This window comes from Miniopterus schreibersii (assembly GCF_964146895.1).
Source record: "Miniopterus schreibersii genome assembly, chromosome: 5".
Classification (NCBI taxonomy): Eukaryota; Metazoa; Chordata; class Mammalia; order Chiroptera; family Miniopteridae; genus Miniopterus; species Miniopterus schreibersii.
In genome coordinates this window covers 14,150,832-14,254,795 of record NC_138106.1, presented here as the reverse complement: position 1 = coordinate 14,254,795, position 103,964 = coordinate 14,150,832, and the positions used below count along the sequence as shown (strand labels likewise).

Below are 103,964 nucleotides of genomic sequence, written 5' to 3'. Positions count from 1 at the left end.
AATGTGTGTGTGCATTAAGTAAGCATGAATTTTGTCTTCCCAAATAAGTCAATATGCTTTGTGTAGTGTGAGAAACTGAAGTTTACACTTATTCTGGAAATGATCCAAGAGATTAAAGCAGTGAAACAAATTCATTTATTCCACATTTTTGGCCTTCTAATGGGCAATTCAGCTGTGTTTAAATTTTGCACATGTGAGAAACACCCACTGTAACACACATATATTGGAAAAAAGACATTTTTAATAGTTGCACTTCTTAAATATGTGTAATTATTTTCTGAAAATTAAAAAATACCAGCTTGAAATAAATGGATTGTATGAATAACCCAGGTACTAAAGGATCCAGTAAAAGAACTATAATATCAGTAATGTACCTTCTATTTTGACACTAGGGCTATATGCAGACTTGCATTTGCCGTTTGATTAGCTTATTTGAGAGGAATGTGCAGTCTAGTTAGGCCAGGTCTGTGACATAAGCTTACAATACGTACTTCTTCTGAGCAGGAAAACCATTAGGAATATGCTCAGGATGAGTTGGAAATACATTTGGGTAGAAAAGCAGGAAGACTACTGAACTTCTGATAGTAGCAATTGCAGCTGGCGCTGGATAATTTCCAGCAGTTTATTTCAAACAGTAACTAATGTACCTTGTGCAAAACAGTCTATTTCAGTTCTTTTGCTTAAGTTGTCTTAAGTGTATAATTTATGATTTAAAATAACATTCCTTTAAATAAGAGGACATGACAAACATAATGACTAAGAACAAAGGAAATTCTATCTGTGAAAGAATAGATGTCCACAATAAAACCGAAGCGCATGATTTTAAAGTTACTTAGTTCTGTAGAGATTAATTAGTTTTGTTTGTTTGTTCCCAGCACTTCAGTGGCTTAGGTAAGAATAATGGCTTTTGGGAACTATTTTTTACAAAATTCTTAATTTTCACACTTGTTAGAGTGGAATGGGAACCTTTTGTGTTTGGTTTAGGAGACACTCTAGTGGAGAAAACTTTGTATCCATTCTGTGAACCTCGGGCCCCGCACATACACCCCTGGGCGGTTAGGCCACGCACACTGGTATCCGAATGATGTCACACCAGCCAGGAACCACCTGTTGTTTTCTTGGCACATTAATGGTCCTCCTGAATCACCCTAAATAGTAGATTACAAAAGATAATTGTAAGTGCGTGGGTCAATTGATATTAATATATAAAATTGTTTTTAACAAATCAATTCAGAAATAAAGATTAAAAATATGATTTAATTGCAAGTCACCTGTATACTCTAGGTCACCATCACTCTAGGTCAAGAATGGGAACCTTTTGCTGCTCAGTAAGAACTCAGAGAAACGCTAAGACAACTTAGGAATCATTTATGTGTAATTTTTAAAATGCTACATTTATGAAGGGATCTATGGAAAAGATAATTATTCCATATTCTGTGCTTGAGAAAAACTAAAAACTCAGCACATAAAATTGATTTCTGTTCTCTTGGGTAGCATTAACTTTTCAGTGTTCGGCAAACAGATTTGAAAAAAACTTAATGTTTCAACTGAAAGAGGCTAATCTGTGATATAATTTCTAGTGATTACTGCACATATTTTCATCTTGGATTTCAATTGAAGTGTTTTTAATTTTCATAAATATTAATTATAGCAGATCCTGGTAGAGTTAATTACATAGATTTTATTTGCACGTCTGTACTGCAAATGAACATAATGCAAACATATAGTGCCACTAATTAATGACAAAATTGACAAGTATTTTTCATGTTAAGTGTGTAAAAAATGTAAATTAATCTGCCTTTTTATATATTTATGAAAGCATTTAAAGCCTTGTGTATTTTGCTTGAAATCATTGACACAACAGAGTATTTTAACCCAGGCTTGATGTGAGAAATACCCTGGGAGTCTTTTTACCCCATTCTTTACTACCTTTGGGACCTATATTTAAGGGGGAAAATGTGTATGAAAGCACCTTTTCTCTCTTGGGTGCAGAGGAGCATAAATTGCATTGGCAAACATAGGTTACCTCTATTCTAGGTGTGACAGAGGTTTCCAGCTGTTTGAAGGCAGGGACTACAGTTTTCATTTCTGCCTCCTAAGCCCTTAGTCCACAATACGGGTTCAGAAATGTTTATGGAACACTATCGACCCAAGGCGAGAGTAAACAGACTCAAAAGTGTGGCTTAGCAGTTATTAAAAATAAACCTCAACTGTTTTTATATTTTAAAAGAGTCATTTGTTTTTCTCCATGTTTTCTAAAATATTTTAATTTTTTTAAATAGCAAAAACCAGACACTGATGACATGATCAAGGATTTTAAATTACCCAGTTCACACTATTCAAGGATCCACAAGCAGGCTTGGTGCCCAACAACTGGGTGGTCTGTCTGGTTGAGAGACCGACATCTAATTCTATCACTTCCCATCTTCTAATTACTCCACTTCAGCTCTGTTATATAATCTCTCCTGGTCTTAATTTTCTGATGTGTCTGATGAAGACAGTTCCTTCTCCCACTATCTCAGGGATGTGTAAGAACTTCGAAAATATGAGTGAATTTCCAGAACATAAGGTATTAGCCTAAAATGTATGTTTCCCCTTAGATGCTATATTTGCAAAGAAAAACAAAATCTCTACCTTCTTTGACGAGTGTAAACGTTGGTGGCCACTTTTATTTAGAGTAGTATTTCTTAAACAAGTACATCAGAATCATCTGATGATGTGAGAAAAACCCCTTGCTGGGCTCCACCTTGAGAGTTTCTGATTCCGCAGGCCTGTGTCGGGGCCTGAGAATTTGCATTGATGGCACCTTCTCAGGTAATAGTGCTCTGCGGGACTAGAGGCCACACTTAGAAAACCCCTGCTAGAGAACAAGGCTTTGAATGGTGAGCAAAGCAAGTTTGCTCTTTGTGTCAGTCACTTAGTTTTATGTAGAGAGGACATTCCACAGCCACTCACTGTGCCTTAAAGTCCAGACAACTGCGTCGCCCATGTGAGCCTTTGGTGAGTTAAAAGATCCTCAAGAACGTGTGGACGACTAATAAGGCAAGATCTCTGACACTATAGGGGAGGAAATAATGCTGCAAAGAACTTAGTCAAGTGATGTGTCAATCATAACATCTTCGTAATTTCAAATAATGTATTCCTATTTTATCAGTCACTCCTCTTGCGTAACTTAGTATTAAGTCGAACAAAAAAAATCATGACTTTTTAGACTACTGAGCTCTCAATCACGGTAACTTATTTACAGGTACTGCCTTGTGTGGGAGCTTTCTTACTTGCTAATGAGTCCCATGCTTAAACTCTAGAAATCAGAGCCAAATACATGGTTTCAGGGATCTGGCTTGTGTTACTGGCTTAATGTAACCTGAACATCAGTAGCATTGGCCGTCATATTTTCTACCTCATTCATGAGGCGTCTGCCCCACAACTCCCATTAACTGTAATTGAAGTTGTACAGCTGATTTCCCCCCGAACAATAATTCTATAGATTTCCCTCTCAGTGACAATATATCTTACCTTTTGCACACTTTTCATTTTTAAAGGAAAGCATAAGATCCAGAGATAAATTTTAAACTGGAAGAAAGCTACCCTATTGTCTTGACTTTGCCATGTTCATCAAAGCAGAATGAATGTAGAGCTAGGCTGAAGGTTTAGTTTACATGACTGAAGACATCGATTTAACTGGAGGGTACATATACAGATGCTTAAGTGTCTGTTAAAAAGTCTGGTATCAACTCAAGTTATTATGACATTTCTGTGTTAATATAGGTAACAAATTGTTCACACTCTAACAAGTGAAACCATTTTCCTACAGTATAAATCGCTACCTCCGCATTTGTGTGTTATTTGTTCAGTGCTGCTATCAGGTGTAATCAAATCCAATAGATGTCAGTGCATTAATATTTTATTAATTTTCAAATAGAACTATTAATATCTTAGTGCTTACTTAGTGCCCTAATGTGTTATCTTATCTAAACCTCTTAATAAAACCTAAGTGACTTGCCCAAAGTCTTGCCAATAGGGTCAAATAAGAGCAGTTTGAGCACAGAGTCCATGCTCTTCATGATTACTCCATGCTGCGCCTAAAAATTAATGATGATTCTAAAATCCAGCAGGTTACTCTTTATTTGTCGAGTGTATGTGAATTTCAGGCAGCTAATAGATGGCAACATTTTTTCAAAGTGGTAAGACTTTTTGCCTTCTTCAAAGGTAGTTTGTAGGTAAGAGTTTTCTCTGAAGGTCACACAAATCCAAAGCTATTAATACTTCAAATATATTGCAGTATTAAAAAAAAAAATTGCAGTATTGACAGGCACCAAGTGCAAGCTATCACATCTCTAAAAGAAAATGCCAAAGATAACATGAAAATTCCAGTATAGGAGCTTCTGTACAGCCTACTGAGTAAGTTCTTTATTTCCCTTCTTGCAAGTAGTTAGCGTAAACTGGCTCTAACCAGGCTTCCAGCTTGGTTTTCATCCAGAAATTATTTTGGGTCACTAGACATCTAGACCATGCTCTAAATCAGGGTTGAATGTTAGAGGCTGACAGGCCAAATTGACCCTGAGAGACCTATTTTTTGTTTGTTCTAAGTCTGCATAGGGTTTTAAAGAATTGAAATTCGAAAAGAAATGCTTGTTGCTAAGGTGTACACTCTCCAGCTCACCCCCAGGCTCACAACTGCATATTGTGCCTGGCTGTCTCCCACATTCACATTTTATGCCTAGGCCCTAAGGACAATTGGTTTATAACCCTTGCTGGTAAAAATCAGCTTTGTTTCTAATGTTTGGGTCGACCAAGGAGTACTATATAAATTGCCCACAAAAGCCAAAAGTCCCAGTTTTATAGAAGAAATGAAGTTAAGACCCTGATGATTTTTTTACTTATGAATCATTGTTAAACAATAAAAATCATTATACAGCAATGCTTTCTGGAAACTCAGGGTGAGAGTTTAATCTAGTTACCTGACAAGAATCTACTCCTCCTGCATCGTAGCCTGCACACACCATGTTTCCTGTAATGCTGTATTCTGGCATCTGGTGTTGGCATTTCTCATTTGATATGAGAGGAACATCAGCTTCCTGCAATATTTCTGCAGTAGGACCTGTTCAAAACGGATAACACAGGCAGCCAGTCAGAAGTGATCTGTGAGCATCAGTCAATGAGCCGCCATCAGTCTTATTTATCTCAACGGTTCACCCTCATTACCTAGCACTGTGTGTATATATAATGGCACTGAATGCTAAACCTTGTACTTTAAAGCACATAATAAAGCCCATCTGTGGGTTTTGCCAAATGGATGTAAAGCACTTCTTTGGCTCCCAAGGGCCAGCAGGAGTAGTGGACAGTCTTTAGGCATGTTCAGTAATTTTAAACTTACAGTATTGGTCATGGGGAGCAGGGGGCGGGAAAGCCCATCAACACAAGGAGATTCATTCATGGAAATTAGCAATGGCTCAGAAATCCAGAAGTGCTTTCATTTGGCACCTGAAGTGCTCCTTTATGGTGGTATTCAGCTCCTTGTGATGCTGTGGGGCTGAGCAGGTGCACACTGAACAGAAGATACAGCTCGAATGGACTGTGCCCCGAGCCAAGGGCGTTCAGCTTGTCCTGCACGTGCAGGTGAAGAGAAAGGAGACGTTCTGTGGCAGAGTATACTTCCATGCTCCTTACAAAATGACTCATCCACTGGAAACCTGAATCTCTGTTCACTGAAATACTAAGCCCAGGAGGGAAATGAAACAAGCAGGTGTCTAGTGGCCCAGAAAAGGTCCATGATAAGCACTTTCTAATAATTAGCAATTCTATTGGGCTCCTCAAGAGAGGCAGAAAGCTGCAGATGGGTTAGTACATCTGACAGCCAATGTTGTTGCAAAAATGGATGTGACCTCATTTCCAACTAAAAAGACAGGAAACGTGTGCGTGCGTGTGTGTGTGTGTGTGCGTGTGTGTGTGTGATTTAGATACAAAGTAACATATGTATAACTCAGTGGTGTGTTGGTAAATGTTTAATAACTGGTTTTCAAAGGGGGAAAAGCCCAAATGGGTACTGCCTGCTGATTTGCTTGGCATAAACACTCCAACCATGGCCTATTCAAAGCACCAGCATGACAGTGAACTTGAAGTTGGGAGATGTGTACAAATGGATATTTCCAGCTGGTGCCAGTGACTCCAGCAGTACATCACCGGATGGCTTCTCAAGTTTAACAATGGATTTTACTTTGGAGAGGTTAAGATACAGAAGAAAACTCAGTGCCTCACTGCCATCCATGCTGTGAAAATTGAGGATGGGTGGGAGACTTTCGTTTTATAATAAAAATCAAAGCCAATTTTGTTGCTTGTCAAGGAATAAAAATTGGTTGGGTATATGGTAAAACTCTTTGGTTAAGGAAAATTTGAGTAGTGTCCTTACATTTGATATTTATTTGTCAATATGAATTGCCATGAGAATAATTGAGCATATATATATATTCACACAAATAAAAGTCAGTAAATTTATTTCAAGTTTACTAATTGCCTTAATTTAATCAACTAATATAACTTCGTTTATTCTTGGTAAAGAACATGCTTATGGTTTTTCTAGCAAAATTACTCAGTATCAAATACTCAAAAGGGGGATACTGAGATTTTATGAAATGAAGTAGCTGGAAACCATAAGACAGAGTTTTTAAAATTCATTCAAATTGCCATCCTCTAGGAAGTATTTAAACATGATCTGACTGTTTAGTTCTAAATGAAATTGACCTCAGATACAGATTTTTTTCTTGGCTCCATACCACTCTTAGAGACCTTTCCTAAGTCAATTAAATGCATATCTTTAGTAACAATATGTATCAGCTCTGAAAAAGAATACCCATTTCCTGTGGAATAAAGAGTCTTAAATTTATTCATTATTGGATAATTTGTTTTGAAGAGTCTACATTGTGGTTATAAAAATGGCTTCTAGTTTGAAGTCTGATAGAGAAAATATCTATCTAGGGATCATCTTTGCTCTTTAGATTTCAAGTTAAATAAATCATGACATTTTTCAAGTGGAGGAAATAGAAGAATAGACAGTCTTTGACTTCAATACATTTTATGGACAGTAGACACGAGGCATTTCCAGCAACGTAATGAGATCGTAGTGGAGAACCTTTGTCGGAATCATCAGGGGAGGGGTATGACTTAGACTTTATGCTTTCTTTTACAAGAAGTAAGGATATTTTGGCTGTGAATGCTTTGCTACTGGGACTGAACCTCATCACAAGATTGAAATACATCTTATACAATTAGTATTTGCAAATATAGTTGCTATGATCTATGATCTGTTGTGACTCCAGGGCCCAGGTCCTCCCACCAGACTACAATACCTTTCCTTTTTGCTTAACTATTAATGAGTAGTCAACACTCCTCCTAGATGGAGTAAGTCCTATAAGAAATTCGGACGCCAGTGAGACTTGCAGTTAAGCTTAGAGGGCATGAAGGACTGGAATGCTTTTATAAAAAAGCATGTTTGTTATTAATATGCATCTTTTCTGTGTTTGGAAAACATGCTATTAAATAATACTATTGATCAACAGCGTATCAATTTATACTGTTCAATGTAAGATTTGCGCTCTGAGTCTTCTTGTCAGTAGGCAGAATAAGCATTTGAAGCTAGAAGGGATTTCTTTCTCATTTGAGAAAATGTGACTGTGAGATCTTTAGATAATAAATAAAGATAGTTTTATTGATTTGGGAAATGTGACAGCTAATAATATGGCTTTTGATGAGACTTCTATGAGCTGTACAAAAGTATACTTTTGAAACCTTTGGTTATATTCATTTTAACAGACGTACCTTTTCTCCTTATTGGCGTTTATAATACAAAAATTAGATATTGAGTTTTGGGGATGCTTGAATTCCCCTCGAATAAGGATTATAGTTTTATAATATGCTCTATACAATTTGGAAAAAATTTCTTAACTATACAAATATACAATACATGAATATAAGCCTGACAGTGCCTTTAAGAAATAGTGCATAAAATAGAGCATCCGAGTTGCAAAACAATGTTGAAAATAGTCACAGGACAGCATACTCTTTCAGTAAACCTTTTCTTTTTGCGGGTATGATAACTTACCTTCATGAACCACCCTCCCCCAGCCAGCAATAGAACAGATTTTTCCTGGAGGGAGGACTTGATTTTCTTCTGGTAAGCAAATAGGTTGTATATAATCTGTAAACAAAACAAAACATAAACTAGAATAGATGCACGTGCATTTCTAACAAGTTTTAAAACCCAATCACTTTAAACATTTCATCTAAAACCACTTGTACTTTTGTTTTATACAGCCTGGACATTTTTTAGACACCAATCTTGGGGGGAAATAAGCATTTGGGAGCAGTGCTTTATTGACAGTCGATTAGGTACCACTGGTGGCCTTTTAGGGTCCTCCACATTGTCTCCTATCATTCTTTCGTAATGTAAACAGTGTTGCACTTCTGGAATGAATCACTTATATTTGATTTTTAAATAATTGTGATACTTAATAGAAAATAGTGCCAGGTCTGTAAAAGTCTTGCTAAGGTTGTTTTTTTAGGGTCAATTAAGAGAAAGTTGGGCAAATTTTCTGAGGGTTTTTAATTTTTTTATTTTCTCCTTATATCTCACATTGAAAAAGCTTTTAGGCAATTGTTTTACCGGGCACTTATGGAAGCATTAGCATTGGTCACTGGCTTTTCAAGCCCTTTTCCAGCAATTTACAGGTCACCTATTTATTAAAGAACCCACTACATGGATGTCCCGGGGCAGACAAAAAGTAAGATACGGCTTTCACCCTCGGGGACAGGGCTATAGCACCAGCCACAGTAATCGTCTGCCCTCAGGAGGTGCTGGAAGACATGTGGAGGCCAAATTCCCTAGGAGCAAGGACACAGCAGCACTTTCCCATAGCTGGCAAGGCCATCAGAGAGAAGGCTGGAGTTGAGTGGAGCCCTTCAGGATCAAGTTCACTCCTCAAGTGACTTGCACAGGATCTAGGTGTTCGGAGGAAGCCCCCTGTCTGCCTCTTTATTAATATTACTTAATCTCCTTTAAAATTTATTCTATGGAGACCAGTTTTTACTCACTTTACTCTTAGAGCATGTGCTCTTCTCTCAGTTTGTCTTACTCTGGCCCTTGTGGCAGATGGGCCTGCCTTTCTTTTACATGAGAAATGGAGAAGACATACATTATAACATGGTCCATTTTTTTTTTTTTTCCCCCCAGACTGCTCCTTTGAGTTTATAAAGGGCTCTGAGAGTTTTTTTCTACTGGTCAACTCTTTAGAAAGTTGGATTTTAATAGCTCCAGAAGGTAATTTAATATGTTTCTTTTTCATTCTCAATTCCATTTAAATTATGATAATTTTTATAACAGATTATTCAACTTTTATGGACTATTAATGCACTGGTGCTGATAAAAAATATTTTAAATCTAATTTTGAATTAATTTGGGCAGATGAGATGAGAAAAAGTGATTTGCCTTACCTGTGTAATTCACTTTAAATTCAAGGTGCATCATGGCAATGTCACTGTCCTTGCTCCGTTTATTGTAATGTGGGTTTATGACAATTTGATCTATCAGCCGGGTCACTACTTGAGGAGAAGTCAGATTCGATGTCGTATGCAGGCCTAGGACTGCTTTCCACTTAGATGGCTCTAAATTTCTCCTGAAGATTATAATAAAGATGTATAAGAAACTCTCTATCCACCACAGTTACTTCCAAGAGATCTTCGTTAAAGGTATTTCAGAACTACATGCTCCCATCCTAAAATGCTTTTGATTTTCTCTGAAGAATTTTTCCTTAAAAATATTCCTTTAATTTCTATTTTTTCTTATTGGATCACAGAGGAAGCCTTAATTACTGCTAATCTCTATCACTCTTCCTAAACCTCCTCTTGATCTCTAGTTCTAGATTGTGGTTCTCGGCTTTGGCTTCACATTAGACTCACCTATGATAGCACATCCCACTGTGGGGATGGCATCTTGGTCTGGGTTTCTTCCGACAACAGCAGCAGCTATTGCAGTAATGGAAGGAGGCTCGGGAGCATTCTCCCATTTAAGATGTCATTAAATTACACAGACTTAAGGTAAGCAGTAAAACCTATTATGATGCTTATACTCTAACATAAACGAGTAATTTTCATCTACAATGAACCTGAATAATTTTCCATATACAATGTTGGTCATCAATAAAGTATTGGTAAAGAATAATATTTGTGTTATAGGACATATTGAATTGAATAGTATAATTTGAAAGTGTGTAAGGACTTTTAAATGTGCTAATGGCCTGCAGCATTTTCACTCCAAAAAATTACCAGTGAGGATCTGGAATTAAGTCAGTTAAGCCATATTCATAATCAAGTGAAAATTCAATAACTTCAATGATCACAGAGCTAGTCATTTAATTCTTAACAGCTGCAAGTGCCTAGTTTAGCATGGTGTTGAACTTGTTAGGTGGGATAAGTTAATTACATGGACACAGAAAGAGTTGTGGAACGACTTGAGAGAGAAATGCAAATTATATATGTTGGAGAAATATTTCCTTCCCATAGTGCTACTTATACATGCAGGAGAAATAAAAACATGGGAAACAGGCTATTTTCTGTGTAGCACAATAACAATTTTGGAAATCACTAAGAATGTGTCAGATTAATGTTGCTGCAGACTGTGTTTAATTAGACCAGTAGCTTGAAGCATGTATGTTTGATCTTCACAGTTTATAGTTTTCATTGGTTTTCTATTCAGAACCTTAAAATAATGAGAGGAAATGGTGATTATGAAACTTTGTGTTAGCTACAAGCTCTCTCATATCATATATTTATATGTATAGTTATCAGATGAGGTACAGCACTTACAAAGTTAAGAATTTAGGAGGTTAGGTACTCTTTTTCTGAACTGCATTATTTTATTACTAATTTAAATTTATATCAAATAAGCTACATATATTTCTTTGAATTTCTATGTGATTATTCCAGAAAAAAAATATATAGAAAGGCTAAGAAAGACAGAAAGATAGAAAGGCTATTGCAGATTAAAGAAGACCAAAGAGGCATAGAAACCAAGTGCCGTGTATTACCCTGGATTGCTTCTTGGGTGGCAAAAATACAAACAAACCAAAATTGTCGTAAAGGGCATACTTGGGACAATTGACAAAAATGAATACATACTGTAGATTAGATAATTGTTTTTTCATTAATGTTACATTTCCATGATTTTCTGTGATTACATAAGAAAATATCCTTGTTCTTAATAAAAACACACTGTCATATCTAACAGTAAAGGGGCATGATGTCTAACCTACTATCAAATGGTTGAATGGTTGAGAAAAAAAAATTCTCCAGGTTGGAGAGAAAGAAGGGAAAGATTTTTAAAGGAAAGATTTCAGAGCATAACGTTTAAACAATTAGTGGATCTGGGTGAATTTCTAAAAGAGTTCTTTGGACTAATATATGTAACTTTGTGCATCTTTTGAAATTATATCCATCTAACACATTTGTAAAATAAACATGCATAGTGTCTCTTGGGCAAGACTTAGATTCCTTTTTAATGGACCTTTCAGGGGCAGGAAGAGTGGCACAATAAAAAATTTTATTGCACATTTATATTTACAGTATGCAAAAGTAATGCAGCATCTTACTTTTCCCTGACAGTCACCTTAGGAGGCAGATACCATATAAACACCCTCCAGGTGATGATACTGAAACACAGGGAGGCTAAGTCACATGAGATCAGTCACATAGGTAGGATCAAAACCCTGTCCTCTGGCTCAAAGGCAACCTTGCCTTTAAACCACAGCAAAATTGGCCCATAGTTTCAAAATCTCTCTTTTAAGTCAGTGATAGAGAAACAACAGGCACAGGGATATTTAGGGTCATCCGGGAACACTGAGGTTGGGTGGGAATTGCAGTGGGGACAATAAGAATGTAGACAGAGAAGAGCTGTCCAGTTAGACCGTTTAACCACCTGCAGGTTAAGACACCTGGAACGGAGAAGGTTCACACTGAGGACAAGTCATTTGTGTAGTATGACTTTAGTAAGTTGCTTGATTTGGGTTCTTCCTTTTACATATTAGGAAATTAAGCTTTTCACTGCCCAGTGAAGATTTTTTAAAGACAAATAGTCAGTAGTATTGGTAAACTGTTAAAAATATGTTTTTCAAATATCTAAAATGATACCAGAAACTGGTTGGTTAGAAGCATGAAGTGAAAGCAGAAACTGGAGCTCTTGGCAACTAGAGAAAGAAGAAATAATGCCACTGAGTGGCTGAAGAGAGGTAAGATGCAAGTGTGGCGAGAAAAAGTTGGAATTAATCACGATTCTGTTACAGCTTACCTTTGTTTGCTTGTGCTCAGAATGAAACTGTGTGAAAAGAGATTTTATGTCCTATGTGACTGAACATGTGTTTATATTAGGTGAAACTGCTTTTCATGTATTCGTGGTTTGTAAAGAATATAATATTGGTATCACTGACCTTCAGTAAGTACATCTGTAAGGCAGATAATTGAAAGATGTTGCTAAAATTACTGCAAGCCTGGTTGACATTTAGAAAGGATATGTTCTGCAAGAACATCAAACAGACAGATTTACCAAGTCCCAAGTTAATACAGGAGATTGCTAACTTACTAAGACCTACTTTGTGCAACAGAAAACACCGAATCTTTACCTAAATCTGCCTTTTACTTGTGGTACAGTTAGGATATAGGTTACCATCTGTGACATGCCCAAGGCATAGAGTATATACAGGTAAAAGTTAAAAGTCATGTTTAGCAGGGAATGGGGACATTGACTGCTATGGATGTTTGTTATATGCTGGTTGAAAACAGATTAAAATATAATTTATCAGGATGCAACAAAGTCAAGAAGGTGCACGCTAGATGTGGGAGAGGCTATAGTCTAGTCACTGAGTTGAAAGGTTCAGAAAGAGTCAGAGCTTTAGATGCACATGGTCAGCACCACGGACAGTTCCACGGAGGCTCAGGTAATTGGCCAACCTGTGGTCCCGCTGAAGGTCCTCATTTCCAAGTCCCTAGAATCATGAATTCGAATTTATCCTCACTCCATAGGATGGGTATTTAGGCGTAGAGTCAATCCTTTAATACACATTCTGTCTGGCCCTCCCCATCTCCCAAACAACTTCCAAAACCTTCTGTGTGACTGTTTCCATCTATCCAAGAACTTTCAATGCTTGTGTTGGTAGGGAGTTCAGTCTTTTCATTTTATTAACTATGGCTCTATCTTCTATTCTGAACACACATGGTTTTTCCTCGGGGAACCTGGATGCCCTCAGGAGAGGCTCATTGTAACCCTACAGAGAAGGACATTTTCTGGAGTCGTCTTCTACTTAGTTAGGGCCAGAAAATCGCCCTACGTCAGGGTTTATGAATTTTTCTATGAGGAAGCCAGCTTTTTATCTGATCCAATTCGGAAGTGTTGGAAGGGGATTACCTAAAGATGATCCTTCTTTCATGCAGAAGGAGAGAATTAACAAGTGGTCATGCCCAGGAGTGTTTTCCTCTTTCTCCCTGCCCCCTCCCCACCCACTCTGTTTTCTCCTGTGGCATTGCTTTGGGAACGAATGGCTGCTGCTAGAGGAAGAGTAAACCCTAGAATTCAACATGCATTTTGTCGTGGTACAAAAAGAAAAAAAGAATTAGATATTTGACGTTAGTTCTAAGTTTTAGTTATGGGTAGCATCAAAGTAGAGATGACTTGAGAACTAAGTAAACATTTTTATCCTGATCCGTAATTAAGTCCTTAGACGACACAAATTTTTAGAGCACAATTTATTTGTAACTAGAGACCTTTTTTGATGCTAACAATTTGCTGACAATAAATATTGACCTAATGTAATGATAGCCAGTACAATTTATACATTAGGTACTAATAAATGCTTATTTTTCAATTATGATGTATGTAGGAAACATAACACTTGATACAAATATCTAATGTAGAATGATTTTTAATTGAACTTCATTTTATAAGTGATTGTAATGGGAAAATGTTTGGAGAGTTTATAATGTCATGAACAGCAGGAAGATTTCCCTGACGAGATGGATTCGTGAGGCTGCCTGAAACGGGATGCTCAGTGTCTGCTGTGCCATCCACTTGGGAAGGGACACTGTGACGTCACACTCACCCATACACGCAGTGGGCCGCAGACACCAGCCAGTCGTTGCTGAGGAGAGAAGCGCCACAGAGCAGTCTGCCGTTATAATAGAGGGCAGCGAGCCAGGGCCAGGCTCCTTCTTTGGTATCATTTCCTCCAACGATCTTTGGGCTGACTGCTTGAGCCACCATTTTTTCCCCACATGCTATTAAAATAATTGAAGAAAAAAAAATCTATTGCATTTTGGTGGATCTCCTCTGATCATGAAAATTGAGTAGATCATTACAAAATAACTTCAGGGGACATACCAACTCTAGTCAGAATTTTACATTAAATGCTTGGAAGAAAACATGACAAAATATTTACTTACGTTTAGGGTTGCACTGTAACAGAATCAGTGAATCCTGTGAACACTGTTTACTGCAATAGAACAATTATATTTCAGAAATTATGCACCTAACAGTTTTAAAGCATAACATACTGTAGATTATCCTGCCTTTTTTAGTTAAATGAACTTAAAAAAATTGTTAACAGTATTACAGATGTTTCCCATTTTAAATTAACTTTTAAATGTAAGTATCATATAGGAAATGTGGGGAGGCTGAAATACAGAGCAGAAAATCCTCAGTTTAAAGTTGAATAGAGCTGGGCTTGTGTCCTTTACCGCTTACACTTCATGATTTGGGTAAGTTGCTCAGTATCCCTGAGACTACCTTTTGTCGTCCATAAAATGGGAACAATGCTACTTACTTTACTGAAATTTTCTGAAAAGTAAAAATTATTTTATATTATTGTGCCTTATACACAGTGAACACTCAATAAATGACAGCCATTATTCCTTTGCTTGAACCAACCTCGGATTTCATCATTCTATAATACAGAATATGCCTCTATATTCCTATCAGACCAGTCACTGCCTCCCTCTGTGTGTGAGACTGTGAACTCCATGCAGGAAATTCAGTGATGAATTAATCACAGGTCCTGCTTTGAAGGGAGGTAAACATATAAACAGCAAATGAAGTGCAGTCATAAATACTTTAAAAGCTCAACACCTGTTTAAATATTTGGAATGCCAACTTTACTCAAAGCCAAGATTTGATTTTAAACAAACAAAAAATTGTTTTAAAATGTGTTATACTTACCAACCACTAGAGATCAGTCTAATACAAGGAATTAAAGCACTTGTCCTGATAGTTCCTAAAGCAGCCACTGCAGATATTAGTCACATTAAAACACACACATGCACACACCTATCATTTTAATGATTTCTATTTATATACTTAACTACGTCTATTATTCATGTTGTTTAGGTGCTTGAAGTTTTAGGAAAAAACAAAGCAAAGCACACAAAATAAGACCCTAGATCCATATGAGATCTTAAGTACAACCAAAGGAAATCAGTGTTTCTGAAAAATACATGGTAAGGTTAATTTGAAACCACATGCGTTCATGTGGTCTGATTGACCTATCCTTTAGAGTAGAAGATAATTTCAATAGAAATATAAGAAAATATAGTTATATTTTATTAATAAGCAATATGCACGTACGTATATCTATCTAGATATAGGTATACCGAAACATTCAGCAAAGAACCATCAGTTAACTCCCCTTCTGTTATCGACTCATCGCTGGGTAAGAAGTAATTTCTGGGATGTGTCAAGTTTTATCCTAACTCTTTCTACATCTATAGTACTTACCAGTGAAAATCCACATTCAAAATAGTTCATCATTCTTAGATATTAGAAAATGCTTAATACTCTCTGGTATGTATAAAACCGATGAGTTATTTTTTAGTAAGCACGGAAAAGTTTCTGGTTAACTTGATAGTTAACGAGAAAATTAAACTGAACCTTACACTGCATTCTCCACGCATTTTGACTAGTCAAAAATTTTTGTGCACACGCACACACACGCACGCACACACACGCACGCACACACGCACAGTGTCTCAGTACAGAGGAGTGAGTTGCTGAACCTGCGGTCAGAATGAGCAGTGAATGCAGTGTTCGTCCAGGTATATTTAGAGAGATTGGAGAGAAACAGAATTACTGCCTTGGCCTTGGGCAGTGCAGTGGGAGCCAGGCTAGCCCTGGGGACAGGAGGAAAGACAATGCCGCGATCCTGTCTTTCTCTCAGCCCCGTGGGAGCGACGCTGTGATAGAAATAGATGGGGTTCTTTCTGTCCTATTGACGGCATGAACTCATTTCTCTTCCAATATAAGCTTAACAACATGGCCTTTCTGTTGTTGAAAAACCTGAATTTTTTTTTCTTTCTCCTTCCCAGAACTGCTGTTGAAAGTGAGCTGTGGCTTTGGGGAATTGAGAAGACAGCGCAGCAGAGAGGAACGGTAAAGAGTTTTGGAGCAGGCCGCCTTGGCTTAGACTCTCCATGTTGCCTGCAGGCTTTGTAAACTTGTCCAAGGCGGCTAGTTATCCACACCGGGCTTCTGTTTCCTCGCCTTGCTAGTGAAGCAACATGGCCCATGCCGCAGAGCTTTTGCATGGACTGGAAATAAAATCTGTAATATTCCTGCCACGGTGTCAGCCACACGACAGGCATTCATTAAAGTGTTTGATCAGCACTCTGTCCTGTATCTAGCTCCATGCTTAGAGCGCAGAGTCAATCAATTTATATTGTCAAAGTTTCTTCGACTCCTAGGGCCGCGCCTGAGGTGGTGTGAAGAACTGGAAGACGGGAAGGTCCGTGCTGGCAGCTGTGTGGCCCGTGCGTGTCAGTTAGGTCAGGTCAGGCTGCTGGCACCTCGCGGAGCGAGCGGCCTTCCCCAGGGCCGGGAAGTCGGAGCCTGACCCTTGGTGTGCCGCACAGCGTGAGGAGCAGGTGAGGATGCAGGGCCGTAGGTTTTCAGAGCTGGGGGAATGATCTTTGCCATTTCCTTCCTTCCCTCGTTTTTTATCACAACCACTAGTGCAAGCAAGGGTGTTTTCAAAAACTCCAGGTTTCACAAGGCAATAAATGTAATAACTAAATACATATATAAAAAAATTACCTCGTTAAATAAATGTACATATGTCTGATTTTCACTAACCCATATAACATGGCTAATCGAGACAGAAATTAAGGACCTCTCTGGCTCATAATGTTATGAAAGGTTGGGATCTATGTCTGTAAATGGTGTCCCTTTCAAATAACATAAACACACACAATAGGGACATCAAGGTAAGATGATACTGGCATTTTGTTGATATGCATAGAATATCTTAGTTTTTCTCTGAAACATGCATCTAATGAAGATGAATTTTTTTTTTTTATCATTTTGCCCTTTGTTCTTTTTATCATTTAAGTGTATATAAGATATCAATAAAAGAAATTCTCAATGTGCAGGCTGCTCAAGATCTGCAACGGTAATGTAAATTTAGACCTGCCTTATACAAGGGAAATCTAGAAGTCTGCTGGCTTCAACCTCAAGGCCCCACAAAGATTTATATAAAACATTCCACTGCAGAGTCCTTTGGTACGAAAAATACTCCTTTATCAGTTTGTGTTACTGGGTGGCCTCAAGGAAATGGTAACTTTTCATGAATAGCTGGATCCTTTTATAATTTCATTTTCACCATTAAGTTTATTAAACAAAACACTACAAGCTAAGGCACCAGCAATGACATCTGAAACCCTTGTCTGTAGCTATGGCTTCGTCCGGCAGTTATTTTCCCACCCACAGCCGGCCTTTAATGGAACTGCGAGATTCAAAAGTCAATTTCAACAAAAGTTACTGTTAAGGCTCAAACAGGGGAAATGATATAAACTAAGCTAAAACAGACCTTCGAATAAGAGCTATAAAAGTGAACCTAATTTTAAAGAGCAAAAGAAACTGGCAGAGCTAGAAGTCTGGACAGCCTCCGGTGCCCTGTCTGCCAAGGCAGAGAGAAGACGGCGGTGACTCGCTCCTCTTTGCCCTTGCGGACCACAGCTGACTTGGCTTCTCCTTCATCGGAGCCACACTGGGCCGATTTAGCTCACTCCCATAGTTTCTTTCAATGGGGTTTACTTGCTTATGAATCTGAGGGTAAGGATTACAGGGATGTGGAATTAGAACTTATTGGATCGCTGTCAGTGTGCGGAACAGTTAACAGACTATATCTTATTTGACTGTCTTACCATTTATATGGGGGTTAGGCAATGTTATCGCATAGGATCGATGAGAGACTGAGATTACCTGAAGAATAAAAAGTTAAATAACTTTCAAGTTTACGTGGCTAGTGTGTGATGGAATTAAAATCTGATTGGCTTCAAAATCTCTCTTCTTTCCAGTTTGTGTATTATTTGTCCAAGAACAGATTTTGGGACCCACCTTGGTGTTAGTATTAAGCTGCCATTAGGCACTGTGGTTAGTCTTACAAATGGTCCACCTCCAGTAGAGAAAACGGGCATTGATGAGTTTCCATTCCTAGGGAAAAACACACATATAGATAAAGCAAAAACACAAATAAAAAACCAGAAACTAAACTGTAGTTATTCAATGCTGTGGATATTGAAAGAAATTATGGAATTCCATACAAAGAAATTAACATTTTAATACAAAACTTCAAGTGTTATGCTATCTAAAAGATGGTACAAGTTAGTAATATTACCCATAATGACATAGATATAACTTGAATTTTTGCTAAATGCCTCAAGTTCTTGTTTGCGTGCTTAACAAAGTTAAAATCAGTGTATGTATAACTTGGGTGTCTGATTTTTTCATTTGCCTTATGTATATTGTCCAATAGGTTCTCTGGTGATCAATTTTAATGACTACCTCACCGAATCGCTGCATCATATTTATTAAACTTTGTTCCCATCGAGTGAAATTCATCCTTTAAAAAATGCATGTTTGCCAAAGAGCAATCTAGATAAAGGAAAACTTCTGTGTTTACCATTCCAGATGTTGCTGTGTCCTTCATAGTTCATTCAATTCAAAACCTAACAAGCCCTAATTTAAAGCCAGAAGTTATGTGTTGCTCTGAAAAAGAAAGTATGCACCTTGGACCTCCAAGTGTCACCTGGTGAGCCAGAATGGGATGGAGATAACTCCATGTGACAGAAGCCATTCAATCCCTAGTGTTTCTTTTCCCTGAAAATCTGTCACATCTGTGCTCTCAACTGTGAGATAATTTCTCTCAATTATCCTGACTCTTCCTGAGGCTCAGCTAGACTCTCAGCTTCTCAATGCCTAACCCTGTTTTCGGCCTTTTATTAATTCCAGATTTTGATTTTCATATAAAACGATGCCTTCAGGCTGCAGACATCCGGATCCCTGCTTTCTCTGGTTAGCAGGGAGGTGAGGCAGTGCCTACCTTTTCTGGTAGCACCATGGACCCACCCATTGCCTCTTCAAAAGCCAACACTCCCCCTTTCTATCTGTGCGGGAATTTCCAAGGCACACTCATAGATGTCACGATCAACAAGAGAAGAAAACCTTGGTAGAGGATATTTCCTCTCTCTTTCAGGTGAAAAAATGACTTAAAAAAACGGAAAGTGTTTGTCCTGTACCCTTCACTCACTGACCAAAGAGCTGGAGCCGCGGAGTCTATCATTAATGTCTCAGAATTTAGTCTCTTGCACTTCTTTTTATTTTTGTCATTTGAAATATTGGATTTTATTTTATTGCAAATTTTATCAAGGTTTTAAAAGAAATGATTAATACTACAATTAATGGTCAAAGATTGATTTAATGGTTATAATGTGAGTTGTGGGTAAGAGGCTTGAGCTTTAAGCCAGACTATGGGGTTAAAACCCTGGCCCTACGAGTGGCTCGGTAACACAAATTCTCAACCAGTAGCTTCTTTTGTTTCCTCACCTTTACCAGGGAGATACAATGATGGTTTTAACCTTATAGGGTTGTTGTGAGGATTAAATAACATAAGACGTGAAGCCCTGAGCATAAGTGCTCAGTAAGTGGTTTTGGAAATTCGATTATATTTTGGATATTGTTGTTATTTGGGTAAGCCTATCTCAGAGATGTGGATTTAAGATGCTCCCATTATCTCTAGCTGTTTTTATTCCATCCCTTGGCTATCTCTTTTGAGACAGACCCTGAGGGGGATGCATTAATTTCTCTGGAAATGTAAAATGAAATCTGGACAAAATTAAACTGAAAATATATTGAAAAATTATTTATAAATCAGTTTTTGTCTAGTATCTATTTCTTATACACCTACCACTGGCATTGCCCTGGGATGAGATTGGCAAGTATATTTTTACCATAAGCCTATTCCAGATAAAGGAAGGCTAGATAGGAAGCTTTAAGAATAAAGAACATAGTAAATAAAGAATGTATTTAAAGAATAAAGAATTTAGTAAATGCTAACTTTTCTACCCTGGAATGCTCAAGTAGTCATCCATAGGGCCATGTTGGGCTCCACACATGAACTGATGGACTTTAATCTGACCTGAGTATTGAACTACATTCGGCTGCAACATGGAATGGAAACTCTGGGCACGGGCCCTGTTTCTGCCTTTCCTGAACCCCAGCTGCCCCTCTTCCAGGACTGGCTTGGGGAAAATGGAACATTGCAACCTGAAAAATGTAACTTTATGCAAATAAAGCCTTCTTCCACACACCACCTTTCTGTGGGGGCTTCCGAAAATTCTTATTTCAGCTCCACCCCAAGAACCTCGCTTCCCCAAACGACAGGGGAGTTTCATCTACCAGAAAAAATATTATCTTATATTCTGAGATTGTCTTCTCTACATTTTTAGTCTCAAACTTTACATGAGAAAATAGACTGCAGTTAATGGTACAGATATGTTGTTTTGGGTTATTTAGATTTAGACAAAACCTTTGTTTGGAAAAAAACTTATGAAGCAATCACATAATTAAATTTGTGTAGGAAATATGGCTATCAGCAACCTAGGAGTGGTGTATATAGGCTCTCAGTTCATATGAACATTTCCTGGTGTCAGCACTGGATATTAGAATTGGGAATTTGAGACAGACTACCTGCCTTTGAAATCCTGCCAAGTTCAACTCATCCTTTTTTGTACTGAACACAATTTATTCCAGTTTATATTCACAGTAAACAGAATATAAGTGGCAGAAAACGTTTACAACAAAGTATTTCTTATGTTAATAAATGATGGAGATAATAAAACTATATTTTAAATGTTCTTGGCAAACTAAGGGGTTAGCAATTTTATGCTGTTACTGTTTTTAAAAAACAAAATCTTAGAACAACTGAAAAATTAAATTAAGAGAGAAGCTCTGTGAATATAAAAATGCAACTGAGTTCCTGCCTCGGGTTTTTTGTTTGTTTGTTTGTTTTTTCTTGCAAGGAAATTAGTTGTTAATTTTTAGAGAGGCACTCTGTCCAGTTTACGACTAGAGCTGGCATATTTTAAATCCTGGAAACTGGTTCCAGCTCTGCAGATTTAGATAACTCTATCACGTATTTGCACAGCTGTTGGAAATCAGAAGTTTGGTGCCACATAGAAAAGCCCAGAGAGCATTGCCTTTTTGACATGCTAATGACTCCTGACTACCTATATCTAAATTTTATTACCATTTGTATAGGTTGTGCACCTTCAAAGAGCTCCCGAGGCTTCAGGGAAACCTATTCTACGTGAGAATAAAAGCACATAGATGCAGCTCACTATTATTATGTGAGAGGTTGTATACTGATTATAAAAATACTCGTATACTCACAGATGAATTTAGGGAAAGAAAGAAGGCTATCCCAAGGCATCTTGCACGGTATTAAATCTTCTGCCTTTCTTCTCAGGCCCTGCTTAGGTTTCTCTCTTTGTCTCCCTCCTCAGACTGTTAGCTGTGATAAGAATTCCTCCCTAAAGCAGGAGCTTAGGTAGGGATGCTTAAAGCTTTTAGACACATTAAAGCTAAAAAAATAACCAATCCTGTAAATGCGGCAGCCAGGCGCTGCAGCTCATTTCACACTCCCAAGAGGTTTAAGTAATGAACTGAGCCAGGTGGGATTGGCCGGAAAAGAATTTTTTTTTGAGAAGAATGGACTTTCCTTTTCAGATTGGAGGGAAAGGAGAGGATTGATTTGGCAGAACAGAAGGTAAGGGAGAGCATTTTAATAGGCTGGGGATCAGTGAATTAAAAGGATTTAAGGCAAAGGATGGGGAGAGTCCCACTAGGAGATTTGGGACATGTGTGCTGTTCATTAAGCACGGACTGAACTGGATGCCTCTAAACTACAACTGCTTCTTCATTTGCCACATTTATAGCAGCACATCGAACGCTCGCCCAGCACGGTGATAGCTTTCAGCAAACAGGTAAGCTTAATAAATTTTAGATTTTTCTGACCTCAACTCTTAAAAATTCTGTGACACACAGAAGAAGAGAAATGCCAATAGAAGAAATGATCTTCACTTAATCGATTTTCTCCTTGGTGCAAGAGGGAAACGAATGGGCCCATCTGTAGCTGCTCTCTGCTCTCTTAGAGATGTAACGGCTTTAGGAAGGAAACAAACGCTTGGCATCTCCTACCCAAAATGTGGCTGAAAGAAGTGAAACCTAGGGGAGACTGTCAGAGACAGGATCCATGGACAACATCTTGGACAACCTGGTTTTAATCCCTCGTCCTATATCCTTGATTCATTTTGTTGGGGCCCGGGGTGGGCTGCCCCACGAAATACCACAACAGCATGTTGGTTATTTTGGACTAAAATCACCCGAGAAGCAGCAAGAGCAGGAAGAGCTCTCTGACCCTCCTCTGTCCCCAAAAAACAGGAAATAAGGGTCTGTGCGAGGTGGCCTCCCGCTTCGGAAGGACCGAGAGACAACCTTATCGCAAGAGTTGTCAAACCCAGAGCCCAAAAGCCTGTATGAACCACCCTCGGACATCTTTACTAATTTACTACCCGCGCCCAGACTTCGTTTAGGTTCCCTCCTGAGGAATTCCCACGCCTGCTTAGGCTCCTTCCCACGAGCACTGACTTGGTCTCGTCCATTTCTCACGCATTTATTGCTTCTTTGTCTAAAAAGTACAGAAAGGTGCCTAGTTTTCCACCTCCCTGAGCCTCATTTCACGATCTGAGCATCGCATTGTGACTCTACTGTGCACATGCATTAAATTGTGCTTTTTTCTCTCCTGTTAATCCAGTCTTGTGTCAATTTTATTATATTATAACTAGTCCAGCCAGAGAACTAAAGGAGGGTAGAGTGGGTGGATTATCTCCCGCTCTCATACAACTTGTGACGTCGTTTTCTCAGCTGCCACTGGAGTTTATCGTTGAGGAGGCATAGGACCTACACTCCACATGTGCCAGGAGGTTTTCTCCCCGCGCATTTTTCCAGTGCGTTATTAATCTCTAAGGACACCCGTGCAACATTTCCTTTAGAATTTGGTGTCCAGAGAACTCTGTCTTCCCTATGGAACTGGTAGCATGTATCTTATCAGAATTAAAGTCATGTGACTTTTACTGTTTTCTTTTTTGCCTGGGTTTCCAGAAATCTCAGCTACAAATATTAGTAATTATGCTTACTCCGAGTGTTTTACAGATTTGCCCTTTTATCCATTTGGAAATTATTTTCACCTAATACGCTGTTATTCTTACTGCATATACTTTTGTTATAAATCACTCCCCTTTCTTTTGAAAAGATAAGGTTATTGGGCGGAAAAAAGATGAGAGAATGGAAGGAAATAAGAGAGAAATGAGGAGAAGGACATGAGGAAGGGAGCAAAAAATAAAGAAAAAACAAGGGAAGGAGAAAGAAGGAAAAATGGAAGGAAAGTAAAAAGAAAGTATATTCAATTTTAGCAGTTTTAATCAAAATTGCCCCTGGTTTCATAGAATATACGGCATTATTTACAAGTTGAGCAGCTGGAAACACTTTTTTTAGAAGAGAAAATGACTTCTGGTTTTTAATGGCTTAGCAGAGCAAGTCAACTGCGTCGTTCATTCACTGGGGAAGGGACAGGGGAGGCGCTTCTCTAAGAACTACAGTTATCACTTTAGAAATCACTAGTCTAAGTGTCTTGAACACTTATTCCGGCATCAGTGTAAAATGTTTTCTTTCATGCTTTGATCAGAGACATGGAAACGTTGTTCAAAGCTCTTTTTACTTATGCATGCTATCAATGGCAGGGAATGGAAATGTTTCCTTTTAAAAAGGGAAGGTTGATGAAATCTGCCTCGTACAATTTACTAGGACCTTTGGGGGATTGCATTTTGTAGCCTATCTGCATAAATAATCTTGAGAGACCACAGTGCCTTTTTAATAAATTGACTCCTAAATTACTTTCCAGGGTACCAAACACATCATTTTAAACTCGCTGAGTCTCCTCTGCATTACCATGTGCCAGCCCAGACAAATTCTCATTAAGGCTATAACTTTCTTTCAATTACCGGGGCACGATGGGGACTATTTAATAAGTGCAGGCCCAAAGATTAAAGTCTTCGCAGAGATTACCTGACTCATTTCTGAAGAAAGCCAGTGCCTGACCTTCATCAAAAACATTGCCTCGGAGGCAGTGGGATGGACTGCTTGCTTTACATTCACTAAAAAATCTAGTTCTTTGTCCCAGTCTCCAGATGGAAGGACTGTGATTCATAGGAAATGAGGTCAGTGAACTAGAGAGTGAAACCTGGCTGGGGGAAAACATGTAAATAGACAGTACACAGTTGTGCGGAATTGGCTGTCACCCCCTCAGCTCAGGCCAATTTCTAGACAGCCTTTCCTGACACGCACAAATTGGGTAGGTTCTCCTGTAGCTCACTGACTTTATCACATTATATTGTAATGATCTATTTATGTGACTATCTCCACCCCATCGGAAGCAGAAACAATGTCTTATTCATCCAGGGGACAGACACGGTATCATTGCTAACGCTTAGATTTCTGATCTGGGGGTAACCAAAATAACATATTTATATTAGCAGCCATTAAAAATAATAAAAGGTATGTGTCCCTTCCAATACATTCTCTCATGCAATTGTAGGGGTCAGCATTATGCTACGACCCCACATATTTCATTCAGATTCACTGAAAAAAACCTTCTGTCAAAGAAGGTGTTGATCGTTTGATCTTTGTAAATGACTCATCTTAATCCCACATGTCCTCCAGGAAGCAATTTGGTTCAGATTCACAAACCACAGCAGAAAAAACTCGTTTATAATCATACAGCGTTGTTTAGAAGGGTGGGGGATTGGATCACGAGCCCCCGTGCGGTGAAAGCCCAGCGTACCTGTCATTCGGATCCATCAATCGTGGGAGCAAGGTCGAGGGGCCAGTCCCTTAGCCGACTCTTCACTACGTTTCCGAGTCTATAAAACGGCCCCTCAGTCTTACTGGCGACCCTAATAGTGGAAGCAAATGGCTTCCCAGGCCTCCCTGTATGAATTCACCATCAAACTAAAATCGGCTTTAAAGTGGGAACCTGGAACCAATGCCACTTACCCCGTGCTTTACCTGCAGTGTTGATAAACACAACTGTCATCTTCAGTGTTTGGCTGACTCTTCATCAAAGTAGTATTATTCCTCTACAGCTCACCTGCCTTCAAGACTCTGTGTCTCAAAGCCCCATGTGGAAAGTGTTCTTGTTATAATACAAGGTACAATGTATAACACGGGTAATATATACAAAGTGCAGGAAGTTTCCAACTAATAGGCACAGACCAAACTGATGATTTTTTATATAATGGGTGATAAAACTCACTGCCTCCCTTTGCCTCTTGAGAGAAACTGACTTTCTATTGAGCCTGACATCCCTTAAATGGGGCTTCGAGCTGGGGAGTTCCCACTCTAAATGAACAGCATTTTAGGAGGTAAAGGGAGTTGACAGCTTTCAATCCAACTGCAAGAAGTTACGGAGCATTTTTGACACTCTGACTAGAACCTCAACACATTTTCCTATTGTAAAATATCTCTGTGTGGTTGCTAGGCCCTTGTCAATAATACACAATATAATTCTCCCAGTCTACTAGAAATTAAGCAGCTATTATGGGTTACACTAAGACCCAACCATTATACTGACGGTATTTCCAGTGGAAAATATGTTTGGGGTTAAAAAAATAATCATTTAAAAATAAATTTTGAAAACCTGTGTATAGCATGAAGACTGTTATGTGAATTATTACTCAATTAGAAAGAAAGGCTCCTTATTATAAGGAAAGCAATCAATTATGTTTGATTTTGATGAATTAGGAATAATTGAGATAATTGCCAATTGCTGAGAGCATGGGTGGATTCTGAAATTATTTTCCTTTGTAATTTTATGTACTCTTTTGGAATAAATTAGAAAATCATTTCTCAGTTCAGGACAGAAAAACAAATGACATAATGGACAACTTTTGACATACCTTTAGATAAATAGATATACCTACATTTACATGCACATATTATACATATATATAATGAATTATTTACTGCTTGAACAAGTGTTTATTTAGCACTTACATTTTTAGATAAGGCTGTCTAGATGTTAGCAATACAATAATGGATAAAATAGACATGGTTCTTATATTTATAAACTTCATAGTTTAATATGAGAAGCCAAACTGTAAATAATATAGTGCTATGACTGATAGGAAGGTAAATAATGATCACGGTGAACTTTATATTTGATGTAACATATCATGACATTAGACTGGGAAGTATGACAGTTTTTTGGTGAGTCATTAATATGGAATTATCACTTGTATTATTTTTCTTGGGAAAGTCTTAAAATTTTGAATATCTTTCCTCACAACTATTACATTGCTACAAATTTTCAAAAACAAACAAATAAAAAAACCTATTGTAAACATGTTACAAAGATATAGAAAAAATATGTTCGCTGCATGCTTGTGATTAGTTATATATATTATGATATAGCATAAAATGAAATACTTAATTTCTTTAAAATAATCTGTAGAATATATTTAATGACATGAGAAATGCTCATTTATAAGAAGGCTGTAAAACATAGCATAATGTACTAGTTTGTGTGATTTTATAATTTTCTATATACTTATATTTATATCACATTTATTGAAAAGCTATTCATAGCGATTATATTTTGAGAATGGGGTAATCAAGATTTTTTTCTTCCTTTTGCTCATGTGTATTTTCTAAATTCATAGCTTCCCAAAATTTTAACTATCTTAATAAGCCCAGTTGGATACCAAATAAAAAGTCTGAAAATTTCAAAAAGATAGCTGAGCAGAATTACTTACCCTAGTCCTAGCAGCTGGCACACATCATTTGAAATCTGGGCTGTCCAGTTCTCCGCACAAGCTACATGCCATATGCTCTGGATTCTGAACTGCACCAAACCATTGTTGTTCAGGGTGCCATTGAAGAGACGCACTAGAGAGATTAGACATGGGGTCATTTTGACCTAAGTTGAGAAAAGTAAATGATGGACTCTGAAATAAATGTCCAAAGTTCTTAATGTTTAGAGTTTAGAGATTGTCATTTTTCTTAAGAGTATGTTGGAAGGCCTAAGTTAAAAACACAAATTTGGTGGACTTAATTTTTCTCTTTATATAACAGTTTTCTCATGGACGAAATAGAGCTAATTCTTATATGTTATGATTACCTTACAGCACTTAGTTACAGAGCATGGCACAGAATAAGCAGCATTAAATATTTGCTCAGAAACAAAAGCAAGACATAGTAAAAGTAGCCATTACTCATGATATTACAGAGATCTGGAGTGGGACTGGACCCACTTGAAGACTCAAGGCAGAAGGAGTAGTAGGGAATGAAGGAACAGGAATGCAAGAACCACGTCTAAGAAAATCAGTTATAAGTAAAGAGTGTGCCTCCATACAGAGGCAATACTCAGAGTATATAATGAGTGGTGTTTGAGCGCCTCGTGTGGGCTGTTGTCTCTTGGTGGTATTTTATGCCTTCTACCTAAATATAGGTTGTCCTAAACTTAAAGTTATTAAGTATGGTAAATTTAAACAAAACATAAATAAACGGGGACTGCATTTTTACTTTTTACTAGAGTAGGGGTAAAGGTGCTGAATTCACTGGAACATGTTCATCCCCTACAGCTCAACACATGCACTGAGCAACACATTCATAATCTTCCTTTCACATTTGTAGAATCTAAATTTAGACGCTAACGTGATCAAAGCATTTTCCTAAAAGAGAAACCTACCACAGTGTGCTTCGTCTGAGCCATCCTTGCAGTGTGGAAGACTGTCGCAGAGATTCCCCAGCGGGATACACTCTCCGTTCTTACACTGAAAACTGTCTTCGTTGCAGGGCTCTACGGGAAAGAATATATATTGCAGAGGATAAAGAAATGACAAAGAGATGACTGCAGAGTAGCCATCCCATTTCTGTTGCTTTAAACGACCTTTTTACACAGCACATGGTTGAGCTAGCTTTGCTATTGAATGAGGCTATACACTTGGTGGCTCATAATGCCTCAGAAACAGGAGTGTCGAAGCCAGAGATGTGACTTCAGAAGAGTGTGGATGAAACCACAGCATCTCCTTGACAGCAGGGCACAGGGCAAGACACACCCCTCCCTCACGATCTTTATTAATCTTTCTTCAATAAATTCCTCCATCCCAAAGTGAACATACAAGCACCACTTCTTGAAAAATATTAGACTAAACTTAAGTATAGTGAAAAATTTCAAGGGAAATGGTGATTTTAGTTCCTAAAGTTTGTGGGCAGACAGCTCTATAAGAAAAGATTGATGTTCACCCTCCAAGTAGTGAACTCAGAAGTTGGCAAGTTGGCTGGCACTTGCCCTGCGGGTGGCGGTGGAGACAATCTGCATTTCACCTACGTGTAGGGCAGGGCATGGGCCTCACTTGGCCAGTGGACACTGGGAGCGATCACTGAGTGCCGGCCGCCTGACAGTGTGTGCAGGCCCCAGCGCAAAGACGCGGAGGGATGGGGCCTGAGGTGGGGCTTGGGGCTGAGTGCGGGTGTGGCAGGTCACCTAGGAGGAGCGTCACCCATGCCTGCAGTGAAGCAGTCCTGGGGAGCCGGGACAGAGGAACCCTCCAAGAATCCCGCCCTGCTCTACAAAGGAGCCGGGGCCTGGCCGGGCCCCACTGTTAGCCGGGGAATCTGGGGTGGCGCCGGCCGGCCTGCCTCTCCCGCAGCACCGGGGGGCCGGGGGCGCTGGGAGGAGAGGACAGTGGAGCACAGCCTAGGACAGCGTTTCACCCTTTGCCTTAAGCTCCGGGGCTCAGCTCTGTGCCCGAGCCGGGAGACGAAACAGCAGCTACTCCTTTGAATTAGATGGCATTAAAGTTCTGATGCTGTATTGGACAGTATATTTTAATATCTAAAGATGAGTCTTCGTGACCCAGTTAAGAAAATTTAATACCTGAATCAACTGGCAAAGGGAAGAGATTTGAAATAAAGTAGACGGAGAAAAGAGAGCTTTCTTGATCCCTGCTCTAAGCTGAATTTGCAATATGCCAGCGGTAATGCCCATAATGCCTTGTTTCTTTATCTTTCTATGCCCAGGGCATGACTAAATGCTAGGCACGAAAATGAAAATCTGTAGATTTTGTTAGACGTTAAGTGAACTGATTTACATTAAATGAATGATAGACCTCAAAAATCAGTATAAACCCTAGTAATAGAGTTGACACAATATAAAGCAATCTTTAAAAGTACAACTTTAAAAAGTACTTTTAAACTAGGCAACTGACTGGCTGATGATAACTCTATTGATTTGAAAAATATATGTGGATTCTATGCATTACGGAGATAAAATTTACTTATTTGAATTTGATTAGTGGTTAAACTGTGGGCTTAGTAATCATATGGCCTTGGTTTGATCTTCAATTTAGCCATTTCATTTTTATTTGTTTTTGACTTTGAATAAATAAATTAATATGAGAATCAGTTTCCTTGACTCTCAAATGGGAACAATTATTATTTATGTCTTAGGTGTATCATGAAAGTAAGTTTAAAAAATAAAATGTATTTAGTATATCAATATGAATACATTGAATGCTCACTAAATAATATTCTTAACAGCAAAAATAGTAATGTTTAAAAATCATCCTTTTTACTGATAATTTTAAGTTAACATTCTTGCTTTCAGGTGCCAGCTGTGTTCTTTTCCCCCGCAGACAACTGTATAAACAATAAGAAATCATAGCTAATCCATTCCTATGGGTATCTCACAACAATAATTGGAGATATTTGTATACATTATTTTCAACTTGGAAAAATTCTATATTTTTGAACCCAAATCTAAGTTACCTTAATAAAAAAATATTTTAAGGAAGACATGGCCTGGCTGTTTATTTCTAGAAATTTTTGCCCCATGAGAGAAGTTGATTACATATATCAAATGTAATATTATTAAGGGCGTTCTTGTAAATGTAATTATCAATTTGTTTCATGAACACATATTTTTAAACCAGATTAGTAAGATGATAAATGGATGAAGACATCTAAATATTATACAGGCAAGCATTAATATTTTAATTAATTTTATACTTTATTTTTGTAATATTAATTTTCCTTTAGAAAACAGAAGGCTTAAAACTAGGTATACATGTGTTTGTATTTCTATATTCTACTTAAGATCTGTACTTCAATATATATTACATTTATTTAAAAAGTTGACAGCCTAATTACATATCTGTGATCAAATATCTTAATATACTTATAGAATGTTAGTCACTGCTAGTTATTTTTAAATTATCTCATTACTTTGTTCTCATAGTTTGTTAAAATCATTTTTAAAAATATGTTCTCAGTGCCAGTAATTTAACAAGGGATAAATTGATTGATAGTTTTACTCTTTTACTAGTGTAGTCGAGCTTTATTTAATTGGAAAAGCACATATTTGTGGAATGGAAGTTTATCTGAATTAAAATATGAACGAAAGCATATATAAAGATTTGAAAATTATAATTCACTTTTGTGCTCTAATGAAAGATGTTAATGGTTATATCCTAGGAATCTAGAAAAATTAACTTGTTTCTGTAAGAAGAATGCATTGAATGAAAAAAAAATGCGCTATGGGGCAAAGTCATCTATTGTTACCAAACTGACTAAAAATTATAAATTTTGAAATGTTTAAATAAACTCTTTCAAAATTTTCCTTACATGCATGAACAGGATTCTTATTCTTTGCAACAACATAGAGCAGCTCAGCTTCATTAAGAAGTCTTTTAATCTGAAAGTTTAAGTCTCTGCGGCCTCTGAAATCTTATTTCTGATCGTTTTATGCTCATAGAGAGAGAGAAAAAGAAATATTGCTAAGAATTGAATTTCCCCATCTCCTTTTTATGAAGTCTCCAGTAGCCCTGCCTCATTTAGTCAACATATGCTTGGTTTTAAGTGGAACTGAATTGATCTCTAAGGCACAGGCCCCACAATCTAGGGAGGGCTCGAAACCCTTCAATGTAATCAGCTGCCAGTTCCACAGTTGCCTGATAAGACCACTAAATTCCAAATGCAGACCCTCAATATCAGAAAAGAGCAATGAGGAGATATTTATCTTTATAAATCTGTATTTCATACATTCTAGTCGAATGTAACTGGCAGTGTTAAAAATAAAGAAAGGAGATACAAAAATATATAATTGTTTTACATTTCAAATAAAGACTCTGGAAGTTGTCCCCAAAATATCTCAGAAGATAAATGAAGCATATAAATGCTGAACATTTATGATATCCCTTTTATACTTCTTCCAAAATGACCAGCCAAGCAGAGCACCAGTCTAAGCAGATATGTGTGCCCAACCTCTCTTTCCATTACGAGCTTTATTATCTTCCACTGCCAATTCCCTGTTTCTATAATTGCTTTTCAGTTTTTTTTGGTGTTAAAAATCTCTCTGGGAGAAGATTGTGCTGATGACAACTCAATCACTCAATTTTCTGCTCCCTAGCAGCATCTGTCCCGTGTCCAGGAGCGAGAAAACGCATTCCCAGAATGTTCACCACACAGTGATGGTCATGGACGACTCGCTCTAACTTCATTTGAGGGAATTTTCTCTAAATGATTTACTTCCTAAATAACATCATCATCGTGGCTGAAATCTAGCAAAAGGGCAAATAAATATAAACCACCTCTATACCATAAAGCTGGTATCTATTTTGTGTTGGAAGCAGTAGATTATGCTCTTTTGGCTTTTATGTTGACTAGAAATGGCTTATAATATTTTTCAAAATTCTTGGTGTTGTATTTATCTCCTTATAAAACTCTGATAAAAGCCAGTAACTGTAATATTTTTAATCAAAGACATGTGTTGCTCTCTGCCTTTTCACAACCTGTTCTTTCTCCACTTCTTTCCTCCCTCCTCACTTACAATTTAAAATATGCGCTTAAAGACTTACCATTCTCTAAAATTTTGCTTTAAGATGTTTTATCTTTTGCAGATGATGGAATGCCCGATAATCATTTCAATTGTTCGGAGTTATGAATAAATTTTCTCCCTTTTTGGTTAGAGCTATTTGTTTTTTTATAGTTCAGTTGGTTTTAATGTTCATCTCCATTTCTTTAAAAATATAATACTTCTTTCAAAAGTTCTTTCTATGGCATTATTCTTGGAAAAAAGTTGGGAGACCTTCCTTCGCATAGAATAGGTATTAGGTATTTGCTAGCTCAATTTCAGATAGGTTGCAGAACTGAACACATAATTCAATTGCATTCAAACGTGAGTGAGATTGATGCTTATACATTTTTTGTTGCAGCAGCTTCTCCTCAAAGACTTAGAAATATCACTCTACTGTTTTTAAGCATTCATTATGAAATGAGCAAAATATAAAGCTTGTCTAATTTTTAACCCTTTTGAAAGTCATTATGTTTATTCTGCTTAGGAATTTGACCCAACGTTTTCCTCTTGGAATTTAAAAATTTAAACAGGAAAGGTATAATGCTGATTCCTGCTTATTGATATCTTACAGTCAACAGTAAGACTTCGTGAGTGTTAAGGACCCTTCGATCATATCCAGGATTTATATAATTTTCCTCCTGTTACATCTTTCGCTGTTAGTTCTGACTAGCTCTTTTCCTTTGGAAATGCTTGTTATTTTCAAATTGTGGCCCTGTGTTTTTCCTGCACAGCCATTACAGACGCTCAGAATCGTCGTGGCTTCTCTTCAGGGCGAGGGTAGGTGAGATACAGGCCAACTTCCATACTTGCTGTAAAGCTGAAAGTGTACAACTTTCTGGGATGCAGGGAAGGTCTAAGCAGCTTGAGTGGAGGGCAGGCGTGCACAGACGGCTCTGGGATTAGCTGACTGGCCAGATGAGAACCCAAGCTCCAACCCTACCTCTTTTCTAGACATTCTAATTAAAGACAAACTGGCCACAGTCTCCTGTGGAAGGGAAAGATAGGTGGAGGAAGTCACCTGTATTGTGTCTCTCCGACATATTTGCACCTAGAGGGAAGCACAGAGCCTTGGGCAGGCCTAAGAAAAATCATAGTCCAAGAGGAGCCGCAAGAGAGAACAAGTTCTCTGCAGATAGCTGAATGCAGTGTTAGATCAGAGATGAATATAAGGATATAGACGAACCAGGACGAACAGGCAGGAAACAATTTTGTAGTCCCCCCCCCCCCGGGCTAATTATGTTATAATAAAAATATAAGGTTAGAAGGTTGTGCATACCCCCCAAAATCAGCATCAAATTCCTTCATCTTTCATAGAACTGGCTTTACACCGCTTGTCTCTAAGAAGTTAATGATGTTAATCTTTTAATTGGATGTTGTTGGCATTCAAACAGCTCACTTGCCTGTTCCCCTGCTGTTCTCTAAAAGTGCTTTTGGCAAAGGGAATGTGACAGACAGTCCTCCTTCCTCACAGCGCCAACAATCCCATTTTTAACGTTTAAATGGCCCTCTTCAGTGAATAAAATTCATGACTTTTTGCACACCAGCGGAGGGCAGATAGATCAGCTGAAAAACGATATGGATTCCTGCTTTCAATATTTTCAGATAGCAGTTAAATAGATGTAAAGGGAGGAAGAAAATCTTTGTTAAGATGAGGAAAAATGAGTGTTTTAGAATGCAAACATTGAAATGTACTTAGGCCTTGAAGTCCTACATGCTTTTATCGTTTTGCTCCAAAAGTTACAATGCAACACATGACCCTGAGTGCACTGACCTGGAATCCCCAGGCCATAGCCAGTAGTGAAGTTGGCTTTAAATCCCCCTTTGGCCAGTACATTGTTAGTGATGAAAAGCACAGTCATTCTGTTGGTGGTTGAGAACACATCCTTTACTGGACCAGGCCCTGTGTACACAGCTGCTCCAAAGGAAAACAAGAGAAACGGTGAGATGATCTAGAAGAAAATATACCCTTTTTCTCAGTTCCATGCGATGTGTACATCCTTTTACATTTTGTACACTGCTTCTTGAAGCCAACTTCTCTATTGATCTATTCCAAATATTACTTGAGGTTCTGTGGCTCTATAACTTAATGATGAATTACTCATAACACTGGTTGGCTGATTAGCACCACTACTATTCAAGCTCATGCTAGCCCAGAAAAATGATTATTTGGATGCTTCTAAAGACCATTATGAAACAACAGAGATTATAGTCTCCCTTAATAATTATGTCCAAGCTTATTTGACATGTTTTGTAAGTTGAATCATTAACATAATCTGAAGAATGAATTAATTAGAAACAGGTTATATAAACCTAAGTGGTGATTTTCAAATTTTTTTGCACTAACCCCTGTGATTTGGGGGCTGCATAAACAATGAATTACTCTTTACTAAACAATAAAGGCTTAAGCTAATTAAAAATACATTCATATTATTAAATAATTTACATTTTGGAATCCCTAAAATCAATTCTGTTTCAGAAGAACTTTTTGCCAACAAATTTGAAAACTATGATTCTGAGATCCTTTTGGAATTCTTATTACTTTTCCATGATTTATGTAAACATAAGACATGAAATGATTAAAAAACGATTTTTCCTTAGATCATGAGAACACTGAAGTTTTTATTAGAAGGACAATGTAACCCCCTAAAATGGGAAAACTACTCAAAATGTTTTTATAATTGTATAGAAGAAAATCAAATTTGGCTTTCTTTCCTCAGTTCTTTCTAGCATCAACCTCCTAGTCCCACTGATTCTTGCACTATTTGTCCTGTGAGTGGCTCTGAAAATCCTCTCACAGGAAGCTTGTATTCTAGAACTTTGTGGGATTTTGCTGAAGAAACCCACATAGCGGGTGTTGGATTAGTGTAACTGGGGAACCCTCTCCACCACTCTGACCCTATGGAAAGTGCCCTCAGCACTTTTCATTGGTCTCAGTGTTCATGTCATTGCAGGCTGAATGTGTCAGGCCAGATTTTATAAGCAACGGTTAATGTGAGTCCAAAGCACAGTTAGACAAAATGCCTTTGCTTGTGAAGTGTGTTGTTCATGCATTCCGGTTGGCCCTTTATACATTTTCATACTTTATGACTTATCTAGAGATATGTCTGTCTTAAAAATTGGTAGTTAAGTAAGGTATTAGCTATTATACTTGACAGATTTTTATTATGTTAACATATATTTTATAATCTAGGTACAATAATTTCCTCTAGAATAGTACATTTTCCCATGTTTATTTAAAAAAATTAATGATAATAGATTGTGGGGAAAAGTCAACTTTGGCCAATTGTTGAATCATTTTCCGATACTTATTAGAAGCAGCGAGTACTAGAGACATAGATAATCAAAATAATAATAAAATATAAAATAAACATTATTTTAATATTTTGCATAACAAACACAATTTGTTTTGTTAGTTGGATATGAAATAACATTTGATTTAATAGCCATCTTTGGACATCTGATGTGCATGTAATGCATAGAAAACTGCATAACAGATGTCTTTAGCTCTTAGTCTCCAAAGAGTAATGTTTATTGTAGGGAATTAACACCAGCTAGTAGGAGTAGCTGACTTAAAAATATTAATCCTGGTTTGCCAAGAATGTTCAAGAATATTAGTCTATCATCATTGCGCACACTCCCAAATTAAAAGTCTCACATAAAATACACCATGCTACTCTACCGTGTGTTAGTTGTAAAAGTGATTACATTTATTGAGAAATGCTCTCTCCATCAGTCCAACGTCTTGAGCCGTACAACCTCCACAATATTTAAACTGCAGACTTACCTAAGAGCAAGGAATCATTTCCTCCACCATCTCTGATTTCAACTACATCTGCAATATTTTCCAAGTCAAATTCTTGAAAATGAAGTTGAATGTTTTTTCCCTTTTGTGCATTTAGATTCCAAACACCTTAAAAGTAATAAATAACAACACTTAGTTTAGAACATGCTTCTTTTTATTTCCTTTAAAAGCTTCATTCTCTTGAGAATTTGAAATCATTTTCAAAGATTTTTTTTCCACTTTATGAAAACCAATACTCCAAACTGTTGTTTTTTTATGTGTATGAAGAAATATATTGGTGTGGTTGTGAATATTTATAGTAAAATTTCAATAAAATTTGAAGTGATTTACTACAACTGAATTCGTTTTATTTTATATAAAATAGGATACTTTAATCAAAGCTTACAAATAGTATTTTGCTCCTACCGTCTTTTATATATATCAAAGATTTAATATTCTAGTTCCGTTTACCTTAGTTTTCATGATTCAGTTTAGAGGAAAATGAAGCGATTAAAATGCAGTTTGCAGGGCGAGAAAACTTTGTTATTTCTTTAAGTAATTTTGCCATTATTTAAACATGTTGTTCACTGGTAGTTCATTTTGAAAACAAAACAAAACAAAATTACTAGCCTCGGTATCAATAAACACTCCTTGTTCTTTATTGATTCCTTAAACAGTTTATTCTTTAGTCTGCTCTAGGCCTTCCCGCATCCTGTACGTGTTCTCACTCACTCTTAAGAAAGGCCATTTCATCGGCGTAGTGATGACTTCCAAGTCTGTGCTTTCTGCACTTTTTTTGAGTATACACATCTATCCCATTATTTACTGTGTGGGAATGTATGTATCTCCAGTGCAACACGTAATAAGTAGAATACAGAATCATTTCCTTCCTGAACTCATTTCTCTTACTCTTTCTGTCCGAGTGAACGGCTCCACTGATGATCGGCCCACAGCTGTCTGCACCAGAGGCCTCCGCACCCCCTTGGCCTGCTGCTCCCGCCAGGCCCCCCGTCACCCCGGCCAGCCGACCCTTCCTACGTCCCTCCGCCTCGCTTACTGCTGAGTCTCCACTGCCACTCTATGAATTTAGGTCGCTGTCATTTCTCATTTCCTAACTGGCCACGCTGATGGCCCTCTTCCCCTGTCCTCGACCTCTGATCCTGCCGGCCAGATGGATTCATTTAAAAGGCACGCTTGAGTTTATCACTATTTTCACGTAAACCATTTGAATTCTCCCGTGCTCTCGGAATGAAACCCAAACCGGCGCGAGATTCCTTCACACCTCGATTTCCTTTTTTACCGCTCCTTAATTTTGCTTGGAGGTTCAAGAAAAACACCATGTCCCCTAACCCCTGGACTTCCCGTGTGTCGCACGCCTCTCGTGTCCCTCCGGAGCACGCTGCTTTGTCGTGAGTCTAACAGCACCGTGGACCTTCTGCAGCGCCTGACGGCCTATCTGAAACTTCGCCCAGACTAAATGATTTGTTTCCTCTTTACTTACTTCAGTGCCTAACAAATAAAGTGCTTGTGGAATAAGTCAATACATTTAATATATTTCTTGAAATTGTGCTTCCAGGGTTCCACCGGCTTTCAGATGTTTTAGAGCACTGCTTTGCACAAGTGATATGTTTAAATGATGTCTTCAGTGTGAAGCACAGATGATAATCTCTGGTTCCCCAAACAAGTCAAATTAGATTAATGGCTGTTTATTTTTTTAATCAGATATCTCCCTATAACAGTGACTCTGCTATTCTACAGAAGTGATACCTATCTCTGGATCCTTTGAAGCGAGAAAAGTTGACAGTTTCCAGCAACACATTTTTCACTGTCATTGGGGCATTTCTTTCACTGGCAGAAGTCTCTGTTCAGATCCCTGGTGCTAACTGGGTGTGGCCATGGGAAGAAAAAGTCTGTTTCCCGGACTAACATGGAATCTTCGTAGGGCTGGGAATCTGCATCTTTAACACAATTTCTACCCAGCTCAAATGAACTTCTCCATTTAGGAGTAATGATCTAGAGATAGGCTTTGTGCTAACCCATCTTCTCACTAGACTTATATTTTTTTTAGGTGATCCTTTTTATTATTTCATCTTTTTTACTGGGAATTTAATCACATTACTCTAGCTGCTTCATTGACTCTAGTCCATAGCTGCAAAAGGTGTGGACGTCACAATGAGTTCTTTGCTGGTTATACTTTTCACTGACTATTCTATGGAATTACAAACTTGTTATATACACCATGGGCATTTTATGTATAATCAAAGAGAGCAATTAAGGAAGGGATGTGTGGGCCTGGCTGGTCTGGCTCAGTTGGTTTGGATTCATTCTGGGCTCCAGGAGGTTGCCGGTTTGATTCCCGGTCAAGGGCACATGCCCAGGTTGCTGGCTCAGTCCCCGGTGGGGTTGTGCAGGAGGCAGCCGAGTGATGTTGCACTCTCCCATCGATGTTTCTCTCTCTCTCCCTTCTTCTCTCTCTAAAAATCAATGAACTATTCTTTAAAAAAGAAGAAGAGAGAGTGGTATCTGAGGTAAGGTTGACTCTCTCACTTACTGATTTATGCAACCTTTAAATTTGAGAATTATAACAATAGCACCTGCTTCAAAGAATTATTGTGAGAATTGACTAAAATAATATATATGAAGTCCAGCTGGCGTGGCTCAGCAGCTGAGCATCGACTTATGATCCAGGAGATCATGATTCCATTCCCGGTCAGGGCACATGCCTGGATTTTGGGCTTGATCCCCAGCGAGGGGTATGCAGGAGGCAGCTGATCAATGACTCTCTCATCATTGATGTTTCTCTCTCTCTCTCCCTCTCCCTCCCTCTCTGAAATCGATAAAAATATATAAAAAATGATAATGTATATCAAGCACTAAAACAGTGCCTGGCCTGAAATAATTGCTTAAACTAGCAGTTTATCATTGTTATTCTTATTATCATTATATTAAGCAACCTCATAAATGTGCTAGATGTATCCAAATATAACAAATTTACAATCTACATTTCTGTGTCAAGGGGAAACTTTGATATATACAATAGTTTCTCATGGCCTGGGAAAGAAATGACTCACAGAAAGCCAGGTTAGGGTAGTTGTTTGGAAAGTTCATAGAAGTAAATGTTGTATTTGGCTCCCACAGTTCAAAAGGTCCTCCACAGTCCGCTGAAAAGGAAAACAGTGAAAAATCATTAGTAATGTAATGCCTATTTCAGAACAGTACTACTATTTGCTAGAAATTTTCCAATCGCATTTCTTGGTTTTGACAGATAAGTTTTAGAACTTGTGGGTAGGAAAATCTTGCAACTTAAGGAAAGGAAAAATACAGGTAAATAGGTCTCCTTGCTGACAAATGTCTCAAGACCTTAACTATTCCACTGTTCTTTGTGAATTTCTAAGAGGGATTAATAATAGTGTGCAGCATTTTCCAAAATTATTTGGGCAAGGGACACCATTTTTGCTGAACACCTTTTATAACAGGCTGCATGAGTAAGGTATTAACCCTCTGTAGTAAAAAAAAGAAAAGTATTACAATAGAACAAATTTTATATCTGCCACTCTCTTAAGAGAAAGGCTAGTGAATTGCTAATTTTGCCATTTCTTGCTTCCCCCCTTTTGTTTGTTAGAGGGGAATCTTCGCCATCCTGTCTATTGAGGCATTTGACTGTCAGGAAGGGAGATAAATGGAAATTCCACTTGCTTAATAATTGCCGTAGAGTGACCTGCTATCCAACACGGTCCAGGGGACAAGTTAGGACTGAGCTTAATGCAAATTTATTAACAAAGTAGAGCACAGATTTCCGGTTAAAAGTATGATGCTTTAAGTAGGTCGATTAAATTTGTGAAGATCTTAGCATACTTTATATGGTTATCTTCTTGCTTATTAGAAGAAAATTCTAAAGTAATGTAAAACTCATAAACTACCTTTGGTATCCCAATTCTCATTTTTATTATCATGTGACATTTAAAATCAAAAGAATCAAAGAACCTAATTTGAAGAATACAGAAAACTGGGATAAGTATATATTTTCCCAATTACTAAAGCAGTCTCTCCACTGGAATTATTTACTCCCAATAAGACAGAAATCAGATGACAGGGGAATAATTAAGTATCTCTGCACCTATGGCAGTGCCTTGGCCATACCCTCTTCTTTTTCTCTCTTTTACGACTCATCTGCCTTATTTATGTGGATCCTGGGAAAGTCATGTGCATCTTCCAAATACGTATATAATAAACCTCTTAGATTTGGGTTCACGATGTATCTGATGGGACAGAGAGGCAGTTATGTGGCTTGAGAGTAGCATTATTGCCAAACTATCTTATTCTGCAGGGAGGCAGAGCCTGGTTTACCTTATATGCCCTTGTGGGCCAGGCTTGTCTGGACCTAGGTGAGCTTAGTAAGAATAATAAAACCTCTTAAAAACCTTGAGTGTTTCCATGAACATTACCTCACTTGGGAAAAGAACATGTGCATAAAAGGAAGGTTTGTTAGAGCTGGTGGGTTAAAACTGTCCCTCTGCATCAGTTACTTGTCTGCTTGAGACTTGGGTTTCTCATATATAAAAAAGATATACATTAGAGATATTCAAGGTTGTTGTAAAAATCAGACATAATTTATGACGATTGCCTACACAGTACCTGGCACATTCAGTAGTGGTTTCCAATGCATACTTGTGGATTAGGGAACTACTAATATTATTTCTATTTTAAGTGGACGATCTGAGCATTGTAGGCATTCAGTTACTTGCTAACGCTGTGTACTTTTGCTTAGTGTCAAAGTCAAAACTTCAACTCAGTTAATCACAGGCTTATCCCACAGCATGCTGCTATCTCCTATTGGGCTGATTAAACCCGGAATCATTTTGACCATCTGGTCCAAGCCACAGGTAGAGTTTAGAATGAGTCTGAGTAGTGGCACTTGATGGGTATATGACATACTCTTGATGGGTACAGACAGCGAGAAGGAGGGGCGAAGGGAATGTGAAAGAAAGCACTACCAACAAGGTCGATCGTGGATAGATCGGGAGGGAGGAAAGCCCTGTACGCAGGTCGCTGAAGGAGCTATTTGGGACATAGACGAGTGATAATGGGAGTAGGAGCAGGTTGTCCCCTGGAAAAGGCGAGAGGGAGGCTGAGGGACTCTCACGCTCCCACAGCAGCTGTTCCTCCCCTTGATTTTGTGACTAATTGTCTTGCAAAGGTTTCTGTAGAAGAATCTGCCACAACTGCTTTCCTCCCATTTAATTTTAATAATTCTAAGAGCCACAAATGCTCCCTTCAATCTTCAGTGAAACAGGGAGAAGAGACTGTAGGTGCAGGGACAAAAGGACATTGCAGATTGAAGACGGGAAGACCAGCTTTTCCCAGCTCACGAGTGTGGCCAGTGAAGTTTTTGTCTTCTTTGCTGTTGTTGCTGTTGCTGATTTTTAATGATTATTCTCATTCTCTCTTCAAGGTATAGAAAAATTTCAAAATCAGCTACTCCTACTAGCTGACATTTTAGAGAATGTATTGAATTTTTACATAAGTAAACACTTAATAGTACATTACAGGTAGATGTGTAGGTGGGTCTTCAATAAACATACAACCAGAACCCAAATGTTGTCAAGTGTAACTGTTAAGCCTGTCAAGGCAGGCAGTTTACATAGCATTTCTGCGCCAAACAGAAGTCTTGGAAAATTCACTCTTTCTGGAAATGCATTTCAAGTATAACTTGATATCAAATAACTAACCAGGGAGATAGATCTCTGATCTCTGACTTGATAAGAAATATCAGTTACTCTGAATACAAATGGCTGTAAGGAATGACAAAAGCACTTTCAGCCATTCTACATCTGATGACACGACTTATTTTAATGGTGGTGTTGCTACAGTGGGAATGCAGCATGTGTTTCTTCCTAGAGGAGCCAGCGACTCATGAAATGTGATTCCGGGTGTCGCAGTCATGCTGTGCTATCAGATAAACCGTCTCCACCCAGACAAAGCGAGTCAAACAGCCTGTCTGGTGCAGGGAACTCCATTCATTTAGTTATTAAACTTTCATTTTTTTCCTTTTCTTGGAGCTGTTCTCAAAGATTTGCCTTCCGATTAATTTCTTACTATGCCAGGAGGGGCCTGTGACCTCTATGAGGTACGTGTCAATGTGGAGACATTTCCTATGAAGTGAAAAGGAGGAGAGTCCAGCTCTCATTTACAAGAAGTTTCAAATTAAAGACATTTGGTAAAACAAACATCATTATCATCATTATCACAGTAACACACAATCATACAGTACTGCAGAAAACATTGTGGAAGTTTACGTTGCAATGTAAAATCTCTTATCAAAATTTGTGCTCTGTTTATAAAAATTTATATTTCTAATAACAGGTTATAGTATCCAGCCATGATGGTAATATTTGTATTAAGTGTATGACAGTAAAGTTCAAATGTTCATTCCTCATGGTTTACATTGTATTTGTGATAGCAATGTAGCCGATGATAGCTCTAATAAGTAGGCTATTAGTTTCAAAAGTAAAAGAATAAAAAAATAAAGTAGCCCAAAACACATTTATACTGAAGTGTATGAGTAAACAATGTTATTTGCTAGGGGTTTGAATATCAAGTCACACTAATAATATAAAAGGCAAGCGGTTCTGTTGGAATATGGCCATCAGTTACAAGAGGGAGTTAGGTGCCGATTCATTTCCACATGAAGGACTAAAGTTAGATTATTTAGCTCTAAGTATAATGTCATGCCTATGAAACTTTATAAATTAACTTTTATTTTTTATTATTTTTAAAAAATATATCTTTATTGATTTCAGAGAGAGTAAAGGAGAGGGAGAGAGAGATAGAAACACCAATGATGAGAGGGTCATTGATCGAGCCCGCAACCCGGGCATGTGCCCTGACTGGGAATTGAACCCCGATCTCCTGGATCTTAGGTCGACACTCAACCGCTGAGCCACACCTGGCCGGGCGATGAATTAACTTTTATTTTGTCTTTGGAGATGGAAAAATGGCTTAATAATGGCCAACTAGAGCAAAACTGTAGAAATACCTATTCTATTTAGTAGGTGTCTCGTCACAAATCATTACAATTGTGCTGCAAATTGGCACAGTACTTATGTAATAAAATGTTTACTTTTTAAAGTGTTCTCAATACAATCCCTGCATTTAAATTATTTGTGCCAGTGTCACAGGGAACGATTGTCGAGTGACTAAAGAAACTAAACAGAAGAAGTCCTGCAGTCATGAAACTGAACTTACATGTCCCCAAACTAGGCATAACACAGATCCCTAGGAACAAGGGAGGAACCTGGTCTTTTCTCCTGGGTTACTTGTCTAGAACTACTTTCTTATTTAAATGCACAATACAAGCTCAAGAAAGGCTATTAGCCAGTGAGCCAAGGTTTCCTTTTATTTCTGCTTAAACAAACCAGTGATCTGGAACCAGGAAAGCTCTGCTCAAATAAGAATTTCACTGAACCAACTGCAAACGGCATTAGAATAAAATTGTTCAGAATGCATTTGATGGTAATTAACATTTTCTGCTGTGCTAAATATTGCCCTGAAGTGAACCATTTGGAAACTGGAACAAGTACGCTCTGGGAAAATTCTGAAGTTTATATATTGAAATCAGATGGCCTATTCTGCGGTCCCTGTTATTAAAATATGCAGGGATCTCATACTTCCTTGACATTGTAGTATTATCTCTCTTTCTGACTAGAATAGATATGAGGATTGTATGAATTATATAGATAAATTTTAAAATGGAAAATAATATTTAAAGTTTTATTTATATGTATAATATTATATACAAAAATGATCTCAAATTTTCTATTTTAGGTAATGAGGTTTGTTACTTTTAAAATATCAAACCTATAACTATGTTACTGCCACCTAAACTTTTTTTTCTTCTTGGCCACTTACTGATGACTAGAACATGCTGGCAGAAAGGATTACCGAGGAAACATTGTTTTAAATGAATCTAGTATCAAAATAACAAGATATTGCTAATACTTGGTATCCAGAGGAGTTATTCATCAAACCAAGAGGGATTTTAATAATTATAATTTGCTTTTAGGTTCTGCATGAAAATGTTTTAGATATTAGGCAGGCAGGGTGTGAGGCACCACACAAAAGAAAATGAGACAATTTTAAAACAGTGCCACAAAGCTCAAATTATTGTGCTCATGCTGATATTTTCTCCACTCCCATCCCCACCATCATTTCCAAGCTTTAGTTCTTGTATCAAACTTTTGTTTGGCAAAAATGTTTGTGCCACCAAGAGAAAAATACAGACAAAATAGAGAGAGAGATACTTCCTTCACATATAAAGCAATTTAATGCTATTATTCATAATCTATTTAATATTAAGAACCAGTCACTCAGGAAGCAAAGGTGAACTAGACCTAGTGTTTGGTGTCAAGAAATTCACTTCTTACCACAGGTTTGTGGCCCATGTTGTTCAATGAGAATACATGGTACTTTCCTGCTTTTGCTTCAATGTTGTGTCATCCCATGTCTTAATCTTAATATTTCTTTAAAGCCTTCTCCAGTCACACCCTCTTCTCCAAAGTTTTCTATCTCTTACCTCTTTCATTTATTACTTTTAGGGGCACATAATTATATATTGCTTTTAATATTTATTTATATGAATTATGTTTACTTTTTTTCATGTATCAGTGGTTATTGTTACGTCTTACATTTCTTATGAGGTACTTTGTACGTAGCAGATATTTATAAAACTAGAATGAGTGTTTGAAATATTAAGGAATTTATGTATAACCCCTATAAGCATCTAAATATGTTAATACACAAGAGAGTAATTGTAAATCAGCCTTTTGGTGGGATGTAAGTGCACTTTCAATATGGTCTCATGAGACCAGTATGAAAATGTAAATACTATCCTAACCCTAACAGCAGCTCATCTGTTACATGGTCTCAAACACCACTCAGTGACCGTCAGAGCTTCTGAGTTGTTAACACCACTCATCTAAAAAATCTAATCCAGCCCGGTGGGCGTGGCTCAGCGGTTGAGCGTCGACCTAGGATCCAGGCGATCGGGGTTCCATTCCCGGTCAAGGCACATGCCCAGGTTGTGGGCTCCATCCCTAGTTGGGGGAGAGCAGGAGGCAGCCCATCAATGACTCTCTCATCATGGATGTTTCTATCTCTCTCCCTCTCCTTTCCTCTCTCTGAAATCCATAAAGATATATTTAAATAAATAAAAAGTCTTAATTTATTTTTAACTTAAAGATTGGAGAGTAGGAAAATATAGAGTTTTGGAAGTAAAACCAAATTCGGACAGTTTTGCCAAATTGATTTGCTGATGTGAATATGGGAAGAGTTTCAAGTGTGCTGGGAAGGAAACGAGAACTGGAGCAAGTGCTGGTTATGAGCTCAGCTCCGCAGCAGAACAGAAACATCCATAAGGCCTCACGCAAGCAAAGCTGTGGAGCCAGATCAGCTCCAACACCATACTCCGAACACAAAAGGGAAGCTTCTGCATTAAAACTACAGTGCCGTGAAAACATCCCAATAAAGGAACAATGGGTGTTTGATTTCATTTATCACTGTGGGTTTCTTTTTGCTGTTGAATCTCATATTCTGAAAGTGATATGAAGTCATTGTCTGCTTTGACATGGATAAGATGAACAGCGATGTCCCTTTGCCTTTGAAATGTTGTGTTTCCGATTCGACTTAAGAGCAACGGTAGACACAGGCTCCACTTCATTCTTTTGAGTTAAAAGATCCCATAGGACACCCAGAAGCCTGGCCAGCTGCTCAACTGCAACACAGCAGTGGCTCCGCGGAGGAAGCGAGGTGCAAGGCTTCACAGGGTCACCGTTGCAAGACCCAAGTCTTTTGTGTTGACCTAGGCCTACATGTTCAAAGTCCAGGCCCACTCACTATTATTGAAGTATTCTGGACATGGGCTTGCTGGGTTTCAGGCTGAACCAAACTCTTTTTGAGATCTTAACATCACTGCTTAAGAAGGCTATAAACATCTTAAAGCTTGTTCCCAAAAGCCTATAGGCCATGCTACGTGCTGCAGGGACAATAGAGGGTTAGCTTGTATTCCGGTGAAAAAAGAATGGAAATGAGCACTCTCGTTATTTTCAAAAATGAAAAGGTATCAAAATGATCATGCCTGTGATACATAAAAGTGTACTGAGTGGTTTTAATTATGGGTTTATGTGTATAACATGCACTGTCTTGCTGCCTTCTATTTTACTTATATTTTAAAGTCTTTGATTTCCAGTGAAAAAATACTAGGTCAAGATATAAAAAAAAATAAGCCAAAGAAAGATCTACTTGAAAATATTAATAACTTAATTAGAGAAAAGGCATGTTAAGGTTACTTACTAGGAAGTTCTGGTGGAGGAGTTGGGACCAAAGTTGGTTCTGGAGAAAGACTCTCATTGCAAATCCCATATGTTAGGCTAATGTCATCCAACGCTATGTCACTCAGGAACTTGTTTTTAAAAGCATTAAAAGAAACCTGTAATTCAGAGAATGAAATGATTCCACTCACATATTCTCTGACCTGACTCTTCCTGTGGCCTAATAGTGTCTGCAGAACCAATACTGCCATCTCCAAATATCCGAGAACAGGTTTCTGCACAGGGAAACACTGACGGATCGTGCTTCTCAAGGCCCTTCTGCTGAAACCAGCTACTTTGTTCTGCTCATATAATCTGAATTTCCAGCAGCGCCCTCCTTCTGAGTGAGGCGGTGTCGCCCCCGCTTCTCTCTGTCTCTGCCTCTCTCACAATGCTGTCATGCCCCATTGTTCTCTGTCTTGCATCACCCAGCAGGGGAGAGCAAACTTCTCCGATTCTTCTCCCAACGATATTAGAAATCCAAGTAGCTAGCTGTTTGCTTTCTCAGAGCACATAAGCCCTAAAACGAAGATACACTGATTTGATCATTTAAATTGGAGAAAAGGGGACAGGCGAAACTATGAGTACAGTTTGATCATTTAGGGCCACCTGGTACTGGTTATAGTTTATGCAGAAAGCTGGGTGAGATACTGTGTGAGTGTGATGCCCAGAGGACACAGGCCCGGACTTGGGAGAAAGGTCAGGGGTCACATGAAACATATTAGGATCTTAAGGACAGTGGCTATTTTTAGCTGGACTTTCTTGAATCCTCTCCTGTGTTGTAGAGAAAAGACAGAAACTGAATACCTGTTATATGCTAATTGCTATGCTAGGCACATACTTTATCTCATTTAATTTTTCCAACATTACTACACAGTCATCTATTCACTCATTTGCTCATTCATTGCACCTACTTCGCGGCAGGCACCATTCCAAATAGAGATGATTTTTTCCCTTTCGTGTACATGCAACCTAAATTTCAAAGAAACTTATGTGATTTGTTCAAGACTTCACAACAAAGTGGCAAAACCAAGGTGAAAACATTTATAGAATTTCACGCTGTCATCCTGCTTGATGAGCTAACTTTGCAAAAGTTGCTCCAGTTTTATTACTTAAAAAAATGTGTTCAGTGAGTTGAATCAGAGTTGGCCACCGCAGTACTTATGTCCCTGCTTCTCCAAGCTCGGTGTTCCCTTGAGGCTCCGTTTCCTTTACCCTTCCTTGAACTCTCAGAAAACAACCAAAGGTGGAGATAAAAGGACTTCTCAGAATGAAAGAACAGAATCCAAAGAAAAAAAGAAGAGAGGAATGAAGATGAGGGTCGGTGATTATTGGCTGCCTTACACGAGGTCACAGGAAAAACTGAAGCCTTCTGATGACAAAGTGGATCCAAAAATACATCTTCTGAAAGTTATACTCTCTGGTCTTGAAGTTACCCAATTAAAACATTGCTAATTTGGTCAAACTATTAGCCTATATTACCCCATATTTTAATTGCAAACACCCTTAGGAAGAGAACACATTAAGCTGTTATCTGAAAAATTAACTCACCCTAATGTGAAATAAATGATTGGAAGTTTCCCAGTGATACAGCTCATAGGATTTGTTTTTAAAGGAAATGGAGATTAAGTCAGGGTGAGGCAGGGTGGATGGATACTGGCGGGTGTGGATGTGCTAATAGGCAAAGATATTCCCTGGAAAAGTGGAGGGCTGATCTGGGTGGTACTTGTAAAAGGTTGGAAGTCCTAGTTAGGCAGGGGCATAGGAGGGCGCAGTTAGCTTGTGCTAGAAAGTTGCTGAAGAAAGCTGAAATATCCTACAAGGTATCTGCAGATACTATGGCTCTTTATAAGTAGTACTATCCTGAGGTCAATCATTTCTCAATAAGTGGTTTTTAATAAGTCAGTGAATAAAAATAGAGGCACTCAAAGATTAAAAACAGAAGGTAGGTTATGAAAGTAGAGAATTGGCTGTATTCAGAAAATAAATAATTTTCTTTCATCACAGTACCATAAACTATACTTGTATCGCCACTTTTAGAATACAAATAAATGATTTTAAAACAAAGTATTTTGCCAACCTTAAATTCCCCTGTTTCATTTATCGTTACTTGTCCATAATTCCAATTTTGTCCATAATTTCCTTCCTTTTGGAAAATTATCTTCTCCATGTTCTGTTCGTTGCTGATATTAATGCTTAATTTATAGACATTTTCACCATACATGTGATACCTAGTTTAGAAACAAGCAAAAAGGGATTGGATTCCTACAACATTAGAATAAAGGCATTTATGGCTTCTTCTAAGTCCTTAATTGTCTGTGAGATACCCCCTTTTCCTTTGGATGAAGGAGTTGGTGGCGATGGGGTGGAGAGTCTCCCAACATTTTCTTTCTTTATCAATTGCAAAGTTAATGGAAAATTCATTAAAACTTGGGATAACATCTTAGCGAAATGTGAGCCTGGCAACCGAGAAAGGTGATGCTACTCATTCAATAATATGGCACTTAACATGGGCCTACAACGTACCAGAAACTAAGGCAGACTGGTTCCAATGTGGGGCTCAAAGGCAGACTTAAAAGTCCCACTCTTTCTCGCCTCCCTCCTGGTCCAGTTGGGGTGGAAATGTAAAATCCTGTAAAAATGACAATGCCAACTTTTACTTCACTTAAATGTTAGCATTTTCATTGTATGAGATATTCATAAGCAGAAAAGAACGACTTTAAGTTGAAAATATAAGGAAATATATTTAGGTAGAGTGAAAAGGACACTAGGCTGAAACCCAGAAGGCAGCATCTCTGGCATAACCAGTGGTTATTTAGGAAAATCACTTCTCAACTCCAGACCTTCCAATTTGTAAAACAAGAGCCTTGAACCGGAGCACTGCTAAGAATATACAGACTCTGACTTAGTGAGTGACTCGATATGCTCGCTCCATCATATTACCACGTCCAAATACCTCTTTAATTCCCATTTATTAGATGTTTTAATTATTTCACTCTTTAGAGACAGTCAGTCCATAAGGGTATTGAGATATACTGGTGGAATATCTCCTGAAACATGCAAGTATTTAAATACAGATTCTAAGACAAAGTTAAAGTTTCAGAGACCATCAGTTTTTTATTCCACTGACTGCACTGCATTTCTCTAAATAAGAAGTTACCTAATTTTAGAATGGTTCCATCTTCCATACGACTGAGAACTAATCAGATCACAGAGAAGCAGGCAACGTGCTCATCCACATAAAAGCTTTCTAAATCGCCCAAGCTACCGAATAAAGTGCTCTGCGATCTGAAATTCATTATTCCAACCAATGATTTGAGTCATTTGAAGTGTGGAAGAGTTACTGGGGTGAGAACACAGTTTCTTAGGGGAGTTTAATTTTTTTTTGTTCTTAGTTTGCAGCTCATACATGATGACAGAAAATACAAATCAGGTAACAAAATATAAAGCAAATAAAATATTAGATAAATATAATTTTATTGAAATGTGATTCTTTATAAATGCTAAAAATTAGTGTGTATTTGAAATCAAGCATCTTTTCTCTTGTGCTTTCCAACATAATCTTTTATAGGCAATGTTGCATATAAAATTGGTATTTATTTACAACACACAGAGTAAGGACAAGGCATGAAGAAAGATGCTAGTAGAGCTGCCAATACAAATATCAGAACATGTTTAGATCAGTGAGGAAAATACATATTTTATCAAGTGTAATTCTGATCGTATTTACCTCAGTAAATATGATATATTCACATTCTTTGGATTTAGATTACAAAATATAAAACAGAAAAGAATGCATGCTTAACATTTTATGTTACTAACACAGTATTTATATTTTATATAATGCTGCAATATTTCATGAGTATTTATTTTAGCTTATTGTTAGTGTTTAATTATTCAACTTATTAGCAAAAGTAATATAGAGACAGAGAAGATATTCAAGAATTCACTCTCTAAACGCCCAACTCCAAAGCCCTTTTAAGTTGACCTTACTTTTAGTTGCTTAGAGTATAGTTGAGGGGGAAATAATTAAAATACCACTGAATGCCAAAAATAAGTACTGAAAAAGTTAGCTAATTCAGAAATATTTCTAGTTAGCTGAAATTATATAACACAAACACACACTTTGCTCTTATTTATGTTTGGCTATGTTCATAGCCAAGTTGTTATAATTTGAAATATTTTGAATCTATTGTTTACTTATTAAGCAGTAATATATTAGGGTTTTGTGTGTGATTAAGACATCATGATGTCATGAGTTTTGTATCACTGTCCAGATAAATTATAATCATGTAGCCTGTAATACCTTATGAATTTTGTACTTCATCATTTTTTGTCATAATGCTTATAATTCATCTATTTACATGAAGCACTTCGACAAAATTAGATTAATTTTTTATTCAAGACCCAGAAACTATTACTTCCCCCCCCCCCCCCGTTTTCCTGTCCTACTTTTGCTTCCAATTGTACCTGTCAAATCCTACTAATTTTTGGAGGGCATTTAAATCAGATTATTATTTCCTTCAGAAAGCCTCTCTTGGTCTTCCTAATTAGATGTGGCCACCCCTGATTTCAAATGCTCAGTTGCAAGTGTACTTCTCTGCTGTCACTTAAAAACTGTGTATACTTATGTCCAAATGTGACTTATTAAATTTGCTAAAACTCTAGAAAACATAAACACACTTGGTAAATTTTTGAATTCCCTATACTGATTAGCTGAACGTTGCTTCAGGTGTCACTATATAGATTCACTCATGTGACACTAATTTGAGTTTTTTCATTTTTAAATTTATTGAAGTGCCACACAGAGGGATGATTCAATAGGTATTTTTCATTACCCTATGAGGATTTCTATGTTTGCATAATAATTTCTTTTAAAATCCTTCAACTTTGTTGAATATCTTTGAGAGCTCCTGGCATTAACCTCAGAGTCAGCTTAGAACCCAGAGAGTTGAATACATTTTGTTAATTTAAGCACATGGTCAACCTCTTTCTTGAGCCAGTAGGTGTTTCTTACAACTTCCTTCTCTCTTTTCTGCTAATTTCTCCTTGAACTGACCCTAGTCTCCCCTCCACTCAGGGTCCCAATTAAAGAGAAAAAGCACTGGATAAGTGCTGATGCTGACATAGAGACAGCAGCAACTGGAGAGAGAGTAGAACCTCCTGGAAACGTAGAGATGCTTCTCAGGAAGAAACTAGGCCGATATAAATCGCTTTGTAAGCTGTGGTGCATATGAAAGCCAACTGAAGCTCAAAGATAAATACTGAAAGTTTTGGATTGGAAAGTCACTCAAATTTAGATTCTGTCAATATTAGAAAGTATATCACCTTGTAGGAATGGCAGAGCTGAGATTTAAACCTAGCTGAGACTTCAGGGTCTCTATTGTAATGACCTTGACTACTCCACTATACTATCCTCCAAGCACCAGAAACAACTATGATTTCATTGAGAAAGGCCAACAAAGAAACTCTTTCTTTGGTTGGTCTGTCCAGGCCTTTGGTGACCTCCACACTTCTGAAGTTTTCACGTTACTAACCTAATTTTCCTTGATTGTTTTGAACAAACAGGCCATTTCTGGGCACCCCAAGATGCTGCCCAGAATCTCCCCCAATTGCCTTTGCCTCTAAGAGGTACAGAGAGACACCGAGCATTTAGTGCAGGGATTTAGAGCTGGGGCCCCGCCAGGAGAGAGTGCTTCACAAAAACGCAAAAAGTTGAGGGGCTTAGATGTCCTTCCCTAACGCAATGTCAGTTCAAAGCTTATGGGCTTCATTCAGACTTTCCTTTCATTTCAAGTGAAGGCAGAGAACAAAAGCCTCTGCACGGATAAGGGGGACACACAGCAGGAGAGATTCAACTCTCTTTCGTTTCAGAAGTAGGATGTTCTGACATAAAAAAACCTATTGGAAGAAAAATGCCCCTGGGGGGGGGGGGGAGCGACTGGCAGATGATAAAATCACTGGTATGAGAGGTGGAGAAGACCGATTAAGCCCTGTCGCCCATTCTCATTACACTGCTGCCTCCGGTGGGCTCTGAACTACTCCCACGGGTCTCACTTTAAATAACTCCCACGACACGGCTTTTCTCCCTAGACTCCGTTTCCGACCCAACTATTTAAAACCTCTCCCTGACATTCAACCTGCTTCGCTCCGGTCAGTTTCATCTTATTGCTTTAGTTATTGAATCTGTTGGCAAGCCAAACCACTTCTCTCCTGCAAAGTACTTGTATTCTTCAAACATCAGTGACATTATTTTATCTCTTATTCTGATGACATAAAAGTAGAAAAATGATAATTTGAACATCAAAGATTTCAACCACATAAAAGGTATCTGTCATCCTGAATAGCTATAAATGCTTTCTGCACTTTCCTCTAACTACTGTTGTTCAAGTGCGGTAGAGACTTTTTTTATTACAGCAGAGGAAAAAAGTGCTCCAATCATTTGACTGTTTTAGGTGAGTCTTCTCTAGAGGGTCGGGGTGATTATGACTTCGGAGTTAGTCTTCAGCTGTGTAGATTACAAATTTACCCATGGAGGATCAGGCCCCAAGAGATACCTTATTCAGAGAAGATTAATTAAGACTATGAATGTCATCATTTTTAATATTAAACATGTTTGGTTTAATAGGATTGGCCATCTATGCGGAGTATAAGTCCACACTAGTAACCCATTTAGCGAGATCCTGTTAACTTTCAGATTTTATACAGAATCTGACCTTCTCACCACATCAGCTCCCACTGATCTGACAGTCCCATGCTCTCCTCTCTGGCTCAGGCAATAGCCTTCCATTAGTCCAACATTCTTGCCCTTCCACAAACTATTCTATCAAGTCAATGTGAATCTTATCACTCTTATGCTCAAGAACATTCCATAGCTCCTCATTTCACTGAGAAAAAAATAAGCCAAAGCCATAGAAGACCCATTATTATCTGGACCCTACTGGCTCTATTGACATTACTCTGGCCATGCTAGATGGCCTCCTGGCTTTTCTTCCAGCAGGTCAGGCATGCTCTTTTTAGAACCTTTGCTCTGCTTTGTTCCCTCTGTCTGGAATAATCTATATTTCTAATTCATTTAATTCCTTACAGTTTTGATTCAAATGTCACTTTTTCAATGAGCCCTAGCCTGATCACCCTATTTCAATTTGGGATAGCACCTCAACACCTGCCTTCCCCATTGCTTTTACCAAACTGTATATTTTCCTGGAGTACTCATTCACATTGAACAACCCTTCCAAAATGTGATCACTTGTCATGCATATGGCTCATTTTCTGTTTTGTTTTTTTCTAGAATCTGTTCCATCACAGCAGAAAAGCTGGTTTGTTTTGTTCACAGATATATTTTGAGTGCCTGAGTAGGGCCTGAAGCTCAACAGATTCTTCTTGAATAGAGGAACAGAAGAATGACTTGATTGGGGCTTTAAGTGATGAGTATGGAAATAGATAGAAAGTAATTACTTCCTATTAGGAAATATTTTGATCAAGTTGAAGTAGTGTGATGTACCATATTGTGTTATTTTAGGGATGCCATTGTTTAAAGAGTATGGATTAGTCAGATATCTTTCTACCCTGAAAGAAAACTGACTCTTTACTGGCCTTTGTGCACATTTCAACATCTTGTACATATGTAGGGTAAAGAATATATTTTTTGAAACACTGGCTTTTACTTGCCTGAATATTTTATCTCTTATTCTGATGACATAAAAGTAGAAAAATGATAATTTGAACATCAAAGATTTCAACCACATAAAAGGTATCTGTCATCCTGAATAGCTAATAAATGCATTTTCATTTAAATGCATTTATTAGTCCATGATTTAAAAAAAGAAAGTCTGAAAAGACTGCCTTGCATTTCAAACTTGTGAACCACACACATCACTTTCCATTTGGTTTATGAATTAAATATGAATTATACCTGAAACATTGCCAAGAGTGTGGTCCCAATCTGGTCCAGTGAAAGGAGGAAAGGTGTTTCCCTGAACCCTTTCCCATTCATTATCATCATTTAGATCCTGGATCCAGAAACAAAAGCCATCTTCAAAATTACAGTTAATTTTCTCATAATCTGTGAATTAAAAAAAGAAAACACTTCAAATGTAGTCCCCATGTGACCAGTTAGAATAAATTGCACTGAAAATAACCTAACCTTATAGGGTTTATAATTAAGCGACATGCACAAGATCTTTCTTTTTAATTTATCTTAAGTCTGTTTCATTCCATTTAATTTAAAAAAATCCAGCTTTATGTTACCAACTGTGTGAGAATAATATCTTTCTTACACCCCATTAATACTTTAGCAAAGACAAGCTTCTTGGTCTTTAATTTTTACATCTTATTTCCACTGACTTACCTACATAGACCTTGTCCCATATTTTGCTTTCTCCCTATTACTAACTTTAATACTCTAGTCAAAATTAAGTTAATGTAGAACATTCACAGAATTAGTTTTATGCTAATTTAAAAAATTTACTTTGAATTCTTGCAGTATGTAAAATTTAATTATTATATTGATTCATATTTTTCTTAAATTGGTTATTTGATTCTTTTCAAGAACATCAACTATTTTCTAATTTCTCATTTTTTCAAATTTTAAGTAGAGATAGAAGTATACAGAAGAGACACTCATTAAAGAATTTGTATAATAAAACAGATATAAATTTGTTCTAAAATTTTAGGTTCTGCTACTTTTAAAATTCTATTATAATATTAAAGCACCTGAAGATTCAAAGGCTAAAGAATAAACAATACTTACTACTAAGTTCTCTGCTGTTAAATGCAGTGTATGTTGCATGAAAGCCAATATAATCATTTTCATCTGATTCTATAAGAAAAGTGGCAGTGACTTGGTTGGAAAAAATTCTAATTGTGCCAGGATTAGTTTCCGAGAGAGACGCTACAAAAGAAAATGAAAGTACACATTTATCTATTCATTCATTTATCGATTGATCCATCCATCCATCCATCCATCCATCCAGCCAGCCAGCCAGCCATCAATCTATTATCAATCTAATACCACTCAGGTAACTAAAAACATTAATCCTATGATTAGTTTAGTTTAATTTAAATGACTGCTCCTAAGCATTAGAAAATCAAATTATAATACATATTTATGGCTTGAAAAAACAATTTTATTTTTAATTATTAGCTAAATACACCATATACATATAAATATATGCATTCTGTACTGAAAATGTTTGTCTAAGAAACATGCAAGTTAAGAGGTTATAAAACTAAAAGTTAGTTTAGCTCTATCAGGTATTTATCATGCTATGCCATCAGGGGCTAAACTCAGTTACAATAATAGAAACAAGAGTATTTTGTGGGTTCTCTATCCATATAACTGTAGGACCTCAAAATAATACTTGGTGACTTGAGGATTTTTTCTACTTTATATTGATTTTTAAATATTGACTAATCTTGATTATATTATTTCTATTGCATATTGGTTTTATCATTTTTTGTCTTGACTTTAACCTATTACATAAGGAATATTTTTTCTTAATTTTGATTCTCAAGGGTTAGAATAGTATTTGGGATAGGAAAAGTACTCATGATAATTTACAAACTTATTGTTATATAAAATTTGCTTTTAAACAAATTTATAATTTAGCACATGCGTTCTCAAAGGGGATGATATTTCTTCTAAAGGGGTAAAACTTGGTTCTCAGGGGGGAAAATATCTTAATTTTCAAATGTATGAAGTCCAGGTATGCATATAGTATGTACACAGATATACAGAATATCTAAAATATTAAACTTTCATGGGAGAGCAATTAGGTAAAAAAAAAAAAAAAAGTCTAAAAAGGTTCCTTACTAAGAGTGATGAAAAAAAAGGTGGTAAGGAACAATGGGTTAGCATTTTAGTTTGATAATCTGAACTGGGCATCCGATTTTAGGTTTCTGAAAAGTACTGCACTTGCAGGTTGGAGACAAAGCACCACGGTGATTTATTTGGTTTTAAAAAAAGATCTTTTATGAACTATTGAAATTCTGTGCTTATCATTAGAAAAAAAGTGATACATAAATGATACTTTCAATAGAATCTAAAAGAAATAACATCACGAACAAGTGTTGATTCACATCTCGCTCTTTTTCTCAAAAACGCTGCAGGTCATTCTTCCAGTATTTTCTCACAAAGAACCACATTGATTATTTAGTCTCCTCCCACCAGCATGTATAACTGTATAACCCAAATAATTCTCACATTGAAAATCTTTTTAGTCCATAAGTGTCTAGTTGCCTAAAGGATGTGAATATTCTAGAAACTTTGCTTAGAACCCACCTACCTCTCTCTTGCTTTCTTTTGCACAGCAATGGAACTGTTTTTGGACAGTGGCTTCTAGTAGGATCTGAATGTGGTACCGGTTCCGTGGCACCCTGGTTTGTTGTACTGTGTTGGGTTCTCACATTTCCTAATGTTACTGTGCTAGTCTAGGGAGTCCAGGGGCTATGTCCCGAGGCCTGTTATCCTGCTTCAGAGGTACACACAAACTTCTGCAAATGGTGTAGAATGTTCATGTCTATAGAGACTTGGTGAACTTTCATCAGATTCTTAAAGTCTCCTTGACTAGAAAGAGCCCCAGGACCGCAGGTGCAGTGGGGGGCATGTAACTGATGCACCCAGAAAGACAGGAGCAGGTGGTGGTTAAGAGGAGGGGCTCCAGGGTCAGCATGAGGTTTAGTCCCGACTCCATGTCGTACTAGACTTCTTCATGTCTCAGTTTCCTCTGTTATAATAATACTTTCCATAAAGGTTTGAGATAAAAAGTAAAAAAGTAAACTTCCGTGTGTTACAGTGACTGGTATATAGTAAATGCTCAATAAATGCCGTCATTTTTCCTTTTCCCAACTGGATTATAAGCCCTGAAAACAGAGATTATACCTAATGCTTTCTGTGCCTCTGCCATTCTGCCAGAACATCAGAAACTTTTAAGCATTATTTGGGTGTCAGAGTTAACATATAAGCAACTAGAGTAATAGAGTTTACTTACATAAAAGAATCAGGTCTGGCGTTGAAAGAAAAATAAATTTCCTAATAATTTTTAAATGCTGGGTTTTTCTATAGCAGGTATAATAAATTTTTAGACACGAATTTCTTAAGAAAACTCACTGACTTCTACTAGAAAACCCTCAATATTTCTGTGGAAACTAATTTACATAAACTTGCCAAACAGGCACATTTAAATGTGAATTAACAAAGACTCTGGGCAAGTAGATCTTGTGAAAGAGGAAAGCATGGAAGCAGGATTAAGATACAAGGGAATTTGAAAGGAGGGTAATGGGCAGGAAAGACAGGCTTTCTACAGTATGATTCTGAAGATCTAGCTCCAAACTATTTATTCTGGCCAATTTACAAGAGAAGAAATTCTGCCATTGGAGTATATGGTCTTTGTGTGTTATAAACATTTTGCTGAGTGCTCATGATTAATTGGATATGGTGCTGAGTGCTGGAGGCATGGAGGAGAAATAACCAGGTTCCCCTATTAGAAAACTTCAGATTGGTGAATTATAGAAAACTAACTTTGGAATTGATCTACATGGGAGAAATGCCGTGGGGGCATTGAGGAGGTATGTGAGGAAGGAGTCTTTAATTTAGCTGGGCACTGACTGGAGAGTCTTCGAGAGCCTCTGGAAGGCCAACACTTTAAACCAGTGCTTGTTAAACTTTTCCATATAATCCTATCCACAGAGGTGAGTGAATGGGTACCTGTAAGTGAACACAAATGTGTTCTTCAGCACAAAGTTAACCAAAATGCTTGACTTTGGAAAATATTTATACGTTTTATTTAATGCTATATCCATGATATGATCATTTTTGTTGTAGGTTAAGTTGGTGATTCAGGAAGACCCACTCTGTTTACTGTACGTTTGGCTACATGTGTGCGCACTCCTGTGTGCTTCACTTTTAAAAGCATCGCCCTGAATTGTTAAGCTGCACGACTAGGGATGTGTTATCAGCAGTCATTTGGGAGTAGATAGCAGCTAAGTGCTTGGGATATAAAGAACGGCCTAACCACTACACACTCAAACAGTTTCTGGGCTTGGCGATTAGAAATACATTTCAGTGTGCTCACCCAGGCTATTTTTATTCGATTTCTTTGAGGATGCACAAAATATCTATGTATTTTTCTGAACAAAAAATTAAATAAGCACACTTATAATCTTCTTCCACTTCCATACCCAGTACTGATAATTATTACCATCATTGAATTGAATATTGTACCTTCATCACTGCAGGTTAAAGAAAACACTTTTGAATTACCTTTCCTATCAACCTATTCTGATTTATTTCAATTCCCTTAATTGTTTGGAAAAGACTCTATTGCACTCTAAATAATCTTCTTTTATGCAATGCCTACCTTCCTCTGGTGCTTTTTACCATTTAGAGAACTTTTACATCATGGCTTTATAAAAAAATGACTGAATAATGCCTTTAGAATTTGTTTATACTGACTTAGCCCAAATCAAATATATAAGAATGATTTTATGGTACTGTATACTTATATTTTATTGTAATTTCTCTAGATAATGTTATTTTTCCTATTTAGTTAAAATGTTTATATATTTTCAGTGTGATAAAGATAATTACAGTATTTGAGTTATACATTCTGAACTGGAATTTAATGAAAGTAAATTTTGCATCTCTCGCATAAAGAAACTTGTTAAAATAGAAAAATATAGGATTGTAAGTCAAGAATGCAGGTTTGGAATTATTCTAAAAAATAATTTAGAGTTCTGAGAAATTATATTGATCTTCATTAATTATATTCTATAATATCATGACATGCAAGCCTGTTTGTTTAAATTTAAACAAATACAACCTTTTTATAATATACCAGGCATTATGCTAGATGCTGGGCAAATATATTATTGCCTTTCTTGAGAAAAGGTATACTTTTTAATTTTAAAATGTGTTTTAGTACTCAATGGCATTTCTCATATTTTTCCAAGTTAAAATTAAATTATTTGGCTTTCAAAAATTTAAAATAAATTTATATTTCAAAACCATCTTAAAAATTAAACTACTTATTTGTTACAATTTAAATGTGCTTTCATATATTTTTTTATATTTGGATATTTAGTTTCTTTCTTGCATTTTTATCATAATTATTTCTGTGTTATTCACACCATTATGCCTAGTGATTTTAAGATTTATTTATGAATGCTTGATAATCTAACCATATGAAATAAGTAAAAATAGCATTTAGGCAAATCAAGGTATTTGAAGACTAAAGGAACAGGAGTTCCTTACACCTATCACTGTGGGGCAGTTAATCTCTATGAATCGAGTTTTCATCATGTGTAGAGACTATAACAGCACCTACGTAATATGGTTTTAGAGAACACTTATTGAGTTAAATTAAAGTGCTGAGAGTATGACTTTTCACATTGCCAGTGACTGATGTAGACTAAAATTTATTACTATTATCACATTAGCCCTTGGAGGAACGTATATGGACTGGCTTATTTGTCCATCTAAGTAAATATTTATGTTGACATAATGTTAAGGGACTGGATTTATCGACTACAGAAATAAGTAGATTATGAAATGTCTTGGCCCATTTATTAAACCAGATGTGCCTTACCATGAGTCCATCTGCTTTATGTACACTCGCTACTGAATCTGGACTTGGGGCCTTTAAAGCACGATGAAGACGCGCATCGTGTTTGCCGCCAGAGGTTTGGGGCCTGACCTCTGCCTCCAACATTATTAACTAGCTCCGTGGACTCGTGGTCACTCAGCTTCTTACCCTCCATTTCCCTCTCCTGTGACGCATACTTTGCACATTTACTGAAAATATTAAGAATATCCACAGACAGCACTCAGTACTGTGTCATTGTCGCACCAGTAACACCCAACAAGAAGCACACACTCTTATCGACTACTTAACTATTTCTCAAGTCAGTCGATCAATCAGAAACATTCACTCGGCGGAATCCACCTTTGATTTCTCACAAGCACCATTTGAAAGAGAAATTATTAAAATAAATGCCGTGATCGTATCAACTCGGAGAACAGGTGCCACCTGCAGTCTCATCTCGCTGTCTGACCTCGTCCCAGGCGTGAGGAAGGCCGGTTATTCCCTGCCTGCCCCCCCGTCCCCTCCACCGATTCCCTCTGGCCCTGGGGTTGCCCTCCCCGGCCTGCTCCCTGCCACTCTGTGGCCAGTGGAACGCGTGGGTGCGTGCACGGGAATTAGTGCATCCCCTGCTGCCTCGTTTCCATCGGCGGCCAGGCACGCCGTGACCAATGGCTATGTGGTGACAATGCTCCCGCCCCTACCGCTGAGGCCTGCACCCCGGCGGGTCGTCGCCTCGCCCCCTGTGCCAGCAGCAGCCCTGCGACGGTCTGAGGAACAGACGCACTTCGAAAACAGGAAGAAGGGCTCTGAGTTTATAGCCTGGGCCGTAGCGGGGAAAAGAGTACAGTCGTTTTCAGTGTTTGCTTGAGTTTTGCTTAATGGGAAGACGTAAAAACTAAGCATAGGAACCAAAGATGAGGTTACATACATTTTTGGAAAATTCCGTGATCTTTAAATAACATCAGTTGAAATAGAATCATGTGAAATGGTGACTATTTTATTACTGAGAGGACTGATTACATAGAGCACTAAATTATTAACTTTTTACAATGAGTACGAGTTTTGTTTATGTTCCTTTTAGAAACCCGAAGTTCGAGTCTACATTTAGTTTACAATAAAGAGAAAGCACGTCCCTCCAAACAGTTTCTCAGATACTTTCATGCTGACAATGGACTGTACCCTTGTTTTAACTTACCTCTTAAAATCCTGCTTGAACCCACGCCTTCATAAATATTTAATGTATCTGTATAAAATACGTTAAAGGAATCGAAGCTCAGTTGAATGGATAGTCCTTGGTTTACACTAAAGTAAAAGCAAAATATAGGTTAGGTTACTCCATTTAATAATCATCACAACGCTGAATGCATTCCACAGGCTGAGTGTATTTTTCTAGTTGTACCTAAAAAAAACACATAACATGAGATCAACACTCTTAACACATTTTAAAGTGTATGGTACAGCGTTGGTAACTATCAGGATGTCGTCCGGCAGAGCTGCAGAATTTTCCCGACTTGCATGACTGCAACTCTGCCCGCCGAGCAGCAGCTGCTCATTCACCCTCCCAGGCCCCGCAGTCGCCTTCTGCTTTCTCTCCCTGAGCCTGAATGCTTGAGATGTGTCACTCTGGTTAAATCTCCTTAGTGGTAATAGGCCTGTTCGCATTTTGTGTTTCGTCGTAATTCAGTATTGGCATATTGTCTGCTTGTAGGAATTTATCCATTTCTCCTAAGTTACCCAATTTCTTGGTGTATAATTATTGAGTCTCTTATGATTCTGCAGCATCACCAGTTGTAATGTCTCTTTCACTTCTGATTTTATATGACTATTCTCTCTCTTTTTTCTTAATCTAGCTAAATGTTTGTCGGTTTTGTTAGCATTCAAAGAACAACTTAGTTTCATTATGTAAAACTGTTTTCCTATCTCCTTTAAGATTTCCCCTCTAATATTAATCCTGTCTCACTTCTGCTCACTCCGGGCTAGCTCCTTGGGGGTAAAGCTAGGTTGGTCACTTGTTCTCTGTTCCTTTTTAATGTAGGCATTTATTGCTACAGGCTTTCCACCTGGTGCTGCTCTCTCCCCCCCATGATTCTCACAGATGGAGCTCCCGTCTTCGCTCGGCTAAAGAGACTTTCTGATTTTTTCCTGGGAGCCCTCGGAGGGCGGCGGGTTTCTGCTCAGCAGCGCCTCAGTCCGTGCGCCCCCTGGTGTCCGCACGCGGCACTGCAGCCTCCGGGCTCCGCGCGCTCGGGCTCCCGCTCGGGCCATCGGCGGTCCCGGGCGGCGGGGCGAGGCTGCGGGTCATCCGCGGTCCCGGGCGGCGGGGCGAGGCTGCGGGTCATCCGCGGTCCCGGGCGGCGGGGCGAGGCTGCGGGTCCCCCGGCCCGCGCGTTCCTTCCTTCCCGACGCGGCTGCGCGGGACGCTCCGCCCAGGCCTCAGGGTCCCCGGCCCGCAGGCAAAGCGACCGTCCCCCCTCCCACTCGGTCCCCAGCAGGAGAGACGCCGCCTGCGCAGAGCCAGCAGTTTTGAGACAGAAAAACCCCAGTTCTGTTATTTATATAATTAATTAGATCGTAACTATCATGAAGCACATGTTAGGGCAATGTTTTAGATTCTTTGGATTTTAAAATTATCCCTGCACGAATGATGGATTTCTTAGAATAGTTGTTTTTTTTAATTAAGTAATGAAAAGGAAGTAAAAAAACCGCACAGAACCGTACAGATCCTTGATCAGCAGTGTCGTTACCACATAAGCTACATCACTGTCATAGCAGAAGCTGGCTGTGTCCTGCTGCGAGCTCTGTAAACCTGACCAGCTTTATTAAGAAGGGGCTGTGACAGTGAAGTTAGTTTTTTTGGGCATTAATAAAATTTGAAAGATTGCATGAAAACGTCGCGTAGGAGGTGCACGTTTTCCATTTTCAGAAGAAGTAATTCAAGGTTTTTCGAAGGCTTTCTGTTGCCCTTTAGATGCTCATAGTCATTTATAAACGGTTCTTTTTAAATTTGATGTGGTTACATTGGAAACAATATCTTCCAAATTGGTTAATTTTTCACTTGGGAAGAATTACTTAGAATTGCCACTTTCAGCACAAAAACTTATCTTCTGCACGCAAGTAACATGTTGTGTAGAACATGAAAACAGGAAATTTTCCTCTTAGTTATGTTACGTGACTTTCATGGAGCTTAACTCCAAAACAGAAATTATTTAAAGAGATAGGATGTTGCTCTTTCCCTGAATATTGCCAAGTAAAAGAGTTTAGAACAATCTTCCCTTCACACCCCATCTCGTCTCTGGGATACATCTGCAGAGGAAAACAGCCCTTGCGAATCTTTCTGGGGCCATCTCCTACCATTTGGCAAGAACTTGAAGCTCTGCCTTTTAATCTTCTTTAACCTGCTGTTATATTGATTCCCCTAGTTTTCTAGTGAATCATTACCGTGATTAAAACTATTTTACAGTAGGTTAGATTGTGAAACCATAATCTCACCCAGCTGTTAAGAGAAATGAACTAACCAGAATTTCATTTCTCAAAGTAAATTCCATAGAACAGTTGTACCGAATGTTCTGTGGGGGAAAAATGTTCAGCGGCTTAATAAGAAACATACATTTTTTGGGGATTTGCCATCACATGTCAACTTTTTTAAGGCCATGAGAAGTCCTGTACATTTTTTTTTTAAAACAATGCATTTATTTCGTTATTCTTTATATTTGAATAAAAATTATTTTTTCCTTAGAATAAACCGGGAGGAGCACCAGGTAACACTCCTCCATGAACAATGCTTAGGGGAACATGAAGGCAGACCAGCCATCAGCAGTTTGATTGTTTTGATCATAATGATTGGATCTGTCAGCTGAATTAAGAGCTTGGATGTTAAATATACAGCAACTGGCCCAAGTGTTATTCATGATACTGGGAAAAAGATGCGTGCAGCGGGTGGTCCCAGCTCTTCATCTGCCGTGGCTGAGCCACACCATAAGAGGTTTTCATACGGACGCTGACATTATGGGAAAGGGGCTATTCTGGCACCAGGATGCATGCGACGCGACATACCATTTGCTGTGATGCACAGACATACACGTGCTGTTTCATTTGGCAGCACTGGATTTGTGCCAACCACAGGAAAAAAACTTGCTACAGAGCCCAATGAGATGGCCTTAATCATTAGACAGGGCTGTCCACGGGACAGAAGACTTTGTAACAGGTTAGGGACAAGAGGGAAGCTCCTCGGACAGGTGATCAGTTGGGAAGGCTTAGCTTCGTAGCTAATAAAAACAAGAATTGTCAAAAAAGTTAACACGTTGCTAAAGGTGGTAAGACTTATCGCACCAGAGAGTGACTTTATGACTCAAGAACGGGGACTAGAAGATGGCACGTTACCGTATAATCCACCGGCAAACAACACCTGCTGTCGAAGGCTTTGGATGACTGGTAGCCTCGAGGGACCCTGAAGATCCGGTCAGCAAAAATCTTCCATCACAAGCTGTGGCTGTGAAAAATGGGAATTGTTAGACAAAAACAATCTTGGGAGGCTTTCCCAAATGAGATGGGGTTTAAATTGGCTAATGGACACTTCTCAGAGCGCTCATGGCTGAACCTGTGTGAGGCTATTTTACAAAACTGAAATGATCGCACGGGAGTAGATCAGATCCCATGTTTAAAATCCACTGGCTATTTTCAAATCCTCTTACACACCCTGTTATGGAGTCCTTTAGAAAAGCATTTTATATGCCTTAGCTGCATGCTTAGTATATTCTTTCATATTTGCAAGGGAACAAATACATCTGAATTGTAAACATCCAATTTAGAAAAGCACCTACTAATTTTTTGTCTTATTTTCCCCATTAAATTGGAGCTAAAGTGAATTTCAAATATATGCTGGAAGTGCTGTGTCGTCCTGAAATAATCAGAATATAGTCGGGCAAATGATCTGTTGATGCAAGTGGCCCCAGGAGAAGACCATCCTCTCCATCTATTTTGCCCCATCACTCCTGCCCCTTTTGTATGGACTCGCTCTCAATATTTTCACTCAATATTTCTGAATGTCTTGCCTCCATGATTCCTCTTTTAAGTCTTGTAGCACATTAGCTTCTTTTCAATGTCATGTATTACATCATCTTTAATTTATATCTGAATTATTTTCAACTGTATTAAAATCATCTTGAAAGCATGAACCAGGAGCCACACCTTATAGCTTCTTATTTTATATTTGCTATGTATAGTATGGGCCTAAAAAAAAAAGCAACCATTTTATTTTCACAATCTTTAGTGTTTCTTGGGTTTTTTTTCTTTCTATATGCTTAGTTACTTAGTTCTGTGGATACCCTATTATAAAATAATGAGTCCTAGAATGTGTTCTTTATCTCATGGTATGTTGTTAGTTCCTCATATGCCAGAGTATTGTTTTTGGTTAACGTTTAGCAATTTTTGGCATAATTTTTATAAAGCATAAAAAATTACTTTGGTAAATAAATTTTTAGATTCAAAGTCTTTTGAAGAACACTGGCCTAGGAGTTGATATTTTGGTTCCCAGAGGAAGACAACAGCAAAAAATAACAAACTGAGGACAGAAAAGATAACAACCCAAGATGCAAGGCCCGCTACAGAGCTCAGGAAAGGAAACAGAGAAAACTGTGGCTTGTTGAAAGAACTAAATCTCCTTTTGTATAATCCTGGAGCAAACAAAAACGACTAAGCCTAATTTATATGACTTAAAGATAAAAAGTAAAATATGTGCCTTTTTAATGCAGAGCTTAATAGTTTTCTAGATGCAAAAGAAAATCTTCACCTTCAACTCTGCCCACCACAAATCATACCAAATAATTGGAACAATTAATCACTTTTCTTCAATGACTGTAAAACTAAGAATATTGTCTGCTTGTATTTTATGTGATATATAGAGCGCTTCAAGATTATAAGCAATGCAATGCAAGACGGTCCACTGCTATTGTCAATACTTGGTATTTAATGAGGTGGAGCAATCAATCCTGCCAGCCCCAAAATATAACTGCTAGAATGTATAAAGTATTTACTATGTGCCAGCCACTGATAGAAAGTCATTATATATGTATTAATGTAATCTGAACAGCGATTGCATGAAGTTCTAGGTAGAAAAACTGAGGCACAGAGGGTTAAGTAGTATTAATTCTCCCAACTAGTGACAATTCACAGCCAGGCAGTCTTATTCCTGAGCACATTGTACTAGATTGCCTGGTGCCCTAAAATATAGTTGTCACGATGCCATCACCTACTTTCTGAGCTGAAAAGCAGGGAGTAAGTTGTAAATGAAAGAAACAGGGAATTACAAAGAATTCCATGTCTTTGCGACAAACAAAATAGGGCCAGGGATACATGGAACTGAGTGACAGAGCTCAGAGCGGAAGGGGAGTGGGAGGACGAGAAGAGATTAGCCAACGAACATATATGATAGCCCATGGACACACACAACAATGTGGTGAAGGTGGGGGGCGGGCACAGGGGCTGGGTGGAGGGGGCAGGAGGGCAATAATCGGGGACATCTGTACTAGTGTCAACAATAAAAAAGAAATTCCACCTCTTTCGGTGTTCTTAAAACTAAAATATTGCAATAGCAATCCAAGACAAACAGGAGGAATTAAAAAAAAAAAAAAAGTATACAAGGGAACAGAACAAGAGCAATTTAAGAACTTGTCAAACCTATTTGCATAGCAGGTAGGTACTAGTAATTCTTTGTATCCATTCACTAGAAATAGTTCGGGAAAGAATCAACAGCTTTGTGTCTCACGACGGGATTCCTAAGTTTCCAAAAAAGCTGAGTTATGTCCCTGGAGGCAGAGGTTGTCCCATGCTGGCTCCCCCCGTTTCCAGTCGCTTCCTAGGCCCACGACTGAGCTGCCCCTCCCACATGGGTTCTCGTGACTGAGCCTGGGCAGTAAACTGCTGTGGAAACGGTTGTTTATTCTCCTTTGTCCGTCAGCAGGTTGCAGAGACCTCCGGGAGGACCTGGGACAGAGGGATGGTGGAGGAACTGGCCTCCCGAATGCCTGCAGAAGAGCGCGACCGCTGCCACCTTTCTGGGACTTGATGTAAATCATAAATAAATCATTATTTTCTGAAATGGCTGAGCTTGTCTATCACCATATTTAGCCTACCTGAAGGCTCTGATCAGTTTGACTGTCCCATGTTCTATGAAAGTGCTGAGTTTTAGTGGGAAGGAGTAACCTTGAGGTTGAGTTCTGCTCGTAAGGGCCTGTGGTGAATTCCCGCACGCAAGTAAAGATCAAGGACTACTCCTGAAGGTATTTAAAATGAAATGACAATAGGATTAAACTACTTGCAATAGCAAAGGTCATAATGTCAAAATATTATTTCAAAATAGAGGTTTGTGCTAGGGACTTTCTTATATATTCTCTCAGTTAATTTCCAGATGTTTCTGGAGAAACTAATTTTACGTAAGGCAATGAAGCAAGATAACCTTTTGGGAAAACGGATATAACACAGCCGTGACTGAGTAGGATTAGTGGGTACTCAGGGTTACAACTTAGCAGGCTGCAAAGTGCTTTCGAGTGCAGTGTCAGAAAAACTTCTGAGTGGGAGGTGAATGAGCCTGTCGAATCCTACCACCCATCCCACGGCGCTATACTAGGTGCCTGTGGTGGGATGGGATTTACAAGGGTGCGCCCGTGGGACCCGCTGGGTGCTCCCTCTGCCCTTCAGTGTCACTAATTGTGGCTTTGCCAGGCCACTGAACTCACCAGGACGTTCAAACCAAACTCGGGGACGGGATCTCTGCCCCTGCGCCCAAGGCTGTGGCGCACACACCCAGCGGCATGCCAACCATGTGTGGGGACGCCGGCCAGCTCCCAGATCGGCCTGAGCACTGGCCCAAGGGCTGTGAGTCAGCATCTTTCCTTCTCACAGGTCAGCTAAAAAGTGAACTTTCCTGCTGATGCAATTCTAATCAGAAGGGAAAAACAATTTACAGAAATCTTGGCTCAGCTATAGTCAGCTATAAGTTGTGCAAACCCAAATAACTAAAGACAAAGAGGAAGCCCTGTGAGGAAGCCAACATTAATGTGACTCTGTTCATAACATAACCTAGAATTAGAGCTCACAGCTGGAGGAAAAAAGAAATACAGGGAGAGCACAGGTCAGTTTCCTAGAGGAAGAATTCCCTTATATTGCTGTGACTGTAGGTGGGTGGACAAGGGCTTTCAGGCAGAAATGCTACTCGATTTGAGGCTGAGGTGAAGTCACTGTGTTTTGGGTTCTGCCACAAATGATTAAATGATAAACAAAACAACTTATAAGCCTGAATTTTAGCTGGATTAGTATAGACAAATTGATTTGTCCAATTCCTTACCCGCAAACTCTTTATATTTATTTTCCAAAATAGATACAATACTAATTTTAAACTATAAATCATGAAGAGAATCGAGAAAAAGAGAAAATGGGAATCTAGGGGATGAAGAAAGTGACATGGATGTCGAGTTGATACTAAAGTTCAAGTAACACAAAATCTCGGAGACACTGAGAAGGAATAATGCACTTTGATTGTCCCGAACACAAATGTTCAGTTCTAGCATTGAGGCTCATGTCATGAGTTTATAGGGGCTCAGAAAAATAATTCATGGCTTTATCACTCATTTTAGGACGAGTGGTCATACAAGATATGTCTATGGTGATTTTTTTTTTTATGCACTGAAATTGATTTATCATGAAAATTATTAACTCCGTGACAGCAAAGACCAAATTATAAGTGTGGTTCATTTTCTGATTATATACATCCACCCCTCCTCCATTTAAATTTATTAATCATCATTCTACAAGCTTAAAGCTGTATGTCCCACTTTATGTACACTACTGTTTTTGAAACATAAATCAACATCACCTGTGTTGCCTCATGATGGCACACTTGTATTATATTCTCCCTGAAAAGGCTTTGGAAACTGCCTGAAAACCATAGCAAAAAAGAATGCTTCTCTCTTCTTCTTTGAGTAACTTAGTTACATAAAATAGATTAAAAAATATTCTGCAGCCTGCACTTTCTTCCAGTATGCTCGGAGTGCACTTCAAAGTACGTAGTTAAACTTTGAAGGCTTGAATTTTATCCAAGAACATTTGAATTAGGATTTCTTAGTAGAAGCCTCTTTGGTCCCATTGCCTTTTTGTTTTTGAGTTGATGATGAGAAACAGATCGACCCCCTGTCTTTTAACGTATCAAGTGGATAGGTAACTTTTAAAACATTGATTGTTATTGGAGTGTTCGTCTCCAATTAATATCAAGCAAGAAGAGCAAAGTGAAACACATAATAGAAGAGCAAAGTGTAGTAAACAGCAGCTACACCTTTACACCTTCAGCAACTCCTTGTGCTCATGATCAATGTTAACACGGATCACGAATAAAACATTATTCAATTCATGCTGGCTGTTTAGTTTTTCAAAAACCAATTATAAGTTAGAATTATTCAAATAGGTCTTCACGTTGCTTTTCAATCTATATCTATACTTACGTGGTCGTCTTTCATGTATGTGTTACTCAGCTATACAGTGAAATAAGTCAAAGAGTAAATATGTTTAAATCACTTGGGGCCCTGCTTGGCATATGGTGAGTACTACTTCAGTGCTAATTAATAATAATAACCGTATTATTATTAACAAATGTACAAATAAAACACAGATGTTTTATTCATGAGACGTTAAGATCTTACTCAAAACATTTCCATTATTCACAGATCTACAGTTTAAGTACACTTTTCGTCTATTTGTTGTTTCTGTGCCAAAAGGCAAATAAAAGCAACAGTCAAAATTTAAAAAACGGCAATCACTGGCTTAGGAACTGTTAAAATGGAAAACAAAGGCTGACGTTATGATGGTGGGAAAAGATGGAAAAGTATTCAAATTCATAATAATTACTTTGCAAAAGTGGAACAGGGATCAAAAACAACGCCACTCTCTTCCCCCGTTTATGACAGGCATTGCTAAGCACAGCATCCTTTCCTTCGTCAGCAAATGAATTCTGTTCAGGCAGTTAATTTTAATATTGGGTAAAATAACGTTTAGGAAAATATTAACATAATTATTTTTTAGATTTTGTGTTAAATTATAATCATGGCTATAAGGGTATCTTACTCTCCAGAGGTTTCTGGCATCTGAGGGGTGTGTGTGCGCACGTGTGTGTGTGTGCGTGCATGTGTGCACACAGTCAGGGTCTGTGTGTACATACATGGTCTGCGGTACACATGGTCCAGGTCTATGTATTGTGGGCGAGGAGGGGGTGCTACGGCAAGTTACCTCACAAGGTGACCGGCTCATAAATTCCTAACTGGGCAGGTCTCGGCCGGTGGCAGTCACGCCTGGCACAGAACTTCTTTAGGAAAAGGCTCCCCTTCGCCTTAAGCAAGCCTTGCCCACTGCTGCGGGGCATCTAGGTTAGCTCGCCTTTGAAAGGCCCCCTTTCGGACCCCTCTTTCAAAGCCCTCCTTCTGAAATGTGAGAGCACACGATTGTGACTAGCCTGTAATCTGATGTCCTATTTGCGTTCTCCCACCCTCCTGTCATCTTGCTTATGTCCCTCCTTAATTTCAAATGCATCAAAGACACTGCAAAACTGTCATTCCCCAGAGCATTCGGGATCTTGCTCCCCAGCATATGTTGTCAATTTGGCTCAGATAAACTCCTATAAAAATTCCCCCCAGGTTTGGACATTTCTAACCTCGACAGTATATACATGGTCTATATAAAGTAAGGGAGGAAGAAAGTAGGGAGGGAAGGTTACTTACCACATGTTTTATTGTCTTCATCAGAACCATCTGGACAGTTTAATTCTCCATCACAAAATAAATCAATTGCGATACATTTTACAGCATCAGCACAAGGCCTTGAACCAGGCAGGCACTCCACTGAGACATTTCCTTTAGAAAAAGAGACTGAGCTTGTAAGTTTACTGCATACTAGATTTAATTTCTTACCGTATGTATGATGTTTGGATATTTATTACATATTTTTGTCATTTAGGTTCTTATTTATAAGCACGTATTTCAATTTCTACTATAAATATTTATTGTTTAATAAATCAATCATTTATAAAAATTTAGAATTTTATATTTTGAAAAAATTTCTTAATAGATGTTAGATATGAATGTTTGCTTTGTTGATTTTAACCTTGATAAATCAGTACTTCTGGTTTAACATTTGGGCCCTAATGTTTACCCCTCCTAGGCCTGTTCTATATGTTATATGGGACACTTTATTGGAATCTTTTTCACACCACCTGCATTCCTAGTAATCACTTCATTTACTTATAAACATATTTTTTGAAAATATTGTGGCTGAAGTCAAGGTTTGCATTCTGCAGAGCAAAATTTGTCCACAAAAGCCATTTTATAGTAAAATAAAACACTTAAAATTCCCAGCACAGTGTTATATTGAGCAGTGGGAAAACCTAATGACTATTTCCTTCAATATCGGTTTGCTTCTTGGGTCAGGGGTTCTTAACAGGAAAGACATGCCCTGAAGAGTTCTATGCGATCCACTTGCAAGATCTGATCAATGTGCACCTCTCAGCCTGTCCTGTCCTTCACCTGCTCCTCTCCATATACCTAGGTATACAGATGCACCAAGAAACACATTTGACTTCCAGCAATTAACTTGGAAATTTTAGGTGCAATTCTAAAAATGATGTATTGTTTTATGCTCACTGAAGACATATGTTTTTATTTTTCAGAGCAATGTGATAATTTGAATATTTTTGTCTATGATTAGAATAACAATTATGGTTTGATGTTTTTGAAAAATCTTTAAGCTCAATAGCATTTTTTTGCTATTGTTCTAAATCTTAAAACCAGCACTGCACTGCCATCTGCTGGGCTTTAAAAACATATTTTACTCTGAAATTTCTCCTATGGCCCCATGAAATTAATTTTGAAAATAAAAGTGCTTATGTCAATGAATCTACTAAAGTAATACTTGATTTGGAACATTTATGGACGGGGTTGCTAGTATATATACAACTAAATTAGATTTTGTAATTAGCTCCAATTTAAAAAGACATAAACATTGGGAAATTCATGGATCACCTAACATCTAAAAATCAAACAGCATAAATAAATATCAGAGCTGTTCCCAAATAATAGAATACCCCCAGTTAAGACAATAAAAAAGAATGATAAAAATGATATTGAATAAACCCAAATGCATACTGTAACTGTTGATATCTATGAAATAATCAAGAGTGTCCTTAATTACTGAGTCCCTGACTCATGAAAGGCAGAGTGTCAATAGTATTCCATAAATGCTTGATAAACAAATAACAAAAAAGCTTATTCTAGACACTCTATGTCTCATTTTAACAGTAGTTAATAGAATTTTAGCTATTCAGCATTTGCAAGAATAGATTTTGGAATGTAGCTAGGGAGATACATACTCCTGTCTGCTCTAACGCTTCCCCTGGGAGCTTCCCTTCCTGAAGCTCCATCTCTCTCTGTTGTCTATTAAACTCTGTAGAGCCAACCTCAAAACCACATAGGCAAGAGATGCCACTTGGGATTCTTTGATGCCATTAATGATTATTCACTCACTCCTAAGTATTTATTGTCTATTTATTTAACAAATTTTTAAGGAATGGAGGTAAAAAGAGGAGTAAAACGGAGGCGCTGGTCTCATAGAGCTTGGAGTTTAGTGAGAGGCTGGGCCATTAGCTAATTAGTTTTTAAAAGACATATATGAAAGAGTATTATGGGGACACCCAGGATTAGGCAATCTGTTTCCTTTTGAGGCAGAGATTGTAAACATCTTTACATAAACTAGGTTTTGAAGGATGCCTAGAAATGTACCAAGAAGAGGGGTATACATAGAGTGTGTATGTGGTGTGACAGGCATACGTCAATATATGGAAAACAGGTAAATCTAACTTTTCTGGATGGTAGGATATTTGTGAAAGTCATGGAAGGCAGGGCATGTGGTGCCAAATTCTAGGGGACTTATTTTGTCATTGTAAAATGTTAGAAATATTTTTTTAATAGGCAATAACATGGGAAGTTTTTAAATATGTGTGTGATATGACCAGTCTATGTTTCAATAGCACAGTTCTGGAACCAGGTGGAGAATCACGCGGACAGAGGAGACCTAGAGAAGCTGTTACAACGGTCAAGGTGAAAGCTGATGAGGGCTGGATCTCTTGCACTAGCAGAGGAGATGGGGTGTGGACTCACTTGCTATTTTACAAGTAAAATTGGTGAGCTTTAGTACCCATTTGTGCTCCTGGCCAAAGAGAGGTGGAGAAGAGGGTGCTAAGAATGATACCTACACTTTTGGAGTGGCCAGTTAATTACTAACGGTCATTAGTCACAACAGTGATCATAAGAGGGACGGCTGGTGGGTTTGGAAAATGACTCTAAGTTGAAGTATTTTGATTTGAAAGTGTAAATATTAGGAACTCTAGCTTATTTTGTACTCTATTTCCCTACACTCTGCTTCGTAGACACTTTTCATCTGTCTTGGTCAACAAACAAAGAGAAGTTCCTCATATTAAAACCAATATGGAAAATATAATTGTTATAGAAGGGTAGTACATTTTAGGATTTTATCAGATTGTATTTTTACCTCTTTTTATGTACATATATATGATGGCAATTTCCAACAAAACTATTGGTTAAAACATTAACTGTTACAGAAATTAGCCAGATGCCAGTTTTTGTTTTTTTAAAAATGATTTTCCATTCTTAAAACTAGAGTTCTTTGGCTTCTCACCTACTTTATTTGCGACTTAATTCCTTAATTTTTGGCCTGGTTTTTATCTTTTTCTGAGTCTGCATTGTACTTCTCAATAGGAAATTTTTAAGAAAGGAGTTAAATAAATGTATTTTAGGAGAATATTAACCTGGTTCTGTTTGTTAGACACTGGTCAAGTTGCTTGAATATTAATTACTGTTATCTGGAGTGGGGAAAAGCCTGCACACACACACACACACACACACACACACACACACACACACACACACACACGTATATGGTATTTTATCTTCAAGATATTAATTTTCTGGCACATTATAGAACCCATAAATAAATTAGTATTAACTAGAGTTCTGCAAATGAAAAGTTTTAATTATCCATTTATATTTGTATCATGAAAGATTCAGCATAAACTCAATGTAATTACTTCAGCGTGCTTGCAAAGTCACAGTAATTTCTGGTGATTTGGGGTGAGACCCTCTCGTGCCTACTTGGACAGGTCCTCAGCCCTAGCACGTAAAGGAAGAGGTGGGGAGGGGTGGAAGGGGTCAACGGGCGGGAAGGGGGACAGCTGTAATACTTTCAACAATAAAGATAAATTTTAAAAATATAATAGCAATAAAATTTTTTTAAAAGTCTGAAATCCATTTTTTTCTTCCAAACCAATTATTAAAAAGTGTTACATGTAAGATAATAATTTGAAAATCATATTTTAGAAATCTTAGCTTTTTATTTACCCTATCTGTTAAATGGGAGTAATAATACTTATCAGCCAAGAGATGCTGTTTGAGTCAAATTGAGCCCACGAGCCTTATGGCTTATTTAGTAGTGGAAGTAGAATCTGAATCTAAGAATGCCTGCCTTTAGAGAACAAGTTCATTTCACTAAACTATATTGGAAAAATAGATATCACCTTACAGAAATTCTCATCTACTTTGATAGAACAAATTTAATCTTTTTAACAAGACTAGGGCTGGTCAATCCAAATGAGATTACAGTGGGAAGATACGTTAACAGTTCTGATATCATGTGCATAGAAGTATCTTGCGTGCTTAGCAATATATTCATGTTGTTCTCTTAAATGTAGAGAAAGAAACACTTAAAGTCATAATGGATTTGGTGTCAGAAAAAGTCCCTGTGTTATAGTCCTGGGGCAACTCAGTTGAGGAACAATTCTACCTTTGCTTCTCTTGACCCAATTTCATGTTCTTCATTAAATCAGCCAGTTATTTTCCTTCAATCCCCAAACCCTTCCACATAGTGGAATTGTAGCAAGATTGCATTTTTGTATGAGACTGAGAAAGCCCATGATAGTGAAACTGTTTTTCTGCAGCCATTGCCTACACAGTAAATAACAGGCTGTATGCTACAAACTCTCCCAGCGTTTGAACACTTGCCCAAAGCAACCCCTCCAGGTGCTCTTTAGCAGCCAAGAAATCAATCAGTGTAAAGCAACTTTAGCTCTCATTTCTCTCCTCTAGTGTTCCAAATGGGTTAGTAAAACTTTATGGTAATTGGCAACAAAGACAGTTGAACAACAGGAACATAGTCCTCATGGACTTTGTACCTGCTATCCTACAAAAATTTTCTTTGGCAGAATTTATAATAGTATTAATGCCAGGTATATGATGCATGCATTTGTTGATTTTTCTCAAACACTGTCTTCCGGGCATATAAAAATGAGAATAAACCTAACATCCTTGAGAAGCATATTCATAATAAGTTATGACTTGGAAAATGCGGTTTTCAAGTTTAATTGCCTCGTTCCCCTCTATAAATCTATAGTATCTTGCCGGCTGAGAGGGATAAATGGGAAATACGATTTGGGACTCATGGATCCAGTAAAAGAGGGAACGTGATATTTTGCCACCTACTTACCTTATTATAATTCTTTAAGGATTGATTAAGGAAATTCAACACAGTCTCCAATAACAGGAAGCTTCAGAAATGGAGTTTTTTAGTCAAATAAATGATCAGATTAAAATGAGCATTACTGAGTACGATCATCTTGTTTTAACCTTAGTTTAGTTTTTGAAAAATTCTTTTTAAAAAACATACCCAACTGCATTTTTAAAAAGTCAGACTGGGGAAGGGAGAAGGGATGTAATATTGGTTGTGTCCCTCCTTTACGCTAGTCTTCAGTTGAGGCAGTACTGTGGTCTCTGTATTATCTCCCTTAATTCTCACGAACACACTCTAAGACATGTATTTTAATTATCTTTCAGACAACAACTATAAAGTTTAAAAAGATGAGGTGACACATATAGAGCAATAGGTGAAATTAGTTAATGGTGGGTTCAATGATTGAGAATTGTATGTTACTTTTTGGTTTTCCTTTTGATTAACAACCATTTAACGTGTGAAAGCTACGACTAAATGTGTGCTGATCCCATCCCCATGGTTTTCTTGTAGGAAAGGAGATTTCTGTTTCACTCCCCAGGAGAGAAAAGAATGGGCAGAGTATTACCCTCTGTTCTGTGCCCCGTTCATCATTTCCTCTGGACGGAGGAAACTGGGCATATGGTTCAGGCACATCTTATGTTTTTGGTGGGTAGGTCTTCAGATGACTAAGGGGGAAAACTTGTTTTAAGTCCCTAGGATTTCTTGCTTTGACATTGATTTTTCTCCCCTAAGTTGTTCCGCATATTTCTCTTAGGACGTTTTATATACTTACGGGGTCCTCAATAACTGTGGGTTATATGAATCACTCAATGAATTAATACACTGACTAATAGAAAACAGAGCATTAACTTGAATATTTGCTATGGATTTGCAAAGTTTTGAAAATAAATTAATCAAAATATATTCAATTGTTTTTTCAGTTTACTTTTAGGCTAAACAAATTAGCCTTTATCAATCCTACGGCCGTTTTTTTGCAAGTGTGTTGAAAGGTGATTTAAGATGCCATAGTCTTCGACATTGGAGAAGGGACTATGAGCTGAGAAACAGCTTTATTTTTCTGTATGTTGTGCAGCTGTATGAATGGCAGCTAAGTACAACACCAGGCAGGCTTATTCTGCCATAAAAGAGCTCTATAGGTTTGGAGGTATAATAGTTTATTTCACAAAGCATTTTAATGATTTATGTATCACTTTGCTTTTCAAACATCACACCAACCATTTTATACAAGAATAATTCAGTCTTACTCAGAAGAGTATTTACACAGAAATGTCCTCTCCTTGTGTTATATAATAGTTGATATAAATTTTAATAACACAAAAGTGGCCTTATTATCTTAGGAGCTGAAGATCTATGCAATATAGCTTGTACAGAGTTTACCTGAAGAGATCATGGACACATGTAGGCCATTCAACATGACGGTTAAGACTAGAAAAGGCACTTTAGTTAACAGATAGGACAGTAGATAATTACTAGAAATTCAGATAAGTTGTCACATCAAAGATACATACCAGGAGTTGGCACAAAGTAGACACTTAATGAAACATTGTTGAATGAGTGAATCCAAGGCTAGCTTTGGTACAACCAGTACCAGTGTTAGGAGGTGTGAAAATAAATTTTAAAAATTTCATTTAAAATGAACTCAGAAAGCCCTGCAGGAGGAGCTCTCACACACACAACCACTCACTATACCTTGCAGATTTAGCAGGAGGAAGATTCTCTCCTTGCCTAGCAACAGCCCACCCAACAATAAACCACCACGACTCAGCCAATGGGAAGCCACTACACTTCAAACTCCTGTGTCTTCCAATGGCATCTTCTTTTTAATAGCCCCTCCCAGCTCCCCCTTTTCTCTATAAAGTAGCATTCTCTTGATTTTGCCATAGCTTATATGTCCCAAATTGCAATTCCTGAGTAGACCTATTTTGTGTAAAAATAACTGGCTGTTTTATTTTTAAAGTTAACAGAGGAAGAGCAAGCATGTCTCACTTGCATGCAGAGAGACTAATCAAAGAAAAAAAAAAAATCCCCCCATCTGATGAAACCATTGGTGGCAATCTTAGCAGTGGATAACCACAGTTATCATAGAGGACTGGAGCGAAGTCAGGTAATCCAGGCATTAGCCCAAAATAAATTGTTAACTTCTGGTAAAATCTTAAGCTAAAACTGCACATTTTTAAGCTCTAGTTTTCTTATCTATAAAACAAAGGGAATATTAACTGTTGTGTTATCAGAGAATTCTCAGAAGCTTAAAATGAAACATTAGTGAAAACTTTTTTTAAATGAAAGAAATAATATTATTAAAACTGACCTGTGGTTGCCAGAGGACTGTTGGTTGTTAGCCTGCCTATAAAAATAAATGACATTAAAACAACAATTACATTTTAAACTGATTATTAGTTATTGATTGTATATTCTTCCTGTTTAACATTCAACTTGATAGTTTTTTAATTTACTGTGAATTATGAGTGTGTATTAACTTAAGAATATATCATTTGTATCTGGATCTAAGAATAAACCTTTTGTTTTCACTGATCTTTAGAATTGTAGAGTGGAGGTATTTAGATTTTTAAGTCATCTTTTATTTTGTAAGTAAAGAAGATGTTTTTAAATTTTCAATAATAACTAGGATTCATTGATTTTGTAATGGCTGTAGATTTAAATGTTCTAGGTTAACCTGAGGTCATTTGAACTAGAAGCTTGGGATATGCTTAGAGAATTGGCTTCAGAGTCCAAAGGAATTGCTTTAAATCCCTGAGTTTGACACTTTAATAGCCGTGTGACTCTTTTTAAGTGGAAAAAGTATTACCTCTGTACAGGGTCATTTTGAGAATTAAATGAAGTACTATTTATAAAATATAGTACCTGGTCCAAGTAGATACTTAAAAAATAAATAGAGCTTTCAAATATTATAAAAATGGTCATGACTATAGAGAATACCAAGAGGAATATCTTTATGGTTTTATAATAAGTTTCACTTTAAAAATCATTTATATATAAATTTGATATTTGCAATGACCTTTGAAGTATTCAGAAAAATTGTATTAGTCATGATTTATGAGAAACAGGTTTTCAGAGGGGTAAAGAGATATAGACACTCACACCCATACACGTGTACATATGTATATAGAGCTTAAAATATGAGATTGGAAATGAATATCCTTGGCAGATATAGGTAGGCATTATGAAATCTGCCATATTATAAACGACATTATTTCTTACCAAATGTATGCTTCTTACATTTTAATATAAAGACTAAATGTCTCAGAAAGAGCTACTAAAAAAAAATAAAAATGAATGCTTCCATAATGTCATGGAGTTTGATGGTCACCAAGATAGTTTTTAAAATGTCACAGTACTGACCTGAAGTTGTTGCAGGGCTCACCGTAGGGAAATCCTCCAAAGATGCTATAATAAAGGAAAATTGATTTAAAGCTTGGATTTATAATATGCATAAATTACAAAACATTGAGTGCAGTTGGGATATTCATTCAAAGGGCACCCGATCCTTTAGAGTTCCTGTCTTATCTTACCTCATGCTAAATGTTGCTAATATTATTTGATTGTGATACATTTCATGGATTTCCAGAATCTGTATAATCTCTCTAAAAAATTTGCCTATGCAAAAAGTTTGCTTTATTTTAATCACTGAATAAAAATATGTATTTATTCATCATAGTTATATAGAATAATTTATTTTTAAGGTAACTAATATAACATTGTACACCAGATCTTGTCAGACCTAGAACCAATGATGTTGTACTGAAACTTACGGAAGCCTTCAAAACAATCTTGCACCTAATGTCTGCTGGGAACTAAGTCCTGTCTAAGTATGGAGTGCTTTTCACATAAAAAAATAGCATTTTCTTTCACCCTTTAACATGTTTAATAGTTTTAAAAATATATGGGTTTTTCTTTCCTTTTTTTTGCATGACAAATTTATGACAACAATGTAAGATATAAAAGGAACCAAAACACATCTTATGAAAATCCTTCACCTAGTGAATTTGTTTTTATTCAACATTGTATTTATGGTGAGTTAAGTGAACATTCTCTTCTACTACCTAGGGTTTTTATTACAATATTTCTTCATTTCTGCCTTGTCTTGCTTCTACAATGATATGTGGTAGATTACTGCTGAGGGAAGATGATATGATTTAGACCATGTTTCCACAAAGGAGATATTTTAATTTCCATTATATTTAATTATACAGTATGCTATGTAAAAATTCATAGCATTTGTAAAATTCTTAACCAATTTTAAAAATGTAATAAATTGGAAAATTCACATGATACAAGTGCGTATTAAACTTAAATATCTAAAAGTAAGCTTGGTATCATGTTTATAAAATTTATTAGCATAGTTTAACAAATGACATGTAACTTCAAGAGCATATCCTTGAGTTGATGTTGTGATATAGTTGATTGCATTCATGGTACTCATTCTAAGCTCAAACGATGTGGTTTTATTGAATAAATAAATATATTTAAAAACCACAAACTTCCCTCCCTCAAATAGCCCAACTTCAAGGAGTCATGAAAGTAAGCTTTAACACACCTGCCAGTTCATTTGCCATAGCAGACCTACAAAAACTGATGCCCATTCAAATAAAGACAGTAAGAAATCATCTTTCTAAAAGAAAATTGACTATTGAAAAAATCAGTCAACATTGTCAAAATGTAAAAAATCAGTCAAAGATAAAACCATTACAGACAAATTCTAATTTAATGGTTAAGAGCACAGATATTAGGGTCCAATCACCTGGGTCAGAAACCTTGATCCAATTCTAAATAGCTGTGTGATTTAAGTCAATTTACCAAAATTATCTATGTTAGTCTGCTCTGCAAAATGGGCATAGTGAACACATCATGTAATAAGATCAATATGAAGAGTAATTGTGTTGATAGGTAACGTATCTGTTCTAGCTAATAATAGTAGCAGTTTTCAGCACATCTATATCAGACAAAGATGTGGAACAGTCTTTGCTCCAGGGTACCAAACCCTCAGTAAATATGCACTAAAAACATTAGCTGTCTTCTCACTGAACAGGTACCACAGGATGTATCAGGAGACTTAATGAAAGAGGAAACTGTTTGATGAACCAATGTTGTAAGGGAAAGCAAGCTCCACAATTTCAATTACAAAACTTAAACGAAAACAAAACAGAACATGGTTTTTTTATATTTGATTCAGGGGCAAACCTATATTGACTGATCTCATTCTGTAGCAAAACTGTTTTAACTGACATTAGGTTATTTGGAGTTTGCCTTTAGTCTACTTGATGTGGATATTTGTAGGTTAATTAGCTTTCTTACATCCTCAAATTTCTGAATTACAAAACATAATTGGCCCCAAGGTTTACACATAAGGGACTGTGGACCTGGATGGGCCTGGGTGATTTTTATTGCTCTCAACCACAGTGTAATGCTTGTTGAATTGAATGGGGGCTGTCTAGAATGAAACAATTAGAATAAGCATTGATAGACATATAGTCTGCTATTATTTTTAACTTTTTCACCTCTGACTTGTTACCTTAAAATTATTTGTCATTTTGAAAATAAAGTTTTCTAATTATATAAATAAGTAACTAGGATGAATGAAACTCATTGACCTCTCATGTTTCTTGCTCTCTTTCTATTAAGTTCTCAATTTGAAACTGGACTTCCCACTTGACTTTGTCATCTAATAATGTCTATGACTCAGAAACTAGAGTGTCACTTTCTGATGAAGGGTTTCTAGAAATTTGGGGTGTGCTGGACTAATGCCAAGAATGTGATGAGACCCACAAACATTTATGCATGCCAATATTTTTAAAACCTTTTTGATATTTGATATTTTATAAACTTTCCCTCACTGTTGTATTTCTTCAAACATGGTTTCTCCGTATTTCACGTTTCTCAAAAAAATGTGTTACCTCAAGCAATAAGACATGTTCCTGAAGTCAAGGGTGATCCCATTGCTTCCTGGTATATCACTAGAATTTTAATTTCATAGCTTAATGATTCAAAGAAATCAAATAATGTTCACAGATACCTGTGATATTAATGCTGCTCAAATCAATATGGAAGTTGACCAGTTGGCTGGATTTATTTTCTTCAATGCCTCGAATCAGTTCTTCTTTTACATTTGCATCTGACACCCATTGGCCAAAGAAAAGGTCAAATAGGACTAAAACGGTGCCATTTCTGCAAAGCAAAAGGTGACATAAGAGGAAAGAGTCAGCCTTCTTCCGATGATTTGTGCTCAATTCACATAGGGTGTTTTTAAAATTCTCTGCAGTTGTTGCCTGTCACTTCTCATTACACCTGTGCAAGGTAGGCAATATCAAATATCATCTTTATTTTACAGATGGAAAATAAAAACTTTAAAAGACTAAATGTTATTTCCCCCCTCTCCCACCATGAACACAAGACAGGTCCAGAATTGGAGTCTGGGTTTTCTGAGTTCCACGTTAGCACACAAATTTCCAGGCCAGGCTGTTCCCCAGTCACTTGTGTCAAATTAAACCCAATCAAGTGGTTTCATGACATTTGCTCTTATTTTACTGGTTGAAGGAATGAGGAATGTGGATTTGTGATTTCTCACAGATAAGTTCTAAGTAGAGAAAAGTCAAAGGTAGTTTCACTGATTTCCGAGAAAATTTTCCTGTACAGTTTGTGAAGACCTGATAGCAAACTTATAACAACAAATCTATATCTACATTTCCTCTATTCTTAATAAAACAAAAATCCAAATATGCTCTATTTTAAGGGATCTAAAGAAGACAAGCATACCTGGATTATTGGGGATTAACAGGATAGTCATTCTTATTGTCCAGGATCAGGATTTATCTTGTCTACATCACCTCAGACCATCACGTTAGAGTTCAATTCTATAGCCTGAGTCACCTTCGTTTTTATTTTATTTTCTGCTCCGCAGCATGCACTTAAAAAGTTTTATTCACTGGTTATTTGTTTACGGTTTAAAGAAACAAAAAAAAAAGGATACATTTTTGGCCCAGTAAAGATACTTGAGAGATGTTTTTCTTCTCCTGCCTACCTTTCTATTTCCCTCACTCTATGCTTTCAAGATACAACCACTTGGTAGACAAACTTTAGCTCTGATTCCGTGGCTCTCAGGAAACTGGGGGTACTCAGGGTAAACTGGGAACCTTAAGAGCTAGACTAAGAAGAACCAAATTTTGCATGGTATCTTTACTACTTCCAAAGATATGTTATGCTCATAGCCTTACGATATCTATGAGTCAATGATCTTCTTGAAGGATTTCATCAACTCCAGAAGAGTTCTTTGTGTATCTGTCCTTATATCTATCTTGGTAGAACTTAGAATAAATGTTGTTTTTTTCCTCCATGACTATATACAGGATCTACTATATACTATATAGTAGATCATCACCTCCACTTGGGAGTATATTCCTTCTTAATGCCTGAGCTACTATTCAGGTTCATAATTTAACAGAAATTATTCCTTTCTATGTAGTTGTTTCTCCATTTCTGAAGTAAATGAGATTCTCTGATACAACAATTACACATTTTACCTCTACTGGATAATTTAAAAGTCTTACAATGTTCAGCTTCCCAATTATTTGCTTAAATCATAGTAACCAAATCTTGCAAGCAACAGAGCTCCTTAGTAACTATTTAGTTCAGGGTCCCCCAAACTTACCCATACATGAAATCACACGCTGTCCTTGATAAAGATACATTTTGTCACAGACACTATTTTTATCTACTCTTCCACACTTGCTAATTTTTCCATACTGGCAATCCCTGATTTTATTTGAGAATAGCTCTGCATTTTCTCATAAGAGGTGATGGTTTCTCCCACCCTTCCTCATGTCAATGACAGTTTTATTCATGGACATATGACCAGACCCTGGTCAATGGAATGTGAGGGGACGATGGTGGGAGACGCCTGGAAAGCTTTTTCATGTCTAATAAATAGTGGTTTATAGTAGACTATTGCTCCTATTTGTTGACACTGTTATGTCTGCATGTGATTGCTGGAACTGCCACATCCCTCTTGGTACCATGAGGCAAGCTATGGTTGACAAACTGATTATAGCAAAATAAAAAAGGGGAGAGCACCTCAATTATTGATTATGTTACTGTGATTGTGCACCTGAATTAACCTCCGGTGAAACCTTCAGATTTCTTGTGATATCCGAGGAGAAACACTCATTGTTTAAGGCACTTTTAGTTATGTGTTCTGTTCACTGCAATTTATCCTAACTGCCATGCCCCTCTCAGGCCTCACCGCTTACGTATTTAAACAGAAGCTCCAGAAAAGGAAGGTTACTCTATTTTTGCACCTGATGTTGGTCCAATTGACATTTCAGCAACGAGGAGACTGAGGCTCAGAGTAATGTAGGCAACTTTGCCTGGGCTTATACAGCTTATTAGTGTCAGGGACCCAGAGGCAGATGTGTCCCAGATGTGGTTTTATACAGTTTTCATCCCCACTCCCAGCACCGCCTCTGTTGATACCGTTATGAACTATTTGTGAAGGAGAGACGATGCAAACACATTTACCTGGATGCACATTTACACTTATCTTGCATTTTTACCAGAGCTTTATAACCAAATAGATCAGGAAAACAGCTACTTGTATTTGGGGGGTTGGGGGGCGGTTGGGAATAGGTACTTCATAACCTCCACACTTCTAGGAGATAGAATCTCCCCTCTTCTCTCTTCCTCCCTCTCCCAGCCCCTTCCCTTCTCTCTTTCTCCCTTTTCTTCTGTCTCCCTCCCCACCCTCACCCCTCAGATAGTCAGGCAGACAGGATTAAATACGGTTAACAGAAAGTGAGAGTGAGCAAACCCGCTAATTTCTCTGCCTTTAATTCCACGCCGTCTCCTTCCCCATGGTTGCACAGAAGTTTTAATTTAGACTAAATCTGAGTTTTCTCTTTATGTAATTTCAATGTGTTTAATTTGACTGAATACTTGCTTTAATTTTTTTTAAGGGAGTAGAAGAGGTGAGGTATTTTTGGTAGAGAAAGCACGAATCTGGACTTTTCCTTCACTGAGTTGAAAGTAACCGGATTAGTGCATCCTCAGGCATAAAACGTCTTTCTATGAAAGATGTGTTTTTTCCTGGTGAATTATGCATTGCACTTAATAATTTATGCTTTGCAAGAACAGGAGTTACAGATCCTAGATCTACATATAGTTGTATTCTTTAAAATTTGTTTTCTTACTCAGTATAAATGTTGAGATAAGAGAGACATATAGGAGAAATCAGAAAAACCATAATAAACATTTGTGTTTCACCTAATGAGAACACTAAAGCTGTTATTTTAGTAGTTTAGCGATGATCTCTGTATCCCTGCTCTGAGACTGATTTTATTTATCGTGGTAAATGAGAATTCTTCCTTTAGGGAAATATAAAAGAAACAATGGCCATATTCACTTCAGTTCCAGTGGAATATCTGAGTTTTTTTGTTTTGTTTTTTTAAAGCAGATAAATCCTATCATTGTACAGAGAGCCCATGTACAATAAGTCACACTTATCTCTTATTTTCCTTAATGACACGAATAACCTCTAGGGTTGCTGAGTAAACAAAAGTCTTTTCTTTGCTAACGCTGTGAGTCATCTGTGCTAAAGGGCAGAATAGGCCGCATATTGCCACAGAGGGGAAACAGCACTTTCCTAAAAGAACCAACTGCTAACCGCTCGGAGGGAGTCAAAGCACTTTCCCTAAAGCAGAATCACAGAAAGTGTTCCCAGGGGGAGCCCACCACGTGCTTGACCTGCAGAGTGGCCACACACACACACACACACACAAGCATGGGGTGCGAGTTTAATTACAACCTAACAAAAAGGAAAATAGGTATTTTAAAGGATTATCAGATGTATTTTTCACAATGAGTGTGGATAGTGTTATTTAGTTGAGACCTCAGTTATTTGTTTCTTGACTTTACCAACTGGAGTTCAAAATTCAGATAATTCGTAAAGCTAACTAGGAGTCTGCCACTTTTCCTGTGAGTGAAACATGCCATTTTATACGTGATTCTTTAAAGGAAACTTAAATGTTTGCTTGTTCCTTCCTTCCCTGCTTCTGGATTTCTTTTGCTATCTTTCGGTCTCCCAAAGTGCGTACCTACAGTGTATCTTACAGACATTTGCATAAAATTCCTTTGCAGACTTTGAAAACTCACTTCCAATTTAAAAGTAGTTCAGATAGAGCTAAGGGAAGTATTTTTGCACTGACAAGTATAATATTTGAGAATCATAAAATATGTACAAGATTTAGGAATATATTGGCCTCCTACGTAGCTGTAAATAAGGAGAAAAAATTCCTCAGCTAAAATAATTTACAGTTTCAAATATAGTGACTTTAACATCCAAAGAAATAAAAAAATTTCTTATTTAATATTAAAGAAAATGCTGGGGTTTTGATAACCCACCAGACCTATATAGGAAAGTCTATATTCAGCAAAAAATATCCATCATATTATAATATGTGAACATGAAAAGTCCCATTAGGAAAACTATCCCAACAAACTCTGTGCTGGATATTGTGCTCTGCGCAGGTTTCGCCAGGCAGACCCTTGAAGGAGAGGTAGGTCCCTGAGATACCTCTCTTCAAGGAGCCTTAGCAGCTTTGAGAAATAAATCTGAGTTGATGCTTTAATGCAGATCTCCACACTCAGTCCTCTACAACACTGGAAAGGAGAAATTAGTTCCACTCGCTTCAAAGTAGACAAATAGCTTAAAGTTTAAAAAAATATATCTTGCATGCATGGTTTTACCCTCACAGAATAAAAATGGCATAAATATTTAAAAATAGCACTTGGAGAAAGACAAGTTAACCTTTCCCAAGAGTCCACACATCTGCGTCTAGTCCTGATATGGGGCAAATAAAAGAGGCTACTGTCAGAGATAATGGGCCTGGAAAACAGAAGTAGAAGCCTCTGCATTGCACACAGGAATGAAGACAGGTGGGGACAGGGCTGGCTGGCTACTGGGCTGGGATGTCATGAACATGCAATGAGAACTAGTTTAGAATTCTTTTTTATTAAAATTCTAACAGAAAGTTAAACCCAAAGTAAGAGTATACTTATTTTTATGCCTATAAAACATGGGTTAAAAGAAAACATGTAACATCTAACATAGTACTCAATATATCAAAACTGGGCATTCAATAAATGGCTCATTCATTTGCCAGGACTTTATAGAGCACATACTCTGAGCCAGACATTAACTAGATCCTGAAAATACAGATATCAAAGATACATTGTGTGCCCTGAGGAAGCTTATAGTCTAGTAGGAAGACAGGCAAACTGACACATTACAGTCTGGGGATTGTTACTTTAGATGTAGGTACAATTTGCTAACCCGGACTAGATTTGCAGGTAGGCGTCCCCTGAGGAGGTGCCATGGACCGGTTATTAATGGCATGGAAGGATGAATCCTAAGATGTACAATGCTTAATAAAAAAGAAGTGCAGGTCCAGGCAGTGGAAAAGTAAGCAGGATGCTTTGGGGGCACACAGGTAACACTGCAGGACTGGTGGTGACACCTGTGCGGGGGTGGGATGGAAAAACAGAAGGAAGCAGTGAGTGTCTGGGACAAGAGCCCACAGGGTACCTGCATCTAGGATAACGACACTGGAAACAGTCATCAGGTATTTGAAAGACTGAGGTATGGAAATAGAGACACATTTATCCTATTAAAATATTAATAACCTACCACTAGGATCAGTGGGTGAGAGCCAGAGAAATAAAGACTTGGTTGAGAACATGAAATAATTTTCTGGCAACTGAAGTTATAAAGAAAAAGCAAAACACAGTAATCATGATGATGTTCACAGGGACATGGAACATGGGTTCCTAATTTTTATCGGATATCCTTACACGAGGGAGCTGCTTAAGCAGTAGGAATCTCTTTCTTTTGGTGAATGAGAATGAACTTCCTTCCCGGCTGTGGGGATTCCAGGCCAGGGCAGGCAAGCAAGGGCCCGGCCGCCGGTTCAAACCTTTCTTTCCCCTGCATCCTTATGACACGGACTGTGCAGGGGTGGGGGGCGGGAGGGGGCAAAAGGAGGCTGACAGTTGCCTTGGGACTTTCTTTTGGGTCAATAAAGCTATTGTAATAATGACAACCCACATGCCTTTTTCCACATGAACAACTGTAAACCTGCTGTTGCCTAAACGATAGTCGGATAAAAGTAGAATGAATGACTATTTATGTTTTATAGGCGGTGACTTGGTGTTGTCATGAAAACATACGATGAGGCCCCTGCTCTCTGGTCTGGGACTCATATTGTGATTTCATTTGAAATTGTGGGCTGGGGGCTCTCTCAATGTGCAGCTTCCCTGCCTGCGATGACTACCTTCAACTGCAGGGCACCCACAGCCCAAGAGCTAACACTTATTTACCTCCATGGTGGACGAATACGTGAGCTGGACATTTGTAACTGGGGGGTGTTGCCGTCAGCCCCCCTTGCTTAAGTGCTTAAATGGAGCACGGCAGGTCCCCCCAGGCTTGTCCTGCCTTTCGCTGCCTGGCCTCCCTCCTGTCCCAGGCTTGCTACCTTCCATTTTATTTCTGTAGAAAGGAGAAGTGTTCTCTATTTTAAAAAAAATGGAATTCCCTCTCTTGGACCTTTCCCCTATTAACTTACTTATATAGATTCTCACTGGCATCATAATTTCTTGCCGATTTATATCTTTATTTCTCAGGCCTTTTGGTTAGTTTGCAGCGAGGGGAACTCCTGATACAAGTATCCATAGTGGAATTATATCACCATCCTATTCATCTAAGAGTCATTCATTTATTGAGCACTCACTTTATTCTAGATGCAGTCTTATGCTCTCTGGACTCAAATAAATAGGTCCCTTCTCTCTTATGATGTAAAATGTAAGTGAAGTGTAATAAGCAGGCTTCTTCCACACATTCATAGCAAGTCAGGCACCGTGTTTGTATCTCGCACATTCAGCCTCAGCCTTCTCCTTGTGTCTCTGTAAGATTTTACCCTCAGGAGTAACATGAGGTCCATCACTCAGTTATTTTTATTATTTGCTACTAGTATGAAAGTTTATCAGTCCTCATAACAATGTTGAAAATTTAGAATATTCCTTTCCTCCTCAAAGTAGTGACATTATTTTACAAATATCAGCACATCAGTCATTATTTTGTGATTCTGGATAGAAAAATTTTGAGCTGTACTCACTCAAATCGTAAAACTCTTGAGTTTTTATATTCATTTTTCAGGTCACTTGATTGAAAGATCTCATCTATCTAAAAAAAGAGAGTTATAAAAAGCATATTAAATTTAAGATTTAAACTTTTGTTTAAACATTTAAATAATAATCTTTATGTTCTGCTTAGAGCTGGGTTAGGATCAATTTCCTTCTCTGTGGTGATGAAGCTTAAGCACCCTGGGCATATTACATTCATTTACTAATATTTTCAAAGTAAGAAAACAGGATCTATGTATCTTTTGGCAAGTAGTTAGTGAAACCACGTCATGAAGTTTTAAACCAGTTGAAGAGAAACAGCCTCTTACCATTTGCTGAAGGTCAAAAGCAAGAACTTTGAAATCCACTGAGAGTTTGTCTTGCAAATTAAGATTGTATGTAGCTCCTGATGTGATTTTCAGTATCCCTCTGGCTTTATACCTTTTTCCAGATACTGCCTCAAATAAAATAATAAGAAATAAAACACTTAAAATGTGAATTATAAGAGAGAACATGCACATTCTGGTTAAGACATAAATTTCTTACTTCATGTGTTCGAGCTGTAGTTTTGTTTTTTGCTTTTTCTTTGCGGCCTTCATGTTTCAAAACCAGCTGATTTTTTCCCTATCTGGTTGTTTTAAAATATTAAAAATTAAACTTCTTCTCTGGCCTATTTTTTTTTTCTTTTCTGTTCTTTGAAGTCTAATCCACACCCCACATTTCCAAGCTTTTCTTCACTGTTGAGATTCTTGTTGGAAAATACAGGGATGATCAACTTCCACCAATTATGATACTGATTCAGGGAAACATGGTGAGAGCTGGACCATTAAAAGTTCTGTAGCTGCTTTCACTTACTTCTGGAACATCTAGCATCCAGGAGCACTGCTGATTTTCTGCATGAGGACTGCTGTGCAGATTTCAGTGTGTGAGTTACTTTGAAACATAGCTTTGAAGCTACTTCTTTCATTCTCATAATTATAAAATTGGCATGTATGACTCTTTGCCATTAGATGGTGGGTATCATTATTAGGGAAGTTATTAAGAATGCTGCAGAAAATAAATGATCTCAATATTTTAAAATGTAAGGAAAAAGCTAACAAATTGAGTATAAACATGGGTACTAAAATGTGCCATTAAGTCCTGCATAATTGGCCAATAGACATATGAAAAAATGCTCAAAAAATTCCTCAAAAAATTAAAAATGGAACTGCCTTTTGACCCTGTGATCTTACTTCTGGGAATATATCCTAAAAATCCTGAAACACCAGTTAGAAAGAACTTACGCACCCCTATGTTCATAGCAGCACAATTAACAATAGCTAAGATCTGGAAACAGCCCAAGTGCCCGTCAGTAGATGAGTGGACAAAAAAAAAAGCTGTGGTACATCTACACCATGGAATACCATGCAGGTGTAAAAAAGAACGACCTCTTAACCTTTGTGACAGTGTGGATGGACCAGGAGAGGATTACGCTAAGTGCAATAAGTCAGTCAGAGAAAGACAAGTACCATATGATCTCACTAATATGTGGAATCTAATGAACAAAATAAACTGATGAAGAAAATGGAACCAGAAACATGGATACATGGAACAGACTGGCTGGTGCCTGAGGGGAGGAGGTGGGGGTGACTGGATAAAGAAGGTGAAGGGATTAGCTAAAGAACATATATGCATGCACCACGGACAAAGACAATAGTGTGGTGAAGGCCAAGGGATGGGGAGGCGGGGGGCGGGGGGGGTGGAGGTGGGCAAAGGGGGGCAAAAAGGGGGACACCTACAATAAAGTCAACATTTAAGTTTTCTAACAAAAAAGTCCTGCATAATGCCTTTATCAGAATATTTTCTTTGCTATATATTCATATTTAAAATGAATCATTTCAACTAAAACATGTGATAGCAACGATACATAATTCTCACATTGACCTGGTGTGACAAGATGCTATTTTGTCTCTTCCTTGATGGGTAAACTGGAGTTTAGATTCACTAAGAAAAATTCCCAAACTAATAGAGGTTGTAAGTGACAGATATGAAATTTGGGCACAGAACTGACTGACTCTAGGAGCCAGAATCTGTTATATATTTACAATAAACTTCCCAGTTCAGAAGAAACACTAGAAATAATATTTCAAACAATAAACCTGCATTGAGTTTAAATAGTTTTCATTGCATAATTGATGTAACATATATTATTTATGCTATTTTGTTTTTTTAATACTCAAAATTACATTTTGATTTGCATGCTTAAATGTGAAAGACAAGGGAAAACATACAGGAAAAGACAAGAAAATCTGTCATGAGTTGGAGACTAAGGAAGCATGGTAACTGAACCTTATGTAGGAATCTGCATTGGGTCCTCAACAATAAAGACATTAATGGAAAAACTGGTGGAATTGAAATAAAGTGTGCAGTTTAGTTAATCATATTGCACCAACGTTAATTTCTTGGCCACAACGATTGTGCTATGAACACACAAGATACTGACATTAGGGGCAGCTGGGCAATGGTTACGTAAACTCAACCATTTTTGCAACCTTTTTGTAAGTCTAAAATGATCTCCAGTACAAAGTAAAACAATGTGTGTTAAAAGTAGTATGTCTTATGTCTTCTTGTGTTTTGTTATCACTTTAACTTGAATCCTTTTTTATATTAAGTTGCTCAGTATTAAATCACATTCACATTTACAAATATTTATTTTCTACTTTACTTAGAAGATAACTTACTTTTGTTTATTTCTTGAGATCTAAGGGTCCAATGGACTTTTAAATGATTACATATCCTTGAAGTTATTTACAGTGTTTAAATAAGACCAAAGTAGCTGCTTTCCTATAAGTCTAAGAGAACCTCTATAATTTGTTTAATTGTTCATATAAAATATATGCAAGATCTCTTTTGCTTTAAAATACAACCCTCACATATGGCTGTAGTATTTAAATAAACTAGGGATTATATTGAAAGTATTTTGTAAAACTACAAATTATATTTATTACATTTTACTTAAACTTATCTACTAGAGGAAAACAGCTAACTCAAAGACTGAGCATTTTCTTAGTAAAACCCAACTGAAAAGGTTTTTACCTTGTGAGTTTTCAAAAAAAAAAAAAATTAATATGACCCTATATACAATAATTCACAATTTAAAAACTGTAAAAATTTTCTCAGAAAAAATTAACCTAATACTCAGGTTATTGTTATGCTGTCGATATTTTTAAGTTTACCATATAAATGAGTAAATAGCATATAAGAGCTTAAGTCTTAGAGTTGGATTGTCTAGTTTGGAATCTTCCACTACCTAGTAATGATGCAAATTTAATCAAGTGACCTAAATTCTCTGTCTCTGATTCATCGCCTATGAAATGAGGGTCACTCATAGGTTTGTTGTAACAAGAGAATACTTTTGAAGAGCCTTGAAAGGTTGTTGGTACATATAATTTAGCTCTAATAATTACCTCTTTTTTTTTTTTTTTTCTGTTTACTGCAATTTGCTACTCGGGCAGCTTCAGATCTTTATAATTCTACATTTACACACATTCTCTTATTTTGTTGTAATTAAAACTGTTAGCCTAATAAGAGAATAAAGATATCATTCTCTAAAAATAAAGACTGCTTTTCTTTAACATTGTTTATCAATTTTTTTATTTTACAAATGTTGTGTAGTCAACAAACGTTTTAAAATATTTATGATTTGAATTATATCAGAATTAACCCACAGTCCATAAAACCTACTTTGTTATGTGTTGAAACTAAGAAATATGCTTAACATTTTTAACTTAGCTCCATGTTTGAATTCTGAGTTAAGTTTCAAATTGTAGACCAACTGATTTTTCTAACATTCTACGAAGCGAACTACAGCAAAGCATCTGAGTGCAACATAAATATCTTGTCATGAAGCACAGCAATGAATACAACACACTGACCGATAGCTGAGGTGCCAGGGGTGCACCCATCTGAGCCTTCGTAGCCAGCTCCCGGGACTCACCTGTCTCTGATTCCTTGATTGCCAGCCAGGACACTGCAATTAGCGCAGCACAGAGAACCACCAAAATGACAATGAGAGCCCCGAACACAATTTCATAGGTGCTGAGGCGCTGGGGCCTGGAAGTTCTATTTGACACCATGTTTGGCTTTGGAAGAGTCACTCATCTAACCGCCGTGAGAGAGTATAAAATCCTGCACCAGCTGACGAGAAAAATCTCTTAAGTTTTCAGAAAAGATTTGGAAAGCAACAACGTCAGTCTACACTAGTCTTACTAGCCGGTATAAACACAGCTGTGTGTGCCCGAAGGGCAACATATGCCTCTCTGCATTAAGTAGATTTTAAAGGGAAGTTAATGTTTAAGAAGTTGTAAATGAGCAGAGATACCTAGAGTTGTAAATGTTAGTTATCTGAACAGGCCATTTGCTGAGATGAATGACACTAAAAGCATGTTGTAAACAAAAATGCCACTTTATCATTTTGAAAACCATTAGGAAAAACATAAAATTCATGCTGGACAAATTAGTCATTAGGCACATGCATTTGATATTTGTAGAGAGTTCCTAAGAGATCAACAGTCTATACTCTGACTCAGGTCATGATTAAGGCATTTCTCCTGTTCAACGCAGGTGTAGACATTCTAAAAATAACTTTTTTGCAGAAGTATATAGAAAGCCTAACTTATGTATTAATATCTACATCCTCTCTCTGTATTTTATATATATATGTGTGTGTGTGTATATATATTTTTTAATATAATTTCTTATTGAAACCATCACAAATTTTTTAATCTCCGCGATATCACCCAGGTGGAATTATGCAATGTAAGGCAGTATTGATTTAACCTAAAGGAAAGTCCACATAAATGAGGCATCAAATGGCTACTCTTTATGGCTTCGTACAGTTATCAATGAATGGGAGCAGCTGCTGTGAGAAGAATAAAGCATTTGTTTCTATTTTAAGAAAGTGTTCTAGGTAGGGAAGGTATTGCTCCCTCGCCCTGGACTTTATCTCAGTAAACATTCCAGTTATAACAAGAGAACAGGTTATGGTACTTAACAGGTGACTGTAGACCTACGCTTTCTGGGGATATCAAGACCCTTTTCCGACAAGTCAAGTACAGCTTGTCATTGGAACTTCCACAGCTTGACTAGCAATGAACGTAGAATCCAAAACGAAACGGTGGGGCACAAGTAGATTGACAGTTTTCATATGGAAAATAATAAAATAAGAAAAAAGAATACAAGTATAAACTTGACTTTTGCCCCACCCTGTAAATAAAACCTAACCCATTTGCCTTTTGTTCTGATAATGAAGTCCTAGGTCAGAGGCCCTTAATACACTGAAATTGTGTCGTATCATAATTGGCTAAAATGAGCAATCGCTGCTTTTGTTCCTTCTTTAACACTGAAAGAAGAGAATGGAACATTGCAGTCTAAAATCCTCGCTCATGAAAAGTAAAATATAAATTTAAAAATGTATGTTATGGGATACATTATTCTTTTTATTTAACTGAACTAATGCTAATTGTATTATTAGCACTTTAAAATATACATGAAATGAGAGATACCACTGGTGGAATCGGGAGAGGTTTATTTTACTTCTGTTCTGGCAGACGGTTCCACTAACAGACCAGGCCCTTAGATAAAATTGAAACCTGGAGAGTGACCCTTGAATCTGGGGGGCCAAAAAGATGACAGCACAATCACTGTTTTCTTCATTATAGCTGACGCAGTTGCAACTACTTTTTGGGAAATCAAGAAGTATATTGTATTTCTTTGGAATATTTAAAAGGGCAGGAGAAGATAGCAAAATGAATTCACGTGTCCTGCTCCAAGCACAGGGTAATAATATATTAAATATAAGATTGAAAACTAAAAATTATATAGCTGGGTTCAGAAATAAAATCAGCATGTATATTATCAATTCCCCTCAAATTGTTTTGAGTGTATTTATCATGTTCAAATAAATGAGTAGAAGAATAGCTTTCTTTTAAAACATGCAACAATTTATGAAAGACCTATGGAAAGCAAACAAACTGGTTAATGTTGCCTGAATGCCCAGAGAGTTCTTTTTTCATACTTGAGAGTCAATAGAGAGTAAGTTGACATTGATTATTCTGAACTGGGTTTTCTTGAAGTGTGGTATACCTTTTTCGTTTTCCTCTTCACCTACAAATTATAATTTCTTTATTAAAGTTTTGAATTTGGTTGTTCAGTTTACTGGATGTCATACTGGGGCTGGGGTCCAATCTTCCTTAGGTTGGATTCTCTCGGTCATTCTTTACGTCTATACTTTTCTCCTAATTGTCACAATGTCTGTAACTACCGCATACCTTTTAATTATATGCAATGTTCAACGTTGCTTTCTGTTCTCCGCTGCTTCTAATATATTGACTATTTGTATAATGCTGCTGATTCAGGTTGCAACTGATTCTCTTAATTATAATCATCTTGTTTTAATCTAATTCTATTACCTTATTGGTGAGTTCTTATTGTCCTGAACTCATTTTCTTATTAACATATTTCATAATAAGTAGAAATGTAGAAAAATTTCCTTTGGTTAATTTTACATCTAGAGTAAGTTTTTTGGCAGCATTTCATATATTATTATCTTTCTTCTTGCCCTCCCTTCCTTCGTTGCTTCCTTCCTTTTGAGGTATATTTACATGGCTTCCACTTCGTGAATCTGTATAGCTTTCCCATGGCTTTCCAATAGAGCTGGTGAATTCTTGCATTTGTATAAACTACAGTTTGAGAAATGCATGCTAGCGCTTTTTACTTTTCTGTAAACTGTGGGCTGGGGGAAGGTGGTGAGGAAGGGCAAGCTCATATGAGGCTACATCCAGCCTGTGAATGAGTGTCCCCATTCCTTCCCCTCTTCTGCAATTTTGTTAAACACCCTGCAGTAAGGTTCCCTTGTACTGACGTGGGCTGATTCTGTCTGAGAATGTGTGTGGGATGCCACCGTGCTGCGTAATCTTCCCTCCAAGTTGATGAGCAGCATTGAGAAAAATCACAGGCCCCTGTGTCTTATTTACGCTGAGAGCCCCTTGTAGGCACTGACCACTAGGGGTTGCTAGACCTGAGATACTTCCTGAGGCTGCCTACTCACTGATTTGGCCTGCTTTCCCACAAGTTGCAAGGTATTAATAAAAATTAAAACTTTTTTGGTTTCTTATCAGCATTGTAATGGGGCGGAGAGGGTTTGTAAGTGAGTAATAGAAAAAAGAGCCATATTGAATCTCTTAATATTCTTGTATTGAACAGAGTTTGTGCCATGAACTTTGTTTTTATTGTTGTTCCTTTTTGTTTTGTTTGTGCTTTTAGTTTTTTCTGCCAGTGAATTTTTGATGAGTTTATAACTAATCTATTAGTCATTTAATTAGATTCTAGAGAATGATGTTTTAAACTTCAGTTTCAATTCAGACTTCACCCCCAAATCCATCTAATATCATTTCTGACCTAAAGGCAACGTCAATTTTATTCCACTAAAACTTTACCTGGAGATTCATTTAGATGTTATATTAAAGCTTCCTGGCTCTGAAAATGTCTGAGTAGACAATATACTTAATTCATTTGTGTAAAAATATTTTCAACTATTGCAAAAGTTCAGAAATAGCTGAAGTGAAACTGATGAGTCAGTGAGGTAGTAATTAGTAAAAGTTTACTGTGCGCACACCAGAGAGACAGTTTGCAAAGTGGGAGCACTCAAACCACAACCTGGAGAGGGCTCAGGGGCACATCATCATAAAGCAGTGTACACAGGAAGGGAGCAGCAACTGCTTACTCTTCACAGTGATTGGCTGTAATATTAGAATTTTCAGGGCTTACCTCATATTGACCTTGGGAAACAGTTCATGTTTTGCTTACGATTTCTGGAGGCATAAGCAAGAAATGGCCCAGGTTAAGTTGGTCTTGCAAAACTAGCTAAATTAAGTTTTGTTTGTATGGCTGAAATGATTAGTCTGTTCAGGGAATTTCTAAGGCTGGGGTCTGTTTTTTATTGTAACAGCTGAATACTATTTTATAGAAGGATACATGGAAACAAAATAAACAGATTACAAATCCTTTGAATGGATAGCAGTCTCTTGCATTGTCTAACAAGAGTTGGATTCCTCTACTACTTTTGGGTTCATGGTAAAGAAAGCCCTGTGTATTGCTACATAGTGGAATATTCTGTTCAAAATTAATTGCACAACCCCACTCCTTGAGTTGTTAGTGTGTATTGCCCTGTGGAGAAGGTGGTGCCCTGCGGTGGGAAAAGCATTAGATGAGTAGACCTTAGACCCTCCTTTCCATATAGACATTGACCCTTCCTCTACAACCGTGGGCATTTCACCAGCTCTTTTTGAGTTTCAGTTTTCTCACCTGGAGAACAAAGTTTTTGATCTTCAAATCACTTTCATTTCTAAAATTTCATGACTTTATGATTTCCATGGTCCCTTCCAAAGGAAAGAACATGATTTATGTCTCTTCACATTAACAAGCCTTTCTTCCCCAGGTTTCCTTCAGATATCCACCCCAGCAATCGGCTGTGCGAGACAATGTCTTTTATGACATTTCCTTAAGATCTTTTCCTTCCTGCCTGTGACTGACCTTGCCTTCTCCTTGGCTTCGTTTTACACTCCTTCTGTCTGACCGCAGGAAAACCCTGTTTACTTTCCCAGGGCTAATGCAAATGCACTGGGATGCCCCTCATTCTTTGTTCCCCACCCATAGGGGGCCTCTTACCTGGCCCTATGAAAGTCGCTCTCCACAAGCCCATCTCCCTAATCTACTTTTGTCTGTAAAGTAGATTATGAAACTTTTGAATAAAAGGTATTATACCAGAACCATACTGAACTACGTAGCACTTAACTGTCTGGAAGGAGAAATCTCTGTTCATGGTGGTATTCAAAAATAGACCTGTATTTCAGGAAAGAAAAATGAACTAGGCTGGGAGAGATTGGTTTTTCCTACTAGGGGGTTACCACACTTTTTATAGCATCTTAGTTGGTTAGTAGGGAGCTTTGAAAAAATATCAGCATGGTCCTCCCTGTCAGCTGCTAGTTTAGGTCATTTTCAAAGAAACCCCCTATATACACAGAATTCTAACCAATTCACAACCGCATGATTTTATATTGTTGTGCCAGCTGAATCTGTAGCTCAGGCGGGATTTATCTTCTCACTATGTTACTTTTTAACTTTAATCATCTGAGTGCCTCGGGGTCAAAATATTTTTTTTTATGTTGAACGGGAGGCTGCCTATTTGTCAAGTTTTCCCAGGGCTCCTTTGTCTAATTGTCCTGCTATCATCACCAAAGTATTGTATCAACTTGGCTTTTTCCACCCAACAGGTTTCTCACATAGCATGCTTAGTTTTCACTGCCTTATCATTAGAGTTCCAGAAAGCTCATCTTTTCTTTCCTCACAGAAAGAATAAAGATAAGATACAATTAAAAGGTCACATAGTTAGGGAAATGAAAGTTTCCTGACCTGGTCTAGGCCTCAAAATTCCCAAGTGAAGATCTGCACTTTGTTTTGATGACTACGTCTCCTTAGACACCACCTGGATAAATCCACTGGAAAACATTTTTTATTAGGTAAATGCATAGCTTCTTTATATGACTGTTGTGTGCTTCTTCTGTATTATTAAGAGTATCAGTTCTTACATGAAATTGGACAGGTATGTAGAGTGCTTTTGGATAAATAATGTTCTACCATAACCAGAATTATGTGTTTAATGCTGCTACTGTGACTGCTAAAAGTTGGGAATAAAGATTTAAAATAAAGTAACTCCCAGTAACCAGAAATGTAGCTTTATTTTTAAGTCATTGTTTAAGGACTGTAGAGTTAACGATAGAGGCCTGAGCTTGGTGAAAATTTGGTGAGCCACAAGGAATTAAACAAGATAATAAGATGTTAAGTTAAATTTCTTACCTCGGCTCCTTGGAGAGATTGTTTAGAAGTAAGAAAACTTTCATGTGAACATAATTGTGGTGGAGACCATTCTTTCGTCCCTCTTTATGGTGATGGGGTGCCCTGAGTGTTACCTGTGGGCCACCAGCAACAGCCCCTGGCTTTCAAGCTTTTTTTTTTTTTTTCAGTTTAGTGGCCATATGATTGGGATCAGGAACGATGGGATGTGCAGAAAGAGATATGTGCAACCCCTGGATCATCTCTGTAAGGAAGCTTGCTGAAATACTTTGCTTTTCTTCTGAAGGCTATAAAACCAGCAAAAGCTACTTAGCAGGTGTTTGTTGTGAAGGGTGGAGCCCAGCCAGGTGCCCTGCCTTTCGTATCTGCACCATTATGTAAGAGTAAGACAAACATCTGTTTTATTTAATCAGCTTATTACTTCTCTACCTCGCTTTGCCAGTAGTTCCCCCTTACCCATGGTTTCTCTTCCCAGGTGTCAGTCACCCAGGGTCACCATCCTCCAAAAATATTAAATGAAAAATTCCAGAATTAAACAATTCATGCTTTAAGTTGCGTGCTGTTCTGAGTAGCATGATGATATCTCATGTCTTTCCCCTTCATTCTGCCCAGAACAGGAATCACCCCTTTGTCCAGAATAACCTTGCTGTCTGCCCATCTACTAGTCACTTAGTAGCTGTCTCAGTTATCAGATCACCTGTCGTTAGATAGCTGTGCTTGTGCTCAAGCTACCCTTAGTTTCCTTAATAATGGCCCTAAAGCCATTCATATAACTTTTATTATAGAAGATTATTATAATTGTTTTATTTTATTATTATTTGTTTTTGTTAATCTCTTACTGTGCTTAATTTATAAATTAAACTTTAGCATAGATCTGTATATATAAGAAAAACATACTATACATAGGGCCCCATACTATTTGAGATTTTAGGCATCCACCGGGGCTCTTGGGATGTATCCCTTATGGATAAAAGTATCTGGGGGGGTGGATATTATACAGAAAAACTGTAACTATGAGTCGTGATAAAGAATTTAAATCTAACTAATGATGCACTTTAAAAAAATTAAAAATAACTTTTTTAGATAAGTGCTACTTGTTTATTTGAAAGTAACAATTCTTTAATTATAATATTTCAATGACACTTTTTCTTTTCTACAATTATTCCCATGTAAGAATGTATTAGTTCTAAACTTAAGAGACTGCCACTAGAATATTAATTAAGAAATCCATGTAGGTTTTCTTAGTTTCTTTAAAAATTTTCCTAATTCTTATACTTTTAAAGTATTTATACCCCATTTTAACCTTTAATTTTCCAGAATATTCTAGATTAAAATTCAGATCATCTGAATTAAATATCTTTTGGACAGTGGAAACGTGTGGCCCTATTACTAACATAAGGCATTTCTTTGGAGAGCCCAATGTGGCATCTCCCTGGTTTGCAAAGGTCTCTTAAGGACACTGTCTCTCTGTGACTTATATATAGCATTAATAAAGTGGAGATGATATTGTGTGAAATTCTAATATTGAGCCAAAATGTGAAATCTGATGATATAGTCATAGACTATTTGCAGCATACTAAAGCATCTTAAGAATTAGTCTTCCTGTTGTTTGTTTTTGACTTTAAAATATCCACATGGCTTTGACTTTCCCTCTTGTTATTGAGCATGATAAACTCATTCATTCAAGAATATACACATGTCGTGTCCTGTTAAGGCCTTAGAAGTACTTATCTCTATGAGTTTTATTTTGTTTAAATGAGGTTATAAGACATTAGTTCTGAAGACAAAACCTATCTAACACCAGATTGATTTGAAATAAATCATGGTAATCAACTCCATGTGATAATGTAAAATGGTGAGATCAATTTACATTTTGATTAATTATAAAATTAATGTTTATGTGTTGTAGCAATTTTAACTGAGTAAATATAGAACAAACTGGAATGGAAAAAGCCATATTGCTTGTAACATTTCTGCCAGGTTTTACATAAAAGGCCTCAAATAGATAGCTTCAAGATTTTGGACATGTAAGCCTAATCACCATTTATTTGACATTTCTGTTTTTAAATTGTCTTTTACCCTTTTTCACCAAAAGCATGTTATTAAAAATTCAACCAAAAAGTCTCTTCTTTGTGAAGGTAGAAGGAAATAATAAACCATTCCAGCATTTTACATAATCCTACTATTGTCTTCCTTATGTAAAAATTTCAGCCAAAGCAAATAAGCAGGTGCAATGACAGCCAGATGGACATCTCTGGAGATAAAGATTAAAGAGAGATTTTGTAGAGAGATACCAAAACATAGGTATGTAAATAAAATGTCTAATGCATTTCTTTTCAATAGCAAGAGACTACCAAAAAAGCGCTATTTTTTGAAACATTTTAAGATTCCTGCTACATAAACTAGTATCTATGCTGAACAAAGTTTGCTATGTTCACAATTTAATTAAATCCAAGCTCAATAACCCTGAGATAAAAATAGGAGCCTACACCCCTCAGACATCTGTATCCTCTAAATGTTTCTGATCTAGAAAATAAAATTAACTCTTAAGTGAAATGATCCGAACAGATTGTCAGGAGCTAATCTTGCTTAGTGTGAATTGATCCATATTAAGAAAATAACTAGGGGAATTTTGTCATCATAAGCAGCGATACACGTCATTCAGGACTGCAGGCTACACACTTACAAACACACCTATGCACCCACACATGTACAGCCACATTCTCAGAGCCACATACACATTCATACAAAACCAAACACACACATTCACACACACACACGGAATCTAACTGCCAAAACTGCTCCGGCCATTTTCAAGGAATTTGTTAGAAAAAAATGTTAAGACTCCTGCTTTCCTTTAGCAGAGTTGTTGTTGGGAGAAGTTGAGCTTGTCTCGCAATTTAAGAATAACAGCCACTTTGTATCCTGTCTCTTTTTTGAGCTAGGAGGTGACAAAATGTGTTCGCTGCTCATTTGTTCTCTCAGACATGACCAATTAACACACAAGAAATAATACCTTCTCTCCTCTCTCCAAAACATAACCTCCCTTCTGGTTTCATTTCATCCACTGATATCTAACACTTGAGACTAGCAGGCAGACAACATCCACAAGAGAGGCCTAAGGGACACCCTGCTTCTGTCTGCCTTACGCGTGGTGGGGTTCAGTACCTTATTTTGAAGTGTTTGTATCTCTTATTTTCATCTGCGGTATCAGTGGCCAACTGGAATGAAAATGTCATTTGGCTGTTGGTCATGTAGACTCCTAATGGTTTTATAGTCACATATGTAGCAATGACAGTGGTCACCTCTTTGTGAGAGGGGAATCATCCTCTCCTATCCAACAGCTATATGGGCTGTAACCTTAAGCTTCACAACCTTCCTGTGCTTGCGATTTGCGAAGCATGGGGCCTCTTGTTGATACAGGGAAAGTGGCACCCCTCCAACCATCTCTCACCCCCACACTCCAGCCCGTTCATCTCTTTGATGGGATCTAAGTATCATTTTGCTCTTAATCTACCAACTATAACATGGTGTAGCTGCTGCTTTATAGCTACATTACTAGTTCACAGGAGAGAACACTCTTATTTAAGTACTTCAAAATAACCTTGACCAATCTCTGCTAGAAAATTTGTTGAAACTGGAACCACCAGGGAAGGTAAATGGACGGACTATGGGCTGTTTGTTGAGGTTATCCTGCAAGGGCTAGATCCATGCAAAAGGAACAGAGTCACAGACAGTCTCTTCATTTAAGCATGCCAGAGGTCAGTATGTTTCTTGCAAGATAACTACACAGTTTCTTTAGAGAAAAATAGATAATATATGCAATTTACAAGCCATCATTTGGGGATTGTACTCTCAGTCTATTAAATGTGTGTCTCCTTAATCTATTTATGGAGTGGTTTGTGTCTTTGTTTAAGGTCTGAGTACGATTTTTCTGATATAAAATTTTGCCCAGGAAGGTAATGGATTGAGTCTCATGGTGACTGTGAGTAGATTCCAACACATGCTTTAAGTTCAACCTTCACTGCCCTAAGAAAAATGATTGTTGACACATCCCTTCAGTTATGCCCACTGAAAATTACAACGCCAGCTTTGGGCAAAGAATTCTCAGACTGCTGCTGCTTCTGTCTTCAGGCAGAGGGCTGAAAGTAATGTACTCTCTTTTAATAGGGAGTAAAGGGAAGGTGAAATTCTTGATGTCCTGATATTTTATATGATTTTTAAACACCACAGTATGCCCTAACTCTTATAGGAAGCACGTAATTCAGGAGCAGATCCAAAGATTGTTTTGAAAATAGGGTAAAACATATAAAGATAATTTCTCACATGTAATGGCCATATACTATGCTGTGTGTGATTCTAGGAATTTTACATGTCTTTACTTATTAAATTCTCACAATAACTCTAGGTTAGGTGTTACTATTATTCCCATTTTAGATATGTGGGAAGTGAGGCACAGAACTTTTAAGAAACTAGCCTAAGGTATCAGAGCCAATAAGCACCAGTTTCAGGAAATAAATTCAGGTAGTCTGGATTTAAATACTAAACTCAATGATTTAGTTAAACTCTAACTTTATTTTTCAAATGCCCTTCTCTGTGTGGCTCTTGGCTTGGCTGGCCACAAGAGAAACCAGTGAGAATTGGAAGGTGGGTGTGAAAATAGCTGGTAAGCTAGGAGGTTGATGCGGGGCTCCAGGCATCACTGTAGGTCCCCTGTTGTGGCTGATCTACTAGCTCATCTCGTTGGCAGGGGGCTGCAGCCAGCAGAGTTCCAGCAGGTTCTTTCGGTTGTGGTCCAGGCTTGTATGCAGTGCCAAGGTGAGGGGCCCAGCTTCCTCTGCAGGTCATCCAAGGTCATCTAGGGTTAGAAACAACAAGGAAAGCAGAAGACAGCGATGAGTTCCAGCTACCCTCCTGACTTCAGGTTTGTCCTTACAGGCTCATATTTTTTTTTCATTTATCCCATTCTAGATACAGTTTCTATTCACAATTGCCCGCCCTGCTGATCTACAGTCTGTCCACTTCCAAATACAGAGGCAACACTCTTCTATAGCTGTCACCAACTCTTGTCCACGATTCCTTGTTAGTGACTTTTCTTTGACCCTCCAGCCATACTTTCCCTGATCTTTCCTTCTGTGGGTTCTCTCATAATTGTGGAGAGTCTCACTCCTCAAATAAATTCCTAATTCCATACTGCTCAGTGTTTCTGCTTCCCTAATAG

General features: G+C 37.6%; 1 protein-coding gene across 1 annotated transcript; it reads right to left on the bottom strand.

The window, feature by feature from the left end:
- Nucleotides 1-992: 992 nt before the first annotated feature.
- TMPRSS15 (transmembrane serine protease 15) lies at nt 993-92,967 on the bottom strand (the record flags this gene model as incomplete). Its single annotated transcript, XM_081138831.1, has 25 exons — nt 993-1,148; nt 4,962-5,101; nt 8,099-8,194; nt 9,487-9,668; nt 14,139-14,313; nt 14,479-14,528; nt 18,419-18,514; nt 27,229-27,361; nt 28,164-28,274; nt 34,102-34,242; nt 36,115-36,240; nt 39,183-39,272; nt 46,459-46,594; nt 48,556-48,706; nt 49,002-49,107; nt 54,391-54,540; nt 55,228-55,368; nt 61,254-61,360; nt 64,439-64,547; nt 70,819-70,950; nt 79,031-79,075; nt 81,702-81,853; nt 88,846-88,913; nt 89,182-89,306; nt 92,829-92,967. The coding sequence occupies 25 exons, from the start codon at nt 92,965-92,967 to the stop codon at nt 993-995; spliced, it is 3,057 nt and encodes a 1,018-aa protein (XP_080994957.1).
- Between the last annotated feature and the right edge of the window lie 10,997 nt (nt 92,968-103,964).